Source organism: Camelus dromedarius, unplaced genomic scaffold, assembly GCF_036321535.1.
Source record: "Camelus dromedarius isolate mCamDro1 unplaced genomic scaffold, mCamDro1.pat HAP1_SCAFFOLD_117, whole genome shotgun sequence".
NCBI classification, from domain to species: domain Eukaryota; kingdom Metazoa; phylum Chordata; class Mammalia; order Artiodactyla; family Camelidae; genus Camelus; species Camelus dromedarius.
Genome location: NW_026989731.1, coordinates 1,532,074 through 1,676,252, shown reverse-complemented (window position 1 = coordinate 1,676,252; position 144,179 = coordinate 1,532,074). Strand labels below are relative to the sequence as shown.

General features: G+C 45.1%; 4 long non-coding RNA genes across 5 annotated transcripts; 1 reads left to right on the top strand and 3 right to left on the bottom strand.

Annotated features, from left to right (window-relative positions):
• Nucleotides 1-1,178: 1,178 nt before the first annotated feature.
• On the bottom strand, nucleotides 1,179-24,918 carry LOC135320490 (uncharacterized). Its single transcript, XR_010379639.1, has 3 exons — nucleotides 24,111-24,918; nucleotides 2,140-2,325; nucleotides 1,179-1,380 (listed from the first exon to the last, which is right to left on the bottom strand). It is a non-coding gene; the product is annotated as an uncharacterized LOC135320490 (long non-coding RNA).
• A 9,501-nt stretch (nucleotides 24,919-34,419) lies between these two features.
• On the bottom strand, nucleotides 34,420-97,732 carry LOC135320491 (uncharacterized). The gene is made up of 11 exons (XR_010379640.1): nucleotides 97,521-97,732; nucleotides 97,247-97,267; nucleotides 96,196-96,305; nucleotides 94,246-94,802; nucleotides 86,778-86,937; nucleotides 83,500-83,619; nucleotides 83,013-83,091; nucleotides 69,926-70,047; nucleotides 46,781-46,902; nucleotides 36,042-36,129; nucleotides 34,420-34,824 (listed from the first exon to the last, which is right to left on the bottom strand). It is a non-coding gene; the product is annotated as an uncharacterized LOC135320491 (long non-coding RNA).
• Nucleotides 97,733-98,498: 766 nt separating this feature from the next.
• On the bottom strand, nucleotides 98,499-102,678 carry LOC135320485 (uncharacterized). The gene is made up of 5 exons (XR_010379627.1): nucleotides 102,497-102,678; nucleotides 101,316-101,439; nucleotides 99,475-99,592; nucleotides 98,990-99,116; nucleotides 98,499-98,588 (listed from the first exon to the last, which is right to left on the bottom strand). It is a non-coding gene; the product is annotated as an uncharacterized LOC135320485 (long non-coding RNA).
• A 9,112-nt stretch (nucleotides 102,679-111,790) lies between these two features.
• On the top strand, nucleotides 111,791-116,848 carry LOC135320494 (uncharacterized). Of its 2 annotated transcripts, none has more exons than XR_010379645.1 (4): nucleotides 111,791-111,993; nucleotides 113,384-113,634; nucleotides 113,782-113,989; nucleotides 115,892-116,848. It is a non-coding gene; the product is annotated as an uncharacterized LOC135320494 (long non-coding RNA). The 2 variants fall into 2 exon arrangements; XR_010379644.1 differs by having other exon boundaries at nucleotides 111,791-111,999.
• Nucleotides 116,849-144,179: the final 27,331 nt, after the last annotated feature.

Here is a 144,179-nt window from a genome sequence, read left to right as displayed (position 1 = left end):
GAGCTCCTGATGCTGGTAAGAGAGCACGCTGCCGCCTCAGATGGAGAGAAACGGTGAAAGCGTTTTCTGAAATCTACAGCACTGACAAAACATAACTGACAAATCCCAGGCTCCTTTGAGGCTGTCATTTTCTGTTTCTGGCCAACCCCCGTCAATGAGCAGAACCACCCCATTCCCGAGCCATGGGACTCACGTGGGAAGCAGTTTTGGAGAAATTTCCAGGTATAGAATGTAACAAACTATACATAGATCTCTGAAAAAAGAAAAGATGCAATACTCTGATTTTGGAAGAAACTCAAAATATTCTCCTAAGCCTTAGTAGCTGGAAAGGCTGGGCATCTCCTAAGCCACTTATTTATTTCACAGCCAGTGAGCATCTCCCACAAACCCTGTTTCCCTGTGTCTGCTGGGAACCTCAGGCACACTGTTGCTGTCGATCTTATAAGTCACAGGGCTGAGGCGTGTGTCTCACGCCTGCAACTCTCACACAGGCTCGCCTCCTAGCCTCACTGTCTGAACTTGGCCCCATTTCCTCACCTGTTTATTTGGTATCTGTTCTTCTGTAAGCTGCCTGAAATGCTTTTTGGAATAAGTCAGAAGAATCAGTGGGTAGATAAATGGACAGATGGACAGGTGAGAGTTGGGGAGACAGAGTGACTCCAAGAAAAGGGGAACAAAGAAAATTTCCTATGCAGAACCCTCTTCTAGTCAGGGAAGAAAACCACCACGGAGAAGTGTGAAGAGGCAAGTGGCTTAGGACTGTTTCCTGGATTCCATGAAAAGTCACACCAAGAGATGAGAGGGTAGAACTATAAATAATAAAAGAAAAAAGCATGCATGCTTGAAAAATATATCTACAATATGTACTTTCTAAAGAATAGATTCAAATCAGCACGGCCCAATAACAAAATCCTTGGGTATTTACAGAAGTGAGAATCCCATCTCCAAACCACAAGGCATCCCTTCGGAGCACTAAGAGTCTACACGGGACAGTCACAAAGTTGTCACCGCAAAAGCGATGCTATCCTGCCCTTACGAGGAATGAGCAGCTGTGCTCGGGCTGCCTACGCGTGCCATTTACACCCCACAGCACCTCTAAGGGGGAGGGACGCCTAGCGAGCCCCATCTCTGCAGGACAGAAAACAAGTCCGGGAGAGGCTAAGCCGACCTACCAGTTCTCCATCTCACAGGACTGGTCACTCCAGAGCAGGACTCGAACTCGGACCCACGTTTGTAACCGCAGTACTACCGTGATTTGTGTGCTTTTTGTGTGTATAATACATTTGTTTCCGGCATGAAAGGATATTTAACAAATGTTCGGTTGTCTTGTCTATCTCATTAGCTCACAATCTTTATATTTTTGAATTGTACTCTTTTCCCCTGGAGAAAGGAACGGAAAGAGCGAGGGTCAGAATGAGATGGGGCTCCATTCTTTATCTGTTAACACATCTCATCCAGTCCCCAACCAGGGAGAAGGAGCAAATGTTCTCTTCATCTTTAAAGAGAGAGCTCCACTGATGGTGACTTACTCAACTCCAAAACCAAGTCTGGGGGAAGGGCACAGACAGCAACCAGAGAAGTATCACCCGTAGGAAGGAGAAAAGAGGTCAGGGGAGGGCTCAGGGGGTCAGCCTGATTTAATTTCAATGGATAATATAATACCACAGACTAAAAATACTAGCATGCAGTGAATTTGCTATTTCTTGACATCTAGCAAGTTTTCATAGCCCGCATGAAACATTATCGTGAACTAGTGAAAGGAAGAGTCCACACTCAGGGAAAATCAATGCCACAGGCAGGCTGAAACCCAGGTTGGAGGAAAGGAAGAGAAAAGGCATAGTTAAGAAGAGGGGAAAGTCTGGGAAAAAGACATCATCACAAGGACTCTTCAGCATCATCCAGCAATCATATAATCATTCATTCAAGAGAGAGTTACTTAGGTCCTATTTTGTGCAAGATTTTACACAGGGCAAAGCAAGAGTGCAGAGTCCATGGTGGCAGCAAGTGGCGGGGCTATAATACAATTCTGATCCTAGTACCTTGCACAATTGTACTCAGTATAAAGGCAAAAAAATAAGGTAAAATAATACTATGTAAACTCTACGCATTGTTGAAAAAAATTAAAGAAGACCTAAATACCTGGACAGACACACCACGCACATTCCTGGATCAGATGACAGCGCTCTTGGGATGGCAGTGCTCCCCAGAGCGATCTGTATACTCAACGTGGTCTCGATCACAATCCCAGCGGGCTCCTCTGCAGTAACTGACTAGCTGCTGCTACTATTCATATGGGAATTCGAGGGACTCAGTAACCAAAACGTACTTGAAAAAGAAGAAAAACATGAGAGGACTTGTAATTCTCAATTTCAAACCTTACAACTGTATCTCCAGGTGAGATTAGAGGCCATTTTTAAGTTATTACTGGGTTTATCCTTATTTTCAAAATTCTGTACAATGAATATACCTGTTAGAATAAGAAAAATAAAAAGTAAGGTATCTTGTAAAACATGCACAGTGATTCATTCATTAGGAAAAAAATTATTTTAACTATAAAGAAGTAAACAAATATCTAGTGAAAAAGGACTACTTAAAAACAAGTGTGCATTTACAATTTTCATAAATTGAAAACTGAAAAGCACAAAAACATCAAGTTTCTAGGGAGACTACTGAAACATATTAATAGTTATTTTCAAAAATTCTAATTGAACAATGAAAACTCAAGAAAGGGAAAATTGTGATTGACACCCAAGTGCAAACACATGGAGAGCAAAGGCCTAGAAATCACAGTTCCTTTAAATCTGCTTCTAACACAATAGGAGAGGAAATTCCTCACTTAGGGGACAGTGGAATCCCATACATAAGACAGGATACACAGTACAAACTGCAGTAGTATCGGGAGTGAATTTCTTAGAATTCTAATGTTACAACATTGCTGAAAAACTATAAAAACACTGACAGACAGATTAAAACACACAGTCATATATATTATATTGAAACATATGAAGTCTGCTCCCATGTTGCATAGAAATACAAACATATTTGTTCATTTATAGGCACTGATTACTTTATCCCAGATAGAATATTTCAACTAAAACAAAAAATCAATAATACACTCCTCTTGACAAATCTACTTGATAAGTTACTCTGCTATGTAACCATAATGTGTTTAAGATAGATCTAAAATTAGTGAAAAATCTTTGTATGGTTTCTTGAATTGTTCTCAAAATTCCAAGCTTAATTTTCAAATAGATCTGAGCAGTATTTCTATATTATCTTTTCCCTTGTGAAATGAACAACACAGTCTGTTGTCAAAATTCTGTCCTTACAATGATTCACGAGCACCGTTTCCTAACAAAACTGCTGAACAGCAAGGCACTATCCAGACACTGTGACCAAATAAATGAAACACAAGGAAGACAGTGACCCTAACCTGGAGGGCTTATAATCTGTGTCAACAGCGGGTTTTTATTTGATTGGTTTGATTGGGTAGCAAAATAAAATCAATCAAGTACTTTCTGCTTTTTGCATTCTGTAAGTCATGACTGTTTTTAGTGTCATGAGAAGGAAAGACTTAAGCATGACTTGATTAGGTCAACTAGCAACAATCATCACTGGAGAGTGAGTAATAAAGAAGTTAACTGATAGAAATGCTTCTGCCTACATGAGACCTAAAATAAATCTACACTGATATCCGAAAGGAAAATGAGGAGATGAGGTCCCCAATGAGAAAACAAACAAGGAATCAAAAAAGGAAAGACGTTTTCATTAACGATTCCAGGCAGTAGTGGAGCATGGTGGTGAGGATCACAGATGTTTGGGACGATCATGAGTGCCTGAACTCCCACAGCACTGGGTAGCTGTGAAACTGATATTTCAGAGAAATTTTCTGCATCTCAGTCTTCTATCCATACACTGGGGACAACAACCGCACCCATCTCCTAGAACGGTCCTACGAATTAAGTTATTTTATATATAAAATTTTAAATAAAATACCTCAGATTTTAAATAATACCCCAAAAGCACAAGGAACAAAGAAAACAGAGATAAATTGGAGTTCATCAAAATTTAAAACTTTGTTTCAAAGGGCACCATCCAGAAAGTGAAAAAACAACACACAGAAGAAATTTTTTTCAAATCATTTATCTGATAAGGAATTTGTATCTATAAAAAAAACAAGTACCTACTACAAATCAACAATAAAAAGGCAACTCAATTAAAAGGTGAATAAAGGATCTGAAATGGTATTTTTCAAGGAAAATATACAAATGGCCAATAAGCACAATGAAACGATGTTCAATATCATTAGCTGTAAGGGAAATCAAGTCAAACCCACTAGGAGAAACCGCTTCACACTCACAACAATAGTTTATAATAAAAAAAAGGGTAACAAGCACTAATAAGGACACAGAGGAAGCGGAGCGCGCAGCCCTTGCTGGTGAGGACGTAACACAGCGTGGCCACTTTGGAAAACAGCCTGGCAGGTCCTCAGAGAGTTGAACATTTGGTTTCTGAATGACCCAGCAACTCTGCTGTCTGGGCACAAACGTAAGAGAACGGAAAACAAATGTCCACATAAAAACTCCTACAGGAATATTCATGGCGACACTACTCATCACAGCCAAAAAGCAGAAACAACCCAATTGCCTATCACCTGATGAATGGGTAAACAGTGGGGCCCAGCCATACAGTGGAATATTAGTCAACAATAGCAAAGCATAGAGTACTGACCCAGGCCATAACGTGGACAAACTTTGATAACGTTACTCAGTGTGAAATAAGTCAGTCAAAATAGACGGTTCCACTTACATGAAGTGACTCGATTTAAATGAAATGTCCAGCACAGGCAAATCCACAGAGAGAGAAGAGTGGCTCCTTGGGGCTGGGGGAGGATGGGGAAGATGGGAATGACTGCTTATGCATACGGGGCTTCCTGTTGGGGAAATGAAAATATTCTAAGATTAAATGGGATGCACAATTCTGGGCATAGAGTAAAAACGACTGTATATTTAAATGGGTGAATTGTATTAAAACTGGTAAGAAAAAAAGCACCTCGGGCCAGTACCTTCCCTAGTAAATGCAAATTGCTAACTTTTATTAGAGGAAGAAGAAACTGCCCTCAGCATGAAAGTAGGAGATCAGCAAATGTGAGTTAACCAAAATTGGACAAGAGCATTTCACTTGAAACAGTTGCTGAGTGTACACGAAATATTCAGAATTAGGAAAATCAGTTTCACATCAGGAAGAAGCATTCTGCTTCAAATGCAGATCAAGGATTCGGCAAGCCCAGCTGCTACAAATGACCAGAGAAGAAACCTGGTTCTTAAAACAAGCACCAGAGCCAACAAGGAAATGGTGGTGAGGAAAGCAGGTGGCCGAAAATCTGGAACAGTTTGCTAAAAATAATTTCTCCACTGAAAATTTAAAAATAAAATGAAAGTGATAAAATGCTCTGTTGACCTCACGTGAATGGGCTTCCTTCGGTGCTCGACTGTTCTGTAACCCCGATTGAGAGACTCAGGAGAATCAGCATGTCTCCTGGGAGTCCCCAAAGGACTGCCCACCAGCACGCTGACCACCATCACATCTGCCAGGGTTGAATTGCAGAGAAGAGAACAACTTCTGAAAGGCACAGGAAATGTTGACAAGGGAAGAAAAGGCTGCAGTCAGTCCTGGGACAGAGGCCCTCTGAGCAGAGGCCAGAAGGCTGCAGGTGAACTGCAGTGGCCGTGGGACAGGAAGCGACCATGGGGGAGCATATCTCAATTCTCTCCTCTGTCTCCATCGGGTAGGAGAGGTAAACCTGCATCCTTCTCACCTGGAACTGTGGGTTGGCTGGCAGAAGTCTTACCGACATGGAATGATTATTCAAGTCTCTGTGGAAAAAGTCAATAAATCGAGAGGGAGTAGGGAGCCAACTCCACGAGCCTCTCAATTGCACCCTTATTTATTGTGTATAATCAAAGGAAAAATTCATTAACAGTTGTGTGATAGTAATAGGAACTTCGGGAAAGACAGTATGAAGCAGAGATTGTAGAATACACAATGAGTACAAAGGATTAGTGTATCTTTAGGGAAGTAATGGGGTGAGGGGAACAAGATACATTTTTAGACATGTGAATTACAAAGCAGACCACCAGACCAGCCAGGTCCTTGTTCTGTGGATCATAGACTATCTAACAGCACACAAGCTCAGCGTTTATACCTGAGGGCCTCGGTCCTTGCTTTGCAACCAGCAGAGTGCTATCTAAAACCTCAACTATGCAAGCAAAGCATTGTCTCTGCTTTTTAATGCAAGGAGACTGGAGTGAGGATGTACAGGCACTTGCTTGTAAAGCAGTTTTTAAGCATATATTTTTCTTCTTAAAGTTCACAGGCGGCTGGAGTGTGTTACAATTTGTTAAACCAATCATGGGCTCCCACATGGAACCATTATGGAGGACACCCTAGGATGACAAATCCTGCCTCTGGGTCTTTTCCTGCCATCTTCAGCCACTCTAGCAGGGCCTAGGTACATCCGTGAATAACGATCCTACAGAACTACCCACACTCTTAACTCCTGGTGCTTGAAACTTAATTTTAGCTCTACACAACTTACCGTAGAAAAGTTTCAGAAATAAAAGGTATAATATTCCTTTTATATCTCATCATATTACTGATTTTTCTGATTGCTCTAAGTTGCTTCTACTTGGTAAAGCACATAATTCTGCAGGTGAATTCAGTAATTTCCATTGGGCATATCTAGCCATTTTGGGCTCTCTAACTTCTATTGGTCAAATACCGATACACTTAATTGATTTCTTTGTTTATCAATTTCAGCCGGGAGGAGAGGGAGTGTCACTGTTTTCCTCAGCCCACCCTCAACCCTTTTCTCATCAACTCAGGCCTCCTGAAAACAAAACAAAGGATTTGTTTCCCTTCTACTCTTTCCACAAAACCAACAGGAAACATCAGCCTGGAGAAAGAATTCAACACAAATGTTAAAACAAAAATCTATAAACCTGGAGCAACTCCATCTCCGAATCATGATACACAATGACATGAGAGTAAGTGTGTCAGGCACAAAGCATGCGTGAGCCTGACCACCTGATTTCTATTCTTCAAAGGAAGGAAGGTTTTCATATTTTTTATTATCATTCTTTGTCATTGTTTCTGAATATGCCAAAAAATAGTTTATGAAAGAATTATGCACTTCAATAACAGGTTACTATTGTATCAATTATAGAAGGCATTCAGAGGGGATAGGAAAAGCCACCTCTGTAAAAAATGCAAAATTTCTTCCCCTGTTAAGAACACGTATACAAAATGCAACAGAGAATTCAAATTCTTGTGGAGAGGAGCAAAAGCCACAGAACCAAAGCAAAGTCAACAGAATGAGTTAATTCAGAATTCACTGGACAAACATGCTCAATGTATTCAAATAATTTTAAAGGCACACTGCAAACCATTCACTTTATGATCTGCAGGCTAGAGGAAGCATTTCCTGCTTTAACAGACAACAGAAATCAATAGGGTGCCCCAACAAACAAGGACCAAAGAACAATCAGGTTTTTAACAGCTCTGATAAATCAGCATGTTCTAAAGATCAAAATCCAGAAATTTTAAACATTCATTCACACCACAATGAAACAAGCACTTAAAAAAAAAAAAAAACAAAGAAACTAAGCACATAGATCATGTACATAGATCGATGAGGACTTCATGTACCGCTGGAAGAACAGATTATAGCCTTTTACTTGAAAAATAAAACTACATTTAATGATAACTGCTAAAACACATTTCATCATTCATGTTGCCTTGAAAAATCTGAGGCACTTGTATCTGATCAGAAAAGCAATTCTGGGTAATAGTAGGTTACAATTCAGTGCCAGTTTGCTTTAGAAGAAAAGAGAAAAAAAAGCTACTGTTTCTCATATCCTGCACAAATTGTGAAGTGCCTCCCGGCCTCTTTCTCCTCCCGTTTTCTGAGCTCATGCTCCCCAACCCTTCTGAAACAAGTATGACAACCTCTTATTCCCACCAATATGCAAAATGACAAAAGAATATCAATTTATTTGTGTAAATATATGCCTATACCTTGAACTGTAGGAGAAAGGTATCAGAAGTCCATATGGAACTTATTTCTAGATTCCTGAAATCACACACACAAACATTCACACAGACACAGACACATACCCCCTGGATTACTGGGCACTTCACAAGTTTAGGAATTCCAACTTCTAGAAGATAACTTTGTAGTTAGTTTAAAATACAAATCTGTCAGCTTATGAAAGCCTTGATCATCTGCTAAACCATCCAAATATCAAAGAGATCCAATTAGCTTTCTCTGTAGAATGTAATTTCATTTGATGGCAAAACAGACTGTACTGGATCAAAGATTCGTGTTTATCACTACCTATGATCGTTTTTAAGCACATTAACAGATTCAGAAATGTATGTCTCAACAACATTTATTCTTATTGAAAAAGCATACGTGTTCAACTCTCTATACAGAGACTAGGTCCCATGATGGTGTTTAAGAGCTATTTTGTGTATTGAAATATTTATTTTCAAGTGCAGACAAGGAGGGTGTGTATTACTCAGTTGTAGAGCACCTGCTTAGCATGAACAATGTCCTGGATTCAGTCCCCAGTACCTCCAAAAAAATAAATAAAAATAAGTGCATATTTAAAAATAAGAATAAAGTTATAAAAAAAAAGCAGACTAAAAAGCACTGCAATTTATGTGCTACAATTATACTAAAAACACAAGTGTTTCTTTCAAATATTGACTATATGCCAATCACAGAGACAATCACAAATCACACCTGAACCATTACGTGTGATTCTCAACAACCCTAAGTAGACACGGATGAGAAACCCGGCACTGAGGATGAGGAGACGGAGCTCGGAAGATCCGGGGACTCTGACCGTCCTGCTCCCCTTGCCACCACGTCAACCCAGGGCAAGCACTGACAGACCTGCTCTGAGGGGACACCCAGCTGCATGGAACCTTGGGGCATTGGGGAGTCCCAGAAAACACTAAAAATTGTTCAGTGAAAAACCAGCTCAAATATATTACACTTTGCCACATCCTTTAAAAAGGGAAAATGACTGAGACCTATTTGATGCCTCCGTGTCCTTTCTGCCATCATCAATTATTTGCCCTCTCAGGGTGACCAGTGATGAACTGGACCCCATATGAAATGCACTCAGATGGAAGAGCTTTTAAAGTTATTTTACGAAGTTTGTAAGACCCTGTCTATGCCTCACACAGGTGGTCATCCATCACTTCTCACCGGTTTGGACGTACCACCTGAAATCACTCCTTTCTGCTTTTTAAAATCCCTTCATCTAATCCAGGCTTTTCAACAGCAAAGAAGCACCTCAACCACAGACACTGGACAGCTTTTCACCAAACGGACTCGAACAGCCCATCGGACTACCTGGAAACCCTTTTCTTCTATTAAAACCACTTCCAGGTACTTCATCATTTTCTGATTGGTGGACTTGGCCTCTGACTGGCCTACTCAGAGAGCTCCCAGCCTCACATGCGGAGGTGGGAGAGGACCCTGCTGTTGGGGGAAATCAGTGAGGAAGGCGGACATATTCCCGCCAGGTCTGCACGGGTAGAAGTGCCACAACGTGCTCAGAAATTATACCGTCATCACCCCTGGGCTCCCATGGACTTGTTTCACATTAACCAAACTCATGACACACTGATGAAAGAAAACCAGAAACTTAACTTATTAATGTAACAGAAGACGTGAAACTATGAACCAGACTGAAATATCAGAATTCAACCATGAGTACATTTTCTCAATGGCCTAATCATGGGGAGGCAGTCACATGGCAAGCATGGACAGAAACAGAGCAGGAAGGGTTTCTAGATTAAATCAATGGACTAAATTTCTGTTATAAGAACTGATCTACTGCCTGGAAAACAAATAACGCCAATCATGATGCACTCTCTGTGGACAGTGGCCAAGACATGACTATGAGCATCTGTGTAACTGTCCTTTCCCTGTCCTTTCTGGGCTAACATATGCACAGAGGTACAAAGATTCAGGGATGCAGATAACGCTAAACACCCAAAGCCCATCTCTGGGAGCCTCAAACCAGTCAGCCAGGGTTTAAATACCAGCTCTGCCACTTACTAGTTCTGTGATTTTGGCCAACTTACCCTCTGTGTGCCTCAATTTCCACACTGTAAAAGTGGGATAACAATCAAAACTTCCTTACTCGCTTGTTGAGAAGATTGAAGGATTCATTTCTGTAAAACTCTCAGAAAAGAATGTAGCACATTTTGGGTGTTCAACAAATGTCAACTTAATATCAAAGTGATTTACAAGTCTCCCTTCTAATCATCTTATGTGTTTCCTGGCTAGTCTAAGTCCCAAAGAAAATCCTTATTTCTCCTTTTATAAACTCTTGGGGAGGACCCTTCTCTTCCATCCCACCACCTGTTTAAACCGAGGGAGGGAATGCCTCCTAACCACTCCTCTGGGCCATGGAGAGTGCTTCTCCATTCACACCCCTGGCCCCTGGCCCACAGCTAGCCCTCCTCACACTAACAGAGTGAGGTGTGAGTCCGGGGAGACAAGCAGGGCATTTGAAACCCTTCCTTTCCCTCCAGTGTTGATCACCATCGGGAAGCACTTGGGATGCTCGGCTCCATGGAAGGACAGCCTTGTGCATGAACGGGCAGGTCCTCTCAAGGGAAGGCTCGCTGTGTCACAGAGCTACATGGGACACAGTATCATGACACGCATTTTCTCACAGCCCTGAAGTTCATGGAGAACGTGGCTTCATCAGTAACAAAGAAGACATTTATTGCCTGCCTAATCTTTTGTATCATCTCTCAGTTGGCTGCTGGAGACAACATGTGTATAAGTATCGGATCCCTTTAAGCCCCAAAATATATGAAGTAACAAAGAATTCTGTGGCTTAACATTGGTTCAGGGCGACTGTGTAACAGTTCTGACTCTGCTGATGCTTAATTATGGGTATAGGAACTAAGGAACCTCCTCAAATATCTTTCATCATAAAACCAGCTTTTCTTATTTTCCTGTTTCTTAGTAATTGCCAAAGACTCTCAAATGATGGCTTCACACAAAAAAGCAGCTAAAGTTTATGAGCCCTCTTGACATACCGACTGTGGTAAACACTTTACATAATTTCTAATTCTCACAATTCTACAAAGCAGATATGAATGTCCCCATCTCACAGACGAGGGAAAAACTCAGAGCAAACTGACTCAGGCTCACGTGGCTCAGTGGCAGCACGTGCACGCAAACCCAAGTCAAAAATCTACACCCCTTCGTATATGTACCAAATCTCCTACCACCAATTAACACACAGCAGCGGGGTCAATACTCAGGGAACCCAGTACACTTTTCAGCTTTAAAGTGCTCCAGAGGCCGCTTCTAGCTGTTTTATAAAATCCCGGCTCACTGACTTCTAACACTGGAAGAAAAGACCGATTTTGCCATTGTTTGCACAGCAAGTCTGAAATGTTCACAGCGAGATGACAGAATAAGTCTAAGACATAAGCAGAATAATTTTTCCAGGTAGACAGACATAATGGACATTGTGCTATTCTGAAGCACTAAGCAACGGAATCAAAACAAAATAACATTTGTTAAGCCTTCTTTTGCTAAAGGAATATTAAGACTGTTAGAAGGTGCAACAGCGCCACCTATGGCTAAAATGACCTTCCAGGATGCCGGGAAAGATGCAACACAAAAATTGCCTGTAGGATCAGAAAAGAGAATCAGATAACTAAAAGCTTATGTAGCACATACTGCACTTTGCTTCGGGGGAAAGGAAGGGTATTCAGTATTTAATCTGATATTGCTAATACTCCTGAATATAAACAAAAGACATAGGTTCATGGAAACTCATCTTAGAAGAGGAAAGATTCCAGTCCAGCCACTTCATTTTACAGGAGGGGAAACTGAGACATGGGTTCTGTCCTGCAATCGGCAGCAAAGCTCTCCCAGGCCTCATGTCTTGCACTGTAGCATAAACCAACAGATCTGTACTAGGCCTATATTCATAAAAGTCACGTTTGTATTTTTCCAACAGTAGGTTATCTAAGTATCTTGCAAAATAATTCTCAAAGAGCCAGGATATCATACAAGTTTGATGAAATACAAAAACATTTATTTACATAATAAAACAGCATGAGATTTATTCTATTAAAAAAGTGACTTGTTAAATCAATGTTTTGATATTTTAAACCTGTTAAGAGTGCAGAAAAAAAAATCAAAATTTTGCTTAATCACAAAAGAGAGAAGCTTATTCCCTGAAAATGATCAATGTGGATTTTACTAAACTTAATGAATCTGGTCAGAATCCCACGAATTTAAATGTCTGTGTGGATGGTTACACGGCAACATGAATTCTGAGTTGTAACAATACATATTCTGTGTAAATAATATTCAAGGTCGTCTGATTAAGGCAATTTAACTAGTCCCTGTCTCACTAGTATGATACAGATTTCATTAAAACTTCATACTACACTAAAAAAAAAAAGAATCCTTGTTACTTTAAACCATATTCAAATATATCATATATATAAGTATTATAAATATTGAATATGCATCAGAAATAAGCGACACTCTTTAGTATTCAGAGTTGATCCTTCTAAAATATCTGTCATTCTGACAGCACATTTTTATTAAGCACCTCTTGGGTTCTTTGTATACAAGGCGTCTAACTCTCACAGTCAGACAAGTTAAACGATATTACTCAAATTTCACAAATGAGGAAATGTACTTAAGCCATGAAAACAACTTACATATTCACCATCAGGAAAGAAAAGAGTAAAGATTTTACTTACAATATTCACTGACAATTTTTTCTTCCATATTAAGACTACATAAAACCAATTCAGTCTTTGTAAGTATTTCTGTCAATAAGGGCCACTAGAGAAAAACAAATAACATCATTAACAGTGGTTGGACTTTCAAAGCCCACTTCTCTTTGGCACTGTAATTGTTTTTAATGTTTTGTTTTTTGTGCTAACAGACCACTAAAATAAAAAAATTAAGTTTTTAAGTAATTACCTGAGAATTAAACATTTGTGAAAATGTACAAATTTAATTTATGCCACTCTGTCTCACATTCTCACTGGTGTCTCTCCTTTGAAGGCCTCATAAGGCTGAGATCACTTAAATCGGCCATTTATCGAGTCACAGCAGTTCGGGTAACCACTCAATGGGAGGCTGATTAGAGGAGCAATTAAGAATGCATCCTGTGCAGCCTGGGTTCCAGCACCGAGCTAGCCACCGCCAGCTGCGTGTGATTTGGGACAAGCTGCTCCATCTATCAATCCCTCAGCTGCAAAAAAGGAGACACTGATACCTACCGTCAAACACCTGCTATGAAGTAAAACATGAGGAAAGCATTTTAGCCTTAGGTATGTGTCCACTCAGAGCGAGTTTGGTCATTATGATGATAAGGATGTCTGTTAATAAATTGAGCTAGACCAAAAAGGAGAAATCACCTTAAAGGAGAAACATTTTAAGCCAATGAGCATTTCCTTTTGGATGGATTGCAGAATATTCTATTAATTTTTTAAAAAACAAAGTTTTGTCCATTAATAATAGATTTACAGGTTCATGGACAAGTCTCCAGAAAAAGAATTAGAGGCCTCTAACCTCTGAATACTAAGAAAGTAAATTAAAAAAAAAAATCATTTGGGAGATTATACCTCATTTGGGAGAGTATGTGCTTAGCATGCAACAGTCGAGCGCTGCGTTCCCCATAAACTCCATTTAAAAACTTTCTTTTTTAAGAAATGGAGAATTAAAGCAAAAAGATGGAGGAATACAGAATTTTTTAGAGACTCATCTCAGATTTAAGATGGGGAGAAAACATCCATTTCTCAGAGGAAATCTTGAGAACTATGTAAACAGGATCTGAGATGTCTAGTCTTCTAACATTATTCATGAATTCATATTACCAAGTCTTAAAACTACCTGATAACCCACAGAGGTGTTACTGATTGTAACACCTGCCAACACGGATCGAGCTCCCGCTAGGACTGCTCTGTTCTGACATCTCTGCTCCTGAGTCCTGACCAGGCTGAGAGCACTAAATTCGGTCATTCATGAGCATCTCGTATAAGTCCTCCATGTGTGCTTCTAACTCTCCCCTCACCAGCCCCTCTGAGGGAAGCACTGTTATCATCATCCCCACCCGCAGATAAGGCCACTGAGGCACAGAGACTAAACCCGTTCCAGGTCACATTGGCATTAAAGGACGTCTGTATTTCTGCTGTTTTGCTTTTGACAAAGGAATCTGACATATCAATTCAAGGGAGACTGTTAAATAGTCAAGTCTGTCAGGTCTTCACCTCAAAGAGCAGATACTATAAATTCCTGATGTAGGATGAGGCTGCCGCCACAAACTGACTCAGCTTGAAATTAATATCCAAGATGAAGTAGTGGATTCACGTAAATATTCACGACTGTCAACTCCGCTCTCGGGTCTGGGCACTTCACTGCCTGAACGGGGGTGAAATCCCCACCCGTGTCAGGGAGGGAAGCGCAGCTCTTCCGGGACTTACCCAGGATTCACGGGCTGTTTCCCCCCACAGGCTGTCCTCAATGATTTAAAAGCTCTCAAGATTTTTACACCATGCCAAACTAAAAGACATTTCTGCAGATGGAGCACTTTCTCAGGCTTAAACCTTTTTTGCCTACACTCAGCAAGGGTCAAAAAAAAAAAAAGAAACATGACTCTACAAAGTCTCTGACACTCACCACTCACGGGAGTAGAACGGCCACAGCAGCAGATGAGTCTTCTCATTGCACGATGAGAACAAAATAAAGCCGCCCCAACAACAGGCACTCCCAGAGACAGAGCTCAGCAGTCTTCTGCACACTCACAGTTGTGCAGCCCTCACCACCATCTATTTCCTGAACACTTCATCACCCCAGAAGAAACCTCCTGTCACTAACAGTCACTCCCTAATCCCCCTCCACCCAGCCCCTTTCAACCATCCCCTGCTCTCTGCCTCTGCATGTGCCTTTTCTGGGCATTTCAGATCACTGAAATCAACAATATGTGGCCGTTTGTGTCTGCTTCCTTTCACTTAAAATGCTGTTTTCAAGGCTTGTCCATTTTGAAGTGGTATCAGCATCTCTCTCTCTCTTTTTTTTGAAAACGTTAAAGTTTATTAGAAGGTAGTAAGTACTATCAAAAAAAGTACGGTGGAGCATAAGTGATTTGGTTTCAAAGGAAAAAGTGCGGGTTGAACAGCCAGGGATGAGTTCCCAGAACTGGTAGCCTTTTTCATTTTCCTCTTTATTTGTTTTTTCTTTTTTATTCACCCTTACATGTGAATAATGTTCCACTACATGGAGATACTACATTCTGTTCTTCCATTCAGCAGCTATTTATGGACGAATTCCAGTAGAATGAGTGTAAGAAGTGACTACCATGAATGGCATTTAAGCAAAGGGCAAGACGTGCTTTCAAAAAACAAGCCAACAAACAGAGGCACAAGGAAATTCAGTGCGTTTCTGAGCAAAGAGCATGCTTGCTTCGGCAGGACTACCGTGCAGGGCTGGGGCGGATACTGGCAAGAATCACGGTGAGGGAGTCACCTTAGAAGACTCCCCCACTGCAAGCAGCTCAGCCAATTCTCCCTCATCCTGTATTGTTAGAGCCATGTTTCTAGGTTACTCTTATTTCAAGTAATAGTACTTTAACTGCACATCTGATCATCTGCCTCAGACCACATTACCTCCAAGCCACAGAAAATCATTCACTGACCGGAGCAGCTCCAGGACATAACGGTGATGGATCAGGGAGTCCAGCAGCATTCCAGCCTGCAGGCACAAACCCCACATGTGCCCTGGTGATGTCCGGAAAATAAAATGCATGGAAATATCTCACTGCTGGTACACGACATCTGCCCTCAAATTGCCCCAAAATCATGCTGGCAAAGCACTACTCAACCTTTTCACTCCAAAAAAAAAAAAAAAAATGCTAAGAAGGCAAATTTAGTCCCTTCCATTAAAAACCAGCAACCATCACTGCCAGTATCTGAGTTGGAATGCTCCTGACTTCAAAAACCACCGCGCAGTTACTTTTCAAAAGTGAAAGTCATATATGTATTCCACGTAGATGATATTACAGTAGGATTTTTCTTTTCAAAATTTCCAGTTGCAACATTAGCACAAGAAAGTTTATGTTTCAGCTTTAAAAAAAAATCAATTATCCTCCACTTTCTTAATTTTGAACCTATTATTATTTTATAAAGGGAGCTATGCTGCCTATTATAAACCAACTGTTTCGTTTCTGCAAATAAGACCTTTATGACCTCACTATTTCAGAGCAAACTTTAATGATGTTTTGAGAGGTGGGGCCTGGGGAGCTCACTAACAGCTCTTTAAATACTGACAAGTATGTGCTCTTAAGTAATGCAAAGGCTCTAACTCCACACTAGCTCAGAAAGCAAAGACACTGCACCAAAGACTTACTTTAACAATTTAATATATTCCTATTGTTTTGAATATTAAAGTTCTTAAAAGATATGATTTTTTTTGAGAAAGCCAACAGCTGTATTAAATTTCCTCTCACCAAGAAAGCAATCTTTATCAAGAATAAAAACCCCTATAGAAATCGAAATGACGGGACGTTTCTAGCTAAGTGAACATGCAGATCTGAACACAAACCAAAATCCTATCAGATCTCACTCGAACGAGCTCAACAAATTCCTGGGCTACCCTGGAACTTAGCTCTTCTTTTCCAAAAGTTGGCTGAGCTAAGATCATCACACAAGGCAGGGAAGGAGAGAAGAGGAAAGTCCACCTGGCAGCCTCCATCTGTTTTCTTCCAGCCAAAAGTCGCCTCTAGGGTCGCCCTGCTAACAAGCCCTTCCCATAAGGAAATCCGGCATCCACACTGCCCCTGCCATCCCCAAGCAGTCCCGACGCCTCTCTCCCAGACTGTGAATGTTCTTCTAATGACCCCCCTGTTGGTGGCACCCTTCCCCTCTTCCCTGCTACACACACACACACACAGAGCCACAGCAGTCTTCCCAAATCACAAATTTGATTACATCACACCCACTTCATACCCTTCAGAGGCTCCCTGGTGGAATTCTAGTCCCACCCCAGACACTGCTTGCCCAGCCTCACCTCAGTACACAGGTTCCCAGTGACCTCAGGGGTCCCCTGAATTGCTCCTACTTCCCACTTGTCTCCAGGCTCATTTTGACTGTTTCCCAAGGAAGCCTTCCCTCCTTCCAAATTCCACAATTTGTTCCTCTATTCCTAGAACATTGTAGGCTAAATCAACTTCTGACAATGCTAAGCTCACAAGAAGCAAATACATTTTGCTTACTAATGTGGCTCCACCCTCTCTCCCCTAGACACACAGAAGTGCACTTGTTATGAATAAATGAATGACGGGGTGGGTCTCAAAGGGACAGACATACCTACTCTCGCCCGTCCCGACCCTTGTGTCTGTAGAATATCAGAAGAAAAACCAGAATTACCTTTCCTGAGGGTCACTTTCTGATGACACCCTTCACTGACTACTGTGTCAGTTCTAGTAAAACCCAAGCTCTTCCAAAGACCTCCATCCCGGACTCTCTCCAGTGTCCTCACCAGCAGGGGCACCTTCCACCCTGGACCACACAGGGCACTCTCCCCGTTTCCCCACGCCAAAAGCCTCCAGGCATCTGCCCGGGCTGCACCTGCCACCTGAGCCACATTCTTGACTACTTCTCCTGGCTGACACTCTGTCCTCACAAATGAATGTAGAGTCCATTTCTTCCAGGAAGTCCTCTCTGATAATGTCCTTTAGGTCTTGGTTGGGCTTCATCTATAGCAGCAGTACATGGTGACCAACTGGGTGTTTGCCCGCTCCTTTGAGACCACGAACTCTTGGGGGCCACATGGGAAGGAGTGAGAGATTACAAGAGGGGTGGGGGAAGCAAAAAGCAAAAATCACAGCCCAAGTCCCAAATTCAAGGATACTTTCTCAGGAAAAAGTATAAACAATTTCACACGTGTGCAATTTGGCTACTGTTTTTGTGGCTTGTGGACAGCAAGAACTTGGTTTTCTAGTCCAAAACCCAGATTACATGCAAAGAAATGTATATATTCATATCCAAAGGAAACCAGAGCTGCTTAACAACAGTTTGCAGTTAGAATTGAAAGGAACTTTGATAAAGGCAATCTCTCTCTCTCTCTTCCTTCTTTTCTGGCATCATATAATTTTAGAAGAATTTGCGTGACCAAGAGATGGCTACAGCCCGTGATTCTTCACTGGAGTGTTTGGGGCTGAGGAAGACCAGATTACATTCACTGCGTAAATGCAATCACACCAACACACTGATAGGTGCCGTGGTGGTGGAGAGGATGTTCCAAAGCAGGCAACCATATTCTGTAAGAGAACTCTAAATAGAAAGTAAGAAATGCAATGTTCTGTAGTCAATTTCATTTGCTATATGGGTCATTAATTGATAATATATCTTGTCTAATGAAACCCAAAAATAAATTGTCAAAGTCGATTTTCTTCATCTGACCATTTTATGCTAACTTTGGATATTAAACCCTCACTCCATAAGTAAAACTCAGGCCTACGCTGCAGCACAGTTACATCCCGTGGAAGAAAGCCGATCAAGGGAGAACTGGAGAGTTTCCCTTCAGAAGCTGCTAAGTCTGGTTTTGCACCTGTACGTGATTTGCAACCACGTCATCGAGAATGGAGTAAAACCTAACAACTGTGGGGCGAAAAGCACTGCGGTGCTTCAGAAAAATCAAAGAACGCTGAGCTTTGTGAAACAGTCCTGAGGCACTTAAATCGTACTTTTTCTGAAAGGCTCCAAAACTGACCCAATTCACCATTCCAGGTTCAACAGGGAGGTACCGGAATTAGTAGAGAAAACATGCCCTTGAAGTCTGACAATGCCTTGCTTGAATTCTGCTACAGCATTTACTAGCCACTAAACGGACCAATTCCTTAACCCTCTGAGAAGGCTTCCCGATCTGCAAAAGGGGGCTGCCACCGCCCACCTGGGAGGCATGGATGTGAATTCAACACGCAAGTAGGGCGGCCGACTGGTACCTGACACGGGGCCTGGCTAGTTTCCCTCCACTGCCCTTCTCCCCCTTTAAACTTGCACTGTTCCCCCGGTAAGGATCAAGACCACGGAACAGAATGCCCGATTCTTCTGTGTATCCCTGGATACATGACTTACCCTTAGGAGGCCAGAAAAACTGCCTCCTCCCCAGTCACTATCAACGTTCTTAAGATTCTGGGTATTTTTAACTCTATTTTCCAGAGAGACTATTCCAGATCTTTCCAAGCACCATTCTCCAGGTTGGCTCCCCTCCCAGCACCCATCCCTTCTCACCTCAGATACTCTGTATGATTGCCTTCTGTTCATGGGAAAGCGAGTCTGGTAGGGTGGGGCTCCCAAGGACTCCCCCCTCCCTCACAGGTGAGTGTGACTACCTTCTGCCCACTCCTCACTCCAGCTCCAGCTTCTAAGAAGTCTACCCTCCCGGACCCTGCAGACTCTGCATCTTCCCAAGACACACACGTGGCCACGACCCTCCCTTCAGATTTCTTCCTGGCTGGCCCTGCACAGCCCCCGGCCCCTTAAAGATAAATGGCATTAGGCTGAAAATCGCAAATGCCGCTGACTGACACACCAAAGCTGCATGGTCTGGGCTTTCCTCCAACCCAGGCAGGGCCCTGCCCCCCCTCAGCCTCAGTCTGCAGCTCTCGAGATGATCTAATTCACATGGAAGGCTATGAACACCAGCTAAGAATGACGACTCCCAACGTGTATCTATAGTCCGGCTCCTTCACCTGAGCCACAATCTCATAGACACGAGTGCCTCTTTGAAGTCTTAACTTGGATGACAAATGGCATCTTAAAAATGCCTCATGTTCACCATTTACTCTGGAATTCGATTCCTGGCAGGTACCTCCCAGACTCCCCATTTTAGTAAAAACCCCAGCACCCAACTATGTGTTTGAAGTCACATTCAATTTCCAATGTACCCTCCCCTAATCCCTGCCCTGGAATCAGTCCTATTATTTCCATCACTAAGCCCATCTCAAATGTGGTTCTACAGGGACCATGGCCGTAACCCCCCAAGTTCACAGCATGGTACACTGACTAACAGTCCTCCGTAGGGTGCTCCCTGGAGAGGGAGGCATCTCCTGCCGCTGGTCACCTCAGAAGGCACTGGATTCTCACAAAGGAGGCCCAGGAGAAGGGACTCAAGGTTCTCCCGTGGTCTGAGCTTTGAAGGGCCCGAGGACTGGGGGAGCTCCTAATTAGCAGACACACTTGCCAGTGAGCAGATGAGGATGGAGGAACCCAGGCAAGGCTGTTCTCACTCCAAACCCTGGGCTCTCGGGAGCCACGGGAAAGGCCTGTGTCCAGGGCACAGCCCGGCCATCACAGATCCCAGCCAGCATTAGCCAACCCGGACAGCCTAGACTCCATCTAATTGTGACACTTACTTCTGTTCTGTTCCCCACCCAGAATGTGATGGACTCATTCAGATATTATGGCCTGTCTCAAGCGAGACAAATTCAGTGATAAATGAAGTGTCCACATTTGGACCAGAGCATGAAAGGAGAAACAAGGCCTCATGTTCAGCATGATGGTGGTGGCCAAACCCTTCCACCGAGTGAGATGAACCATGATGGGGGTGAGAATCCAAGGTCCTAGGTCGGCCAAAACATCTTCCTTCAAGGTTGGCTGGGGTGTTGCAGACTCCCTACCGCAAAGTAACGACACGGCCGTCAGTGGTGGACGTCAGCTGCAACAGACACGGAGTCAGCTATTTATGCCAACATGGGTTAAAAGTAAAGGCCGGGGCAGGGAGGCCTGCACAGCTGCTGAGGCAAAGCTCAGACCCGGCTCTGAATGCCCACTGGCTGGAGAAGAGAGGAAGCTACGGTCCCCTTTAGCGGTCCCTGTGTCAACCAGATCCAGGTGAGCCAGCTACTTAGGAGAAGGCCATGTTTTCCTGATACTCAGAAATACCAGCCTCGTAAAGGGAACACAAGAGTGGCATGGATTTTAGACCCCCCTAAGCCACTTTATGAAGGCAAAGTAAAGTAAATGGCACAGGGATGTTGAATGCAAAAAAAAAAAAAAATTAAATAACTAAACGGTGACTGCTTCCTCCAACAGCGTCCCCTGCAGCTGCACACCCACGAGCCTGTCACTTTCTCACCAGTGACCGCTGGCCAGGAAGTGCCATCACGCACGTCACACTGTGACAGCCAGGAACCGCGTGAAGAGCACGTTTGTGTAAAAGCAGGAATCGAGCAAGATGCTGCAGACTTTGACTTGACAAGTTTAAATACTCCATGAAAAGAATCCCTCAGCAGCCGCCTAAATCAATTCGCATCTCACTTCTTCAAAACAATCAAACAAATTTAATAAGGGCGCATTTGTCACCAAATATAAGGAGGACCAAACAGGTTCCTCAAAGCAAGGATTTTAACAGGTATCAAACACCAGTGGGTGATGTGCTAACAAAGCAAATTTTCCAAAAAATTAGAAAATAAAAAATGACTAGGATAATACATGGATCAAGGCAGCTGTTAAGTTTTTGCTCTTTAAAGCGATGGAGACAGTACGGAGGGCAATCTGGCTATTTCCAATGCAGGGTGTGCACAGCCCACATTTTCAGACGCAACAACATGCTCACTGGGCAGTACAAGAGAAAAAGAATAAAGAAAAAGGAAAAGAGGAACAAGAGAAAATTAGAAACACACAAGAACAAAAATGATTTTGACAGCATGTACAAGAATTTATGTGAGTGTGTGAGGCCAGGGATGCTGTGACGGTGAGACCCACACTCACCTCGTGCTCCAGGGAAGGCAGGGGCCTGAGGGGAGCGGCGCTGCCGGGGGACCCCAACGTGGTCAGCGCCCCTAACCAAAACTCCACCTATATGCATCTAGGCAGCTTTTGAGCTACAAATTGTGGTCGCATTTCAGGCTGGACAGTTTTACTCACTTCCACCAAGAGTAGCAGGAGAGAATTAGGCTGTTCCTGTACCAAAGCATTGTTGAAAAAATTAATGACTGTGGAATAGTAAAAGCAACAATGGAGTAAAAGTGACTGGAGGAGAATGTGCTTGACCCGAGCTCACTGGCCACGTTATCTGACTGACGTAAAGATGCTGGCTGAGCCCTTATGGTAACAAAACAGACAGACCCACCAGGAGGGAGGTTTAATGCGCTGCTGTATTTTGATGCCGAGAGCCATGCCTGGTACACAAGGTTCTGGGTAATCAATGGTGACAGTGTCAACCACTATGGGCTAAGCACACATCCAGCTACTCCGCCAAATCCCAAGGGCAGACTTCAAAAGGCAAAAACAAGTTGGCATTCTCTGGTGGGTCTGCAGAGTCAGAGCCAAGCAGTTGCTGAGCAAAAATGTCACCAGTGCCTCCTATGACAAAAGAGGCGGCACTGGCCTGGGGCTGGGGCAGGGCTCTAGGCTTCCACTGCTCACCAACCAATCTGTCCAGGGGGAGAAGGTGGTCTCTGCGTATGTTGCACCTATGCACCTACCTTGACTGAAGCCTCTGGGCTCAGCAGGAGGTGACATGTGAGGTGAACGGAGCCAGCCTCGGTGTAGCACAGTGCTGGCAGCTATGCCCTCAGCAGTGCCCAGGCTCCTAAACCTGACACCTCATCTCCAAGGAGCAGAAGGGGACTGCGGGCATGAAGATCACAGGGCCCTGTGAGGACAAGTACAGTCCATGACATGCCTTGCCCCTTCATTAAGCCATAGAGTTATGACCGGGAGGAACAGAAAATTCATCCAGAGCCCGCTAGGCACCTCACACACTTGGGGGACTTGGGTCCCCTGTCCCTATCACTCACAGGGCTGGTCTGGACATTCTTTTTATCAATCCTCTGGCATCTGCTCCTCCAACTTCCCAACAACCAGAAAGTAGAATCTGATCTTAGTTAATTTCAAGAATCACAGAGCACTGCCTCCACAGTGGGCCCGGCAGCCGTGCCAGGTCCTCCGACAGTCACCTGTCAGACCGCCATGAGTACTCTCCAGACTCAAGGCCCGAGGCCATAGGCCATGGGCACACAGCTTCACTCACTCTCCCCAGCAAAGGGGGACCACCTCTCGGCAAAGGCATGTCACCCTCTTCTGCACGAAGGACAGCACTATAGATACACGGGGAAACAGAGCAAATGGTGGGGGGGTAGGCAGCACAGAAGAGCTCGTCTGTAATTCCAAGACAAAGTGGGGCCATTGACTTAATCACAGGGACAAAGTGAGGATGAACATCTCCCTGCTCTTTCCCATACTCCGTGATAAGCCTTTCCCTGCATAAGGAGTTCATTCGGAGGTCCCTGGCGGTGATTCTGATGTCCTAACATGGCATGCTGCCTGTCGGGCAGGAAGAGAGGGCCTGAGCCGAACAGGTGCTGGGCCTGGGAGGCAGGAGACACCGGCTCCAGCCCCAGCTCAACCAGTGCCTCGTTCTGCCTCTCGGGATTCAGCATCTCATCTACAAGCAAAGGGATGAGACTGTCTTAAGACAGGCTGCCCAACAAATGAAATGAGAGCCATGTAAAGAAAGTTTCCCAGTTGCCACATTTAAAACGGTAAACAAAGAAACAAACCAACAAACAAAAAGACAAGTACTAGAAACTGATTTTAAGAACAAATCTTAACCTACTGTATGTAAAATACTATCATTTTGACATGTAATCAATATAGGAAGTGACAAGATAGTTTACATTCTTTTTACTAGACAAGTCTCAGCGTCTGATGTGCATTTGACCTACAGCAAATCTCAGCTCAGAGCAGCCTCCTCCCCAGCTCTCCTAGCATCAGTGGCTGTGGCTACTCTATTGGACAGCAACTCCAGGGGTCCCACCAGGGTCCTGGCTGAAAAGCTGGAGTAAGTGTCCACAATAACCCTAAAAGGATCTCTCTGAAACAAAGGCGGATTCACTTTTAAATGTCTGTAAACCGGCGGGCTGCACCTCCCTCCACCCTTGGCTACAAGAGTGTCCTCTTCCTTCCTGATCCCTTTCTGGATGTAGGGAAGAAACCCGGCACACAGCCAGTGTGGACTGGCCTCCAGGTAAACTTACCTGCTTTCTGTGTCCAGTCCCATGATGTCCTCCTTCTCAAATGGGATGCAGAGAAGGAGGATCTTGTCCCCAAAATTGTCGGATGCACCGTCCAGCCACTTGGACTTAGGCAAGATGAAGAGTGACTCAGTGAAGTCCTCGATCCTCTTCTCCACCACCCTGCAGTCCTCGTAAATTGAAGGCCACTTCGGTGCGCGGCTGCTCGGCCACCTCCCCATGCAGCAGAAAGTCAAAGAGCTGAGAGTCATAGAGCGTGGTGCCATACAGCTCCTCTGCACGTGGAGCTTCTCGAAACCTTGGCCGAGAGGCAGTCAGTAATGATGACAAGGCCCAAGACCTTGCGGTGGGTCTGGAAGACGCTCCACCCATTCTTGGGCGCATAGTGGTGCCTGTAGTGGATACAGATTGCCCACTGGGAGCCGCACGGACTGATCTGACTCACCAAGGTGATTCACTTATAGATGCAAAAGAAATTCTCCTCTGAAATGATCCCCACGTGTTCGACCACCATGGGGAAAGTCTGGTGGTCCTCAGCACACTGCACGTAGTCAGGGATGCTCATGTTGCAGGCCCCGACGAGAGGGGAGAGGAGATCGAGGTACATACTGTACTGTGGGCTGCAGGCCCATCTGGGTTGTGGTGACCTGGTGTGTACCAACCAGAAGGCAAGGGAAGCTCAAGCAAATCCGGGGGTACAGTTTGTCCTCAGAGTCTTCAAATGGCTACCGTAGCTCGGATCACATTACCCAGCTTTTGGTCTAGGCTTCCTGCCCTGCAGAGAAGGGTCATTACTTGTTTTCTGTTTCCAAGCACCTACCAAGTCCCTGATGCAAAGTCACTGCTGAAAAATGCTGAATAAGGAAATGAACAAAGGAAGTGCTTTCCCCAACCTCCTTCAGCAGAATATAAAGAAAAGGACTACAGTGGGATCAAAAGATCTGGATTTCTATCCAATTTATTTGAACTCCTAAGCTTCAGAATAATGGATAAGAAAACTTGCCTTGGGGAGGAGGGTACAGTTCAGTGGTAGAGCATGTGCTTAGCATGTACGAGGTCCTGGGTTCAAACACCAGTACCTCATTTTAAAAAATGAAACAAATAAATAAACCTAATTACCCTCCTGAAAAAAATATTTTTTAATTCAAAATTCAAAAAAAAACCTTGCAATTGACACAACATTGTAAACTTGACTATACTTCAATTAAAAAAAAAAAATCTTTGCCTTACATGAATATATCTGGATTACAGAATTTTGCAAATGTAAAATGCCTAGGGTACCACCTGCATAAAAAGGGGTGACTGTACAAATTTAGTATCGCTCCTTTATGAGCTATATTTCCTTTGGGGGGGTTATAACTTCTTAGAGCTAATTTTCTCAGATTAAAAAATATAAACATTACCTGATTCTCAGGACTGCTGAAGAATCAGGTAACCCTATGAAAGCATCTGACCCACAGAGGTTACTCAATAATGTTTGTTGAATGAATGAATAAACCAGCAAAGTGAATGCTGCTCCCTGCCACAGACCATCATAATGGTACTGCCTGGAAATCCCAAGCCCACGTTCCACCCGTCTCTACACTAACCATGTGGGTGACCTGGTCAGGTCTGTGTGATTCTCTAAGCCCCAGTTTAATCGTGAATAAAATTAGGGCAATAACACAAACCTCAAATTGTTAGTGAGTCAGTAATGAATTGTACCCCAAACTTGCAAGTTGGAACCATTAAGGAAAACTATACAAAGGGTCCATAGGCCCTCTCCATATTATCTCTTACAACTACATGGGAATCTACATTATATCTCAAAATAAAAAGTCTAATTTTTTAAAGAGGCTATTGAGGTTAAATGAGCTCACTGTCTCAAATAAGGAACACAAAGCACAAATAGGACAATGCCCAGCACATGAGATACACTCAGTTAACATTCCCACTCAACCCATTGGTCCCTCCAACTTCAGAGCAAGAGGATGGGTCCTCGTGGCAAGAGGCCACTGCACCTGAAGCTAACAAAACTAATGGTGCCCACTTCCAAGAGCTCCTGTCATCACCCTTGTTCTAATTTTCTATTTGTAATATTTTTCTTTTTATTAAATAGAAACTCCCAATTGCATAGCCTTCACCTGACCAGACATCATGATGGCAGCCCTTCAAAACCGGACCACAGAGATCATGATGGCAGCCCTTCTTGGTGAAACAATAAAATGAAAAGCCATTTCCACAAGACCTCTGTGTAAATCTACAAGGGAACTTAATCCTGGACTGAGGAAGAGGACTGGAGAGGAGGGGGCAATCAGGCGCACAGAGAACTATGGGCCACCTGTCCCACGATGGACTTTAGACTCAACCCTCACCCTCCAGGAAATTCAAAATACACACCGACAGAGTGCTATGGACAAGATTTTTTTTTTTTTTTAAACAAATCCCTGAATCCCTAGCAGGTCTTATTTCTACCGAAACACAAATGGATTATGTGTATAATGTTTCACAAAAGCCCTAAAATATTATCACGCCAACTTGACACATCAAGAAAAACTGAGGTAGAGAAGTTTATCACATTGTACATGATTAGAGAGAGGCCACGTCAGACACCGTATTTAAATCCAAGCCATTGCTCCAGTGCTCACACTAGAAAGTGTGACATACTGCTCCTTTCCTGCCCTCTCCCTGCAATAAATCTCTGGAGTCTTTTCTGTGCCACCTGGAATCACAATCACATCAATTTTCCACAAAGTGCTATGTCACTCCTTGGAGGCTGTATCAAAATCTAAAGGGTTGGGATGGGAGGAGTGATTTGCATTTTCTGTTTCTCAAAGGAAACATGGCTTTAAAAGAAACTGAAAAGCACATATCTAGTCTAAGCCCTCATTGTGCAGAGAAAAAAATGGAGGCTCAGAAGAGATGAGGAAAGGGCCTTATTAATAAATATATCCTCAGCGTAGCACCAAGCCAGCCCTGGGCACTGCTGGGGGAGGATCTGGGAGGCCCAGGAGAATGAGTGTTAGAAAAAGGAAAGAGAATTAGCATAAAAGGCCCTGTCTCTACACCACCATACCATGAAATTCCACCAAATTACCAAGTATGGGTGCAGCCAATATTAAGGTGGGCTAAGCAGGTTATAGAAACCTGGAAGTCTCAACCATATTGGAAATTCCAACATTTACTTTGTTTTTTTCCCAGTTCAAGCATCAACTCAGTGGGAACTCTGTACCAGGGACTACACGAGGCCTGGAGTTCTCCCAAATACAGACCTCTATTACCACGTGTACAAACCACATAAAGGCCACCAGAAGAAAAGCTCCCACAAATGGAATTACTGAAACTGAAAGCAGCCAACCAGCATATATTACTAAGAAAAATGGTGCTCCTAGAAATGGACTCATGGACATAGAAAGCCAACTGTGGTTAGCAGGCAGGAAAGGGAGGATTAACAGATACACGTTAATAAATATAAAATAAATGACAAGGACCTACTATATAGCACAGGGAACTATATTCAAGTTCTTGTAATGAGTTGTACTAAAAACAATCTAAAACATATGTATACACATATGCATATGTTTATAACTGAATCTCTGCTGTACACCTGAAACTAACATTGTAAATTGACTACACTTCAATAAAAATTAATTTAAAAAAATAAGTAAAAATAAAAGCAACGCCTTTAAGAAAAAATAAAAGAACACTCTAATCCCCTTAGCTGTAGCTGCTGAAGAATTTTGGTTGCAAGCACCAAGTCCACTGGATCACTCCAGCACTGGCTGTCACTCTTTCTGACCATCAGAGAGTCACTTGGCTTCACTGAGGTTAATTTTCTCTTCTGTGAAAGGCTACAGTTGCAACTAATGATGTATAGAATCTCATCATTCACAAGCCCAACAATTAGTGAGGACTTCCCATGGGCCAGGCTCTGGAGAGATGAAAATATAGGGTCCCAGATATATTCATGGGTAGAAGAAGTTTATGCCATAAAGACATTAATTCTTCCTGTTTTGATAGACAGATTCATTGCAATTCTGATTAGAATTCCTACCAGATTTTTCATGGAATGTAACAAGTTAATTTATGGTCAAGAATAGCCAAGAAACTTCTTTAGAACCACCACTGGGGAGGGGTGGATAGGTCATTCATTTCCACTGGTCTTTCTGATGTGATGAAAATGTTCTGGAATAATAATTGTTGCACAACTGTAAATATGCTAAAAGCTGCTGAATTGTACCATTTAAATGGATGGACTTCATGGTGTGTGAACAATATCACAATAAAGCTGTTATATGAAAAAATATTTCTTGACAATTATTTTTCCCTCTATACTACTTAGTCTGCCCCACAATTTAAGAAAAACAAAAAACCAAAACAAACCAAACTGTGCCAGGAGCTCTTTAGGACTGCAATGTCCCTGGGTCTCCAACGCCTCTGGTGGTGCTGTTCCTGTTAACACACCAAGCTGGGCTGGGCTAGTTAGGGAATGTAACTGTCTTTTTAAAATCGATGGTCACACGTTTCACCCTGGGAGAGGGAATGAAGGAGGATGTCACAGCCTTATGCCTTCAGCTCATTTTTAACTGAACAAAGCCCTGCTTTCAACACTGTAATCCCTCACACTATAAAAACACATGACACCAACAAGCACCGCCATCATAACACCTGAAAGTGTTCAAGGAACTTACCTGGGGCAGAAACACTGAGGGAGGAGACTGAAGCTCGCTTGGCACTGAGGATCCCTTTTCCCGACTCCACCAGTAGCTGGGTTTTACAGCCGGAGGCTCTCAGCCCGGGGAGCAGCGCAGACGCCACTGAGCTGTCCCTCAGGGAGCGGGAAAGGAAGACCAGGGCAGCCCCGGAGTCGCAGGGCAGGGAAATGGGTGGAAACGCGGGCTGCAGCCCCGCTCGGAGGCCATCCCCAGCCCCAGCCCCAGCTGCCCCGTCTGGGTCCGTAGACCCCGCCCGCCTGGGACGCATCCCGCCCAGTTGTGGGGACGGGCCGGTGGCCGAGGAGAGGCAGCCCGGGAGGAGAGGACTCGCGGGCGATAGAGGGGAAGGGGACGCCAGCAGCGGACTGAGGGGAGCCCGGCTGGGTGAGAGGCGGCAGGTGCACACCTGGCCCCGTGAAGCTGTGGCCGGGGTGCTGGGGCACTGGGGCACTGGGGCAGGTGGCGCGGGCAGAGGGGTCTGGCCTGAGCAATTCAGCTGAACACAGGCTGACTCACGCCCTCGTGGTCTGTGACACGCGGACCGCCCTCCCGCAGCCGCCTGACCCCTTTCCCGGGAGACCCCACATTGCACTTCCACAGCCAGAGGCACCGGCCCCGGGCAGGACCTAAAGGCCTGCCGGGCGACAGAGCTGAGAAGCCTTTGGGGCTAATCCCGGCTCGGAGCTTGAGCTTCGAACCCGCGGTCCAGATTACACCGACCGCCCATGCGCAGGAGGGCCAGCAATCCGCTCTGGGTTCTGCGAGAGAAAGTGGGGCAGTGAGGGAGGGAAAAGATGAGAGGGGGAGGAGAGGAGGGAAAAAGTGGAGGGAGACAGATGGACAGGAAGAGCAGAGAGAAGGGAGGGATCTGGAAAGGGTAAGGTCCTAGCGGGGATGGAGAGAAAAAGCTTTACCTCTGGTGGCACCCTGAAGAAGGCGGCAGTCCTGCCTCTGTACCCTTCTGTAACCCTTCAAGGCCCGCAGCTCAAGTTTTACCTCCCTGATCCAGCCCTCCATCCGATGCTGCTGCAGAACCCCTACGGGTATCACACCTGTTGCCCCCACGCGGAGCAGGGTTTTCTGTTGGTCTCGGAACCAAGCACCCGCAGGTGTTGTCGCTCAGAACTACCTTGGGAAGAGTACATATTCCCCTTTTACACGCTGGGAAACAGGCAGGCACGATCTTTGCCTTAGCTCCACTGTCCCAGGTGTTGGGCTGGCAGGGAGCGGGGTGGTTCAAGATCAGAGCCCCAGACAGAGCAGACTGCCTGAGTGTTGGTGCATAGTCACCATCCGTCCTGGGTAAACCACATTCCACCCTAGTGGAACCATCAAGGGCTCACAGTAGTTCCCTGGGTGTGGGAGAGCTGTCCTCATGTGAAGGAAAAGCCCAGCTGGGCTAACAAGCTAAGCCACAAATCTAAGTGTGATAAGTGTCGGTTTACTGATCTAAATTCTGCTGGGCTAACTCGTAAATCTGAAGTTTAGTGTCAGTTTACTGGGCTAACAAGCTAACTCGTAAATCGAAGCTCAACAAGTGTCTATTACAAGTTGATAAGCACCAGTGTGCTGATTCCTTGCTTTTTGTTGCTTGAGCCTTATAGGCTAATACACCCTTACTTGTAATTAACCCTTTAAAACTTCATGTGTATGTCTTGGAGGTGGGTGCTCAGAACTTCGGAGCAGAAGCCCCTCTGAGCCCGCCGGCATAATAAATCTGAGTACGCCAATACTCCGAGTGGTGATTGTTCCTTGGCTGGCCTGTTGTTTCCATAACACTCAGTTCCAGTGCCCAGCTTGCTAGGTATATAGGAGTGCTACCAAGTCCAAATTCATTCTCTTCAGTGCAGGACAGGCCAATAAGTTGGGAGACCAGGTGTTGGGGCATGGAATAGCAAGTTTCTGTAGACCTAGATGGCAAACTAATGTCCTGGAAAACCATCTCCCCAAGTCAGAATTCAGGCTCTTTTCCTACGTGCTTGGTTGTTGCAATCTTCTTGGTGTAGGAATTCCTTCTTGTTAGAATCCTTTGTTCTTGCAGCTATCTGCCTGGGTCAAATCTCTGTAAACCTCTAACAAAACAAACGTTATTTTCTATTCTGCAATTTCTTATCTTTTTATGAATGAAAATGTGTTAAATATACTTAAAGATCAGAGCCTTCAGAATAGGTTCTCCTGTATATTTCAGGCTCTAAGCAACATTGTTTTACAAGCAAGATGAAGCCTAGGAGACAGAGCATAGGGTTAAAGTCAAAGGAAAAGATCTAATATGGAGTCAGATTTGTTCTGTTCTATTACCCAGGCAGAAGCCACTTGAGGATTTAAATCCCTTTAAGTTAAAAATAACTAAAACTTTAAAGGAATTTACATACATAGGTGGGAATGTGCATAGCATATCTGGAAAAGCACCCAAAGGATAGTAAACAGTGGCATCTCCAGGGAGGGCTGAAAGAAGAGAGGATGAGGGAAAACTTCTTTCACTTGTGTATTTTTGTGCTCTGTTTGAATTTTTTTTTAACCATTTGCATGTATTTCTTATTCAGTTAAAAAAATGTGTAATGGAGCAAAGGAGTAACTAGCTCAGCAAATACAGCAGCCATGGAATCACTGAGTCATCACTTTTGATTTAAGCCAGGAAGCATTTATTGACTCTCACTTATGTGCCCAGTGCTGTTTTAAGACTTCTTTTATTATTATTATTATTATTATTATTATTATTATTATTATTATTATTATTATTATTTTATGAAATAATAACAAGGTATCCCTCACCCCTGCCCATGGCTGGTGGAAAACCAACTGAGTTTTTATTGAGTTGTTTTCCAAGGAGTAGAGATAAGTTATAAACTGAACACATCTTCAGGGCAAAACAGGCGGAGTGGTTTTCCAGCAGGCCAGACAGCTATGAAGGGTTTTCAATAGAGGCCCCCAGAGGCTGAGAGGGAAAGCCTCGAGGACCCTACAAAAAGCTGCCCAAACTGTCTTCTCCATGGCACTACTGAAATAGGAAAGAACAAATCTGACTCCATATTAGATCTGTTCCTTTGACTTTAACAAAGCCAAGTTAATACTCTCCGGTCTTTTCATGGGTTATGATGTCACAGAGGAGATGGACAGGTCAACAAGGAACCACTCTGCCATGATCATGGAGCCGGGGAGCGGGATGGGCGGCAAGATGTGTGACGCAGCTGTAGCCATGCCCGTGTTTCTAGGCAGGTACCCAAAGTCGCCTCGACAAGGTGTCAAACACTTGTGCCCACGTCCTCATCACCTGACATGTATTAAAGAGAAATGGAAATGTATAAAAGGCCAATATACTTGGTGAGTACACCATCCAAAGAGCAAAGTCACAGTTTGACAACTGGCCATCTCGGTTCCCTGGGCTTCATTCTTGGAGAAACTTAAAAACCACTCCTCTGTCCTTAAGAAGTGCTGCATATTTTTCCTATCTTTGGCTCAGGGATGGAGCATGTTCAAGTGAACTTTAATGTCTGCACAGATTTGACTGTCTTTCTCCAGGTTCACTTGTCCATTCTAAAGAGGCCTGAGCTAAGTCCATCCGCCGTAAGATATATTCCCTCCAGTGACTGCTCATTGAGCCTGCAATTAAGGGCCAGCAGAACAAGAATGTCCTCAGCTAAGAAGTTCACCCACCCTTCACTGCTTTCTTAATCTCCTCTCCTGGCTAATTGCAACAGACTATCACCTCCCTCCACCAAGCTCCCCAACTGTGTCAGTTTGTCTCCCCAAAGAGAAGGTAAGGTCCATAAAAGAGGAGACAACTCCATAGTCACCTCTGAATTCCTAGCATAAAGTAATGTTAAGAAATAGAACTATGATTATGGCTTCTTTCCTTTAAAACCTTTCTGGTTATTTGAATGAGACCTTGGAAGACAGGTGTTTGCAGTCAAGTATTTTGATCCACAGGACTCTGGAGGCCTTTTTCGGAATGGCTGCTCACTGATTCATTCAAACCACAGCTTCTCATTCCAGGAGTAGCTGTGATTCTCTGCCAGGAGTTTGTGGTTACTCTCATGCCAGAAGAGCTTTAAACTATATCCTTACTTTGGATTTGTTATTTTTCCCCTCTTCCAACAAAATTGACTTTCCTTACTGTCTTACCTTGATGAATTTTTTTTCATAGTTAACCCTTTAGTAAACCATGCTTCTCGGGATGGGCTTGGCCTTACATATGATCAGTCATCCAACTCCCAGTGTGAGAGGACTCGGGCTCACCTCCTACCCTCCTGTCAAGGCAACTGAAACTCAGTACAGGAGCCAACAGGCACCCCAGGGCTTCTAAGGCTTGCGTATCACCCAGAATCCCTGCTTTCTGGTTTGTCTTGGCTTCTGAGGATTTCCCCTCACTTTCTTCACAATTAGATGTGCAGCTTGAAAGATGAAGAAGGAAGGTTTTATTTCTTAATCAGCATTTTAAGAAACTTGTGTAATGAAGGTTTTCACGAGTTTCTACAACCATCCATTGCCGAGACAGAAAACACACTAGATATTTTCTAAGTTTAGCTATCATGTGTATTTTTTCTTTTATTTTGTTTTTTAACTGCAAATAGACATTTTTTAATTAAAAAAAATAAGGCCCCAAATAGGATAGAGACTTGAAGGGGCATACAAAATTAAAGGGCAAAGACAGAAAAATGATAAATACTCTACAAGTTTAATATAATACTTACACTATGGATCAGATCAGCAATTCTCAGTAACAGCTAATTGAAATATGTCCATGAGGTAAAACGTCTCTCCTGTCAGGAGATGTCTAACAGAAAATAGAATTAAAACAACAAACTAAAATTCTAAGTCTGGCGAGGTACAGAAGTCTACCAGCTAAATGTGTTTTCTTCTGGAAAAGAGGGAGGCTCACCAGCTCTTTACTGTGGAGCCTGAGCCCAGGGGATGGCGGTGAAGTGAGCTCTGTAAGTACCCAATAGCAAACTTGTGATGAATAAAGAGATGTGAGCTTTGATGACAGAGATGATACTACTATTCACTTGTCCTGTAAAGTATGTCTTCACGTTCAGTGATCAATACCTCGGAGTCCTCAGGGATTAAGATTATAGGAAAATTCACAGCCCGCACCCAGACATCCTCTTTGAGCTCATGACAATGCACTTAGATGTCTCAAGGGCAACTCGAGCTCCACCTGCAAAGAGCTGACTTCAGGGTGCTCCTCCCATAGCCGTCCTACCCAGGGCCCCTGGTCGGGGGGCAAGGTCTCCCTGCCTCTCCCAGCTCAGGCCCATCACTCACAGATGTGACTGGACCCCACCTTCAGGGCCCAGATTTCCTCAGTCACCGAGTCCCACCACCCACACCTGACCTACCAGGTACTCACTGGCACTCACTCAGCACTGACTGTGTGCTGGGGACCACGCTGCACACTGTTCACACGTTATCTCACTGGATCTCCACAGCAGTCCTGGGAGGTCGGTACATCACTTCTTCAATTGATTAGATAAATTGTTTCACTTCCTTGAGTGCATCATCCAAAGTGACACAGCTACTCAGCCACAAAACTGGGACTGAAAACCACTTGAAAATTCTACACTCCTACACCTCGCTGCCACCCTAATCTGACTCATCACATCATCTCCTGCAGAGCCTTCTAAATGTTTCTAAGCATTCTACAAGACAAAAGTGATCTACGAGAGCACCCCACTCCCCTACTTAAGATCTGTCAATGACGGTCCACTGCCCTTAGGAGAAAGCCCCACCGGGCCTGAGCACAGCCCAACGGCCCGGCATCCGCGTTCCCTGCGCAGCCTCGCCGCCTCACCCACCACGCAGATCTACACGTGCCGTGTCCAGGACAGGGATGCTGACTCCGTACAACCCGGGGCTCGTCTCAATCAAACAATGATCACCTTCTTCAGTGTTCACCCTCTTCAATGCTGACGGTCAGAAAAATATTTTCTCAGGATGAATCAATATCTTTTTCCTTACAACTTCCTGTCATTGATAATGAGCTCCATCCAAAATACAGAAGACCTAATTCTCAGTCTCCTTATCTGTAAAATGAGAATAACAAGGAAATATATGAAGTTTTAAGTGAAATAATATATATGTGAGGCTGAGGGACAATTCCCAACATACAGTAAGCACTCAATATGTGCTTACTTAATATTAATAGGAATATATTGCATTCCAGCAACATTAACTCAATGTTTTATGGCTTTGTCCAACAGACTACAGACAAACATTTGGACGAACACCTTTGAGCAGATCAGCCCAAGCGTGCTGGGAGAGGTAAGCACTGACTCCAGTTACAGCTGCAGCCAACCAGCCCTACGGGGCTGGGGCAGTTTGCTCAAACTCTTACATGTTGCTTGAGAATTTAGCTGTCATTAATGAATAAAGACAGGTGTTCTTTAGTCAAAATTCCTGAAACATATATCTTCAAAGATTGATGCAAATTTGATTTCAAGTACAACACTCTCACTAGAAAATATTTGAAAATGATAGTCTTAGCTCCCCTGCACATCAAAAAGGGCATGATCTTAATGTATCTGACTACACGAAAAGTGTTGTTTAAAGGAATTTAAGATGAAGCCATCCTAAATAAGCTCTAAGTATCATCTTCACAAAGCCCCACCCAAGGGTCTCATTTCTCACTTCCACATAGGTGTTCAGGTAGCTTAACCTGGGTCTTGGTTTCTTATAACACGGGGGTGGGAAGAGTTGTGGATAGATTTATGTAGCAAATATAAACCTAGGGTATTTGCTGTGTAGAAATCCTAGAAATAAACAAATTAATATATAGTCCTACCCTCAAGAAGCTCAGCCTTTCCATTTACAACAGCATTAAAAATAAAATGAGAGATACATTTAACAAAAATTTACAAGATTTGTACATTGAATATTTTGATGTATCACCGAAATAATACTTAAAAGATCTACATATATGGAACACATCCCATGTTCATGGAATGGTAGACAATATTGTTAAAAATGTTAAGACTCCTCAAAGTGAGTTACAAATTCAGTGGAATCCTTATCAATATTCCAGCTGACTTCTTTGCAAAAATTGAAAAAGTGATCCCAAAATTCATATGGAAGTGCAAGGGGCCCAGGTCAGCCAAAACAATCTTGAAAAAGCAGAGCAAAGTTGGAGGACTCACTTTAAAGGGTACTAAAAAGCTATAGTACTAAGTCAGTATGGTACTGGCATAAGTTTGGATAAATAAATCTATGAGACATAATAAAAACCCAGGGGGAAAAAACTTACATTTACAGTCAGTTTTCCACAAGGGTGCCAACAACACTCCATTGAAAGAATAGTCTATTCAACAAATGGTGCAGGGAGTGCTGAGTATCTGCAGGCAAAAGAATGAATCTGGAATCTGGACCCCCATATTTTAAATAAATAAAAATTAATTCAAAATTGATCACAGACATAAACGTAAAAACTAAACCTATAAACTTTCCAAAAGAAGACGCAGTATAAATCTTTGTGGTCCTAGGATAGGCTTTGGTTTCCTAGATACAATACGAAGAGCACAAGTGATAGAAGAAAAAAGCAGATAAACTGGACTTCATCAAATTAAAACCTTTTTGTTACAAATTACATCATCAAGAAAGTGAAATGACAGGGGAAGGGGGTATATCAAGTGACAGAGTGCATCCTTAGCAAGAAAAATAAAATAAATCAATACATCTAATTACCTCCCCTGTAAAGAAATTGTTTTAATGCTTAAAAAAACTAAAGTGAAAGGACAATCTGCAGAATAGGAGAAAAATTTTGCAAAGCATGTATCTAAGAAGAGACTAGTATTCAGGATATATAAAAAATGCTTACAACTGAACAATACAAAGAAAATCGACCCAATGTTTAAATTTGCCAAGGATTTAAATAAATACACAAATGGCCGATAAGCACATGAAAAGAAGCTCAGCATCACTAGCCAAATCAAAATCAAAATGAGTTCTCATTTTACACCCACTAGGACGGTTATAATCAAAACATGGACAATAACAAGTGTCGTTGAGGAGGCAGAGATACCTCATTTGCGGCCAGTGGAAAGGGACAATGGTGCAGCTTCTTTGGAGAAGTCTGGTGTTTCCTCAAAATGTTAGAGATATATGGCTCAGCAATTCCACTCCTACATGTAGAGTCATCCCTCAGTATCCTCGGGGGGTTGGTTTCAGGAACCCCCCACCCTGGATACCATAATCCAAGGAAGTTCGATTCCCTTTACCACCAGCCATCTGGATCCATGAAGTGGAAACTACAGATATGGAGGGCCAACTGTACAGCCAACAGAATGAAAACATATTCCACAAAAACTTGCACATCAATATTCATGGCAGTATCATTCAGAGTAGCCAAAGGTTACAAACAATATCCATCCATCAATGAACGGATAAACAAAATTACCAAGAATAGGCCCACAAACTTTTGGTCATTGAATCTTTGACAAAGGAGGTGAGAACATACAATGGAGTAAAGACAGCCTCTTCAGAAATGGTGTAGGGAAAACTGGACAGCTGCATGTAAATCAATGAAGCTAGACTACTCCCTCACAGCATACACAAAAATAAATTCAAAATGGCTTAAAGACTTAAACATGTAGACAAGACACTATAAACCTCTTAGAAGAAAACATAGGCAAAATATCTGACATACATCTCAGCAATGTTCTCCTAGAGCAGTCTACTCAAGCAATAGAAATACAAGCAAAAATATACAAGTGGGATGTAATTAAACTTACAAGGTTTTGCACAGCAAAGGAAACAGTAAGCAAAACTAAAAGACAACCTATGGAATGGGAGAAAATAGTTGCAATAAATGAGACTGACAAGGGCTTAATTCCCAGAATATATAACACCTTTTACACTTGATAAGAAAGAAAAACAAACAATTCAATTCAAAAATGGGCAGAAGGCCTAAGGAAGCTTTTCTCCAATGAAGACATCCAAATGGCCAATATGCACATGAAAAAATGCTCAATATCATTATCAGAGAAATGCAAATCAAAACTGCAATCAAATATCACATCTCACCAGTCAGAATAGACATCATTCAGAAGTTCACAAACAATAAATGCTGGAGAGGCTGTGGAGAATAGGGAACCCTCCTACACTGTGGTTGCAGTTTGGTGGAGCCATTGTGGAAAACAGTACAGAGGTTCCTCAAAAGACAAAACATTGACCTCCCATATGACCCAGCAATCCCACTCCTGGGCATATATCCAGAAGGAACCGTAATTCAAAAAGACACCTACACCCCAATATTCAGAGCAGCACTATTTACAATAGCAAGACATGGAAACAACCTAAATGTCCACTGACAGATGACTGGATAAAGAGGTTGTAGTATATTTGTACAATAGACTACTATTCAGCCATAAAAAAATAATAAAATAATGCCATTTGTAGAAACATGAATGGACATGGAGAATGTCATTCTAAGTGAAGTAAGCCAGAAAGAGAAAGAAAAATACCATATAAGATCGCTCACATGTGGAATCTAAAAAAACAAAGAAACAAAAAGATAAACTTATCTACAGAACAGAAACAGACACACAGACATAGAAACCAAACTATGGTTACCAGAGGGGATAGGTTGTGGGAAGAAATAAATTGGGAGTTCAAGATTTGCAGATACTGAGTATGTATAGAGTAAACAGCAAGTTTATACTGTATAGCACAGGAGAATATATTTAATAACTTATAGTAACTTATGTTGAAAAAGAATATGAAAATGAATACATGTATGTTCCTATATAAATGAAGTGTTGTGCTGTACACAAGAAACTGATGCAAAATTATAAACTGACGCAACATTATAAACTGACTAGAATTCAATGAAAATATTTTTAAATAGAGAAAAAACGAAAAAAAAAAAAGAAAAAGGATATTATAAAACCAAAAGAATAAAGTACTGACTGAGGCTACAACATGGATGAACCTTGAAAGTTTATACTGAAATAAGCCAGACACAAAAGGGCAAACAGTGCCCTTTTAGGTGAACTGTATCTAAGCATTTATTGTACTATTCCAGTAAATTTTCTGGAAGTTTGAACTCTCAAAATCAAAATAAAATGTATTATTAATTAAAAACCTAAAATGATTCCTCACAGGAGGGCTTTAATTATTAAATGCAGAAATGCATGTAAAGCTCCTGGAACAACACTTTGCACGTCCACACACAGTCACTGCTGTCACTGCCACTCAGAGGGTGGTGCCAGCGCTGATGAGGGCTGCCTCCAGTCGCTCCCCTGCAGACAGGAGTGAGGGCCTGGGCTCTGACAGGAAGGGTGACCGGGAACATGGGTTAGACAGAGCCACGCCCCAGACTTTGTATTACCCAACTTTCTTATACAAACTGCTCCATGTAACATAAACACGCTACAGGGATGTATATTACGACACAGGGAATATAGCCAATGTTTTACAATAACTATAAATGGAGCATAACAATAAAAATTGTGCAACTATTGTACACCTGAAACATATCATATTGTAAATCAGCTATACTTTTATAAAATGTTAAAAAATAATTTTAAAATGTTATCACTTCAGTATTCAATTCGGTTTTTAAGTAACTAATAAACAGCTTAGAATGTATAAAACATTTAAGTGTGATGTTTGTTTACATATTTATTTACTTTCAGCCTCCTGCTAAAAGAGAAATTAAACAATTTTTAACACAGCTTAACAACCATAACAACAAAAAGACAAAAGTTAGAGTGAAGAGAAAATGGAGATTCAATACTTAAATGAAACCAGGGGGAGGTAAACTCATAAAAACGAATGCCATGAAGTCAGGGTAAGTGTTAAAGGCCGACTAGAAATTCAGCCATAAGATTCTTGGCAGCTAAAGCAAAAAGTAAAAGATGATGGGGCGGGTGGTAGAGCTCAGTGGTAGAGCGTGTGCTTAGCGTGCACGGGGTCCCGGGTTCAACCGCCAGGGCCTCCTCTAACAGATAAATACACCTAATTACCTACCCCCCCAAAAGAGGCCCAAAGAAAAGAAAAAGAGAAATTTCTTTCCTAAGAAAACCTGATGTTAAATTTAGATTAAATACTAGAAAAAAAAAGAAAGAAAAATAGAAAAAGATGAGTGACACAAGCGATAATGCCCGTGAGATAAATCTGCGGTGGCTGCTGGCAGGTCCCCATCTCCCACGTGGGAAAATCTGAAACATACTTCTCACCACTCAGAGTCATCATCAGCCCACCCCACCCCTCTCCCTGTTAAATGCAGGAGCATGGGTAGGGCCCGGCCTTTGCTCTCTCTGTGTCAACACAGTGAGACAGGATGGAAGGGGCCAGAGCACAGCCATTCAAAGAAGTCCACAGCAATTAACATCAAAATGGTGAAGGATTCAACCCCCAGTAGGCCTTGAGGCTCAGGATGAAGAGATTTTACTTCTAGCAGATCTTGAGCTTCATTATACACCCATTGTAATAGTAACATGGTGAATAACACGCCCCAAGGCACCATGGCCATCCCAAGGCTAGCCACAAAATGTCAAAGGGTGGGAAATGGCCAAATCCCTGGGAATCCCAGCCCCTTGCCCTTAGGCTGCTCCTTCTAATTATTAGCATATAAAACAACCAAGCCCATGAAAACCAGCAACACAGCGCCACCTCGTGGTCATCACTCTCTCCCCCTCTTCGGAGAAGGCCCACAATTTGTCTGTGGAGTGTGTACCTACTTTTAATCTGAGCACCCAACCCCCACACCTCGTGGCATTTCTCCTGCCTTTCAACGTGTCTCTGTGAATAAATCTACCTTTACTCAACAGTGGCTTGCTCTTGAAATCTTTCCTGCATGAAGCCAAGGACCAACGTCTGGTGGGGCACATTCCAGGGGCTCAACCAAAGCCTGGGACACAGCCCTTCCCATGCCCCACATGTGTTTTCTTGTATCAACAGGACTGGGATGTGAAGGGAGTTCTGAGGCCCCAGCTAAGGGACAGAAGTAGCCCCCAGGACCAAAATGGCGGGCAGCCCCTCCCCCAGCAGGGGCCCTGAGGTCAGCCCGGTTCTCTGTGGTTCTCTGTTGTGCTGACTCCCCAGCCAGAGAGCGTTCTCCTAGGCCTGTTCCCACAAAACCCTTCTCTCCAAAATGCAAGCACATCATGTCACAGTCCTCTTATTCAACCAGGAAATTTTCAGACCACTATTTCCTTCCCTAGTAAAGAATCTATCTGTCCTCCCTCCCATCCCACCACTTCTTTCTTTGTGAGAACTCTGTACTCCCCATACACCATCCTGAACGCAGGTGCCTTGCTGGCTGGGACAGAGATGTTTCAGTCTCACACAGCCTGCATCCTTTCACTTTCCCCTTTCTACCTTAAAAAGCCTTTCCTGAGTCTCCCACCCATCTGATTCTGAACTTCACAAAGTGCTGAGGTTGCAGTCACTGTGTGCATACATCCCAGGTTTTGACTAGGTTTCCTTCACAAGATCTTCATTAAGGAGCTTCATCAAGAAGTTTAAAGAGTCTTTTCTTACATCGGAGTGGAGGAGCCTGCATAAAATTTAAATGGCCTTGAAGAGAGAGTTAACCAGGGACAGAGAGGTCATAGGTCTTAGTCAACAGTGTCATGAGGCAAAATGTTCTTCGAAGGCTCAGAGTGGCTTCTGAACACGGAGTCGGGAGGGAGGAGGTGCCAGGCTGTGAGTGGGATGAGTGACACTGGGTACGCTACCCCAGCTGGGGAAGTATTGGATTTTGTTCTAGTTTTCCAAGAATTTCTTAACACCTTTTCACTTATTGTCATATACCATTTCCTACGGATTAAGAAAATCAATGTCAGTCATTTGGGCAACTTGGTAGAAGCTACACGATGCCATTCACAGGGCTGGGATGTAACAGCCAAACCAGTCTAAGTTGAAAGACCAGTAGGGGTATTTCCAAGGTAATCACGGGCATGCAGCAATCTCCCCAGCTTCAATTACCTCATCTCAAAAGTGGGGCCAATAAAACTACCAAGCAAAGTGCGTGATGATTATGGCCGACATCTGTTTACTAGGTAAGTGCCCGTGACAGCTGACACTGGATTAGGAATGAGTATGATCAACGAGGCCCAGTCAGCCTGGTTACATGCACCCTGCCTTCATGCCTTGGTGCAGGAGCGGAGTTTGTTTAGCTGAAATGAACGCCCCCAGAGCAGCCCCGAAGGGAAAGCTCCTAGCTCTGCACGGCGAGACGAGTTCCTTTCCTTCTCTGAGCTGATAACAGTTTGCAGTCGTCTGTTTTTACATTTATTCCTTTAGTACCTGCCTCCCCTCCGGAGTGTTTGCTTAAGCAGCACAGGTCCAGGTTTGTGTTGCTGCCTGCCGGATATTCTGGGCTGGGAGACAGGCGACTCCACGTCTGGCTCTGGTGCTGAACGGAGAGGGCAGAAAGCCCAGGGTCCCATGCTGAACAGAGGCCCCTGCACCCAAAATTATGGTCTGACTTTGGGCAAATTACACCGTCTTCTTTACCCTAAGATTCCTCATCTGTTCATGAAAATAACTGCCCATGGCACGTAGAGTTTCAAGGATTAAAGGAAATCACCAAATTCACAACCTATTCAAGGGGCTACCAGTACGTCCTCAACAGGCACATGCTACCTTTATGGCTGTGACACACGCTAAGCGGGGCGGAAGGACACAGTGAACACTGCTAAGTGCCTGTTAAGTGTTTCATGTGTGTTATAATACTGTTTAAAACTTACAACAAACCCAGGAAGAAACGAATATTATAATGCATATTTCACAGATTCACCAACAGTTTAATGGAGGTTACACTCTAGTCCAAGGTCCTTTGGTGAGGAAATGGCGATTTAAACCTGAATCTGAGCCCAGGCCTGGGCTACACCTCTCTCCAATCCACCTCAACACTTGCCTATGAAATCCACCTGTCCAATACATGTTTGCACAGGCCAGCTCTTAAATGCAAATTGTGCCACCGTTTGTCAATGTTTGTTAATTACCATAAAGTGCTCTCAGAAACCGCTACAGAAAAGACAGGTTGACCCACATCCCTGCCAACAAAGAAGAGATAATTTGCCTTGCGTTCTCCTGTAATGTGCAGAAACCCTTCCCTACACCACCAAATTCAAATGTATGCTTCCTCCATGTTTATGTTTGCACACGGCTTATTAAAGTAGAAGGTACCTGCAGTAATTCCATCTCGGTTCCTTTCCAAGTTTCCAGATTATCCACAGTCTGTGAATGAAAATACTACAATGTGAATTAAAATACTACAACCATGTCAGTAAACAAAGAATGCTGAAACCAAGTCATCAAGGCTGCCGCCACCCCCCAGTGCGGACAGACCTGAAGCCCAGCCTCTACAGCCACTCACAATGCTGCCCTCTGAACAGACTGAGAATAAGAAGACAGGATAATTGCCCTAGATAGCTAGGTGCTTGTCTAAAGAATGAATCCAGTGAGGTCAAATGATACATACAAAGGCACTAAATTCTTTAACTTGAGATGCCTGGATTTCTTTAGATAACAAGCAATCTTTTATTCTTCCAACTCCCTGGTCTTTGTTGTAAAGCTCCTATATAATCCTAGTTCCTCCCCTACTTCTTGGGGGCAGACCCTCAGACAGATTTGAAGGCTGTCATCCCGCCTCGAGTCCTCCCGCCTAATAAAGTGTAACTCTAAACTTTCAGGCTACACATTTCTTTCAGTCGACAAGTCCCAGAATAGACACAACTCATCAATTCTGTAATGGAACACACTGGATCAGGAACCAAAAGCGTGTTCTAGTCCAGAAAAACTACGGGTCCCTCTTTCTTTCTGTCATTATACAATCCCACCAGAACTCATTAATTTTCTGTCTGCTCATCTGGCAACCAAACTCAGAGAAGAGTCAACTCAGCAGAGTGCTCTACTCGGGAGAACACCCCGCAGCAGCACTGCAGGCTACCTGCCCTCCCGCACGCTCTGCCGACCCATAGTGTCCTCTGTGGAGACCAGGCCAACAGAGGTGTTCCCAACAGCTGCAAAGTCCCACAGATTAAATAAAAGCATTATATTTTCTACGATATGTTATGTATATTACCATCTCTGAAAACAGCTTTGCCAGAAGCCCAAATTTTCCACATTAATCTGCATAGGCAATTCCGGCCGCCAAGGGAAAACAAGTCTTATGACGATGCTAAGGGCTCCAAAGTCCTCTCCAGGAGCATCAACCAAACTGCCTGCAGGCCTGCAGCTGCAGGCGGCTACATGTCTGTTTTTAAAGAAACCCCTTCCTGCCCTCGGGCGCTACAAAGTCCCTCTATGCCCTCCCATTTCAGGGTAAGAGCAGCCACTGCAGAAACTTGCAGGGCAGCACTGACAGGACTGGACACAGAGGATCAGAGCTAAACTAAGCCTTCTGATGACACGAGCTTGTCACTGTGTCATTTTACAGATGAAGGTATATACAGAGAGGTGGGGTGATCTTGCTCAAAGTCACACAGCTAATAAGTGGCAAAGTCTATAACTCAGCTCCACCCTCTGGCGTGACGCTCCAGCTGGGACACCCACAGGGTTCTCTCGTGCCTGCCTGAACAGTCCTTTACTGTCACTCATAACCCACCACGGTTTCTGACCCTAGCCTGACTTTTCAGCCTCTTCTCCCTCTAGTTTCTCAGGAACAAGGCTGCTCGGGCCACTGTGTGACTTCGGGCTCCCCAAACCCTCAGTGCTCAGGGTGGTCTTGCCTGTGCATCCAGCACCCTGCTCAGAGGCTCTTCCTCCCCTGCAGGAGGACGTTTCCACTCTCCACAGGGACACCCCCTCAGGGAAGCGCTCTTCTCGCCCTCAGCACGGCAGGTGTCCCAGGCCACATCCCGAGCTGCCCCATTAGGACTGCCTGTGCCCAGGTCTTCTAGTCAGACCAGCAGCCTCAGAACCAGGGATTATGCCCGGGTCTCCCTGCAAACCTACTGCCCGCCTCACAGCCCCCAGCCAGTAGGTCACCTGGAAGTCACAGCAAGTGCCCCACCCAATCCCGAAATCTCTTCATTTGCCAGCACCGCTGATGACTGGTCTCCAAAGTTTGGTCAGTTTCACACAAAACAGCAGCTTCCACTGAAGCTGAGGGTTTTCACTTCTGCTCCCCATCCTTACTGGAAACGTCAAGGGAAACCAAAAGACCTTTTCTCAACCCTTTTCTGATGACACCTTCCCACCCACAATACTCACATGCTCAAGAGCTTTGGGTCAACGTGATTTTGTTTCCCTTATGCTAAGTGGCTCAAAACACTGCAGGATTCTTTCTCTTTTGAGAGTATTTGTTTGTACTGAGTTTATTGACTTTAATCTCTTTTTGTCTCTCTCTTAAGTGTCCCTAGCAGTTGCCACTTCTTACTCCCTTCAGCAGCCTCCCTCCCATCATCTAGTCTAGGAAATCATCTGTGATGAGGGGCCCGGGGGCAGTCACAGAAGATGGAACAAAGGTACAGAGAGGCTACATAATTTGCCCGAGAAGATCAGCTTCAAGCCCCAAAACTGTGTGTCACGTCCCTCTGTTTAACACTTATGCTAAACTAGTTAACTTTTTATAGATTATGGTTATAAACAGATGAGGTATCAAAATACATAGAAGGACACACATCAACTCTAAGATGTTTATTAACCCCACTATTTTGTTTCTATTTATTTTATTTCTATTAAAAAATATTAGGAACCTCTGCAGTCAATATAACAAAATGTTAATGGGTGTTAAATCCAGAATATAGAGGCGTAAGTGTATCATTACTCATAATTATTTGTATGCTCACAAGACAAAATGACTTGAACGTCTCTCTCCCCTCCCCCTACTCGCTACTGGCTCTCACCTGAGCTCCCATACCACACATTTAACAGCCTTTCACTTTATCCACAGCTGAACTCATCAGGGTTCCCCCAAAGCTCCCTCTGCAGCTTTCCCTCCTCAGAGCACAGCAGGACCATTATTTACCTCATTAATCCACCCAGAAACCTGGGCCTAACTCCATCCTACCTTCACAGACATCATTCATCCTTTCCTTTTTACCATCTAAACATGCCTAAAATCTGTTCATTTTTTCCCGGTGACTGTTCCACTGACTGTCCCACCGCTCAGGTAGAAGCCACCAACACTGCCCACCTGGACTCACGAGTCTCCCAAGTGGCCTTCCAGCTGCTCTCCCCTACTTGAGACAAATTGGATTTTGTCACTCCCGTTCTTTTATGACTCTTTTCAAACCTAGTGTTCTTAGAAGAATCTCCAAGTTCTTCACATGGTGAAGGTGTTTGCCATGAAACTGTCAGCTCAGGGAGGGCAGGACCCCCCTCCTCCTTGGCCCTCCTCTTTCCCCAAGGCCCCGCCCTCTCCCTCGGCCCCACCCTCTCCCCCTCAGCCCCGCCCTCTGGCACAGCGCTGGCTCAGGAGGACCTGCTGAGATACACCAGCCTGTATTCTAACCCTGGTGTTCAATACTTAGCAAATTGCTTCACTTATCCATACAAATCCAAGGTAGATTAGAAAGATTTTAGATGTTCAGCTAGACTATTGATTTGGGGATTTTGCACTAGCAACCTGCAATTACATGTTCTAATGATTCTGTCTTCTTAAAACCACACCCAGATTTAAGGAGTTATTTGTGGAATGTCTTCGGAGTAAAAGGGACTGTACTTTTACAGACTTTATGTTGTATAACATGAACAACCCGGACAGGGTCACAAATGGAACTGCCTCACAAGTGACCGAAGACAGGTGAGAGGCACAAAGCAACAGGTCGCAAAGACGGTAAGAGCAAATTTGTTTTGCCAACCCCCTCAAAAATGCCTGAAAGAACCAAAAATTCTGAATTTTGAAAGTAAAAGATTATCATATAGTGAAATAAAATAAATAATCCTCTTCATCAGGGTTTCAAGATCTGACTCCAGATTTTTTAGCAGGCCATACTGAATCCTAGCACAGAAAAATCAGATGGACTAGTGGTGAGTAAGTTCCAGGAAAATGGCAGTAATTCCTCCACTTGTGTAAGGACATACACTCACCTGCCGAAGGTGAATGTAGAACGCATTCTGGAGAAATTCAGTAGCTTCCAGGCTCCGCTTCTGGATGCCGAGGACACGGACAGCTTGGAAGCATGCTTCTAACAGTCACCAGAATTCTTACACTGCAGGGGGAAAAGGAGGCCCTCAGTCGATAGCAGAGATGTTTCTGTCATTTATCACAGGCGGTGCCTCAGGGACTCAGTGCCCTGCAGCAGCCCGGCCCCAGGCGAGGACACGCAGCGTGGCCCACCGAAGCAGGAGGTGCGCTGTGCTTGAGAAAGCCCATCCCCGATGGGGGCAAGAGTGGCTGGTGGGGTTGAGTGAACATATAAATGCCCACAGAAATATGCCTGCATTCATTCAAGTGATACAAGCAACAGTAGCAGGCTATTTAACATAATTTCAATTGTCAGTGGAAATTTTGCCGTTCCTTTCCGCTTGTCACCTGCACTCTGAAACAGGCTTAGGCTCTCTCACACCTGCAGCTCTGAAGCAAGAGTTGTGAAGTCATTTTACTTTGCTGCAAGTGTCCTCGGTCCCCTTCTAACTGTGTCTGTCCTCACTTAACACAGTCGGATATCTTCCTGGATCTCTGCCTGAGTTCCTTTCTCCTCCTCCTCAGATCCTGAGATAAAGGACAAGTGAAGGCACATGACCAGAAAAGGCACTGTGGACTTGACTGAAATCCACAGTGACCCCCTAAGTGAGTGCTGCCCACCCCTTACATTCGATACTCAAGGTTCTGCCCAGGGTGAGATCCAGCCCAGAGAGGTGGCCCAGGCCAATTGAAACCTACGTGGCTTGGGCACGGCGACAGGTGCAGGAGCTGGTTCCGGGGTCAGGCCCCTCCCCAACTCTGCTCCCCTCTCTCCCGAGGCCCCGCTGCCAAGCACTCAGGCTCCGTGATCTTATGTCCTTCTCTTCTACTCTACTCCAAACCCTTTTCCTTTTCCTTTTTTCCCTAATTATCCCCAGCTGGAGTGATTTTTCAATCGCAGTATCTGAAAAAATTTCCTGCAGCCGAAAATGAGGTCTCAAGAAGTCAAAGCACATATGCTACTTCCTGAAGAGTGCCGCTGGCTAGGGGGACCCTCACCAACACTCACGTGGCATCAGACATGTTTCAGGGTTGGCCACCCCCAACAAGAGTGTGCTGTGACCCCTATGCCCGCACAGCATCTCTGCTCACAAAAATATAGTTGGCCCACTTATCGGTTATTAAGAAGCAAAAATACAAAATTGCTCATGTTTCTTACTAAAATTATCTATGAAGCAGAAAAGGGAATTGTAATAGAAAAGAACAATTTTGACCCCATGTTAGGTCTGTTCCTTTGGCTTTAACCCTGTGCCCTGTTTTCTAGGCTCAGACTGGCTAGCTCTGCACCATTTGTAAAAGAAAGTTGCCTTTAGACTGAAATATCCAGGACAGCCTATTCTCCTGGCCGTGATCTTGAAGGATGCTAATTCATCTGCACTTATGTAGAGATGGCAAGTTGCAAAATAGAGAATAACCTTTGTTTTTTTTTTTGGAGGTTTCACAGGGGCAACATGATTTGATCCGCATGGACAGCTGCAAGAACAGCGGATTCAAAGGACAAGCAATTCATACAGCAAGAAGTTTCCAACAACTAACCAAAACCCCGCCCCTTTTTAGTATAAAAGGAGACACAATTCTGACTTGTGGAAGATGATTCTCCTGGACATCAGTCTGCCATCTTCTGGATCTGCCAGCTTTGCAAATAAAGTCACTATTCCTTGCTCCAACACCTCATCTCCCGGTTTATTGGCCTGTCATGCAGCGAGCAGAAGGAGTTTGGACTCGGTAACAAAATGACTGCATTGGAGGTAGTATGTCTCCACAGTTTCCTCGTTTCCAATATGTAACATGCACATTACTTATGATCTAGTGCAAATAATTCATCAAAGACAACCACAAAAAGAAACTATACTCACCCAGCTATCAACACTGAAGACAAAACCTGTCAATTTTATAAGCTGTTTAAGAACACAACCAAAAAACCTAACATAGGGAGTTGATTCCACGGAAATAAAATTATTTCTACTCCTTCAAAACTTTTTCTTTTCTTTTCTATTTTATTTTGTTAAGCTTATTGAAAAGAAAATAAAAGTCAGATCATTTTATTTCACGTATTTTTGTTATAGCTACATACTTTAAATACTACAGAGACTTAAATTTCAATAAAAAATTGTTCATATATTAGTATAAAGATATATACACAATCAATGGGGATTAGGAAAGGAGTGGACATTTACTAAAAATCCACTGCAATCCAGTCTTTTACAAGCATATCCTGGAATATAAGCTCTATTATCCAGGGGACCTCACCCACATTCTCACTGCTGAGTCCCTTAGTAATCAACTACTAAGGCACCAGCATAGAACCATGTGATCTGTATTTTAGGAATAAATGAGGGAATTCATTCAATTCTAAAACAAAAACCCTAAAATAAATACTGAACTTATTTACAGATAAAGAAAATTGGTCCCTCAAAAAGTAAAGTTTCTTCCTCAAGGTCACAAAGCTAATAACTGGTAAAGGCAAGATTTGAACTAATCTGCCTGATTCTAAAAACTAAGGTGGAAATCCCATTAGACTGGGGAGGGTCCAGCTGCGCAGCCTATCACCATATCTTTGTTCAGATCTAGCCTTAGGCAGCCTGAGACAGCACCCCATTTCTATGGAACTCGAGGGCAAATGATAACAATAAGGATTTTATATCCAGCAATTTCTTAGGTCTCATGTATATAAAGTGTCAGCAGGTCAGCAGAAAATCTCTGGAAACCATGAGTGGGTCCAGACCTTTTTGCTGATTAGAAACTCAATCTATCAGGACATAGTGACCTTCCCATGAGAGGCCACATGGACATAAACTAAAGGCAGCTGAACAATGAAAACTAGCAAGACCCTGGAAATCAAGCAAGAAGGATCCCTGCCATCCCCCAACCAGTTGCCTCTTCATCCACGTGGACACGAAGACAGAAGACCCGGGTTCTTGTCCAAGTTACACTATCATGGATTCTCACCCATAAAAAGGTACAACTCTATGCTGTCATAAGTCCTTTCCAACTCAAATATGATGACACCAATATCTCAGCAGAATATCTATGTCTCCACTTCCCCTCTTCTAATAGGAGAATATTTCTATGGACACAAAGCAGAAATCCAATTTAAAAAACCATGCACGAAGCCAGGTGAATTTCTGCTTAAGAGACTTTCCTCTCACGCTCAGTGAATGAAAACTCAGAAAAAGTGGTCCTTCTCCTTCAGCAAACGGGAGGCATCCTGATTGTGTGTGTGTGTGTGTGTGTGTGTGTGTGTGTATAAATCAAATATAATCGTCTGGGATGTGTACAGATTTTTTTTAATGTCACTGTAATTTCATGGGGATGAGCCAACATTTAAAGTAATTTGAATCTAGTGTTCTGAGACAGTCTCAGTTTCTTTTGGTGGAGGAGGTGAAAGGGGAGAGTAAAGGAGGAAAGAGGTAAATGAAACAAAGAAGTAAGAATACTGCTAGGGAAAGGCAAGACGTTAATTTTGTTCCTCATTGCATCACAACAAATTAGGGACTGGCTTTCCCCCGATGTCTTACCGAGCACTGAGTTGAAGAAGAAGAGGCGACAACCCATTTCTCACTGAGATTGTGGCTGTACATGGCATCTTATAGACACAAATCATTTACACTGATCAAACACTCTAGCAGCAGGCTGTAATTCTCCTGTTTTGAGAGACAAGAAAACAGGAGTTCAAAGAGGATGTATAACTTGACAAAAGTCAGAGGACCAGTAAACAAGAGAGGATGAATTCAAACTCAGATCTGAATGTAGAGTCTTATCTTCCCACTCCCAGGACTGGAAAATCCTTAACACACAGGCTCCCCAGCTCCCCTGCAGTGTTCCTGGCGCCAAGCATTTCCCATGGTAATGGTCTCCAGTTCTCACAGACACAGCGCTCTGTGCAGCCAATGACCTTGATCAGACCTTGATCATCTACCTGCCACGCCCACCAGGCTTCACCATACAGGCAGGAAAGCTGGCTTTCAAGTGCATACAAAGCCACCCCCGGTCTAACCTGGGCTCTTCTGCAGCTTCTCCAGCCTAAAGGCAGCCATGAAACTGCTCATAGTCTGTACATGAGCCACACTACCTCTCTCCATCTGTCTCCCCACCTATACTACTTAGCTATGACCATTTTGACAATCTTGGAAACAAATTTTTAAAAACAGAAAAGAAAGGATTCTGGAACAAGTGCTTAATACTTACAATTTTAAATGACAAGTTACAAATTGAGTATTGACAAACCGAATCTTCCTTTCTAAATGTCAGTTTTAAGCATTTAAATATATAATAGCAAAAAATTCTCACAAAATTAACAAAAACATAAACAATAAACTGGAATAAATTCAAAAATAATGCCCATGTTCTAAATGGAGAAACTTCAGGACTATACTGAGGGTTAAAGTAAGAGGTATGAATGTAGAGACATAAACATATTGCATGGAGGAAAGCAGTTTTGTAAAGCTGTAAGTTCTCCTAAGAATAATTCAAAACTTACTAAAAACTCCCATGAAATTTCCAATCTGATTTTTTTTAACTTGAACAAAATATTTTGGAACTCTTCAGGAATAATAAAGTCATAATACTAGACAAGAAAATTTGGGATGGAAGAAAAGAATCAAAAAAAATCAGACTGCCAGTTATTAAATAAATTTTTACAATATGTAAGATATGGTGCTGGAGTAAGGAAGGGAGATTGACAGAAGGGAACCATGAGCTCAAAAAGAGACTCTAGTGTATGTAATTATTTTGTACAGGTGGGATTTCAAATCAAAGAGAAAAGTATGAATTCAATAATTGTCCTGGGACAATCAGAATCACCTAGAAAGAATAAATTTTATTCCTGTCATAATGACCACAGGATAAATTGCACATAGTGATGTAAATAATAAAAAGTACTAATAACAGCAAATACAACCCTTTGCTCTTATTAACTCAACTTCTCCTCACTATAACAAGTACTATTATAATCACCACCTTAGAGATTAAAAAAACCTACATAAGAGATTTATTCCATTATAAGGAAGTATTTCTAAGAATGTCAAAGTTAAAACCCATAAGGAAGACATTTATTATCTTAAGAGTAGTTTGAGCCACAACAAGATTAAAAGGAAATCTTGTTTCTGAACAAAATGAAAGGAAAGAAATGACAAGAAAAAGCTCTGTGATACATGTTGATGAAGTCACGAAGTAAATTTTCATAGCATACAAAGAGCTGTCACAAAGCAACAAGAAGCTCCCTCACTTAAATGTTTCCAAAGGACAAAATGAATCATTCATTTTAAAAAATTCAAAAGGCTAATGAGTGAAAAAAGCTCAAAACTTCACTGGTCATCAAATGCAAACTAAAACAATGAAAAAGCACTTTTGCTTATCATATTGGTGAATATTTTTAAGATATTCTAGTTAGTGTCCATCTGTGGGAGAACAAATCATGAGCGACTTTTTCAGAGGATGACATATCAATGGATATGTAAACTCTGAAAAACGTACGTACGCACTGACTCAACTCCAATTCTAGGAATCGTTTCCTTTAGGAAAAAAAAAAATCAGTCCAAACAGATGTATTCATCAGGGCATTTACACAGCACTGTTTACAAAGGTGGGAAGAAAAACTGAAGTGAAATCATATCCAGCGATAGAGAATTGGTTACATAAGTAATTGTGCATTTTTTCATTCCCCAATGGAGAAGGAATTTCTAGAGTCACTTGAAAGGAGTCTGTGATGAATGTAAATGTCACATCCAGGGACTAAATTTCCAGAAGCCTTAACTAAAGGAATATACATACAAGATCACAGGAATGTCTGTACAAGAAGGATGCAAGTCAAACATTCTTTCTGACAGTGGAAAGTGGAGAAAACTTAACTGTCCACCATTAAGACAATATTACGGTAAATCACGGCGAGCTGCGGCTGCTGAGGGATCCGGCGTTTCGCCGTGGTCCAGGGTCTTGTCCACAGCAGTCTCCCACCAAATGTGTCCGTGGACAAGAGACGACACCCGCACATCAGGAGACCCCTCCAATCTATCTGAAAGGACAGGGTGAGTCTGGAGTGGGAGGACGTCTATGATATACCCCTGAGTGTATAAAGCGAGCTGCAGAAAAACATATAGTATGGTCTCATTTTTAAATAAATCATATATACACACACCTATACATTGATTTCTCATATGTGTATATATATGTATCTCATAGGCATAAAGGTCATGAAATATATATACGAAATTTTCCACAGCTTTTACTCTCAGGAAATAATGGGAAGGGAGTTAGGGGCCTTCCTGTACCACCACAGTTCTCTTTTCAGTATTTCAGTTAAGTATACTTGGAATTTAAAAGTTTATTTAAGTCCGAAGTAAAATGGACGATGCATTCCTTAAGACAGAATGCTACACTGGTCATTAAAAATCATGCCAGGGGAGATAGAATATTGTAGAAAAACATGTAATAAGCCGAATGGAAAATGGAGATCTCCGCACAGTAAACAGAGACAGAGTGCTCACTGGTTTTTATGACAGAGCTGATACACACTGACGAAAAGAACAGAAAATAAATGTTAAATTGTTAATTATTATCTCTGAGTAGCGGGACCAGGATAGACTATTTGCCCCTTTTTTCAGACTTATTATATTAAATGCAAATTATTTTTCATCTGAAAAAAGCATTTTTAGGCGTGTAGTACCACGCATTGGGGAATAATACATGAATACTTACAGAAACAAGTAACTAGGAGACACCGCAGCAGCGCTACACAATGTAGAACGGGCGATCCTGATTAACATTGTGCAGTTACATAAGGACCCACAAAGTGAGAGCACCTGCTGTAACAGGGCATAGCCCCCTTCTGTTTGTCAGTTTTGTCTTCAGGTCTGAGGCAGTTCTGAGCACGGCCAGTGTCAGTGCTGGTGTCTGGATGAATGCTACTGGAGGTGAGGACACCTGCAAGCGGAGAGGAAGAACAGAAACCATCCTCTGCCTTTTCTGTCTTGTTTCTTTGTTACTTTAAAAGAGAGGAATAAATAAGATAAACTGTGTATCTTCCCTACTGAAATTTCAGTAATGAAACCGTTTTTAAAGTCTTCACAGCTTATATTCTGCCTATAACTGTCTTTTCAACAAAGCATCATATTTATTAAATGTGAATTGACTCAGTTAATTAACTCTCTGTTGAAACATTCTAGTAAAGAACATGAAATGCCTTATGTAAAAGAACCACACCTGCAGTGACTAGCACAGCTGTCTTGACGGCAGTGCATTCAGCCCGCACCATCCTGTGGTCCTGAGCTCCTGATGCTGGTAAGAGAGCACGCTGCCGCCTCAGATGGAGAGATACTGTGAAAGAGTTTGAAATCTACAGTACTGACAAAACATAACTGACAAATCCCAGGCTCCTTTGAGGCTGTCATTTTCTGTTTCTGGCCAACCCCCGTCAATGAGCAGAACCACCCCATTCCCGAGTCATGGGACTCACGTGGGAAACAGTTTTGGAGAAATTACCAGGTATAGAATGTAACAAACTATACATAGATCTCTGAAAAAAGAAAAGATGCAATACTCTGATTTTGGAAGAAACTCAAAATATTCTCCTAAGCCTTAGTAGCTGGAAAGGCTGGGCATCTCCTAAGCCACTTATTTATTTCGCAGCCAGTGAGCATCTCCCACAAACCCTGTTTCCCTGTGTCTGCTGGGAGCCTCAGGCACACTGTTGCTGTCGATCTTATAAGTCACAGGGCAGACGTGTGTCTCTCATGCCTGCAACCCTCACACAGGCTTGCCTCCTAGCCTCACTGTCTGAACTTGGCCCCATTTCCTCACCTGTTTATTTGGTATCTGTTCTGTAAGCTGCCTGAAATGCTTTTTGGAACATGTCAGAAGATTCAGTGTGTAGATAAATGGACAGATGGACAGGTGAGAGATGGGCAGACAGACAGAGAGACTCCAAGAAAAGGGGAACAAAGAAAATTTCCTATGCAGAACCCTCTTCTAGTCAGGGAAGAAAACCACCACGGAGACGTGTGAAGAGGCAGGTGGCTTAGGACTATTTCCTGGATTCCATGAAAAGTCCCACCAAGAGAGAGGGTAGAACTATAAATAATAAAAGAAAAAAGCATGCATGCTTGAAAAATATATCTACAATATGTACTTTCTAAAGAATAGATTCAAATCAGCACGGCCCAATAACACAATCCTTGGGTATTTACAGAAGTGAGAATCCCATCTCCAAACCACAAGGCATCCCTTCGGAGCACTAAGAGTCTACACGGGACGGTCATAAAGCTGTAATCACAAAAGCTATGCTATCCTGCCCTTACGAGGAATGAGCAGCTGTGCTCGGGCTGCCCACGCGCCATTTACACCCCACAGCACCTCTAAGGGGGAGGGACGCCTAGCAAGCCCGTCTTTGCAGGACAGGAAACAAGTCCAGGAGAAGCTAAGCTGACCTAACATTTCTCCATCTCCCATGACTGGTCACTCCAGAGCAGGACTCGAACTCGGACCCACGTTTGTAATCACGGTACTACCGGGCTTTGCGTGCTTTTTGTGTGTATAATACATTTGTTTCTGGCATGAAAGGATATTTAATAAATGATCGGTTGTCCTGTGTATCTCATTAGCTCACAATCATTGTTTATAGTGTTGAATTGTACTCTTTTTCCCTGGAGAAAGGAATGGAACCAGCGGGTGTTAGAATGAGGTGGGGCTCCATTCTTTATCTGGTACCTCATCTCATCCAAGTCCCCAACCAGGGAGAAGGAGCAAATGTTCTCTTCATCTTTTAAAGAGAGGGCTCCACTGATGGTGACTTAACTCCAAAACCAAGTCTGGGGAAGGGCACATTCAGCAACCAGAGCATTATCACCTGTAGGAAGGCGAAAACAGCTCACGGGAGGGCTCAGGGGGTCAGCTTGATTTAATTTCAATCGATAAAACAGTAACACACTCTAAAAATACTAGCATGCAATCGATTGGCTCTTTCTTGACATTTAGCAATTTTCCACAGCCCACATGTAAAATGATCGTGAACAAGTGAAAGGAAGTGTCTATAGACAAGAAAAATCAATGCCACATGTAGACTGAAACCCAGGCTGGAGGAAAGGAAGAGAAAGGGCATAGTAAAGAAGTGGGGAAAGGTTGGGGAAATAAAATCATCACAAGGACTCTCAAGCATCATCCAACAATCATACAATCATTCAAGAGAGAGAGAGAGTTATTGAGGTCCTATTCTGTGCAAGGTTGTAAAGCGGGCAAAGCAAGAGCGCAGCGACCATGGTGGCAGCAAGTGGCGGGGCTCAAATACACTTCTGATCCTGGTACCTTGCACACTTGTCCTCAGTATAAAGGCAAAAAACAAGAAGTAAAATAAAACTCTGTAAACTCAAAGCATTGTTGAAAAAAAATTAAACAAGACCTAAATACCTGGACAGACACACCACGCATATTCCTGGATCAGAAGACAGAGCTCTTGGAATGGCAGTGCTCCCCAAAGCGATCCGTATATTCAACGTGGTCTCGATCACAATCCCAGCGGGCTCCTCTGCAGAAACTGACTAGCTGCTGCTACAATTCATATGGGAATTCAAGGGTCTCAGTAACCAAAACGTACTTGAAAAAGAAGAACAATTTAAGAGGACTTGTTATTCTCAATTTCAATCCTTACAACTGTATCTCCAGGTGAGATTAGAGGCCATTGTGAAGTTATTACTTTGTTTATTCTTATTTTCTAAATTCTCTACAATGAATATAACTGTTACAATAAAAAGAATAAAAAGTAAGGTTTGTTTTAAAATATACACACTGATTCACTCATTGGGAAAAAAATATTTTAACTATAAAGAGGTAAACAAATATCTAGTGAAAAAGGACTACTTAAAAACAAGAGTGTATTTACATTTTTCATTAATTGAAAACTGAAAAGCACAAACACATCAAGTTTCTAGGGAGACCGATGCAACAAATTAAGTTATTTTCAAAAATTCTAATTGAACAATGAAAACTCAAGAAAGGGAAAATTGTGATTGACACCCAAGTGCAAACACATGGAAAGCAAAGGCCTAGAAATCACAGTTCCTTGAACTCTGATACTAACTCAATAGAAGAGGAAATTCCTCACTAAGGGGACAGTGGAATCCCATGCATAAGACAGCATACACAGTACAAACTGCACTAGAATCTGAGGTGATTTTCTTAGAAGAATTCCAAAGTTACAACATTGCTGAAAAACTATAAAAACACTGAAAGACAGATTAAAACACACAGTCATATATATTATATAGAAACATATGAAGTCTACTCCCATGTTGCATAGAAATACAAACATATTTGTTCATTTATGGGCACTGAATATTTTATCGCATGTAGAATATTTCAACTAAAACAAATAATCAATAATACACAACTCTTGTCAAATCTTCTTGATAAGTTACTCTGCTATGTAACCATAATGTGTCTAAGATAGATCTAAAATTAGTGAAAAAGTTCTTTGTATGGTTTCTTGAACTCTTCTCAAAATTCCAAAATTAATTTTAAAATAGATCTGAGCAGTATTTCTATATTAACTTTTCCCTCGTGGAATGAACAACACAGTCTGTTGTCAAAATTCTGTCCTTAGAATGATTCACGAGCACCGTATCCTAACAAAACTGCTGGACAACAAGGCACTATCCAGACACTGTGACCAAACAAACGAAACACAAGGAAGACAGTGACCCTATTATGGAGGGCTTACCGTATGTTTCAACACCGGGTATTTATTTGATTGGTTTGATTGGTTAGCAAAATAAAACCAATCAAGTACTTTCTGCTTTGAGCATTCAGTAAGTCATGACTCTGTTGTTAGTGTCATGAGAAGGAAAGACTTGAGCATGACTTGATTAGGTCAATTGGCAAAAGCCATCACTGGGGAGTGAGTAATAAAGAAGTTAACTGATAGCAATGCTTCTGCCTACAAGAGACCTAAAATAAACCTACACTGATCTCTTTAAGGAAATGAGGAGATGAGGCCCCAATGAGAAAAACAAAAACAAGAAATCAAAAAAGTAAAGACTTTTTCATTAACGGTTCCAGGAAGTAGTGGAGCATGGTGGTGAGGATCACAGATGCTTGGGACAAACATGAGGGTCTGAATTAAAACAGCACTGTGTAGCTTTGACACTGATAAGTCAGTGAAATTTTCTGAATCTCAGTCTCCTATCCATAGACTCGGGACAACAACAGCACCTGTCTCCTAGAACGGTCCTAATAATTAAGTTATTTTATATATAAAAGGTTAAATAAAATACCTCAGATATTAAATATTACCCCAAAAGCACAAGGAAAAAAGAAAACAGAGATAAATTGGAGTTCATCAAAATTTAAAACTTTGCTTCAAATGTCACCATCCAGAAAGTGAAAAAACAACACACAGGAGAAAATTTTTTCAAATCATTTATCTTATAAGGAATTTGTATCTATAAAAAAAAAAAACAAAAAGGAACTCCTACAACTCAACAATAAAAAGGCAACTCAATTAAAAAATGAATAGAGGATCTGAAAAATATTTTTCAAGGAAAATATACAAATGGCCAAAAAGCACAAAGAAACGATGTTCAATATCATTAGCTGTAAGGGAAATCAAGTCAAAACCACTAGGAGAAACCGCTTCACACTCACTACAATAGGTTATAATCAAAAAAAGTGTAACAAGCACTAATGAGGACACAGAAGAAACGGAGGTCGCAGCCGTTGCTGGTGAGGATATAACACAGCGTAGCCAACTTGGAAAAATGCCTGTCAGGTCCTTAGAGAGTTGAACATTTGGTTTCTGAATGACCAGGCAATTTTGCTTCCTGAGCACACACTTAAGAGAACTGAAAACAAATGTTCAGATAAAAACTCCTACAGGAATATTCACGGCGCCATTAATCATCACAGCCAAAAAGCAGAAACAACACAAATGTCTATCACGTGATGAATGGGTAAACAGAGGGGCCCAGCCATACAGTGGAATACTAGTCAGGAATAGCAAAGCATAGAGTACTGACCCAGGCCACAACTTGGACAAATATTGAAAACGTTACTCAGTGTGAAAGAAGTCAGTCACAATAGATGGTTCCACTTACATGAAGTAACTAGATTTACATGAAATTTCCAGCACAGGCAAATCCACAGAGAGAGAAAAGTGGCTTTCTGGGGCTGTGGGAGGATGGGGAAGATGGGAATGTCTGTATATGCGTAAGGGGCTTCCTGTTGGGGGGATGAAAATATTCTAAGATTGACTGGGATGAACAATTCTGGGCATAGAGTAAAAACCGCCGTACATTTTAATGGGTGAATTGTTATTAAAACTGGTAAGAAAAAAAGCACCTCCAGCCAGTTACCTTCCTATAGTAAATGCAAATTGCTAAATTTTATTACAGGAAGAAGAAACTGCCCTCAGCATGAAAGCAGGAGTTCAGCAAATGTGAGTTAACCGAAATTGGAAAAGAGCATTTCACTTGAAAGAGTTGCTGAGTGTACACAAATTATTAAGACATGACAAGGAAAATCAGTTTGACATCACGAAGAAGCATTCTGCTTCAAATGCAGATCAAGGATTCGGCAAGCCCAGCTGCTAGAAATGACCAGAGAAGAAACCTGGTTCTTTAAACAAGCGCCAGAGCCAACAAGGAAATAGTGGTGAGGAAAGCAGGCGGCCGAAAATCTGAAACAGTTTGCTACAAATACTTTCTCCAATGAAAATTCAAAAACAAAATGAAAGTGATGTGATATTGTGTTGACCTCACGTGAATGGGCTTCCTCCGGTGCTCGACAGTTTTGTAACCCCGAATGAGAGACTCAGGAGAATCAGAATGGCTCCTGGGAGTCCCCAAATAACTGCCCACCAGCACGCTGACCACCATCACATCTGCCAGGGTGTAATTGCAGAGAAGAGACCAACTTCTGAAAGGCACAGGAAATATTGACAAGGGAAAAAAAGGCTGATGTCAGTCTTGGGACAGAGGCCCTGAGAGCAGAGGCCAGAAGGCTGCAGGTGAACTGGAGTGGCCCTGGGGCAGGAAGGGACCACGGGGGAGCAGATCTCAATTCTCTTCTCTCTCTCCCTAGGGTAGGAGAGATAAAGTCTGCATCCTTCTCACCTGGAACTGTGGGTTCTGGCTGGCAGAAGTCTTACCGACATGTAATGAATGACTCAAGACTGTGGAAAAAGGAAAGAAAGCGAGAAGGAGTAGGGAGCCAACTCCAAGAGCCTCTCAAATGCTCCCATATTTATTGTGTATAATCAAAGAAAATAGTCTTTAACAGTTGTGTGATAGTAAACAGGAACTTGGGGAAAGACAGGATGAGACAGAGCTTGTAGAATCCACAATGAGTAAAAAGGCTTAGTTTACCTTTAGGGTAGTCATGGGGAGAGGGGAACAAGATAAATTCTTTAGATATTCATTAAAAGCAGACCAACAGTCCAGCCAGGTCCGTGTTTTGGGGATAATAGACTAACAGCACGCACGCCCAGCATTTATAGATGATGGCCTGGCTCATTGCTGTGCAATGAACAGAGTGCTATCTAAAACATCAAATATGCAAGCAAGGCATTGTCTCTGCTTTTTATGGCAAGGAGACAGGAGTGAGGATGCACAGGTGCTTGCTTGAAAGCAGTTACTAAGCACACTTTTTCTTCTTAAAGTTGACATGCATCTGGTGTCTGTTAAATTTGTTAACCCAATCATGGGTTATCACATGGAACCATTATGGAGGACACCCTAGGATGACAAATCCTGGCTCTGGGTCTTTTCCTGCCAGCTTCGGCCATTCCAGCAGGGTCTAGACACATCCCTGAATAACGATCCCACAGAACCACCCAGACTCTTAACTCCTGGTGCTTGGAACTTAATTTTAGCTCTACACAACTTAACATAGAAAAGTTTCAGAAATAATAGATATTATATTCTTTTTATATCTCATCATAGAACTGATTTTTCTGATTGCTCTAAGCTGCTTCTACTTGGTAAATCACCTAATTCTGCAGGTGAATTCAGTACTATCCATTGCGCATAACTAGACAGTCTGGGCCCTCTGACTTCTATTGGTCAAATAAATACCGATACACCTAATTGATTTCATTGTTCATCAATTTCAGCCTGGAGGTGAGGGAGTGTCACTCTGTTCCTCAGCCCACCCTCTATTCTCTTCAGCAACTCAGGCCTCCTGAATACAAAACGTAGCATCTGTTTCCCTTCATCTACACTTTCCACAAACGCAACAGGAAACATCAGCCTAGAGAATGAATTCAACACAAATGTTAAAACAAAAATCTACAAACCTGAAGCAACTCCATCTCCGAATCATGATACACAATGACATGAAAGTAAGGGTGTCAGGTACAAAGCACTCGTGAGCCTGACCACCTCATTTCTATTCTTCAAAGGAAGGAAGGTTTTCATGTTTTTTATTATCATTCTTTGTCATTGTTTCTGATTAAGCCAAAAAATAGTTTATGAAATAATTAAGCACTGCAATAACAGATTTTCGCTGTATCAATTACAGAAGGCATTCAGAGGGGATAGGAAAACCCACCTATGTAAAAAATGCAAAATTTCTTCCCCTGTTAAGAACACGTATACAAAATGCAACAGAGAATTCAAATTCATGTGGAGAGGAGCAAAAGCCACAGAATCAAAGTCACTACTATGAGTCAATTCAAAATTCACTGGACAAACATGCTCAATGCATTCAAAGAATTTTAAAGGCACACTGCAAACCATTCACTTAATGATCTACAGGCTAGAGGAAGAATTTCCCTCTTTAACAGACAACAGAAATCAATAGGATGCCCCACCAAACGAGGACCAAACAACAATCAGGTTTTTAACAGTTCTGATAAATCAGCATGTTCTAAACATCAAAATCCAGAAATTTTAAACATTCATTCACACCACAATGAAATAAGCACTTAAAAATAAAACAATAACCCGAAGAATCTAAGCACAATTTTCAAGTACCTGGATCAATGGGAAATTCTTGTAACGCTGGAAGAAAGAACAGGCTATAGCCTTTTACTTAAAAAACAAAACTACATTTAAAGATAACTGCTAAAACACATTTCATCATTCATGTTGCCTTGAAAAATCTGAGGCACTCGTATCTGATCAGAAAGGCAATTCTGAGTAATAGTATGTTACAATTAAGTGCCAGTTTGCTTTAGTAGAAAAAAGAAAAGCTACTGTTTCTCATCCTGCACAAAGAGTAAAGAACCTTCCTGCCTCTATCTCCTCCTATTTTCTAAGCTCATTCTCCCCAACCCTTCTGAAACAAGTATGAGAACCTTTTATTCCCACCAATATGCCAAATGACAAAAGAGTATCAATTTATTTGTATAAATATATGCCTACGCCTTGAACTGGAAGAGAAAGGTATCAGAAGGCTATATGGAACTTATTTCTACCTTCCTGAAATCACACACACACACACACACACACGTTCACAGAGACACATACATGTACACACTGAATTACTGGGCAATTCACAAGCTGAAGACTTCCAATTTATAGAAGATAACTTTGTAGTTAGTTTAAAATACAAAACTGTCAGCTTTTGAAAGCCTTCATCATCTGCTAAATCATCCAAATATCAACGAGACCCAATTAGCCTTCTCTGTAGAATATAATTTCCCATGATGGCAAAACAGACCCTAAGTAGTGGATCCAAGACTCGTGTTTATCACTACCTATGATCGTTTTTAAACACGTAAACAGATTCAGAAAGTATGTCCCAACAACATTTATTCTTATTGAAATAGCATATCTATTCAATTGTCTATACAGAAAATAGGTCCCATGATGGTGTTTAAGAGCTATTTTGTGTATTGAAATATTTATTTTTAAGTTCAGACAAGGAGGGTCTGTATTACTCAGTTGTAGAACACCTGCTTAGCATGCACAATGTGCTGGCTTCAGTCCCCAGTACCTTCATAAAAATAAATAAAAATAAGTGCTTATTTAAAAATAAGAATAAATTTATAAAAAGAGTAAATGCAGACTAAAAACCACTGCAATCTAGGAGCCATAATTTTAATAAAAAACAAGAGTTTCTATCAAATATTCACTATATGACAATCACAGAGACAACCACAAATCGCCCCTGACCACCATCAGGTGTGATTCTCAGCAACCCTACTAAGTAGACACCGAAGAGAAACCCAGCATTGCGGATGAAGAAACGGAGCTCGGAGGAGCCGGGGATGCTGACCGTCCTGCTCCCCGTGACACCACGTCAGCCCAGGATGAGCGCTGACAGAGCTGCACTGAGGGGACACCCAGCTGCAAGGAACCTTGGTGCACTGGTGAGTCCCAGAAAACACTCAAAACTGTTCAGTGAAGAACCAGCTCAAATATATTACATTGTGCCACATCCTTTAAACAGGGAACATGACTGAGACCTTTTTGATGCCTCCGTGTCCTTTCTGCCATTATCAATTATTTGCCCTCTCAGGGTGACCAGTGATGAACTGGACCCCATATGAAATGCACTCAGATGGAAGAGCTTTTAAAGCTGTTTTATGAAGTTTGTAAGACTCTGTCTATGCTTCACACAGGCGGTCATCCATCACTTCTCACCGGTGTGGATGTACCACATGAAATCACACCTTTCTGCTTTTTAAAATCCCTCCATGTAATCCAGACTTTTCAACAGCAAAGAAGCAGCTCAACCAGAAACAGCGGATAGCTTTTCACCAAATGGAATCGAACAGCCCATCGGACTACCTGGAAGCCCTTTTTTTCTATTAAACCCACTTCCAAGGACTTCATTATTTTCTGATTGGTGGACTTGGCCTCTGACTGGCCTACTCTGAGAGCTCCCAGCCTCACATCCGGGGGTGGGAGAGGACCCTGCTATTCGGGGAAATCAGTGCGGAAGGCGGAAATCTTCCACCCAGGTCCACACGGGTAGAAGTGCCACAACATGCTCAGAAAATATACCGTCAGCAACCCTGGGCTCCCATGGACTGATGTCACATTAACCAAACTCATGAGAGACTGATGCAAAGAAACCAGAAATTGAATTTATTAATGTAACAGGAGATGTGAAACTACGAACCAGACTGAAATATCAGAGTTCAACTATGAGTACAGATTCTCCTCAGCGGCCCAATCACGGGCAGGCAGTCACATGGCAATCATGGACAGAAGCAGAGCAGGAAGGGTTTCTAGATTAACTCAGTGGACTAAATTTCTGTTATACGAACAGATCTGCTGCCCAGAAGACATTTAACGCCAATCACGGTGCACTGTCCGTGGACAGTGGCTGAGACACGACTGTGAGCACCTGTGTAACTCTCCTTTCCCTGTCCTTTCTGGGCTAAGTGATGCACAGAGGTACAGAGATCCAGGGATGCAGATACCTCTAAACACCCAAAGCCCATCCCTGGGAGCCTGGAAACCAGACAGCCAGGGTTTAAATACCAGCTCTGCCACTTACTAGCTCTGTGACCTTGGACAACTTACTTACTCTCTCCGTGCCTCAATTTCCACATTGTAAACCTGGGATAACAATCAAATATCCCTTACTCACTTGTTGTGAAGATTGAAGGATTCATTTCTGTAAAACGCTCAGAAAAGAATGTAGCACATTTTTGGTGCTCAACAAATGTGAATTTAATAAGAAAGTGATTTACAAGTCTCCCTACTAATCATCTTCTGTGTTTCATGGCTAGTCTGAGTCCCAAAGGAAATCCTTATTTCCCCTCTTATAAACTCTTGGGGAGCACCCTTCTGTTGCATCTCACCACCTGTTTAAACTGAGAGAAGGGATGCCTCCTCCACACTCCTCTGGTCCATGGAGAGTGCTTCCCCCTTCACACCCCTGACCCCTGGCCAACGGCTAGCACTCTTCACAATAACAGATTGAGGTGTGAGTCTGGAGAGACAAGCAGGGCATATGAAACCTTTCCTTTCCCTCCAGTGTTGGCCACCCTTGGGAAGCACCCGGGATGCTCAGCTCCATGGCAGGGCAGCCCTGTGCAGGATGGGGCAGATCATCTTAAGGGAAGGCTCGCTGTGGCCCAGAGCTAACTGGGACTGCATGAGTCTCTAATTCTGGGACACAGTATCATGACACGCATTTTCCCACAGCCCTGAATATCATGGAGAACGTGGCTTCATCAGTAATAAAGGAGACATTTATCGCCTGTCTGTTCTTCTGTGTCATCTCTCAGTTGGCTGCTGGAGAAAACATTTGTATAAGTATTGGGTCCACTTAAGCCCCAATATATATGAAGTACCAAAAAATTCTGTGGCTTAACATTGTTTCAGGGTGACTGCGTAACGGTCCTGACTTTGCTGATGCTAAATTATGGGTATAGGAACTATGGAACCTCCTCAAATACTTTCATCATAAAACCAGCTTTTCTTATTTTCCTGTTTCTTAGTAATTGCCAAAGACTCTAAAATGATGGCTTCATACAAAACAGGAGCTAAACTTTATGAGCCCTTTGACATTCCCACTGTGCTAAACAATTTACATAATTTCTGATTCTCACAATTCTGCAAAGCATATACGAGCATCCCCATCTCACAGACGAGGGAGAAACTCAGAACAAACTGACTCAGGCTCACGTGGCTCAGTGGCAGCGCGTGCACGCAAACCCAAGTCAAATCACTACACCCCTTCTTCTATGTACAAAATCACCTCCCACCAAATGACACACAGCGGCTGGGTCAATACTCAGGGAACTCAGTACACTTTTCAGCTTTAAGGTGCTCAAGAGGCCGCTTCTAGCTGCTTTATAAAATCCCGGCTCACTGGTTGCTAACACTGGAATAAAAGACTGATTTTGCCATTGTTTGCACAGCAAGTCTGAAATGTTCACAGCGAGATGACAGAATAAAACAAAGATATAAGCAGAATAATTTTTCCAGGTAGACAGACATAATGGACATTGTGCTATTCTGAAGCACTAAGCAAAGGAATCAAAGCAAAAAAATATTTGTTAAGCCTTCTTTTACAAACAGGAAAATTAAGACTGTATGAAGGTGCAACAGCGCCTCCTATGGCTAAAAAGACCTTCCAGGTTGCCGGGAAAGATGCAACACAAAAATTGCCTGTTGAATCAGAAACAAGAATCAGATAACTAAAAGCTTATGTAGCACATACTGCAGTTTGCTTCGGGGAATGGAGGGGTATTCAGTATTTAATCTGACATTGCTAATACTCTTGAATATAAACAAAAGCACAGGCTCATGGAAACTCATCTTAGAAGAGGAAAGAATCCAGTCCAGCCACTTCATTTTACAGGAGGGGAGACTGAGGTCTGGGATCTGTCCTTCCGGCAATCAGCAGCAAAGCTCTCTCTCCTAGGCCTCATGTCATGCACTGTAGCAAAAACCAACTGATCTGTACTAGACCTCTATTCATAAAAGTCACGTCTGTATTTTTCCAAAAATAGGTAATCTAAGTATCTTGCAAAATACTTCTCAAAGAGCCAGGAAATCATACAAGTGTATTGAAATACAAAAACATTTATTTGCACATTAAAACAGCATGAGATTTATTCTATTAAAAAAAGTGACATGTCAAATCAATGTTTTGATATTTTAAAACCTATTAAGCATTCAGAAAAATAAATCAAAATTTCTTTAATCACAAAAGAAAGAAGCTTATTCCCTTAAAATGATCAATGTGGATTTTTCTATACTTAATAGTTCTGGTCAGATTTCTACGAATTTAAATGTCTGAGTGGATGGTTACACGGCAACATGAATTCTGAGTTGTAACAACACACATTCTGTGTAAATAATCTTCAAGGCCGTCTGCTTAAGGTGATTTAACAAGTCCCTGTCTCACTAGAATGATACAGATTTCATTAAACCTTCATACTGCACACACACCCAAAACCCTGTATCCTTGTTACTTTAAGCCATATTCATATATTCATATATATGCATATTGAATATGCATCAGAAACAAGCCACCCTCTTTAGTATTCAAAGTTGATCCTTCTAAACTATCTGTCCTTGTGACAGCATATTTTTACTAAGAAGCTCTTGGGTGCTTCGTATACAAGGCGTCTACATCTCACAGTCAAACAAGGTAAACGGCATCACTCAAATTTCACAAATGAGGAAATGTACTTAAGCCATGAAAACAACTTACATATTCATCATCAGGAAAGAAATGAGTAAAGATTTTACTTACAATATTCACTGACAAAACTTTCCTCCATACTAAGACTACATAGAACCAATTCAGTCTTTGTAAATTTTTCTGTCAATAAGCACCACTAGAGAAAAACAAGCAACATCATTAGCAATGGTTGGACTTTCAAAGCCCACTCCTATTTTGCACTATAATCATTTTTAATATTTTGTTTTTAGTGTTTACAGAGCAGTAAAATAAAAAAATATAAACTTTTTAAGTCATTGCCTGAGAATGCAACATTTGTGAAAATGTACAATTTCAATTTATGCCACTCTGTCTCACATTCTCACTGGTGTCTCTCCTTTGAAGGCTTCATCAAACTGAGACCGCTAAAATCGTTCACATATGGACTCACAGGAGTTCGGGAAACCACTCAACACGGGGCTGATCAGAGGAGACATTGAGAAAGCATCCTGTGCAGCCTGGGTTCCAGCCCTGAGTCTGCCAGCGCCAGCTGTGTGAGATTTTGGACAAGCTGCCCCATCTCTCAATCCCTCAGCTGCAAAAAAGGAGACACTGATACCTACCCTTAAACACCTGCTATGAGGTAAAATATGAGGAAAGCATTTTAGCCTTAGGGAGGTGTCCACTCAGAGCAAGCTTGGTCATTATGATGATGAGGATTACTTTTAATAAGTTAAGGCAGACAAAAAATTAGAAATCACCATAAAGGAGAAACATTTTATGTCAATGAGCATTTCCTTTTGAATGGATTGCAGAATGTTTTATAGAATTTTTCATAAACCAATTTTTGTCCACTAATTATAGATTTACAAGTTCATGGACATGTCTCCAGAAAAAGAATTAGAGGCCTCTAACCTCTGAATACTAAGAAAGAAAAGTTTAAAAAAAAATCACGGGGGAGATTATACCTCACTTGAGAGAGTATGTGCTCAGCATGCATGAGACCCTCAGTTCAGACACCAGTAACGCCATTTAAAGACTTTTTTTTTCAAGAAATGGAGAATTAATTCAAAAAGATGGAGGAATACAGAATATTTTTAGAGACTCAACTCAGATTTAAGATGGGGAAAAAATATCCATTTCTCATAGGAAATCTTGAGAACTATGTAAACCGGATCTGAGTTGTCTAATCTTTTAACATTATTCATGAATTCCTATTACAAAGTCTTAAAACTGCCTGATAACCCACAGTGGTGATACTGATCATAACAGCTGCCAACAACGGATTGAGCTCCGGCTAGGACTGCTCTGTTCGGCCATCTCTGCCCCTGAGGCCTCACCAGGCTGAGAGCACTAAATTTTGTCATTCATGAGCATCTCGTGTAAGTCCTCCCTTTGTGCTCCTCACTCTCCCCTCACCAGCCCCTCTGAGGGAAACACTGTTATCATCTTCCACACCCACAGATAAGGCCACTGAGGCACAGAGACTAAACCTGCTCCAGGTCACATCGGCATTAAAGGACCTCTATATTTCTGCTGTTTTACTATTGACAAAGGAATCTGAGATATCAATTCAAGGGAGACTGTTAAATAATCAAGTCTGTCAGGTCTTAACCTCAAAGAGCAGATACTATAGATTCCTGATTTAGGATGAGGCTGCCGCCACAAACTGACTCAGCTTGAAATTAATATCCAAGATGAAGCAGCGGATACACGTAAATATTCACGATTGTCAACTCCGCTCACGGGTCTGGGCACTTCACTGCCTGAACGGGGGTGAAATCCCCACCCCTGTCAGGGATGGAAGCGAGGCTCTTCCCAGTGTCACCCAGGCTTCACGGGCTGTTTCCCCCCACAGGCTGTCCTCAACGATTAAAAATCTCTCAAGATTTTTACACCATGCAAAACTGAAAGACATTTCTGCAGATGGAGCATTTTCTCAAGCTTAAAAATTTTTTGCTTACACTCAGCAAGGGGGAAAATAACACATGACTCTGCAAAGTCTCTGAGCCTCACCACTCACAGGAGTAGAATGGCCTCAGCACAAGATGACTCTTCACGGATGAGAACAAAATAAATCCGCCCCCAACCACAGGCACTCCCAGAGACAGCGCTCAGCAGTATTCTGCACACTCACGGTTGTGCAGCACTCACCACCATCTATTTCCAGAACACTTCATCACCCCAGAAGAACATCCCTGTCACTAGCAGTCACTCCCCAACACCCCTCCACCCAGCCCCTTGCAACCATCACCTGCTCTCTGCCTCTGCCTATTCTGAGCATTTCAGATCACTGAAGTCAACAATATGTGGCCGTTTGTGTCTGCTTCCTTTCACTTAACGTGCTGTTATCAAGGTTCGTCCATGTTGAAGTGGTATCAGCATCTCTCTTTTTTTTTTTTTGAAAGTGTTAAAGTTTATTAGAAGGTGGTAAGTACTATCAAATAGAGTAGAGAGGAGCATAAGTGATTGGGTTTCAAAGGGAAAAGAGCGGGTTGAGCAGTCAGGGTGGACTTCCCAGAAGTGGTGGCCATTTTCATATTCCCCTTTATTATTTTTTTCTTTTTTATTCACTCTTACGTCTGAATAATGTTCCACTACATGGAGATACTACATTCTGTTCATCCATTCAGCAGCTATGTAAGGACAAGGTCCAGAAGAATGAGTGTAAGAGGTGACTAGGCAGGGATGGCATTTAAGCAAAGGGCAAGATGTGCTTTCAAAAAATAAAAGCCAACAAACAGAGGCACAAGGAAATTCAGCGCATTTCTGAGGAAGTGCATGCTTGCTTCAGCATGACTGCCGTGCAGGGCTGGGGGGGTGTGGAGTGACAGGAGACACAATGAGGGAGTCACCTGAGAATATTCCCCATGCAAGCAGCTCAGCCAATTCTCCTCCCTCATCCTGTATTTTAGAGCCATTTTTGATAGGTGTTCTATTTCAAGTAACAGTACTTAGTTACACATCTGATCATCTGCATCAGATCACCTTACCTCCAAGCCACAGAAAGTCATTCACTGACTGGAGCAGCTCCAAGACATAACGGTGATGGACCAGGGAGTCCTGCAGCATCCCGGCCTGCAGGCACAAACCCCCACATGTTCCATGGTGATGTCTGGAAAGTAAAATGCATGGAAATATGTCACTGCTTGTGCACGATATCTGCCCCCAAATTGCCCCAAAATCATGCTGGCAAAGCACTACTGAGCCCTCTCACTACAAAAAAAAAAAAAAAAAAAAGAGACAGAGAGAACAGAAAAGAAAAGAATAAAGCTCAGAAGGCAAATTTAGGGTCTTCCATTGAAAACCAGCAAGCATCACTGCCAGTATCTCAGCTGGAATGGTCCTGACTTCAAAAACCACTGCGCAGTTACATTGCAAACGTGATAGACATATATGTATTCCACGTAGATGATATTACAGTAGGATTTTTCTTTTCGAAATTTCCAGTTGCAACATTAACACAAGAGAGTTTATGTTTCAGCTTTAAAAAAATTAATTATCTTCCACTGTCTTAATTTTGAACCTATTATTATTTTATAAAGGGTGCTATGCTGCACATTATAAACCAACTCTTTGGCTTCTGCCAACAAGAACTTTATGACTTCACTATTTCAGAGCAAGATTTAATGATGCTTTGAGAAGTGGGGCCTGGGGCGCTCACTAACAGCTTTTTAAATACTGACAAGGATGTGCCTATTTAAGTAATGCAAAGGCTCTACCTCTACATTAACTCAGAAACCAAATAAAGTACACCAAAGCCTTACTTTATCATTTTTAAATGTTGCTATTCTTTTGAATATTAAATTTCTTAAAAGATAAGATTTTTTTTTGAGAAAGACAGCAGCTGTATTAAATTTCCTCTCACCAAGAAAGCAATCTTTATCAAGAATATATACCCCTATGGAAATCCAAAAGACGGGACGTTTATAGCTAAGTGAACATGCAGATCTCAACACAAGCCTAAATCCTATCAGATCTCACTCGAACGAGCTCAACAAACTCCTGGACTACCCTGAAACTTAGCTCTTCTGTTCCAAATGTTGGCTGAGCTAAGATCATCACACAAGGCAGGGAAGAAGAGAAAAGTCCACCTGGCTGCATCCGTTTTCTTCCAGCCACAAGGTGCCGCTAGGGGGTCCCCGTTAATAAGCCCTCCCCATGAGGAAATCCGGCATCCACAATGACTCTAACGTCCCCAAGCAACCCCGACGCCCCTCTCCCACTGGTGGTCCCCCAGCCTGTCAATGGTCTTCTAATGACCCTCCCAGTTGGTGGCACTCTCCCCCTCTTCCCCGCTTCACACACACACACACACACACACACACAGAGCCAGGACAGCCTTCCCAAAGCACAAATTTGATTACATCACCCCCACTTCAAACCCTTCAGAGGCTCCCTGGTAGAGTTCTAGCCCCACCCCTGACCCTCCTCGCCCAGCCTCACCTCAGTACCCAGGTCCCCAATGACCTCAGGTGCCCCCTGACCTGCTGCTACTTCCCACTTGCCTCCAGGCTCATTTTGACTGTTTGTCAAGGAAGCCTTCCTTCCCTCGAAACTCTGCACTTTGGGTTAGGTGCCCCTGCTGTGTTCCTAGAACATTCTACGCTAAGACAACTTCTGACACTGCTAAGCTCTCAAGAAGCAATACATTTTGCTTAATACTGTGAGTCCACTCTCTCTCCCCTGGACACTCAGAATTGCGTGTGTTATGAATAAATGAATGAAGGGGTGGGTCTCAAAGGGACGGGCAGAGCTGCTCTCGCCCACCCCGACCCCTTCTTTCTGTAGAACATCAGAAGCAAAACCAGGAGTACCTCTCCTGAGGGTCACTTTCTGCTGACACCCTTCACTGCCTCTTCTGTGTCAGTTCTAGTAAAAAACCAAGCTCCTCCAAAGCCCTCCATCCCTAGGCCCACTCCAGTGTCCTCCCAAGCAGGGGCACCCTCCACCCTGGACCACACAGTGCACTCTCCCCGATTCCCCACCCCACAAGCCTCCAGGCCTCTACCCGGGCTGCTCCTGCCACCTGAGTCACCCTCTTGATTCCTTCTCCTGGCTGACTCTTACTCTGCCCTCATAACTGAATGTAGAGCCCATTTCTTCAAGGAAGCCCTCTCTGATGATGTCCTTTAGCTCTTGGCTGGGCTCCCTCTACAGCAGGACTGCTTGGCGACCAACTGGTGTTTGTCCACATGCTCCTCGGAGACCATGACCTCTTGGAGGCCACGTGGGAAAGGACTGAGACGACAAGATGGGTGGGAAGAGCAAAAATCAAAATCACAGCCCAAGTCCCAGATTCAAGGATTCTGTCTCAGAAGAAAAGAATAAAATGTTTCATACGTATGTCATTTGGCTATGAGTTTTGTGGCTCATGGAAAGCAAGAGGTTGGTGTTCTAGTCTAAAATCCAAGTTACATGCAAAGAAATGTACATATTCATATCCAAAGGAAACCAGAGCTGCTCAACAACAGTTTGCAGTTAAAATCAAAGGAACTTTGATAAAGGCAATCTCTCTCTCTCTCTCTCTTTTTTTTTTTTTTTTGTATCATATAGTTGTAGTAGTATTTGTATAACTAAGTGATGCCTACAGCCTATGATTCTGCACTGGAGTGTTTGGGGCTGAGGAAGCCCAGATTACATGCACTGTGTAAATACAATCACACCAACACACTGACAGGCGCCCTAGTGGCTGAGCTGAAGTTCCAAAGCAGACAACCTTACGTTGCAAGACAGCTCTCATTAGAAAGTAAGGAATGCAATGTTCTGTACTCAATTACAAACGTTATATGGGCCATTAAGCGATAGTGCATCTTGTCTAATGAAACCCCAAAATAAATTGTTAACGTCGATTTTCTCCATCTGACCCTTCTTTGCTAACTTTGGATATCAAACCCTCACTCCATACGGAAAGCTCAGATCTACGTTGCTGCAGGTTACATCCCGTGGAAGAAAGCCTATCAAGGGAGAACTGGAGAGTTTCCCTTCAGAAGCTGCTAAGTCTGGTTTTGCACCTGTACGTCATTTGCAGCCACGTCAGCGTCAAAGGAGTAAGACCTTACCTCTATGGGGCGAAAATCACTGTGGTGCTTCTGAACCATTAAACACTGAGCTTTGTGAAACAGTCCTGAGGCACTTAAATCGTACTTTTTGTGAAAGGCTCCAAAACTGACCCAATACACCAATCCAGGTACAACAGGGAGGTACCGGAATTAGTAGATAGAACATGCCCTTGAAGTCTGACAAGGCCCTGCTTGAATCCTGCTACAACATTGACTAGCCGCTAAACGGACCAATTCCTTAACCCCTCTGAGAAGGATCCCAATCTGCAAAAGGGGGCTGCCACCGCCCACCTGGGAGGCATGGATGAGAATGCAACACGCAAGTAGTGCTGCCGACTGGTACCTGACACGGGGCCTGACTAGCTTCCCTCCACTGCCCTTCTCTCCCTTTAAACTTGCACTGTTCCCCCTGGTAAGGGTCAAGCCCCCGGACCAGACTGCCCGATTCTTCTGTGTATCAACGGATACATGCCTTACCTTTAGGAGGCCAGAAAAAGAACTATCTCCTCCAACTTCACTATCAATGTTCTTAAGAGTCTGGGTTTTTTTAACTCTATTTTGGAGGAAGACTATTCCAAAACTGTCCAACCACCATTCTCCACTTTGGCTCCTCTCCCAGCGCCCGCCCCTTCTCACCTCAAATCTTCTGTCTGTTGGCCTTTTGTTCGTGGGAAAGAGAGTTCTCTAGGGTGGAGTCTCCCTAGGCCTCTGTCCCTCCCTCACAGGTGAGTGTGACTACCTTCTCCCCACTCCCCACTCCGACTCCAGCTTCCGAGGAGGTTCCCCTCCTGGACCATGCAGCCTCTGCATCATCCCCAGACGCGCACGCGTGGCCACAACCCTCCGTTCAGATTTCTTCCTGGGTGGCCCTGCCCACCCCCAAGACCCTTAAGGATAAATGCCATTGCTCTGAAAATCCCAAACGCCACTGAGTGACACACCAAAGCTGCATGGTCTGGGGTTTCCTCCAACCCAGGCACAGCCCTGCCCCGCCTCAGCCTCAGTCTGCACCTCTCGAGATGAGCTCATCCACCTGCACGGCTGTGAACACCAGCTAAGAATGACAACCCCCAACGTGTATCTCTATTCCGGCTCCTTCTCATGAGCCCCGGGGCCATAGACCCGAGTGCATCTTTGAAGTCCTAACTTGGATGACAAATGGAATCTTAAAAATGCCTCATGTCCACCATTTACTCTAGAGTTCGATTCCTGGCAGGTACCTCCCAGGCTCCCGATTTTAGTAACAGACCCAGAACCCACCTAGGTTTTTGAGGTTACATTCAATTTCCCCTGTACCTCCCCCCGGCCCTGCCCTGGATTCAGTCTTGTCATTTCTATTGCTAAGCCAGTCTCAAGTCTGGTTCTGCAAGGACCACGGATGGAACCCCACAAGCTCACAGCAAGGTGCAGTGCGTCACAGTCCTCCGAAGAGAGCTCCCTGGAGGGGGAGGCATCTCCTGCCTCTGGTCACCTCAGAAGGCACTGGATTCTCACAAAGGAGGCCCAGGAGAAGGGACTCAATGTTCTCCTGTGGTCTGAACTTTGAAGGGTCCAACGTTTGGGGGAGTTCCTTGTTAGCAGTCACACCTGCCAGTGAGCAGATGAGGATGGGGGAACCCAGGCAAGGCTGTTCTCACTCCGACCCCTGGGCTCTCGGAAGCCACGGGAAAGGCCTGTGTTCAGGGCACAGCCCAGCCTTCACAGATCCCAGCCTGCATTTGCCAACCCAGATAGCCTAGACTCCTACTTGCGATTCTTCTGTTCTGTTCCCCCCCAGAATGTGATGGGCTCTTTCAGAACGTCTGGCCTTTCTCAAGCGAGACCATGTCAGTGAAGGATGAAGTGTCCACAATTGGACCAGGGCATGAATGGAGAAACAATGTCTCATGGCCGGCATGACGGTGGTGGCGAAACCCTTCTCCCGGGTGAGATGAACCAGGGTGTGGGTGAGAATGCAAGGTCACTTCACAGCTGACTAGGGTGTTGGAGACTCACTACCGCAAACTAACGACACGGCCGTCAGTGGTGGACGTCAGCTGCAACAGACACCGAGTCAGCTATTTACTGCCAACATGGGTTAATAGTAAAGGCTGGTGCAGGGAGACCTGCACGGCTGCGGAGGCAAACCACAGACCCGGCTCTGAATGCCCACTGGCTGGAGCAGAGAGGAAGCTACGGTCCCCTTTAGTGGTCCCTGTGTCCACAAGATCCAGGTGAGCCAGCTACTTAGGAGAAGGCCATGTTGTTCTGATACTAAGAAAAACCAGCCTCGTAAAGGGAAAATAAGAGTGGCATGGAGTTTAGACCCGCTCCTGCCTCTCTATGAAGGCAAAGTAAAGTAAATGGCACGGGGAAGGTGAATGCAAAAACAAAAAACAAAAAACCGGTTACTGCTTCCTCCAACAGCATCCCCTGCAGCTGCTCATCTCCGAGCCTGCCACTTTCTCACCAGTGACCACTGGCCAGGAAGCTCCGTCACGCACGTCACACAGCGACAGCCCGGAACCGCGTGCCAAGCACGTTTGTGTAAAAGCCAGAATCAAGGAAGATGCTGCAGATTTTGACTTTCCAAGTTTAAATACTCCTTGAAAAAAATCCCTCAGCAGCCGCCTAAATCAATTCACATCTCACTTCTTCAAAACAATCAAACAAATTTAATAAGGGCGCATTTGTCACCAAACATAAGGAGGACCAAACTGGTTCCTCAAAGCAAGGATTTTAACAGGTATCAAACACCAGTGGGGATGTGCTAACAAAGCAAAAATTCCAAAAAACTAGAAAAGAAAAAGATGACTATGATAATATATGGATCAAGGCAACTATTAAGTTTTTGCTTTTTAAAGCGATGGGGACAGCACGGAGGACAATCTGGCTATTTCCAATGCAGGGTGTGCACAGCCCACTTTTCAGACGCAACAACATGCTCACAGGGCAGTACAAGATAGAAAGGGAAATAGAAAAAGGAAAAGAGGAACAGCGAAAATTAGAAACACATGAGAACAAAAATAACTGAGAGCAAATACAAGAATTTACGTGAGTTTGGTGAGGAAAGGGATGAGGGGACGGTGAGACCCACCCTCACCTATTGTTCCAGGGAAGGCAGGGGCCTGAGGCGAGCGGCGTTGCCGGGGGACCCCAACGTGGTCAGCTCCCCAAACCTAAACTTCACCTAGATGCTTGTAGACTGCTTTGGAGCTACAAAATGTGGTCGCATTTCAAGCTGGACAATTTTACTCATTCCCACCAAGAGTAACAGGACAGAATTAGGCTCTGTTCCTGCACCAAAGCATTGTTTAAAAAATTAATGACTGTGGAATAGTAAAAGCAACAATGGAGTAAAAGTGACTGGAGGAGAACTTACTTGACCCGAGCTCACTGGCCGCGTTATCTCACTGACGTTCAGATGCTGGTTGAGCCCTTACGGTACCAAAACAGACAGACCCACCAGGAGGGAGGTTTAATGCGCTGCTGTATTTTGATGCTGGGAGCCATGCCTGGTACACAAGGTTCTGGGTAAACAATGGTGACAGTGTCAACCACTATGGGCTAAGCACACAACCAGCTACTCCGCCAAATCCCAAGGACAGACTTCAAAAGGCAAAAACAAGCTGGCATTCTCTGGTGGGTCTGCAGACTCAGAGCCAAGCAGTTGTTGAGTAAACATGTCACCAGTGCCTCCTGTGACAAAATAGGAGGCACTGGTAAGGGGGCTGGGGCAGGGCTCCAGGCTTCCACTGCTCACCCACCATTTGTCCTGGGGGAGAAGGTGGTCCCTGCTTACGTTGCACCAATGCAACGACATTGACTGATGCCTGGGGACTCAGCAGGAGGTGACACGTGTCGGGAATGGAGCCAGCCTGCGAGTGGCACGGTGCTGGCATCTGTGCCCTCATCTTTGTCCAGGCCACTACATCTGCCAGCTCATCTACAAGAAGCAGAAGGGGAGAAAGCCGTGTAGATCACGGGGCCCTGCGAGGACAAGTACAGGTCATGGCCACGACATGCCTCACCCCTTCCTTAAGACATAGAAGTATGTCCGGGGAGGAAGTGAAAATTCATCCAGAACCCGCCGGGCACCACAAGCAGGTGGGACTCGGGTCCCCTGTGCCTGTCACTCACAGGACTGGTCTGGACTATCTTTTTATCAATTCTCTGGCATCTTCTCCTCCAACTTACCAACAACCAGAAAGTAGAATCTGATTTTAGACTCACAGAGAATCGCATAAAACCTCCTCCACATCAGGCCCGGCAGCACGTGCCAGGCCCTCCTACCGTCACCTGTGGGACCGCCATGAGCACTCTCCAGACTCAAGGCCCGAGGCCGTAGGTCGGGGGGACACAGATTCCCACACTCTCCCCAGCAAAGGGGGACCACCTCTCGTCAAAGGCATCTCACCTTCTTCTGCCCGAGGGACATCTCGATAGATACACAGGGAAACAGAGCAGAAGGTGGGGGGGTAGGCAGCCCAGAAGAGCTCGTCTGCACTTCCAAAGCAAAGTGGGTCCGTTGACCTAATCACAGGGACAAAGTGAGGACGAATCTTTCCCTGCTGTGCCCCATTCTCTGTGACACGCCTTTCCCTGCCTAAGGAGCTCATTTGGAAGCCTCTGGCAGTGTTTCTGTTGTCCTAAATTGGCATGGTGGTGTCAGGCCGGGAGAGAGTGCCTGAGCCGTGCAGGTGCTGGACCTGGGAGGCAGGAGACACTGGCTCCACCCCCAGCTCAACCAGCACCTCATTCTGCGTCTCAGGATTCAGCATGACATCTATAAGCAAAGGGATGAAACTGTCCCAGGACAGGCTGTCCAACAGGAATGAAATGACTGCCATGTAAAGAAAGTTTCCCAGTTGCCACATTTAAAAATATAACCCCCCCAAAAAAACCCTAGAAACTGATTTTAAGAACATACCTTACTTATTCTACAGTATGTAAAATACTATCATTTTGACATGTAATCAATAAAGAAAGAAACAAGATAGTTTACATTCTTTTTACTAGACAAGTCTCAGCGTCTGATGTGCATTTGACCTACAGCACATCTCAGCTCAGACCAGCCTCCTCCCCAGCTCTCCTAGCATCAGTGGCTTTGGCTACTCTATTGGACAGCAACTCCAGGGGTCACACCAGGGGAATTGGCTGAAAAGCGGGAGTAAGTGTCCATAATAACTCTAAAAGAATCTCTCTGAAACAAAGGCGGATTCACTTTTAAACGTCTGAAAACCGGCGGGTTTCACCTCCCTCACGCCTTGGCTACAAGACAGCCCTCCTTGCTGATCCCTTTCTGGATGTAGGGAAGAAACCCTTCACATAGCCAGGGTGGCCGGGCATCCAGGTAGAATTTCCTGCTCTCTGTGTCCAGTCCCACGAAGTCCTCCTTCTCAAACAGGATGTAGAGCAGGAGGATCTTGTCCCCAGTCTTGTCGGATGCACAGTCCAGCCACTTGGACTTGAGCATGATGAAGAGAGACTCAGTGAAGTCCTCGATCCTCTTCTCCACCACCCTGCAGTCCTCGTAAATTGAAGGCCACGTCGGTGCGCGGCTGCTCGGCCACCTCCCCATGCAGCACAAAGACAAAGAGCCGAGAGTTATAGAGCATGGTGCTATACAGCTCCTCTGTACATGGAGCTTCTCGAAGGTCTTGGCCAAGAGGCAGTCGGTAATGGTGACAAGGCCCACGACCTTGCGGTGGGTCTGGAAGCCGCTCCACCCATTCTCGGGCGCATAGTGGTGACTGTAGTGGATACAGAGTGCCCACTGCGAGCCGCAAGGGATGATCTGCCTCACCAAGGAGATTCGCTTATAGATGCAAAAGAAATTCTCCTCTGAGATGATCCCCACGGGTTGGACCACCACGGGGAGAGTCTGGTGGTCCTCAGCACACTGCACGTAGTCAGGGATGCTCATGATGCAGGCCCTGACTACAGGGAAGAGGAGACAGTGGTACATACTGTGCTGCGGGCTGTGGGCCTCACTGGGTTGCGGTGACCTGGTGTGTACCAGTCAGAAGGCAGGGGAAGCCCAAGCAAAGCCGGGGGTACAGTTTGTCCTCAGCATCTGCACATGGCTACCGCAGGTCGGATCACATTACGCAGCTTTTGGTCTAGGCTTCCGACCTCTGTAGAAAGGGTCATTTCTTGTTTTCTGTTTCCAAGCACCTAGCCAGGCCCTGATGCAAAGTCAGTGCTCAAAACTGCTGAATAAAGGAATGAATAAAGGAACTGCTTCCACACCCCTCAGCAGGATATAATGCAAAGAAACACAGTAGGATCAAAAGACCTGGATTTCAACTCCAATTTATTTGAACTCCTAAGCTGCAGAATACTTGATAAGAAAACTTGCTTTGGGGAGGAGGGTTCAGTTCAGTGGTAGAACACATGCTTAGCATGTATGAGGTCCTGGGTTGAATCCTCAGTACCTCATTTAAAAAAAATGAAAAAAATAAATAAACCTATTTACCCCCCTCAAAAAATATTTTTTGAATTCCAAATTCAAGAAAAAATAAACACCTTGCAATTGACACAACATTGTAAACATGAGTATACTGCAATTGAAAACAAATCCTTGCCTTACAAGAATATATCTGGATTATGGAATTTTACAAATGTAAAATGCCTAGGGTACCACCTGCATAAGAAGAAGGAACTGTACAAATTTACTATCCCTCATTTATGAGCTATATTTCCTTTGGGCGGTTTATAACATCTCAGAGCTAATTTTCTCAGATTTAAAAAAAAAGAAGGAAACATTACCGGATTCTCCATACTGCTGAAGAATCAGATAAACCTATGATAGCATCTGACCCACAGAGTTTACTCAATAAATGCTTGTTGAATGAATGAATAAACAAGAAAAGTGAATGCTGCTCCCTGCCACAGAGCATCATGATGGTACTGCCTGGAAATCCCAAGCCCACGTTTCACCCGACTCTACACTAACCATGGGTGACCTGGGCAGGCCTGTGTGCTCCTCTTAACCCCAGTTTAATCATGAATAGAAATGAGGGCAATAACACAAACCTCAAAGGGTTAGTGAGTCATTACTGAATTGTATCCAAACTTTGCAAGATGGAACCTTTAAAGAAACTTGGGCAAAAAGTCCGTAGGCCCTCTCCATATTATCTCTTACAACTACATGGGAATATGCAATATATCTCAAAATAAAATGTCTAATTTATTAAAGAGGCTATTGAGGATAAATGAGCTCACTGTGTCAAATAAGGAACACACAGTACAAATAGGTCAATGCCCAGCCCATGAGATACACTCAGTAAACATTCCCACTGAGCCCACTGGTCCCTCCAACTTCAGAGCACGATGATGTGTCCTCATGGCCAGAGGCCCCTGCATCTGAAACTAACAAAGCTAATGGTCCCCACTTTTAAGAGCCCCTGCCAACACCGTAGGTCTAATTTTGTACTTGTATTTTTTTCTTTTTATTAAATAGAAAAACGTAATTGCATAGCCTTCAGGTCACCAAAACCTGACTACAGAGATCATGATGTCAGCCGTTCTTCATGAAACAATAAAATGAAAAGCCATTTCCACAAGATCTCTGTGTATATCTACTAGGGAACTTCATCCTGGACTGAGAGGAAGAGGACTGGGTAGGAGGGGGCAATCTGCGGCACACAGACCCATGGGCCACCTGTCCCACGATGGACTTTAGACCCAACACTCACCCTCAAGGAACTTCAAAATAGACACAGACAGAGTGCTGTGGACAAGATTTTTTTTTTTTTTAAAGAAATCCCTGATTCTCTCGCAGGTTTTGTTTCTACCGAGAAACAAATGTCTTATGTATATAATGTTTCACAAAAGACTTAAATTATTATCACCCCAACTTGACGCATTAAGAAACTGAGGGAGAGAGGTTTATCAAATTGTGCAAGATTAAAGACAGGCAAAAAAAAAAAAAGATTAGAGAGAGGCCACGTCGGACACTGTATTTAAACCCAAGCCCCTGTTCCAGTGTTCACACTAGAAAGTGGGATGAACTGCCCCTTTCCTGCCCTCTCCCTGCAGTAAATGTCTGAAGAGTCTTTTCTGTGCCACCTGGAATCACAATCACTTCAATTTTCCACAAAGAGCTATGTCACTCCTTGGAGGATGTGTCAAAATGTATATGTTGAATGGGAGGAGAGATTTGTATTTTCTGTTTCTCAAAGGAAACATGGCTTAAAAGAAAGTGAAAAGCACTTTTCTAGTCTAAGTCTTCATTGTGCAGAGAAGGAAACGGAGGCTCAGAAGAGATGAGGAAAGGGCCTTATTAACAAATATTGCCTCAGCGCAGCACCAAGCCAGCCTTGGGCACTTCTGGGGGAGGATCTGGAAGGCCCAGGAGAATGAGTCTTAGAAAAAGGAAAGAGAAGAAGCATACAAGGCCCCGTCTCTACACCACCATACCATGAAGTTCCACCAAAATACCCAGTATGTGTGCAGCCAAAATTAAGGTGGGCTAAACCGGTTATAGAATCCTGGAAGTCTCAACCTTAGTGGAAATTCCAACATTTACTATGTTTTTTTTCCCAGTTCAAGCATCAGCTCAGTGGGTGCTCTGTACCAGGCACTAAACGAGGCCTGGATTTCTCCCAAATACACAACTCTTATATCACGTGTGCAAACCACACACAGGCCCACCAGAAGGAAAATGCCCACAGATAAGGTGGAATTACTGAAACTGAAAGCAGCCAACCAGCATATATTACTAGGAAAAACGGTGCTGCTAGAAATAGACTCATGGACATAGAAAGCAAACTGTGGTTAGCAGGCAGGAAAAGGGGGATTAACAGATACACATTAATAAATATAAAATAAATGACAAGGACCTACTATATAGCACAGGGAACTATATTCAATTTCTTGTAATGAGTTGTACTAAAAACAATCTAAAACATATGTAGATACATATGCATATGTTTATAACTGAATCTCTGCTGTACATCTGAAACTGACATTCTAAATTGAGTACACTTCAATAAAAAATAATTTTAAAAAATAAGTAAAAATAAAAGCAACGCCATTTAGAAAAAATAAAAGAATACTCTGATCCCCTTAGCTGTAGGTGCTGGAGAATTCTGGTTACAAACACCAAGTCCACTGGATCACTCCAGCACTTGCTGTCACTCTTTCTGACCATCAGAGAGTCACTTGGCTTCAGTGAGTTTATTTTCTCTTCTGTGAAAGGCTTCAGTTGCAAATAACGATGTATAGAATCTCATCATTCACAAACCCAACAATTAATAAGGACTTCCCATGGGCCAGGCTCTGTAAATATGAAAATAAGGTTCGAGATATATTCATGGGTAGAAGAAATTTATGCCATAAAGACATTAATTCTTCTTGCTTTGATAGACAGTTTCAATACAATTCTGTTTAGATTTCCTACCAGATTTTTTATGGGTAACAAGATAATTTATGGTCAGGAACAGCCAAGAAACTTCTTTAGAACCAGCACTGGGAAGGGGTGGATAGGTCATTCATTTCCACTGGTCTTTCTGAAGTGATGAAAACGTTCTGGAATATTAATGGTTGCACCACTGTGAATATGCTAAAGCTGCTGAATTGTAGCATTTATGTGGGTGGACTTCATGGTGTGTGAACAATATCACAATAAAGATGTTAAATGAAAAAATATTTCTTGACAATTATTTTTCCCTCTATACAACTAGTCTGCCCCACAATTTAAGAAGAACAAATAAACCAAAACAAACCAAATTTTGCCAGGAGCTCTTTAGGACTGCAATGTCCCTGAGTCTCCAAAGCCTCTGGTGGTGCTGTTCCTGTTAACACACCCTAGCTGGATTGGGCTATTTAGGGACTGTAACTATTTTTTTAACATCGACGGTCACACGTTTCACCCTGGGAGAGGGAAGGATGGAGGATGTCACAGCCTCATGCCTTCAGCTCATTTTTAACTGAACCAAGCCTTGCTTTCAACACTGTAATCCCTCTCACTATAAAAACAGTGACAACATCAAGCACCGCCATCATAACACGTGAAAGTGTTCAAGGTACTTACCTGGGGCAGAAACACTGAGGGAGGAGACGGAAGCTCGCTCAGCACTGACGCTCCCCTTTCCCGACTCCACCAGGAGAATCTGGGGTTTACAGCCGGAGGCACTCAGCCGGGGGAGCAGCGCAGACGCCACTGATCTGGTCCCCAGGGAGAGGGAAAGGGAGAGGAGGGCAGCCCCGGGGTCGTGGGGCAGGGAAATCCGTGGGGGGAGGCGGGCTGTAGCCCCTCTCGGAGGCCAGCCCCAGCCCCAGCCGCCCACCCCCTTCCGGGTCCGCAGACCTCGCCTGCCCGGGACACAGCCCGCCCAGAGGCGGGGACGGGCCGGCGGCCGAGGAGAGGCAGCCCGGGAGGAGAGTGCTCGCGGGTGGGAGAGGGGAAAGGGACGCCAGCCGCGGACTGAGGGGAGCCCGGCTGGGGCGAGAGGCAGCAGGTGCACACCTGGCCCTGGACAGCTGTGGCCGGGGCGCCGGGGCAGGAGCATAAGTCCTACCAGGCGAAAGAGCTGAGCAGCTTTGGGGCCGATCCCCGGCTCGGAGCTGGAGCTTCCAACCCTAGATCCAGCTGGCAATGACTGCGCATGCGCAGGAGGGCCAGCGATCCTCTCCGAGTTCTGCGAGAGAAGGTGGGGAAGCGAGGGACGGAGAAGATGGGAAGAGGACGGGAGAAGGGGAAAAGTGGAGGGAGAGACATGACCAGGAGAAGCAGAGAGAAGGCAGGGAAATGGATGGTGGAGGAGAGTAGCAGAGATGGAAATAGTTTTAACTCTGGGGGCATCCTGAAGGAGGCAGCAGTCCTGCCTCTGCACACTTCTCTAACCCTTTAAGGCCCGCAGCTCATATTTTACCTCCCTGGTCCAGCCCTCCACCCAAGGCCTCTGCAGAATCCCCTATGGGGATCACACCCGTTGCCCCCAAGTGGAGCTGGGTTTCCTTTTCCTCTGGGAACCAAGCACCCGCAGGTGTTGTTGCTCAGAACTACCTTGGAAAGAGTACATTTTCCCCTTTTACACTCTGGGACACAGGCAGGCAAGATCTCTGCCTTACCTCCACTGTCCCAGGTGTTGTGCTGGCAGGGAGCGGGAGGTACGAGGTCAGATCCCAGAAGGAGCATACTGCCTGAGTGTTGGTGCATAGTCCCCATCCTTCCTGGGTAAACCACACCCCACCCTCGGGGAACCATCAAGGGCACACAGTATGTCCCTGGGTGTGGGATAGCTGCCCTCATTTCCAGTGCCCAGCTTGCTAGGAAGATAGGAGTGTTACTGAGTCCAAATTCATTCTCCTTATTGCAGGACAGGCCAGTAAGTTGGGAGACCAGGTGTTGGGGCATGGAGTAGCAACATTCTGTAGACCTAGATGGCAAACTAATATCCTGGAAAACCATCTCCACAAGTCAGAATTCAGGCTTCTTTCCTACGAGCTTGGTTTTTGCAATCTTCTTGATGTAGGAATTCTTTGTTGTTAGAATCCTTTGTTCATGCAGCTATCTGCTTGGGTCAGATACCTGTAAACCTCCAACAAAACAAACGTTATTTTCTATTATGTAACTTGTTATCTTTATATGAATGGAAAAGTGTTAAATATCCTTAAAGGTCAGAGCCTTCAAAATAGGATCTCCTGTATATTTTAGGCTCTAGGCAACATTGTTTTACAAGCAAGATGAAGCCTAGGAGACAGAGCACAGGGTTACAGTCAAAGGAACAGATCTAATATGGAGTCAGATTTGTTCTTTTCTATTACCAGGTCAGAAGACACTTGAGGATTTAAATCCCTTTAAGTTAAAAATAAGTAATACTTTAAAGGAATTTACATACATAGGTCGGAATGTGCATAGCATATCTGGAAAACACACAAAGGATTGTAAACAGTGGCATCTCCAGGGAGGGCTGAAAGAAGAGAGGATGAGGGAAAACTCCTTTCACTTGTGTATTTTTGTGCTCTGTTTGAATTTTTTTAACCACATGCATGTATTTTTTTTTCAGTTAAAAAAATATGTAATGGAGCAAATAGTAGCAAGCTCAGCAAATACAGCAACCATGGAATCACTGAGTCATCACTTTTGATTTCAGCCAGGAAGCATTTATTGACTCTCTCCTATGTGCCCAGTGCTGTTTTAAGACTTCTTTTTTTTTTTTTTAATAAAATAATAAAGTGCTATTCCTCACCCCTTCCCATGGCTGGTGGAAAACCAACTGAGTTTTTATTGAGTTGTTTTCCAAGAAGTAGAGATCAGTTATAAACATAACACATCTTCAGGGCAAAACAGGCGGAGTGGTTTTCCAGCAGGCCAGATAGCTATGAAGGGTTTTCAACAGAGGCACACAGAGGCTGAGAGAGAAAGCCTCCAGGACCCTACGAAAAGCTGCCCAAACTGCCTTCTCCATGGCACTACTGAAATAGGAAAGAAAAAATCTGACTCCATTTTAGATCTGTTCCTTTGACTTTAACCCTGTGCCCTGTTTCCTAGGCTTAGTCTTGATGGTTCTGCACCTTTTGTAAAACAATGTTGCCTAGAGCCTGAAATATACAGGAGAACCTATTCTCAAGGCTCTGACTTTGAAGGATATTAACAATTTTCTATTCACATAAAGATAACAAGTTACAGAATAAAAAATGACATTTGTTTGTTGGAGGTTTACACGGATGTGACCCAGGTGAAGAGCTGCAAGAACAAAGGATTCTAACAACAAAGAATTCATACACCAAGTTTGCAACAACCAAGCATTCCCACTTCCCATTTTTAATATAAGAAGAGACTGAAATCTGACTTGGGGTGATGGTTCCCCAGGACAATATTCTACCATTTCTCAGCTGGCTTTCCAAATTAAAGTCGCTATTTCTTGCCCCAAAACCTGGTCTCCTGATTTATTGGCCTGTAATGCAGGAGCAGAACAAGCCTGGACTCGGAAACACAGACATTGAAAGTATCCATTTGGTATATTAAATGACCTGCTTCTACTCATCTTCCTGACGTTTTATTCTCTTGACCACTCCTACTATGTTTATGAAAAACTTGTCATGTGGACACATTTCCACTTCTAGCCACTACACTTCCAGTTAAGAACTGATGCCAAGAAGGCAATGGAAGTTGCTAGAAGGTATTACCTGGACAAAATAGGGCAGAAGTGGGTTCTGGCTGATGTTCAGGAGCAGGCTGGAACACCTGACAAGTTGTTATAAGTACGGCTAGACAGCTGGGCACCAAAGAAGAAGCTTCTAAACTTCCATGAGGGACTTGTTGGATAAGAAGAAAAGTCCCAGAATATAGCTCGGATCCCACCACGAGCTTCCTGGGCGAGTCTGGGCAAGTAATTTAAAATATCTAGGCCCGTGCTGTCCAACATGGGAGCCACAAGCAACATGCAGGATTATGAAGTTATTCTGTAGCCAGACAGAATTATAAAAAGACATTTTATTGCAAAGGCCCAGCAGGTATAATATTTAAAAACGTTATTGGTTATCTTGAACTAATGATTTATTTTTGTATGTGTAGGTTTCTGTGGTTTGTAAGGCCTGTGACTAATGATTCCGTTACAGTGAACTATTTTGTAATTATAAGTTACTGGACACAGTATCCTCATATCACAGTTGAAAAAAACTGATCCACATAAGCAAGGTAATCTGACTTATTAGTTATGAGCAGGGGCTCTTGGGCCAGCCTGCCTGAGTATAAATTCTCACTCTGTCTCCAGGGGGTTCTATGTGAATCTTGGACAAATTATTGTTGTTTTTGTTGTCGTTGTTATTATTTGTGCCTCTTTTTCCTTACCTTTTAAGTAGCGAGGATTATGTAGACTCTATCTCCTACTGTGTTGGCAGGATTAAATGAGTAAACGTCTGTGCTGCCCACTTCCCTGGGTTTCAGCATTCTCCAGTCAATCAGTGCCAAACTCAGAGGCATTCTCCACTGTCTTCGTCAGTCTGGGATGCTGTAACAAATTACCGTGTGTCGGGTGGGTTAAACAACCAGCATATTCCTTATGGTTTGGAGGCTGAGACTTTCATGGTCAATGTATCCTTGAGAAGATTGCCAGCTCGAAGATGGCTGTCTTCCCAATATCTTCATACCCCAGAGAGCAGAGAGAAGCAAGCACTCTGGGGGCTTGTATAAGAACACTAATCCCATTCATGAGGGTTCTACTCTCATGACCTCATTTTGTCCTACAAATCACCTCCCAAAGGCCCCACCTCCCAATACCATCACCCTGGGAGATGGGGTTTCGACATATGGATTTTGAGGGGATGCAAACATTCAGTCCACACATCGGCTAAGTCTCCCCAGCATGCAGTCATCAAACCTGTAGCTAATTTCAAAGTAATATTTATATCTCTCTGCCCATTTCCATTCCTACATCCACTATCACTGAAGCCCTGTTACATTTTATTCCTTATTTTTCTGGTAGAGATTTAATTGATTCCTCTAACTCCAATGCTCCCCTCGCTCCAGTCTGCTTAACAGCCCTGCCAGGTAGGTCTTCCTTAAAACACCTTCCCATTTCACCTGGTTGTTTTTTAGGTGTAAATGTCAGAATTCTCTCCACACCCCATCCTATACCTTTAATCCGTTACACTACGGCTCACTGTTATTTTCCTTTTACCAATGTAAGAAATTTCCATAAGCTTAAGAGCTTAAACCAGCACAGATTTATCAGCTTATGGCTGTGGAGGTCAGAGATCCAACACAGTTCTCACTAGGCTAAATTCAAGGTAGTAGCAGGGTTCCTTCCTTCTAGAGGGTCTAGAAGAGAATGTTTCCTTGTTGTTGTTTTTTTTTTTCCAGTTTCCAGAGGTCACCCACCTTCCTTAGCTTGTGCCCCACGACTTCCTCCAGTTTCATGGTCAGCAGCCTTTCTGAACATTGCTCTATGGCTACACCTCCCTCTGAATTTAAACTCAGCTGGGAAATGTCCTCCATTTTAAGGACCCCCGTGAATACATTCGGCCCACCTGGACAATCCAGGCTACTCACCCTATTGTCTCATCTCAGGATCCCCTTGTCCCATCCCATTCAGTCATTACGGATGTGGCTGTGACACTCACCTTTGTAACATTTCCTCTCATGAGCATTTTATGGTTCAAGGCACTTATGAATGACTTTTTCTTTTTCTTCCTTAGCCTTTCTGCATTCAGTATGTCTGGTGGATTATATGAATCCTTTTTATTTGTCCCCCTGCACTAATCTTTAATAATGTATCATGGGTTTAAAATGCTAACTGATAGACAATTTAGAAGACAGAAATCCTCTAAGATTTTTGTCCTAAAATATCTGTCATGCATTTTGCCATGTACAGTAACACGTCACAGGTGGCTACCCTGTGGCCGGGGAGGGACATGATTCTGCCATCACACTCCCCTCATTCTCACCAATGTGCTGATCACCTAACCAAGGACCTATGCTCCCCGCTTCGCTCACTTCCTCCTCCTTTCCTTTGACTACCCTGTTCCCATCGCTTCCTTCATTCAGCACATCAGGATTTCATGACCACATTCTTCTCTAAATGGAATGGGTATCTTGAATCTAATGTCTGACAACTGTTCTTACTGTATATGCACACACTGACCTGCACATAACCCCGTCCAGCTCTTTATTTTCCTAGAATCTCCCAGAGGAATCAGTTCCATGATGATGGTGATGATGATGATGATACTGACAATGATGACAGGGACCTCTCAAGGATTCTGATAAAGAGAGAATCAATAAAGGGAGGGAATCATTGCAAAATTGCCCCAGAGACAGGCTTAAATGTAAATAACTGCTATAGTGTTTAATGAAATTGACTAATATTTAACTATTTTTAAAACTTTATATCACTGAATTTAAAATTTTAACGGGAATTCTCATTCACCAGTAACCAAGATTCAACTCTAGGACCAAAGTCGAAGGATTTCAATCTTCTAACAAATTGTCCACTAGCCTTTTAAACACGTGATCCTTTTAAAAAGCTTAGTGCTGGGCTGAAAATAAGCAGGATTCATATAATCTCACCAGACACAGTGAATGTGGAAAGACTAAGGAAGAAAAACAAAAAGCCATTCATAACGTCTTGAACTTCACGTTGCTCACAGGAGAAAATGTTAGCCAAGGTGAGCGTCACATCAACATGACGCCTGAGTGGGATGGGGAAGCTGATCTTCCTCATCAGACATTTATCCTGATTTGTTAGATGCCAACACAGTTTCCTCATTGGATTTGCTTCTAACAAGTATGGAAGAATTTACGTTCTACCAAAAGCAGTCTAAACATTTTCCCCTGCTGTCAGGTCTCTGGACTGAATGTCCCCACAAGAAGGACATGAATATGTTTCATAGGGAATTCTTCCTGAGAAGCAACAGGGTTTTCGAGGGAAGAACTGCAGGCCCCCCATGGAGGGCTGGAGGAGGGCTAGAGGGGGCACTGGAAAAACAGCAGGAGTGAGTTCAGATACTACCGCTCAGGTCGGCAAAGACAGCATTGCTATCTCTGAGGATATGATATTCTCCCAAAAGTTCCATGAGTGAAGGTACCTGTGAACACTAAGCAGTTTGTTAAGAAACAGCAGCACATAATTTGCGTCACAGCTCAATTACAGTATGTTTTGATATTTGGAAAATAATTAGCCCATTTTCCTTTGAAACTGCAGCGGTAGCAATAGAAATAAAAAAGGCTGAGCCGTCTTGGAGACAACAATCAATAAACAATTCTAAATCTGCAGGATTCCTTGACGATATGCAAGCAGTGAGCTAGATGTGTGCTGCAGATACCTCTTACTGCAGGGCTCACTCCTGCAAAGCATAGAACTAGTTTTCTCAGCAGACAGATGGAACCAAGTCAAGATTCCAAATCTTGAGAGATTTACTATCTGGCAGGAAAGATCACACAAGTACATCCAGCCAAATATGAATAAATGTAATCAAATATTATCAAATGTGATTGGAGCACAGATGAAACAGAAATTCCTTTCACCTGGGATCTAGAGAGACTTCTTCAGAAAATATGGCTTTGGAGATGGCCAAAGACATGGGTGGAATTTTGGCAGAACAGGATGTAAGGAATTTTAAAACTGATTCTAAAATTCGTATAAAAATTCAAAGGATCCCAATTATCCAAAACAATTTTGAACAAGAAAAACAAAGTTGGAAGACTTGCACTATCTGATATTCAGCCTTTTTTTTTTTTTTTAAACTACAGTAATCAGAAAGTATGGTGTTGGTGTAAAACAGGAAAATAGAATAATGGAGCAGAATAGAATGTTCAGAACTAAACCAACACTTATATAGACAATTGATTCTCAAAAAGGATGCAGTGGAGAAAGGATCTTTTCAACAAGTAGTGCTGGAAGAATTAGATAGTGATATGCAAAAAAAAAAAAAAAAAGAACTTTGATCCACAACTCACAAAATATACAAAAATTAACTCACAATGGATCATAGATCTTAATAGGAAATCTAAAACTATAAAACAGCTAGGAGAAAAAGCATAGGCTTAAGCTTTATGACCTTGGGTTTGGCAAATATTTCTTTGCTATGACACCAAAAGTATAATCTACTTTAAAAAGAAAGTGATAGAGTGAACTTTATCAAAATGAAGACTCTTCAAAGCTGTTCTAAACACTGCTAAGCAAATGAAAAGACAAGCCATAGACAGAAGTTATTTGCAGATCATATATCTGATAAAGGTCTCTCTTTGTATCTGATCCAGAATAAAGAGGTCTCAAAACTCAATAATAATGCAAACACCTGAATGAATGAATGAGGCCAGAAAACACACTTCAGTAAAGATATCCAGATGGATAATAAGCATATGAAAAGATGCTGATTAAAGATGCCATTAGTCATTAGAGAAATGCTTTTAAAAACCACAGTGAGATACTAGTACACATACATACAAGAATGAATACGATTAGAAAGACCGACCTTACAAAGTGCTGGTAAGGAAGTAGAGCAACCAGAGCTGATACACACCACAAGGAATTTACAATAGTACAACCATTTTGGAAAAGTCTTTAACAGTTTCTTTAAAAAAGGTAAATACCTATCTACCATATAACCCAGATATTCCTCATCTGGTGCTTTAGAAAAGAAAAGCATATGTCCATATAAAGACTTGTAACCAAATATTCACTGCAATTTTATTTATAATAGCTCAAGTTATAAATAACCCATGCATCCATCAAGAATTAAATGGAGAAACAAATGATGGTCTATCCAAACACTTCTCACAACAAACTCTTCAGTAAAAACTCAGCACAAAATAATACTCTGCTATAAGACAAATAAGCTATTAATACAGCAACACAGATGACTCTCAAAATAATTACACTGAATGAAAGAAGTCAGACAACATAGAGTAGATACTGCATTAATCCATTCATACAAGGATCTTGAAAATGCAGACCAATATGTTGTGATGGAAAGCAGATCAATGGTTTCCAGGGGAAGAGATTGGGAGGGAGGGAGGGACAACAAATGGCAGGAGAGAAGCTTTGTGGGTGATGGGTATGTTCACTCTCTTGAATGTGGTCATGGTTTCTTCGGGATATACTTATGTCAAAACGTATTAGCTGTACACTTTATACGTGTGAAAATTACTTTGCTAAGTATACCTCAAAGCTGTTTTAAGAAAAAAGGCACTTCAGTCTTGATCCACCTCAGCGCCTGATTGGAGTGACATGATCAGTCCCTCACCCTGTTTGCCTAACAGGAAGGTAGAAAACCTCTCACGGAAAATAACATATGGATTTTTCATTTGCAATGTCTGCCATGTAATAAAGAATTTCAAGACATGCAACATGTCAAGACTGTATAACGGATAATATGAGAATAAGAAACATTAGACAAAGGATGCAAACCCCCAGGTGATGTAGGCATCAGAGTTACCAATAAAGGCTATGAAATATTTTTAATATATTCAAGAAAATAAGGAAATTATGTGAGAATAGATAACAGGGTAAAGACTTTCACCAGAGAAATATACTGGAATGTATTTTTAAGAGAAATCAAACAGATACTCTAGAACTGAAGCTTTCAGCTCTGGAGACAGGTAAACAGAGCTAATTAGGATCCCTTTTAAGTAAAACTTTCAGTAATGCCGGGTAAAATACAACAACAAATGTAACACAGTGCTAACAATGGAAAGAGAATTTCCCAGCTGACAATAAAAAGAGGACACTTAAAGCCCAGAGTGGTAACCTTGTGAGCTGATGCCACCACACTCTGGAGGGAAGGGGTTTTAATCTGCACATAATTAGAGATACAATGTCCATTTAGGAAAAAGGGTCCATACCAGATATAGAAGACTCTTCCTTTATATCTATATAGTCAGAGACAGAGATGTAAAGTGGCAGCAGAGGTCACAGAGACACAGGTCCCTGGGCCAAGGAGTGTGAACACCTCTGCAAGCTGGGAAAGGTAGGAAGACGAATCCCTCCCTAGAGCCTTGGCGTGGAACATAGCCTTGGCCACACGTTGGTTTTAGCCCACTGACAATGACTTTGCACTTCTGCACAATAGAACAGTGAGATGATGAATGTGTATTGCTTTAAGCCACTGAGTCTGTGGTCCTTTGTTACAACAGCAAAAGGAAAGAAACTCAGGAACCAACATGTTCATGAACCCCAAGCTGCCTGCTGTGCTGGAAGGAAGTTCTTTGTCTCTGATACTGAGGGAGTCTCCTGTCTTCTAGCAGCATCCACAAACTACCTCATGCTAACTTGACAGCTTGCAGAGGGTTAAATCTTAACCCTGCACAGTTCTTGATATTTAGTTAATAAAAATGATGGTGTCATCATGGGTATTTTTCCATCTTTTAAATACCCTTCAGTCTTCTAATAAAGCTACCTCTAACTGAGAGACGGTGTAAATAGTTTTCAATCTTCATAATAAATAACTGTGGTTTTATTTGGTTACTTAAATTATGAATAATAATATTCACATTAGTAAAAGTTATTAAAATCAACATTGTTTAATGAAAATATCATTTCTTTTTGCATGAACATGTATTAACTACAATAAATGTTCCATGCTTTGTTCTACGATTTACTGTTAGAGCCTTAAAGAATAATATTTTCCTCAAAAGATATTATGGCAAAGGGATTTCTTTTGGTGGAACAGTTCCTACATCAAATCTGGTGCATGGCTCAGGCCACTGGGAACCTAGAGATGATAGAAATTAGGAGGCATTATAAACACAAAATGATTTTTAAAGGAATTAAACAACTGGATGTGTGAAAACAAAGAATCTGAGAATATTCTAGTGAAATAAATGTATTTTTCAGCTTAAGCAAGACACTGGGTGAATAAATCTAAAATGAAAAAAACACCCAGAGGTCAGCAGTGAGTCATGCATGCAGTGTGACTGATCAAAACCAAGTTGTTTCCAAACCAGTGTGCAGGCTTGATGCCTTCATGAATCAAGTCTGTGTGGCACCAGGTCACCTCGAATACATGTTGATGAGGTATTTATAAGCCCTTCACCATCCCAGCACAAAGCCCACACATGAGCCACAAGACCATCACCTACACATCTGCAAAACACACAGCATGGTCAATAGCACTTTTCTTGTTCAGTAGCCGGTGGCAGGGCACTGTGAGCAGACAGAGATACAGGGACACAGAGACACAGAGGCACTTCCCCTCACTCAGCTGATAACCTTCCCTGCATCCTGGGGACAGGATTGTCAAAAAATGCACCATGGATTGATCCTCCTCCTAGGAAAGGAACGGTAGGGCTGTCCTCAGGTTGGAGCAAGGGTGGCCGGAGGATCTCAGAAGAGCTGTTTCAGCACAACCAATAGAATTTTCAGCCACGGTGACCACGAGAGACAGGTCTCCTGCCATCCCGGTAGGCACTTGGGCTCCTGAAAAAAGCTGGGCTCAGTAAAGGCTTGAGTAGAAGGCACAGACCTGAGGGATGCCCCAGCAAGAGACAGGAGGTAGGGCCTGGTTTATACTGCTCTGGGTGTATCCCAGCCTCATCCGAATACGAAATCAGAAATTTGCAAAACAGCAGAGCTGGGATGGATCATCTACTCCAGATTCCTCACATTACAGTTTAAAGGGTGGCAGCCCTGGGAGGCAAAGCAACGTGCTAAAGGCAGAACATGGAAGAGGCAGCGCGAGATAAAATGCACCGTGCCAACCCCTGTTCAAGGATGCTGACACTGAGTGTGGTGCCAAGGTTTCCAACGTGGAGAATGAGACAGTGTAAATACTTTGTTCCCCCCAAAACCCCAAATATTTTTTAATGGCACAAAACTCACCTTAACTAGCTCTCTTCTGAGGGGGCTCTCTTCTGCTTCTTCATCTTTCTGTCTGTCTCCATTTCTCTCTCTCAGACACAAACACATACAATTTTGTGAAAGGGGAATTCCTGCCATACAAAGACAGAATTCATATCTTCAAAAAGACACCTGACAAAGCACGTTTCTCAATTCAAGTCTTTGTGTGGGGTCTGGGCAACTGGCTTATTTTCTAGAACAATCGGTGGTTCGAAAGTCAGGAGATCATCTTCCCCAAAGGAAGAGTTCTGGTCCGTGTTGATGAAGTTGTGGATGTCACATTTCATGAGCACGTTCGGCTCCTCCTCTGGCCACCTGCTGCATCTGATGGCTTCCTGGAGCCGAACATCACTGTCAAGGGCTATGGTTGGGATACCAGGTTTGGCCTTGTTGAAGTGGCCCACTTCATTGACGTAGCAGTGAAAGAGGGACCTAGATTCGTCATTGACCTGCCAGAGAACATCTTGGGCACCAGGGGTCTCCCAAATTCTGACACAAATCTGTTCAGTCTGAATCTGTTCTCGGGAGACTCTGCATTGCTATAAAGAAAACCAAAATAAAATATCGCTCACACTCTAGCTCGGTGACCTGAAGAATCATAGTTTTTGCCATCTACTGAGAGCAAACCCCTGCAGAGAGCATGCTGACAAGCACTGGAAGTGAAAGACATCACTTCTGAACACATACAATTACACCCAAGGCAAAAGTCTCAAGTGAGGGCCCTTGGAAAATCCTGAAAAGACATCGCTCCCTGAGAATCCTCAATATTGGTGTCTCGCACACCAGTGTTTCTCAGTGGGACACTCAGATCATCTTCATCAGATTTAGTTAAAGTGCTTCTTAAAATGCAGAATTCTGCTGTGCACACCCTCAGAGTCTCAGAGGTAAGGACGGGTAGTCTGTATTTTCATAGCCACCAAGATCACTAAACATGCTCAGGTTTAGCACAGCGGTCTACATCGGGTCACCTGAGCATCGACAATGCTGTCTCATGTGGTGGGGTGGCCATGTGTGTCAGGGTGCTGTCCTTCCCACGTGACTCCCCTGATTCTCAAAACTCACAGTGCAGCCCCATTGGGCAAGAAATACCACCATTTCACAATGCATACTCAAGGCGCCCGACTGACAGATACAATCAGTGATAGGAGAGGGGACAAAACTCAGCTTCCTGATACCTTCTTTCACATACTGTGGGACAAATGATCAATTCAATGGTAATAAATTAGTGAATGATTGAATAAGATGACTCGTTAGTCCCACGAGTGCCTGGAAGAGCGAGCTTGGGCACACTGAGTACCGTAACAGCCCATCTACGTAATTGCCATCCTCCCCAGATCTATGTAAAGGTTACTACCACGAAGGCAGTGACACCTGAAGGGCAAGAATCATGTCTGAACACACTCTCAAATCCAGAACAGAACCTGACAACTATTAGGCTCTGGAGTCTGTGTTTAGCGAGTGTGGAATCTCAGTGATTTCAGCTCTTAGACCTTGCCTTCCCATCGCACCCGTCATGATATGGCCCCTATGACCAGTTCTTTCAGGGCTGGTGCCACGGAACACATTTACAGGACTGGAAGAATCTGATCATATAAACCATCCCCCAGATTATCATCAAGTGTCACCTGCATTTCAGGGATCAGTAATTCCAGAAGCTTTGCAGTTCAGGAAGCTGAGGGATTTTTATATCAGCTCTGTCTTCTACTGTGACTGCCTGGGTGACATCCGACAAGGAATTCTCAAAAGCCTGAGCTTTTCTTTCAGGAATAATCTAATTAACAAATCTCGCTGACCACTCAACAAATGTGATGTGAAGATCAATGATTTACACAGGAGTACAACATTCACTAGGTCGTGGATTTAGAATCAGAGAAAAATCATTTGAGAAAGATTGACAGAATTTAACTTTAATGCAAGTTTAAGTATTCTTACCTTTCAGTAAATCATCTTCCCCTACTTATCACTTCACCCAAGTTTAAAAGATATTTGAGAACAGGGATGAGTGTGCCAGCAATCTGTGACCCAATAACCTAAAATGTCACCTAGGAAAAAGAGAGGAGTAACACATTTTTAAAAAGCATGGTGAGGATGGCGGGGCCATCCCCCAACTCCAGACTAAGAAGCTCTGAGTAATAGCTTTCCTGCCTGCCTGGGGCATCAGCTGATGTGAAAACCCACCCAGAAACCTCACTGTCCAGCAGCTCTTCCGTAACACAGGCTACACTTCCTCAGAATTAAGAATTGGGTCAAGTAACCCCTACGCTGAAGAATAAAGACAAAGGGGAACAAGAGGGTTCTGCCCCTCCCCAGGGGAGAGCCCAGACCTTGGGCTGCATGCTCTGCGCCCACCTCCCAGGAGAAGAATTAACTGGAGAAGTGCGTTCTGCGAAACTGGGGCAGCAAAGTTTGAGATGGGAACAAATTGACCAGCTGGTCAGTGACAGCCCCCTTCGTCGCTGCCTTGGCAGCTGCCTCCCCCCCCTCAGCACATCCTGCCCACCTCCAGTGGCTAAGCTGTCAGGGAAACTGTGCTTTGGGACCTGGGGCAAAAGAGGCTGCCCCCAGGCCAAGATGCGGAAGAGATGGGAGTTAAACCACCAGCTCCCAAGCGGCAGGCTCCATACCCCCGCAAACACCCCGCCGCCCCCTCACCCTACTGCAACCCCGGGGCAATATGACCCGGAGAAGCGTGACCTGGGAACGAGGGTCGGCCACGTCAGGCCTCCAGAAAGATGGGAGCTTATCCTCCACCTCGCCAGGGGCAGCCCCTCTCTCCTCTCCACCACCTGATCTCACCGCGCCCACCTCCCAGGAGCAACCAGACCGGGTGTGGGGTGTCAGGCGAATCTTGCGCGGGAGAGGCCATCCCCAGGCCAGGTCAGGGGAGAGAAGAAGAAGTGGCCCCATTAGGCGGGGCAGCCGGACATCGCAGCTGCCTCTGCCCTTCGACCGCATCGCGCCCTTCTCCCAGGAGGAAGCTGACCTGGAGACGGGCATCCGGCTTCTTGGGCAGCAGAGGACGCCCCCAGGATTGGCCGTGGGGAAGAGGAGAGCAAATTGACAGGCTCCGCGCTGCAGGTCTTCTACCCCCGGCGTCGATACCCCCGAACCTTAAAGGCACCGCCCAGGGCACCCCTCCCCCAGCAGGTTGAATGGGACAGGTGTGTCTGGTGATCTGGGGGAGGAGAGGCCACTCCCACACCAGGCAATCGGGGAGACGGGAGCCAATCCACCAGCTCCCCAAGGCAGCCACCTACCCCCGCAGCAGCCACCTCTCTTGCCCCCTGACCTCACGGTGGCCTCCTCTAGGGAGCAGGCTGACCTGGAGATGGACGTTCGGCGAACTTGGGACAACAGGGACCGCCCTCAGGGCAAACCATGGGGGGAAATGGGAGCAAATGGACCGGCTCCATGGGAAAACCTGCCGCTGCTGCCACCACCCCCAACGTACCACGCCCGCCTCCCGGGGTCAGGCCGACTAGGATACACGTGTCCCGTAACCCAGGGTAACAGAGACCGCCCCCAGGACAAGCCGCGGGGAAGATGGGAGCAAATGGGCCCGCTCCCCCGCTGCAGGCCCCCGACCCCCGCCACCCGTGCACCCTGACTACCCTGCCTCCCGCCCCCAGCAGGCAAAGTGGGACAGGGGTGTCCGGGGACCTGGCGCAGCAGATGCCGCCTGCAGGCCACGCGGCACAGACATGGGAGCTAATACACAAGCTCCCCCGGGGCAGCCTCCCTATCCCCGCAGCCACCACCTTCCCAGCCCCCTGACTGCACCGCACCCATCTCCCAGGTGCAACCTCACCTGGAGTCGGACCGCAGGCAAATCTCCGGCGGCAGAGGTCGCCCTCAGGCCAGGCAGCGCGGGAGAGAAGAAATGGAGCAACTCCCTGGAACGGACCCCCTCCCCCTGCAGCCGCCGCCGCCGCCTCCCAGGAGCAAGCTCACCTGGAGACCGGCGTCCCGCCACTAGGGCAGCAGAAGCCGCCCCTGGCTCCTCCGCGGGGGAGAGCTGAGCGAACTGACCGGCTTCCGCGCGGCAGCCTCCCTAACCCCGTGGGCCCCGCACATTAATGGCACCGTCCCCACTCAGCAAGCTGAGTGGGACAGGCGTGTACGGTGACCAGGGGCAGCAGAGGCTGTTCCCAGGCCCGGCAGCCGGGAGAAGGCAGCTATTCCACCAGTTCGCCAGTGGCAGCCGCGCTCCGCCCCCCTGTCGCTGCCGCTGCCGCCTGACCTAACCGCCCCACCACCCAGGAGCAAGCTTACCTGGAGTCCAACATCTGGCGAATCTCCAGCGGCCAAGGCCCCCCTAGGCCAGGCTGCAGGGAAGAGAAGAAATCGACCTGCTTCCCAGCGCAGCCTCCCACACGCCGCCGCCTCCGCCGCCCCAAACAATTGCACTAGCCTCCCGGGGTCAGGCTGACTGCGAGGATGTGCACTTGCCTTCTAATCCTGGCCACGTGCCTGAGCACCTCCCTGCATCCCTACACTCCCTGCACCTCTGCACCCCTGCCACTATCTGCACTTCTTCACTGCCTGCACTTCTGCACCACTGCACCCCCGCATCCCCTGAACTGCCTGCGCCCTCCACAGCCCCTGCACCCCTGTCACCAGTTACACTTTTGCACTGCCTACACTCCTGCACCCCTGCATGTCCCACACACCACCTCTTGGGCCTGTGGCAGAGTCTCTGCTGTTAGACCAATGCACAGGAACTCACATCTTTGCCAGTATATGATGCATCAGTGGACGTCTGGGGTTGGCTGCAGGAAGGTACATGTTCCCGGTCACTAGTCTGGGCCACTAGGGTGATCTCTCTGAGGTCACCAAGGGCGGGCTCAGAGATGCTGTTTTCCGGGAAGAGAGGAGTTGGAACAGGTCTTGAGGGCAGAGCTGTGCTCACCAGGCAGTCCACGCTTCATGTTTTACACAGGGCTTCGGAGAAGTGAAATGGATCCAGCCAAGTAAGACGGGCCTGCTGTACGCCCACCTCAGTCCTGGGCTCTGAGTCAGACCGACTGGCTCCCACCCTCACGGCCCAGTTTTGGTACCTGAATGGTCCCTTTGAGGCATCCCATCAGTTCTCAGGAAGAAGTCTGACTGCTTCCACCCCATGGCCCTCCCTCCTGTGCTGGCCTCAGGAAGTTTCCTTATTTGGGGAAGAAGGCAGCCCACCCCCTACCCCACCCCTCACCATGCTCTCACCCAGGCTGCTGCTCTCTCTGCCCATCAGAGTCTGGGAAGCCATCCCCCTTCAGTTATGTCCCTTCTGAGATGGACTTGCTTCCACTCAATTCTAGGCGAGGATGCACCATGGAATGCACTGGGTAAGAGAACCAAAATAAATAATTTCTTCTGTGAGGTTTTCTGTTTATCTACTGGGATGGGCTGTGTGTAGTTTGCTACCACTATTGGTGTGAGAGGCTAAAACAGCCTGTGTGTCCTTGTTTTCATCTCCCCGTTGTCTTTGGGTTTTCCCTTGACACTCCTGAGACATTTACTTCTTTTAGTTTTATTCCTGTTATTACACAGGGGCCCTACTGACATGGAGGTAAGGTGTTGGGGGAGCGGGACAGAGCAGGGCATCTGTAGTCCTGTGATTAGTTCTCATTGAGCCTGTGCCCTGAGCTGTGACCTCCACAAGTGTGTCTCTTTCCCCCCACCCCAATTTGGGTGAGACAGAAGGGATTTCCCTTCTCCCAGGTTGGTTAGGCTCTGGTAAAATAATTTCTCATTAAAAAAACAAACAAACAAAAAACAACTTCCCCAAATGAAACAGAATGTTTTGGGTATATTTCAATAGAGTTATTTTCTCCTTTCCAGGCAGGAAGCATGAGGAGTTATCCTCTGAGGCCTTCATTCTGAGAACAGGACACGGTCCTGGAGGTAAAATGCATGAAAAAGAGCAGGGGGCGCCTCTGACTGGCCCCCTGGAGTTGTCCCACTCGGACTTCCCCACGCTGAGACTTCCACTGGCCTCAGGGACCTTTTAAATCTGCCTGCCCTGGGGGTTGTTACAAAAGCGGGTTCTGCCCTGGGAGCTGTGACTCGCCAAGCCTGCCTGGCTGCCTCTCTGTGTTGGGAGCAGATTTTCCCCTCATTTTTCTGGGATCTAAGAAGTACAGTGGGATTGCAGCTCCCTCAGCTCTGGTGTTGTTTTCAGGACAGAAGGAGAAATTTCTGAGCTCCACACGAGCTGGAACAAAGGCTGGAATCCTCCCCTCCTCTGCCTCCGTGCAATAAGTGGCTGTGGTTCTAGCCGAGTTTCTGAAGATGTGGATTTAAACACACACATCCCAGCCCCTACAGGAGCACACAGTCCCATAAATCCCCCCAGTTTCCACTGGTAACTACTGAGCCAATGGGGACACGGGTTTCGGGACCACAGAGGCCTGACTGCACTACTTGCTCCGTGGCCTATTAACGTAGTTGCTCTGGGTCTTGTCTGAAGTGGCTTGCTTACCGCACCTGGTACATGGGAAACACAAAATAAGTACTAGATCCTTCACTTTTTCTCCCTCCAGGGCCTTCAAACATAGAAAGTATTAAGTGAACTCAGACGGCCTAGTCACCGCAATGAGGTCCGTCCAGCCTGGCTCTCCTGAGTGATGGGCACTGACTTGCACCTTAACTCGGAACAGTAGGGGAACTGCCTTCCTCTAACTGGGCCTCTCCCCACACCGGGCACGCCCTCAGCTGAGAAGGGGCCAACTCCCCCATTGAGGTGTGTGCTGGTGGCTTCAGTGTGACCTGGCCCTGCCGGGATGTGAACCTGCAGTGAGTGAGGTTGAGGGTCGGGTGGAGAGGGGTCCGTTCTTGGGTGGCAGGAGGCCCGGTAGCACCCAGCCCGGCCTGGTGCCTGGGGCTCCCTAACACCTCCTACAGCTCCTGGGTTGGCTCCGGTCCTGGCCAATCCGTACACCCTCCCAGCATCTTCTCATTAAGTCCCTTTTTGCTTTTATCAGCGAGAGGTGGCTTCTGTTGCTTGTTCAGTGAAACAGTACGTAGGGAAACCAGACTATTTCTAACATCAGTAAAATACCAACCTCAGTTATCTCGCCGGGCAGACCGTGCAGCACAAAGGCCTGCACAGGGCTGTGCGAACGGTTTACGTGAAGGGTCCTCATCATCTGTCTTCAGAGATGCAGAAGCTGGTGGTTCAGGTAAAACCTCAGGGAGGGATTGAGGAATCCAAAGCTGGTTGGTTTCAAAGGCTAACTGGTCAGACCAGACCCCTGAGCTGTGGTCAGAAGCCTAGCTCAACATCAAGCAGACTCAGCACCCTAAGTGCCAGGTGGGGGCGGTGGTGTTCCCTTTGCAGGCTCTCATTGGGGATTCACTTTAGCCCCTTAAATGCAGCAGAGATTCCAGCCCCCTTAGCCCCCACCCTGCGTGTTCCATGACACAAATCCCGGGAGTGTTTAATTTTCATCTTTGTTTAGGAGGATGAAGGAGGGGCAAGAGGAGACATAAATTCATACTGACTGACACAAGGTCACAGCCAGTACCTCCTCCTTGGAGAGATATGTGCTCCCAAATTGGTGGCTGGGGGGCTGGGCGGAGACCCTCCACTGGTCCCAGAGGGACCCCCTCATCTGGCCACAACTGATAGGTTGGACAACAGATCCAGAGGGAGACAGAGCATCTTTCCTGGGAATTTGGAACTGACACACAGAAATCAAGTTCACTCATCTGGGGATTGGCGAGGGTGAGGGGCGGTGGTTGGAAGTCAAATGAAACCAGAGCATGAGAGAAAGTTAGAAGTGAAAGAGAGAGAGACAGAGAGACTGAGCTTGTGAGAGCAAATAGTCAGAAAGAAGGAAAACAATCAGGGGACAGAGGAATTCCAGCTCCTGACTGTCTAGTCTGTCCTAGCCCATCCACGACCCCGCGGGATGGTTAATAAAATTCCAGTTTTGCAGATAAGGATAAAGGCTGAAAGAGGTGGGGGCTGGGTTTGGGTGCACAGTTAATTCAAGTGCCGCTGGACCCCTCATTTCCCATTGCCTGAAGGCACTGTAATCCTCACTGGGACCCCTGCAGTCCCCTGACAGCCCAGCATCCTGATCAAATGGCCCCTGCGGGAGTGGGAACCCCTCTGAGCGTGAAGAGTTCCCTGAACAGAGATGCCATGTATCAGCAGGCTCCTGCACACCCCAGGTTAACATCTCCCCAGCTGTGCAGTCTCCCGACTCACTTCCCTCCCTGCCAGGCACCCCTTCCTTACCACCGAGTGTACTGCAGGAATTCAGACACAGGGATGCCCAAAGCAACACGAGCCCACCGGCTATACAAACAGCAGACTCCCAGCCCCACCTGGGTTCCGAGGGGACAGTAGGCGTCCTCAGCTTCCATGTGTCTAAGACAATCTTCTTCAGCTGGAGGTTATAGAGAAAAATAAAAGGTCCAAAACATAGTTCAGTGAGGAATTCCTCCAAGGACCTGACTCCAGAGACTACAACCAGGGGTACCAAACCCCCGGACTTGGGGTGAAGGTGGATTATTGATCAGCACAACCTCCGGTGGCCCAGCTCCTCAACTTGGCTGCCCAGAGTGGGCTGGGGGAATGGGTAAAGCCAGGGCACTCAGGAAGAGCACAGAGGACCTGATCTCCCCTCTCCGCACTTGTAAACCCTTCCTCAAATCTCAAGGCATCTGACAGAGAGCAGCCACCACAATAAGGAGATGCTCCCATCTCTTCACTCACTCCAGTCTGTTCACTTACATGCTGAGCATCCACTGGGTCCCAGGACATGACACATAGGATGGCCGATGGGACAGGCTTGGTCCTTCCCCCTGGACCCTGTTCAATCTGATGGAAGAATGATCACTCATAAAGAGTTTCTCAAAATTATAAAGAGACCAAAGACAAACTGCAGAGTGAACCAAATTTAAAAATATATATGAAGATCCCCCAGTCTCCCCACCTAAGGTTAACAGCATAAAGCAAAAAGATCTTGCCTTTGATCACCAAGGAAGTGGTGACCCTCTCTCAGGAGGAAAGGAGAGTTAATCTTTGAGCAGGACACAGAAGTGCTCCATCGAATTGGACCAGGACCTCTGCATTCATTCAGCAAATCTGTATAAGCTCCTACTACTTATGAGAATCTAGTAACTATACCCATTCCCAAGGCTCTTGGGCTTTATTAGTCAACAAAATAGACACGACTCCCCATCACTGGGGGCTCAGAGTTTTAGCAGAGAAAACAGGCAACATGATGGGGGTAGCAAGAGCTTGGGGAAAAATAAGAGTGATATGAGCAAACTCAGGTGATGGTGGTGGGGTGGGAGGCAGGCAGGAGGGAATAAGGCAATCCTGGCAGATCTCAAGGAGTAATGAACTTGAAGCAGAATAGATCCGGAGGAAGAAGGAAGAGCCGGAGCCAGAGGCCCCCAGAGTGATGGGGAGAGTGTGGGCGGAGAGGCAGAGCAGGCCGGGTCCTGGAAGACTTTGGGACGACTTTGGCTCCTAATGAAATGATGACCCGTTTAGTGAGTTTTGAGGGGAGGGGTGATATAGTCCAACTTAAGCTTTTGTGTTTGTGTTTTCTTGTGGGAGGTAATTTATTTATTTTAATGAAGGTGCTGAGGATTGAACCCAGGATCTCTTTTTTTTTTAACATTTTTTATTGATTTATAATCATTTTTGAACCCAGGATCTCTTGCATGCTAAGCATGCGCCCTACCACTGAACTAAACCCACCCCATCAATGTATGCTTTTGCAGGCTCCCTCTGACTCTGTGTGGATGAGAGATTGTAGGAAAGCAAAGATTGAAACAGGAGGCTATTGGTGTCCAGGAAGGGCTGAAGGTGGCTCTTAGGAGGGCGGGGAGCAGGGAGCAGGTGGTTAATGAAGACAGAATACCCAGAATTTTCTAACAAGCTGGATTTGCTGTCTGTGTGTGTAAGAGAAAGACAGAAAGAACATTGTTCCAACATCTGGACCTGGACAATCGGAGGGATGACCTCTCCATCCACAAGGGATGGGACAAGGTGGGGCTGAGCAGGTGGAAATGGGCTGGTATCAGCTCAGTTCTTCAATGTCATGGTTAAGGGGTGTATTACATATTGCCACAGAAATGCCTAATAGGTAGAGGAGTCTGTTTTCTTTTTCTTTTTAACATTTAAAAAATATAATTTAAATGTATTAATTGTATTATGTGAATGATTTGGGAAGTTTGTTTCATGCCAAGGTATATGTTATATATAGCCAAATGGAAAATATATCAGAAAGGGGAGAAATGAGGGCTTTCACATAAACTGACTGTCCATAACGTAGGTAAAATTTCAATAAAACCAGTCTTCAGTGCAAAAACCTCATCTTGGTGTTATATAAAAATAAACGAAAAAGGACTATGTTAATGTATCATTATTTCATGTTACATAATAGCCCCAAACAAACACACTGTTTAACTATGAGGCTTGTAGAAATGCTGTTCGCTTTTTTCACATAAATACAGAAATGCAGAAAGGTTCTAAGGTAGAATAAGCATCTTAGTGGAAATAATACAGATTTGAGCATTTTACATGATATATATATTTACTGATACAAAATTTGGAAAAGTAATTACATAGTAGAACATATGTATGAATGTGAAAGCAAGATTAATGAAAGAAAAAGAATGTGAGTCTCAGGGATAAAGGTCCAGATGGAAAGGGCAAATCAGGGAGTTTTGGAGAAATCGAGAAATTGATGGCATGCCAATTTCCAAGGCTGGGTTGCTTCCACCAAAGGAATAGCAGAGAGAGAGATGAGAGGCCCAGGAACCAACCCTGGGGCACACCCACAGTGTATGTTTGGGAAAAGAGGAGACATTGGCAAAGGACCAGCCAGTAGACCAAAAGCAGAAAGCAGACAGAGCGATGGGCTGGAGTTTAAGTGAAGCAGGAACACGGGGGAGGAGGGATGGAAGAGCTGGGTCAAATGCTGCCGAGGGTCTACGCATGATGAGGACTGAAAATTGACCGCTATATTTAGCAACGTGTGGTCACTGATGCCCTTGACAGGGCAGTTTCCATAGAGCGAGGGATCAGGGGAAGAGCCAGAGTGGGTGTAAAAAAGGGATGGCTCAAGAGAAGATGCAGACAGTGAGTTTAAACAACTCCTTAAAGATTTGCTGCAAAGACACAGGGTGGCAATTGGTGGGGGTGAATTAGGGTCAAGGAGTGCTGTTTGTTTCTTTTAAGAAGATGGACGTTTATATACTGATGGGAGCCAACTAGCAGGAGAACAAAATAGATGAGGTAGTGAAAGAGAGGATGGTTTTGGGAGTGACAACCCAGAGAAGATGGGAGGGATGGGTCCCTGGGGACTTTTCGAGGAATTGGCTTTCGAAGTCACCTGTAATAAGAGGTGGGGCACCGAGAGTGAGGTCACAGACAACACTAGGTGAGCGGATGTGCTGGGAGTTGCTTGTGAAACTTCTCTTCTGTTGGCTTGTTTGCTTGTTCAAAGTAGAAAAGTAACCTTACCAGCTGAGGGATGAGGAGGAAGAAAGAGTTACTGGAACCATGAGAAGAAGATAAGAAAGAGCCTTCCAGGGAGAATGGGACAGTGAAAAGAGCAGGGGGAGATGGGGGAGTGCGCTCCCAGAAAGTTACATTTTCTCTTTGACGTCCCCAAATGTGTGATGTGTGATTACCCTTCCTGCTGTCTACGAAATAAAAATTAAGTATGGTTCAGAGGAAATGCTATTTCATTCTAAGAGGCTACCTGTTTCTCAGGAATGGCCATCTTAAACTGCAAATATTACAAAAAATGTTGAAAAGATGAACCTGTGTACCTAAAATCCCCTATTTTCTATTAATCTGGTTACTATCTAATTCCCCTATCAATAACTCATAACCAATACTGCCATGATGGAGGTACACTGATGCTTAAAAGGAAATGAGATCTGTATCCTTTTCCTAAATTCCATGGCTTCCTTAATATACAGTTACCCTTGGAATTTAGGAATGTCTGGTATAAGAAGTGAGAAACAGTTTGAGAAAATCCCGGCTCAGAATTACACAGCACAACCGCATCTCAGAAGTATATACAGCCGTAAAGAATTTTAGAAGCAAAACTCCGTAACTACTCTTAAAGACTTTTGCAAACCTGGGCCTGCCCAGATGTTTCCAAACTGGAAAGGGACTCCAATCACTTGCCTGGTACCGGACCAGAGGCTGGCCAGCCTTTTCTGTAAAAGCGAGAGAATAAATATTTTCAGTTTTGCAGATCATTTTGTTGTAACCATGCAGGTCTGCAATAAGAAAGCTAAGAGCACTGGGAGACAGGAAACAAATGGGCATGCCCACACCCTCCCTTCCACTCAGGGTAGATTCTCTGTGGTGGGCAGTTTTGCCACAATAACTTGCTTCTTTGTTTCCATTGGTTTCTTTGTTTCCACCTTACTGCTCAAGCTCAGAAATTCATTTGGTCCTGGTCCTTCAGCATCCATGCAGAGAGAAGGCTGAGCGGGGTTGGGAACCCCACCTGATGGAGAAGAGAGATTGCTGGGAGGGACACTACGGTGGCCACCATGACACGAGACAATCACACCTTCTGGGGTGAAAGGGAATGAAGACAAGGGAGGGACAGAGCAGTGGGACCCCTAGGTCGCCTGCCAGGCTTTCTCTCCCTCCACAGCCACCCTGGGTGCCTGGGGGGTGTTGGGATTCAGCTACGGTGATTAGGCTGAAGGGACTCAATATAAAGGACCATCCAGCTCCTCACTAGGTTCCAAACGCAGCCCCTCAAAGTCCACCCTCTGAGTTTCTGGAACTCAGCTGGAAGAATAAATGAGCAGGCCAGATCCAGAGCCCAAGCCAAACACGACGGTGGTCACGTGGGGTTGTAACCCCATGTTCAGTGGTAGGGGACGCCTTGCAAATCTGCAGAAATCCCTGTTCCACCTCATTCCTGGGGGAAACCCCAGATCTCCTTCTGCTCTGTCTGTTCTTCTCTTGATGCTATTGTCCTGGATGGATGCAGAGTCTTTGAACCTGGCCCTCCAAACGTACACAAGCAGCCTGTTCGATAAAACAAATTATGCACTTTTTCACATTTGCCAGTTTTTTGATTCCAGAAATTTTGCGGGACTCATTCTCACAGTCTCCTGTGACCCCACCACTTGGTGGCCCTCTGCTCATGGAAACACCATTTCCCACAACTGCACCCTGCCTCCCAGCTGGTCAGAGGGGAATGTCCCACAAAGACACAGGTGTTTGTGAGGATCCTGCCCCCAGCAGAAAGCCTACTCCTGGAGCCACGAACAGGGATCTGGCCTCCTGAGCCGCTCAGCTCTAATTCAAAGCCTAAACTGGGGGCCCCAAACATTGCTGAATGACTTTCTGAGTCACCTGGACTGGAGGGGCCTGATTTTTCTTTCCAGGAATGGATGTAGTGCAGCCTCCATTTTCAGGGCTGACATTGACGATGGATCTAGTTCCCCCCACTGCACCGCAGGAAGGAGAGGCCCTTCCATCCCACAGCTTGGAAACCCAGCCCAGGTAAGTTCTGAAGCAGTGTATCGCTGCCAGGTCCAGTATCCCTGCAGAGTGGCCTCTGTCCCTGAATGAGCCCCTTCCCTGGGCCTTTCCTGCCCCGACACAACCACACCCCAGTCTGTGCCAGAGATCTGGGGCTCTGTGTGTCCAGGGCACACAGTTGGGACCTGAGCCAGGTGTCCCCTGGGCCTCAAGGGGGAGAGGTCTGCCTCTGCATCAGGGGAAGGTGATCCCTCATGGCTGGCAGGACGCTCTCAATATGGACCTCCAGGAGCCCAGGGAGCAGTTTCCCTGCAGGTGTTAGAAGCCATCATCAGGAGGGCAGGCCCCTCTTTGTGCAGACCATCCCGCAGTGCTGGGCCCACGTGCTGACCACAGAAACCTACATGTCCCCAGGTTACCCCAGGCAACCTCACAAATTCGTCACTTGGTGACCTGGGTAACACGGGCTCATTGGCCATCCCATGAGGGTGGTCCTTGCAGGCATGGTCTCCAGGTGCTCCCGTTAAGAAATCCCCCTGGGTTTCTGTGGTCACAGAGCCCACACCAGAAGATTCTAGTCCTGCAGTGACCACCACAGCAGTCACCTCCCCTGTGCATGTCCAGGAACAAATGACAGCAATTTATTGCCAGGAATCGTGATGAACAAGGGGGTGGGATTCCATACTAATTTTAGGATCCTGGTAACTCACTCTGCACCCCAAAAAGCATCCATGAGAAATGTGTTTATTGGGATATCTGTGCCCCTAGAAGAGCTGTTCCTCAGGGCTCCTGGGACCCTCCAGCCCCTCTCAAGGTTCTCAGAGCTTGGGTCTAAATTTCTATCTCCCTCCTTTGGTGTACAGCCACCTGTGTCTCGTGATCACAGGTCACTTTATTGCATGACTTGGCATGTTCTTAGTTCTCGTCCTCCACCCTTGCACTAGACTCCCACGATGTTCCCACTGACCCTTGGCTCCCTGGGTGGGTCAGGGGGCCCTAAGTCTGCACCCTTCACTCTCCTCCTCTACCCCCAACTCTGAGGCCACCCCTAGGTGGACTGGAAGGTGTTTGTAAATGAGTCTTACACAAGGACATGACTGGACAAAGCAGGGCTCCACCCCCGGAAAGCACACCTGCTCCCTTCTCTGATGAGGAACCCACAGCCCCACATTGCCTCCAGGGGTCTACTCAGCACACAGTCCCCCAGTTCTGGGCAAGGCGTCTCCCTGGAATCCTTGCTTCCAGGCAGAGTCTCTCTGTCCTTCTGAGTTTAGAGTTGTTCCCATGTTCCTGAGCACCAAGGTGCCCAGCGCAGACCCTTCACTGACCTGGAGAGACAAGGAAGATTTGTGGCCACAGGTATCACAGGACACACCTGCTGGGACCCCAGGCCAAAGGGCCATCCTTCTGCCTTCTCAGGTGTGGATCCCATGGTACCTTTTTGCAGGGGGCCCAAATGGGGAGTGGGGCCCAAAGCAGTTCATGGGGCTCTCTGGGCAGGGAAGACTTGGGCCAGGCAGCCTTGCCTGGTTTCCCTCCTGGGGCACTCTGAAAACCCCTGCTCCTCTGGCTGTGGCTGGAGGCCCCCCAAACTTCAGGGCAGGGCCCTTACTCTCAGCCTCCACTGCCTCCAAAGCCACGCTGGAGCTGGCATGGGGAAAGAGCTTTCTTGCCCTCTTGTGGCCAAGCTGCCAGAGGTGGATGCTGCGGGGAACTGGAAAGAGAGTTAGCAGTTGCTCAGATGTGAGTGGTTAGGCAATTTGACACCCTGTCAACTAGCCTTAAACATTGGAAAGAGGGCTTTCCCGGGAAAGCTGGAAGTTACTTTCAGTAATTTGTTTAAAGATTTCTTTTTTTTTTCCCTTAAAGACTCATAAAACCTCTCCCAGGTCATTCCTGGTATGGACCATTATCCAGGGAACAATCGGGAAATGCAGGAGGAGAGGGGTGGGGGTAGGGGAGAGGGGAGGGGAGATCAGAGCCCACAGAGAGGAGATGCCCCTCCCAGGAGCCACAAACTGGGCAGTGGCTGCTGGCATCCAGCTCTCCTGTTTTCAGGCCCATTTGATCTGTGGGGTGTTTCCAAAAGAAACAATGGTGGAAGGGCCATGGAGGACCCCTAGACCTCCCAGAATAGACAGGGGGAGCAGAGTCACCATGCTGGCCCAGGGCTTGGAGACAGACCTGCAGTGGAGACCACAGGTCTTCTGAGAAGCCAGTTTCGAAATAAAGGCAGTATGCGCTGGAATACCCATTTCGAGCAATTGCTTCATCATAGACATGTAATTTACATAGTTCTTCTCACCACGAAACTGTGTTCCCAACACGCTACATGAATGACGGCTTCAACACACATTCATTTCTGAGATGTGAACAAGTGTAGAGCCGCTCTTTCGTCCAGCATATTGGGCATGGTTACACCTAGGAACGCTTACCAAGATTTCTCAGCAACAGCCAATTTCGAAATAAAGGCAGTGTGCGCAGGAAAAGCCGGTTGGAGTGAGGGCTTCCCCATACCCATGTAAGTTATATAGTTCCCCTCACCATGAAACGCTGTTCCCAACATGCTACATGCATGAAGGTTTTGACACACATTCAGTTCTAAGGAGTTAGCATGTGGAGAGCCGCTCTTTCATTCAGCATAAAAGGCCTGGTTACACCCAGGAAGATTTACTCAGATGTCTCAGCTGGTTCCTTCACCCAGATTCAAAATAAAGGCCGTTTTTGCTGGGAAAGCCTGTTGGAGCGTGTTCAGAGCTGTTTCGGGCTCTGTCCCAGCTGGAGGGTGCAAACCCCAACCTCCAGAATGAGGGACCAGGACCCCACCGGCCAGGTGGTGTTGCCTTTGCTGGGGAACAGTGATCTTTGGGTTAGATATTTTGCAGCTCTCTCTAAAACCTGTTTTGACTTAAGTTTGCATCCTAGTCATCAGTTTCAGGGCAACAGAAAAAGCATATCCTACATCCCTTTGCACTGAAATCTTCCCAAAAGAGCAAATATTTGCCCATGAAAATACCAGCTGCTCTTCTAAGGCCCCCTAAATACCCAGCAGTGTGGCTGGTGCACTCTTGATCAGGAACAGGATGAGACGGACCAGCGGTCTTCCAGCAGGCTTGGCCTGGTGTGGCAGCTGCGCTGTGGGTCCGTGGTGGGAGGGCCATGCAGGGAATCCTGTTTGAGGGGCCTCTGTGCACGTCTGCATTATGCTCTGAGGTTTCATACAAGGCTCCAGGCATCCTAACTGGTCAGATACAGCCCCCACCCTCGGGCTGGAACCACCAGGACCTCAGTACCTGTAACAGGGACGGTGCCCGGTGTGGAGAGAGGTCATGGGACACTCCGGGGGCAGCGGCAGTGGTGCTGGGGAAGGCAGGGGATGCAGTGAATGGTGGAGGGAGCAGGGTCCCTTGCTTGGGGGTGAGAGTTCTTGGGGAGACCACAGAGCATGGCACACACCATCCCCACCCATACCCCAAATTCCTAGCCCCGCCAACACAGGGGTTTCTCTGAACCCTCTCACCGTGGCTCGCCTGTAAGACCGCACCTAACCCGGCATCTGGCACCCCTGCCCTATCTCCCCTCTTAGGACAGATCCCGTCTCCTTGGAAACTGCCCAGCACCGCGAATTCAAGGCCGGCAGCGGGCCTGGCGGATCTGCACTTCAGGTGCCCTACCTGGCCAGCCGTTTGTGCCTTGGCTCAGTCCTCTATCTTGCCCAACAGCAGGCTGGGTCCACGTCCGGTGCAAGGGGAGGCCGCGGAGCCCAGGCTGAGCCACACACACGGACAGGTGAGGGTGCCCCCGCCCCGCTGCCCCGCCGCTCCGAAGCCCCGCCCACTGGTGGCAGCACCGCCCCAGCATCCGGCCGGCGCCATCTGCAGGTGAGGACGTCTGCTCGGCACCGCCCGCCCCGGCCCCGCCCAGCTGCCCCATAAGCCTCCCCCCAGCCCCCATCCTGGCCTAGCCCTGGCTCCCATTGGCTCCGCAATTTCTGCCCTCTCACGTCTAGCCTAGGGAGGACACAGACGCAAGCGCTAGAGGAGGGCCCCGCGGTGTTGCCATGGCTACATGCGCCGCGCTCTGCGCGGGCCGGTGTGAGCTTCTGGGGCGGGCAGCGGGCTCCGGAAGTGTGCAGCTACCCGGGACCATGGCAGTGCTTGCTGCTGGGGCTGGCGGCTTGCTCGCCTGGGCGACTAGTTCTGGCCTGGTCAGTCGGCGGCCGACATCCTGTCTGGGGCGGCGTCCCACAGACGGTAAACGTACGGCCGCGCCGTTGGCGGTGCCAGTGGACATGGACCGGGGTGGGATCCGGGTTGGTGTGGCTGCCGGGGAGGCGCTGTGGTGCCGGGGAGCGGGTTGGGGCGGGGAGTACAGGGCTGGGGCACAGCCTCGGGCTTTCCTCCCCCTCGGGCACTGGGGCTGGGACCGCGAGTCCGGGTAGCCCTGCTTGGCCGCGGCCTCCCAGAACCCCCGGGAAGGGCAGGCGGAGGACCTGTCTTTTGTGAAGCGGGGCCTTATCCGGGTTTTGAAGAGCCCCAGAATCAGATGTTGGAATGGGGTGGTTTATCAGCCTTGTTTATCTGCAGGGAAATTTCAGTTCCATCCAGATGTTGGCTCCTTCGGTAAACCTCAGGAATAAGACAAGGGTCATTGCCGATTAGCAGTTACATAGGGCTTGACTCAAAATAGACTGTGCGGGGTGTAGGGATGGTAGATGGGCCTTCCCTCTGAAAGTTGGCAGTCTTCTGGGATTAGAGGCCCCAGTTGAGGATTACATCCTCATCTGCGGTAATGGAGGTTGTGGGAACATTAACACAGAGAAGGGAGGAGTGTGGCTGCGGTAACTCATTAAAGAAGCCAGGACCCTTGCCTGGCTCTTGTGTAGGAGAGTCTCGCCTAGGGTAGGGCAGCAGTTATCAAAGTGTGTCTGAGGCCCCTGAGATGCAAGACTATTTTCGTAGAAACGCCGGTATGTCAGCTGCCTTTTGCACACTCTTGCACTCCCGAGTTTCCTGTGGGGATTTCCAGGGAAAACCTGGTCTGTGATATCACAAAACAGGGAATTTAGAGGCAGATAGAATTCAGAACTCACCAGTCCAAAAGAGTTTTGCAGAAATTAAAATCACTGCTCTTCTTCTCATTAATGATTTTTGTTTAGAAAAATATACTTATTTTTTGCTTAAGAGTATTAATGGTAACATGTAGTAGGTTGTTATTATTTTTAAGTGAAATCATAAGCATTTTTTAAAGTTCTTATTTAAGTTCTAACACAGGAACTATTGATAGATTTAACCCACATAAACAGCAGCCTTTTGGAGTCCTCAGTAATTAAGAGTGTACAGGGGTCTGTAGGCCAAGAAGCTTGAGAGACCCTGGAGAACGTGTGCTCAGGTACTAGTCAGGTACTTAGCGTTGTTAGACAGATTCCAAGATGTCTTCTGCATGTGCTCCCGGACTCGAAGTAATTGGCCACATGGAGACGGGTGGGCAGTGCCTCCAATATACAAACCAGAAGCTGGTGAACGTGTCTTGAGTCTAGGCCATGTGCTGTGCAGGGATTCCCATTGTATCTGTTCTATCTAAGCCGGGATTCCTGTGCAGAGGCTTGGCCCTGAAAACCCGCTCTCCTTTGCTCCCTGCCAGGTACCTTCTGTGTGATGTCAACCCTCCAGAGGGCTTCAGCCTCCGTAGAAGCGTCTGTATCCACATCGCCTTCCTCCTGAAGACCCTGCTGAAAATGAAGGAATCGGTGCTGGTGATACCCCCTTGGGGCCTCCTCTACCATTGGCAGAGCCTGGACATCCACCAGGTCCGGATTCCCTGGTCTGACTTTTTTGATCTCTCAAGTCTCAACAGAAACATCCCTGAACCTGAGTACGAACCGTTCATTGCAGGTGAGATGGTGATCGTTTAACTGGGGCCAGACGGTTGTTGTTCTGGTTCCGATGTGAACATCAGGCCATCTTGCTTCGGGCTTGTCGGTCTGCTAAGGGGTCCTGCTCATGTTTCCCGCACTGCAGGTGAATTTGGTCTTTCCATAGTTTTTCTCAGGAAATAGATCTGAAGTGTATGAGATCTGTGTTCCCTCCGCTCTGAAAATCCTGGCCTCCTGGTGAGATGGAGCGGTGACAAGAAGGCCACTGCCACACAGGCCTTGTCTAAGGAGGACTCGCTCCCTGGACAGTAAGGGCCATTCTTACCTGAAGGAAAACACGATGTGTGTGTAGCATGGGCCACGTGCTGGAGAAGGTATGTAACCTCTCATTCAGTATAATTTGGTCCTGCTCAAGCTTCCCATTTTACTTTCCGTAAGAGGTAAGAGTTGAAGATTTTCTTTGAATAAAGGTATTTAGAACTTATCTTTTTCTTTAATTGAAATGTGGTTGATTTACAATGTTTTGTTAGTTTCAGATATACAGCTGTTTTGTTAGTTTCAGGTATAAAGCATAGTGATTCAGTTGTACATATACATAGTCTATTCTTTTTCAGGTTCTTTTCCATTAAAGGTTGCAAGATACTGAATATTTTCCCCTGTGTTCTGCAGTGAATCTTTGTTGTTTGTCTATTTTACATATAGTAGTTTGTAATTGTTAATCCCAAACTCCTAATTTAGTTTTCTAAGTCTGTGAGTGTGTTTTTGTTTTGTAAATAAGTTCATTTGTATCATTTTTAAAAATTCCACATACAAGTGATATCATATGATACTTGTCTTTCTCTGTCTGAGTTATTTCACTTTAGTGTGATAATCTCCAGGTCCATCCATGTTGATGTAAATGGCATTATTTCCTTCTTTGTTATGACTGAGTAATATTCTTCTATATCTAAATTCTACATCTTTATCCAGTCATCTGTCTGTGGGTGTTTAGTTTGCTTCTATGTCTTGGCCATTGTAAGCAATGCTGCTGTGAACATTGGGGTGCAGGTATCTTTTGGAATTAAGGCTCCCTCTGGATATATGCCCAGGAATGGGATTGCTGGATCAAATGATAAGTCTTTTTTCAGTCTTTTGAGGACTCACCATACTGTTTTCCTCAGTGGCTGCACCAAACTACATTCCCACCAACAATGTAGGAGGGTGCCCTTTTCTCCACAGCCTCTCCAGCATTTGTGGTTTGTGGATGTTTGAATGGTGGCCATTCTGACTAGTGTGAGATGATAACTTATTGTAGTTTTGATTTGCATTTCTCTGATAATTAGCAATATTGAACCTTTTTTTCATATTCCTATTGGCCATTTGTATATCTTCATTGGAGAATTGCTTGTTTAGTTGTTCTGCCCATTTTTGGATTGGGTTGTTTATTTTTTTTTTTTCTTATTAAGTTGTATGAACTATTTATATAGTCTAGAATTTAAGCCATGTTCAGTCTCATCTTTTGCAAAAATTTTCTCCCATTCCATAAGTTGTCTTTTTGTTTTGCTTATGGTTTCTGTTGCTGTGAAAAAGCTGATAAGTGTAATTAGGTCCCATTTGTTTATTTTGTATTTTATTTCTGTTGCTTGGGTGTATTGCCCTAGGAAAATATTGCTGAGATATATATCAAATAATATTTTGCCTATGTTTTCTTCTGAGAGATTTATAGCGTCTTGTCTAATGTTTAAGTCTTTAAGCAATTTTGAGCTTGTTTCTTTTTTTTTTTTTTTTTGCGACTCTATTTTATGCTTTCGATTTGTGGTTATCTTTTTTTCAAGTATATCAACCCATTACTATATCTATTTCCTTTAGACTGATAATCACGTAGGCTCCAACACATCCTAAGAATAATGAGAAAAAAAAAAAGAAAGAAAGAGAAAAAAATCTTTCTTTTCATGCTACCGTCTCCCATTACCACCTTTTTGTATTTTGATGTACTTTTTCTTTTTTCCATCTTCATGTTTATTGTCTTGTAACTCGTTATTGCATTTCCAACTATGGTTTCCCGTTTGTATAGCATCCTGCTTCCTTTCTGTTTAGAATAGAAACTTTTAATGTCTCTGTTTGGTTCAATAATGCTGAATTATCTCCCCACCCCCCTCCCCCCTGCTTCTATGAATCCTCAGTGCAGGGAAGCCAAACCATCCTTGCCTTCATCGGTTCTGGGAAAGCAATCTTCAGAGTGGGAAAGAAAACATTGAAAAATAATATTCTGTGTGTTGCTTTCTACCCTTGCCCAGAGAGTGAGAATCACCTCTGAAGGCGGAGGAAGAAAGTTGGAGGTGCGGGGCACAAAGTCTTTTGTCCTTTTGCTACTGAAAAAATGATTGCTTTTGTAATTAGTGATGATGCCCTTTAAATTGGTGAGATCGAGATTCTACAGCTTCAGCGCCTGTGAATAACCAGCCGGGAGAAAGCTCTCCAGGGCCCCTGCAGTGGGAAAGGCAGCCCCTCTGAGCACCTGTTGTTCTGTATTCTTCCTGACTCCACATGGGTTTGCTACGCACCGCACCGTGCAGGACGATGCAGTTACCCTAGGTGGAGGACAGGGAGACCCCTGCTGTGTGGCGAGCCACAGGAGCCCACATTTGAAGGACAAAATGAAGAGTAGTGGGGCGGGCATAGGAGGAGAGGATGGTTGAGACCCAGGATGGTGTCCTGGAGTCCAGCAGGCGAGGCTGGCGGGGCAGATGGGGCCCTGGGGCATGGGCAGTCCTTGAGGGATCTGAAGCAAAGATATGAACCAAGAGACTGGATTCGTGTGGGCGTACAGCGCCCCCTGGAGGCCGCGGGGCAGTGCAGCAAGCCCAGGAGGAGCGGGCAGTTCCCCAGATTTGGGTTGACAGGTCACAACCAATTCACTGGGGACCGAGAGGTACCGAGATATTGTTAACTTTTTGTCCCTCTTCCTGGAAAAAAGCTGCTTCCTGTTGAATAGCCTGTGTCGTTAGTGAGAATTAAAGACATGAAGCAACATTTCCTCAAATGTCATCCATTGTGTAGTTGTTAATAAGGGTCAAATGCAGACTTGAATAGACTAAATCAAATATTCATCATCGGATTTTAAAATCCTTTAAAATAAAAATTCTTGCTGTCTTTGTTCTTCATTTCAGGGTTCACTTGGTGATAATAATAGTAAACAAAGCAACAGCAAACCCTTACAGAACTCTGTCCTGCTGTTCCAGGAACTCTGTGTTCACGACAACCCAATGAGGTAGCACTTTACAGGAAGGACAGTCATTAATCACATAGCTAGTAAATGGCAGACCTGGGACTTGAACCCAAGCTGTCTGGCCCCAGAGCACCCTCTCAGGCCTTTCATTGCAGCTCATCACTTGGCATGCCCGACACAGGCCAGCATTAAGGAGCAGCGTGACCTTGGCCATGGCTGCTTCACCGCTTGGTCTCTGTTTCCTCATCTGTAGAATGGGGGTGTGGGCAGTGAATTCTGTGAGCTCAGTGGTCACTTCCTCCAGCTCTGCTATTCTACTGCTTTAAGTTAATTTATTAAGTATCTGAGCCTCTGAATGGGCCACCTTGGCGCTTTGCTAGGACCTGGGTTACGGAGAAAAGTAAGATCAACTTGCTTCTCCAAGGAGCCTGTCTCCCTCCACGAGAAACAGCTGCAAGGCCCAGGTTCCCTCGCTGGCAGTCGGGGGCTGGGCAGGAAAGTCTGATAGAAGATGGAGGCAGAGCCCCTACGAGAACAGTGTTAGCCACACAGCTCTCAGGAACAGGAGCGTCTGTCCAGGCTGCTGAGAGGGGTGTCCTCGTGAGGCCAGCAGCCCCCCCCAAATTAAGCCCTCAGGACAAAGATCCAGCCAGCCCTGCAGTGTCACCATAGAGCCAGTCCATCCTCATCACTGTGCCCCTGTGCTCCTTTGTCCTGGGGCCTCTCTTTCCCCTACACCCAGAAGACTCTTCTCCCTCTCTTCTCTGAGTGTCCCCTCACTTCACCCGTGGTCCCTGCTTCCTGGGCCACCATCACTGGAGTTGACACTTTGCCCCCTCACACCCCCCGTTTGATAAGGAGCCTGGGTTTGCCTCCTTGTGCTCACTTTCCCCCTTCAGATGATTGCTCCTACTCTCCTGGGAGCTCCTGGAAAACACAGGTCCATTCCTAGCAGTGCCTGCCACCCTGGCCTCCCTGCTCATCTGCCTCAGTCAGGAGCACCTGGACCACCAGCTCTGTATTGCCTCGCCTCCTACCATCAAGACGTCAAAGTTCATTCTCCCTCCACCACCCAGTATGTTCATTTTAGGGTCTTCTTCACCGTCAGCCTGAGCCAGCCACCCCCCATTCACCCTACCCACGGGCTCATACCCGGGTGTGTCTCCACCCCAGGTCCAGCCTCTCTCTTTAAGTGCCCACCTCTAGCCATCCAGCTGCTTCTCCACCAGCCTCCTTGGCCCTCATTCACCCTCACTAAGGCCTCATGCACTGACTCCTCTGCTTTCCTGCCTGTCCACGTTCCTCTTACTTCCACTACCCCACCTTCCAGCTCTGCATCCACAGTCAGCACTCTCTTTATGACAAACAAAACCCCCTTGAGCCTTGACCTTTTCAGTTCCTCACCAGGCCGACTTCCATCTCGGTTCACCCAGCTCTATTTGTTCTGAGCCTGCAGGCAGCAGGCTCTCCCAGCACAGGTTTCTAAGACTACAAATCAATGCCCACCGTGTTGCCACTGCCAGGCAATCCTCCAGGGTTTCTCTAGTGAGCACATTTCCCCACTTATCACTCAGTGGTGTCAACATTCTCTGCTCTCTGCACACCTCTAAGCTTCCCTCTGTCTCTTCCCTGACTCCCAGCAGATGGCCTTGCCTCCTGCTTCAGAGAGAATGACATGTCACTGGAAAGGAACTCACTCACCTGTAGCAAACCTGCTCACCTCACCTTTTATCTGTCCCTCTCCCACCTGGACTCTAGCTGTAGTTCTTAATTCAGTGAGTTTAGTTGACATATATATACACAGTTAAAAGCATAGCACACTATCGCCTACCTTCTAGGGCTTATTGTTTCAATTTAACATAGAGTGTGTGATTCATCCACTTCGCTGCATGTACCTGCAGTTCATTTGTTTTAACTGATCTTAAGTGTTGTGTGTGTGAAAGTAACACAAGGCAAGGGTAAGCCAGGATTCAGGATGCTGGTTACTTCCTGTGAGAAGAGGTCAAGTGCAGGTTATTACACAGTATGTCACTGTCAATATTCCTGTTCTGATGCTGGGTGATAGGTTCACAACTGTTTCTTATAATATTAATTTTAATACATTAATACTTCTCAAAGGCACCTAAGGTGAGATTGTGTCATGAACCAAGGCATACAATGGGTAATATTACATCATTATTGTTATGTAATCTTGTTATAAAATATATTAATCATAATCCTACATTGTTATGTATTATGTATTATATAGATGCATGAATTATATATTATGTATATAAATACCTACATACGTATTATATACTATCTGATAATAAATAAACAGAACATATTATGGTAGTATAGCTACTATTATGTATTATTTAATTAATAATAACATACTGTATCCTGTTATATGACATGACACCTAATCTTTAATCAAATAAAAATATGCCACTATATGTAATGGTAATTAATAAAATTAAATGAAAAAGCCCGCAGCTTTTAACGCCAACACCGCTTCAGCTGTCACTATCTTTTTCTTCCCTTTCATGGCCGAGGTCCTCACAGTGCTATCTGTTCCCCCTTTCATCTCCTTGTCCTGAGCCTTCCTCTTCCTCCCATCCCATGCTGCCTTCTGCCCCGTGGCCCCTCTAGTCACCAGCGGCCTCTGAGGCACTGAATTTCGGAGATGGTCTCGGGCCCCTGCTCACCTGCCTGTCCTCCGCCTCTGCCACCGCTGGTGGGTGCGGGGTTGGGGTCAGAGTGCACCTCTTGTCCTGGAAGAGAACACAGCACAGACTGTGACCAGCAGCAGGTGTGGCCGGGAACTGCAGGACTGGGGGGAGAGCCAGACTCTCTGCATCCAGACCGGGGGCCCTTGGAGTGTGAAGAAGCCCAGTCCTCACTGCCCCTGAAGTGAGGAAAACACCCTCAGGTGAGTTAAAGTGCTTAAGACCTAGGTCTGTTGGCTGGAAAGGACAAACGGGTCCCTACGGGGAGGTTAGTTGATGTTCCAGGCCCCACCAAGGCCCTAAGGGCTGGCGGGGAACCAGGCTGGATGCTCCACTGGACCCGGTGCCCCCACGGGGCTGGGGCCTTCGGGAACAAGCAGAAAGCCCTCAGTCTCTGGGGGGAACGGGGCAGTGTGGGAGCATCCCTGCAGCGAGTCAAGTGGCGTCAGGGCTTGTGGGATCCGTTTTTATGGCCACACCGAGCCTCAGCAGAAGCCACCGCAGGAGAGGATTCCTGTCTCTCCAGGTGCCATCTTGTCTGAGTTCCAGGATTCAGACCCGATCCCCTGGGGTGCTAGGACAGTTATACACAGAGGCGGCTCGAGGAGGCCTCAAGAGGGTGGTAATGGCCTTCCTGCCAACACGATTACACAAAGATGAATCAATCGATGGGAAGTAAATAAGAACCATGGTCACATCTGGAACCCAAGCTTAGACGTGGTATATGGGTGACATTTATCGACAATCCAACGAGGTTCTGGTCAGAGCTAGAGGCCAGGGCAGCAAGATGGGAGTGGCACTAAGGAGCATTGTGGTGCAGAGGCTAGACTGGGGGTCTACAGGCTCCTCCCAGGAGGAGCCTCAGAGTTTTGGAGGTGGCTAACTTTCCTGATTCGTGTCACCAGCAAGTGATGCCACGTGCTGAAAATTAGCTATAATCCTGAGCCGGGTCAGCCCTGGGTGATGTGATAAAAGCTCCTACAAGAGGGAGCACCAGGCGGATAGTGAACCAACCAACAGGCTGATGCGTTTCTGGCCTGTGTTTATCGTGCTTTCATAGCCAAGAATGAGGAGAGAGTTGAATGGCTCACCATGAAGATTTTAACAACTTAAGAGGTTTCCGTGTCTCACTGCATTTCAGTGTCACCCGGAGGAATTCAGGAGGTGTTTAGACCCAGTGGAGACTAACGGCATCTTGGTTCCTCAACCTGGCAAACCTACCAGCCCTCTATGGCCAGACCTTGTCAAGTGCCTTCCCTTGTAACAAAACCCTTTCCACCCACGCCTGTGGTATGCTTTTATTTTTTTAATTAATGGGAATGAATATACCTTACAGCCTCCTCAGACCTTTCCTTGGGGCTTCTGCCCTTAGACCCCGGCAAGGGGGCCCTCTGCTCTGGGTCCTGCACTACAGAGAGTCCCTCTGGCCCTGACACTTCCTCTGGCCATGCCCTCCATGGGGTGGAGTCAGCAGGGCCAAGGGGACACGGTCATTGGCTCCGCCCTGTGCTCTAGAAACCCAGGACCCCAAATGCCCTGTCTCAGCAGCCCCTGACCCATTTCTAGTGCCTGCATCAGCTCTCCCCGGAGTTCAGATTCCTAGGACTCACAGAGAGGCCAAAGCATAGCTGTTTGCATGGAGGGTATGAGCAGAGCCCGGACATGAGGTCTGTGTGTCCCCCTGTGCACATCCAAGGCCCCTTGTGGCAAGGGATGGACCCAGCATTGGGAAGAAAACGGTCAGGCTAGTGATCAGAGACTGGGAATCAGCTCTCCCCACACGCTCACTTTCTTTGCCGGACTCCCCTGTGTCTGGGAATTCTAAATTTGAACCTGGCCCTCCCCCTTATAATGAATGTATATTTGTAAAGGCAGGAGTTTAGACCCTACTGCACTTAACATGTTTACATGTATAGGATGTGAGCTCCCAGGTATGCTCTGGCCCTGCACTTCCAAAGGTCCAGAGCAGTTATGTTGGCTCTACTGAGACTGTAAGTGGTAAAGACCATCTCCAGAGAGGAGGGGCTCCTGCTTCACGCTCCAAAGTCAGGATCTTCTGAGTGGATAAAACAATGGACACTGTGACCCTCAATTGTAAATTGATTTAGAATATCGCCAAAGTGTGTAAGACGTGTGTGTACGCATGCACGCACCTGGGGACGTGTGTGGTACATGACTGTGTGTGTGTGTGTGTGCATGCGCATGCCTGGGGATGTATGTGGTTCTGTATGTTATGTATGTGTGTGCGCCTGAGAACGTGTGTGGTTGTGTGTATGTTATGAGTGTGTGTGTGTTACATGACTCCATGTGTGTGTGCCCGTGGGGATGTATGTGGAGCAGAGCCAGTGTGTCTGCACGTGTGTTTGTGTGTACGTGCATGTATTAGTTTTAATAGTAGAAGCTGTCCTTTAGAATTATGAAGTAGTAAAAATTGTATGATGTCCTTTGCTGTATAATTCAAAATTAAAATATTCTTCAATCACCAGAAATTTAGTTCTCCTCAGATTCTGATTTTTTTTCCATATTGATTATGTCTTCATTTCACTGATGAGGAAACTGTAGCTTAGAGATGTTAACTGACTCAACCAAGGACATGGAGCTAGCGGGCCCAGGACCAGGACGCAGTCCAAGCCTCGCTGTTCCAGAGGCCTGGAGCCCTGCTCACGATCACGAGTGGCCTCTTGGCGGGGGAACAGATTCTGATGGGCTGTGGCCAGCGTGCAGTCTGCCCAAGCCGGGGATTTGGGAAGCTGGGCGGAGAGTACCAGACAGCAGACAAGAGTGAAGGGCTGCTCAGAAGTCAGATAGGTTCCTAGGTCTTGGATGAGGAAGGAGGCTCACTGATAATCCTTGATCCATTTGCTGGTGGCTAAAAGGGACCAAGGCCTATGAGAGCACTTCTGGGAGCTGCCTGCCAAAACCTGGAAAAGGACTGCTCAGGACTGGCTCTGCAGTAGGAGCAGAGGAAGGAAATGTAGCTTCCTCATGGACATCCTTGGTGATGGCAGTAGGAGGCCTAGCATCCTTGGCATAGAGGTAGCAGGACAAGGTCCTAGTGGATGATCGTTTTCACGTGTCTTAAAAATCATTGCTTCATATATTTTATCCATTTTGTGGTTTATTGTAGGGTGGTAATTATGGTCAGTGTTACTCCATATTACCTGGATTAATTAATTTTTTTATTGTTAATTTTCTCTTCAGTGATTTGGAAGCTATATTACCTCTTAATGAAAATTCTCTCTAAATTTTTAAAAATCATCTCTAAGTTCGTAACTTTATATGCAATTGGACCAGTATTCCTATAAGAGTCTCAAAAATGAAATAATCTATTAGATCCTGTTCCTCAATAATGAAAAATTTAGCATATTTTACCTCTCTGCTGTTCCAAACTGTGTGTGTGTGTGTGTGTGTGTGTGTGTGTGTGTGTGCGTGTGTGTGTTTGTGTGCTCCAGTTACTTTTTAGACAGTTGCTTTAAGTTTGTTACATTAACAAAGAAAATATAGGTATAAACATCTTGGATTTCATTGCTCACTACCACTATTTAATTCCATGTGTTTCCCACTTTTGAGTTATTTACTTATCGGGATTTCCCAATCAACTGGACACATGATTGACTAATTTTTTTCAAGCGGTTGACTTGGAAAACTTACATATCTATATGCAGATTTATGTTCTCCTCATCAAAAACTCTCAGTGTGTTGTTCATAGCCCAAACCTTATTTTAAATTAAGGCATTGTCTTTCATCACCAAAAAAAAAAAAAAAAAAAAAAATTCTTAATTTAAGGTGCTGTCTTTTTATGGCTGGCTAGTCTTGTATGCTGAATGGATATTAATAGAGATTTCCTTAACCTTCCTCCTTCTTTTTGCCATAACTCGAATTCATTGAGAAGCATGTTTTTACCATTTATCAGATGGGCTTCCACTTTTACTTCCGCTTTAAACCATCACCCCACTCTTTTTCTCCATGCTTATTCCTGAAAAAGTGAGCTCTCTATCGGTTTAAAGGTGGTTCCTGTTAAAGATGTGTGACTCCCTGTCCAAAGGTCCAAAAGAAGAGAAAAGGAAAGATTCCTGTTTCTGGTGGTTACATTTTGTCAGCTTAGAGATCTAGTTATCCGTGTGGCTGCGGTGGAATCTGCAATATCTTGGCACAGAGTTTCCTTTTTCTGGCTTACTAGGGGAGCCGCATTAGCTGGGGTCACGGCGCTGTGGCCGTTGTCAGGATCCCGGGGCTGAGGCAGCCCCTCTCCCTCCTTGTTATTTTGATCGTGCAAACTGGGTCCCAGCTATGTGAACCCTGCACCTGGCGGCCAGGATCGGCCCCCATGCACCGTGTCCCCAGTTCCTCGGCGTCCCTCACTGCTATCAGCTAGTTCCAGTAAGAGTACGAGATGGCTTCCGCTGCTGTCCTTCCTCCTTCCTCTCCAGGCAGGCCCTCCTTTCCCACTAGTTGGCCCTAAGCCTTCTCTCCTGCGCTACATATGCTGACGGAATTCCTCAGGGTTTCCAGCAGGTAGATGGCGCTCTTCTATGTTTGGACCCCTTCAGTGCTTGCAGTGGAAATTTAGGAGGTGGGAAGGAGGAGCTTGGGCGTTCTCCGTATCTAGGGGCTCCCTATCCAGCAGATTCAACTAACTTTGGATTGAAAATACTCGGGAAAAAACACAAAGTTTCAAAAAGCAACACTTGAATTTGCCATACACTGGCAACTACTTACATAGCATGCATGTTGTATTAGATACCAGAAGTAACCTAGAGATAATTTAAAGTACACAGGAGGACACAGCAAAAGAGAAAGTGACAACAAATAAACGTGTATATTCATGTATAACTGAAAACTTCTGCTGTATGCTGGAATTTGATACAATGTTGTAAAATGACTATATCTCAATAAAAAAGTTTGTATATATATTGAAAAAGTAGATGGGAGGATGTACATGAGTCCCATGCAAGTCCTTTGTCATTTTATACAAGAGGTGTCAGCATCCATGGATGTTGACGTCTGAGGGGAGTCCTGGAACCAGTGCCCCATGGTTACCAAGGAATGACTGGAGGCCCAGGCTCCTTATCCCAGCCTGTCAGGTCTCCATGTGGTCTGAATCCTACCTGTACCACACTTCCCTTGTCACTCTCCTCCAGCCCTGGCAGACTGCCCTCTGATTCTTGAACAGGCCACACTCACTGCACTTCATGTCCGGCCCCTAGAAATACCCGTTACTTTCTGAGAATGGCTCTGCTTTCACAAAATGGGCTGCATTGTCACTAGAGAAGACAGTGTGGATGTTCCTTTAAAAACTGAAAATGGACTTAACTCATGATCCAGCCTTCCCACTCCTGGACATATGTCAGAAGAAAACTCTAATTCAAAAAGTCACATGCACCTCAATGCTCACAGCAGCACTATTTATAATAGCCAGGACATGGCAACAACACAAATGTCCATCAGCAGCTGACTGGATAAAGCAGTAGTAGTATACTTATACAATGGAATACTACTCAGCCATGAAAAAACAAAACAATGTCATTTGCAGTAACATAGATGGACGTAGAGATAGTCATTCTAAGTGAAGTAAGCCAGAAAAAGAGAAAAATGCCATATGATTTCACTTATATGTGGAATCTAAAAAAAGACACAAATGAATTTAACTACAAAAGAGAAACAGACCCACAGACATAGAGAAACAAACTTATGGTACCCAGGGAGAGAAGGGGATGGGAAGGGATAAATATGGGGATTCAAAAAGTGCCCCTCTTGGGGAGTGATGGAAATGTTAGCTATCTTGATCGTGGTGATGGTTTTCTGGGTGTAGACATTTATCAAATTCATCAAATAGAACATGTGAAATATGTGTATTTTACTGTACAGGAATTATACGACAATAAACGTGCCTGTAAAAAAACAAGAAAAGATTGGCGGCATTTTGTCCTACTTTTTTATGTGTCTTTAGTGAGTGGGTCTTCAAGTTTCTGGTCTGCCATATTTTCTGAACCAGAAGTGCCCTGCTTCCCTTTCCTTTGTTAAACTGTCAGTGGGTGGCATTTATTCCCGTGGCTTCAACTGCTCTCTGTCCACTGATTAACTGTCAAATCTTTTCCAGCATGGGCATCTCAGTTCAGTCCCAGAAATATACGTATAATTGACAACTAGACATTCCCATTTTATTAGCCCATAAAAATCTCAAGCTCTGTATGTTTGGATGTACACTCGCTCAGACCTAGGTTTACTTTTTCAAACAACGGCATCACTATCCCTTCTGTTTTCCGTGCCATACATCTGGGAGTTTTCCTTTACTTTTCCACTCCCTCACCCCTGTCAGTACTACAATTCTATTCCTTAATGTCCCCCAACTAAGTCCCTGTTCCTCGCTCCCCACTGCATTAATTCCCACCCCTTGCTAGTCTGCCCAGTGCTGTTCTTTAGAGTGAACAATCCACTTTGCTCACTTTTAATGACAAATTTCTGTCACTCTCCTCCTTAAAACCCCAAAGAATTCCCCGCTGCGTATGTGAGGAAGTCCAAGCTCCCTGATTTAACGTCACACCTTCTCATAACCTAGTTGCTGCTTTTTTTCAGCCTCAGCTTCCGTTAGTTCCTCACAGCCTCTAGCCTCACTGACCTTCCTTCCCTAATTGCAAAGTGCTGTTAGACACGACCAGACCTCTGCACGAGACACGCAAGCTGCTGAGAATCCCGTCCCCACCACGCACTCTCCTGGTCTACAGATTTGCTGGAATCCTTCAAATGTCAGTGCAGAAAGCATTTCCTCTCTGACACCTTCCCTACCTTTTAGAACCCTGCCCCAGGCAGTGCAAGAGCCCCTCTGAACATATAGTATATATGATGCCAAGTGACTGTTACCACATTGTTTTGAAAACCTATTTAAATTTGACTCTTCCACGACACACTGTGATCTCCTTGAGGGATGGGGGGCTGTGTGGTATTTGTCTAGACAGCTAATGTCTGGCACAGACCCCGGGCCATCGGAAATAGTCTGCTGACTCATCAAGAATTGTCATCTTTGCGATGTAAGAAAGACTACATGATGTCTGATCTTACACCATCCGGCAAGGGTCAAAATAATTTCACATAGAAATACACAGGAAAAATATGTGTATACTTTTCCTCTTTGTGAGCCCAAGATTATAGGCAGCCTGGAACGGAGGTGTTACTCTAACCTGTCTGTCCCCTAGGCTGTCACGTCCAGCTTCAACATATTTTTTAGAAATTGTTGGGATACGTGTACATCACCCCGTCTTAGAACAAACGGTGCTTCAGCCTGACCAACTTTAATGTCCATATAAAAATCAGAAATCTTCCAAACTGAAGCCTGAAGAAACATTTCACTTCTCTCCTTCCAGTCTGTCTGCCATCTGCATCCCACATCCCCACTGCTCACCTGCGTCAGACCACCTTCTATCTAGAAACATTTTAGGTGGGACACTTGGATGAGAACTAATTACAGCAGTCATGAAAATGGTCCCATGAACGTACACTCTGCATAACAAGGATGTTTTGACCGGAGGCCTCAGCCGTGGCCTTCAGGGTCTGTTCACATGTTCTGCCTGGCTTCCCTACAGATGTTCTGCAGAAAATCAAGCCTGCAGTTAAAGTCATAGAAGTCCCAAGAAATCCAGAAAAATAGAGTGAGATTCATTTCCTTGGGAATATTTTTGAAAACCATCCACTAATAGGAAGAAGAGCTTTAAGAGGGCCATTTCAGATCAGATGATGTCCAACTGCAGGTGGGTCAGTTTTGTCATTGTTGCTCGCTAGTTGGCTTTCTGATGCTTCTAACATGCCGCTGTTTAGAGAAGTGGCCTGAGTAGGCCCTCAGAGCAGAAAGGTGAGCTGGGTCTGGAAACAGCCAAGCTCCTCTGCTGTGTAGTGACCCGCTGAGAAGGAAAGGATGGCCCAGGGCTTCCTCTGACTCTCTCCCTCAGTTATAAACTCTATGAAGGGAAAATGGAACAAAAAATCTTAATTCAATATGGTATTGTCAAAGTATAAAAATAATTGCCTTTGGAGGGGATGGTATAGTTGAAGGGGTAGAGTACATGCTGGGTTCAATTCGCAGTACCTCAATGTAAAAATATAATAAGAAAAAGTCTTTACAATAAAATAAATATAACAAATAAGAAAAGAGATCTCAAAGAACCCAAGTTTAAAAAGAAAAAAATGTCTTTTAAAAATAGTAGTCAGCTCCGTCCTTTGCTAGATTTGGAGTTTGGGATTAACAGATACACACTACTATGTATAAAATAAATAACCAACTCCCAGGTCCTTAATAACCTAGTTCAACCTGAATCCTTTCTCTTTTTTCCCCTAAGCAACCCGTGGAAGCATCTGAAATTCTCATCTTATAAAAGAATTCATTTAAAGGCGTTTTGAAAGTTACTGGTTAAAAGTTATTTGTGGTTCCATGAATATAGGCCTAGTAAGAATGACAGACAATAAACCAGTAAGCAAATAAATATATGACGTTCTGCCAGGTTCTAATAATTGCCAGAAAGAAACATAAAGCATATTAGGAGAGAAAATGATTGAATAGGAAATATGTGCGTGCTATTTTAAATAATGTGGTCAGGTAAGTCCTCTCTGAGGGTAAAATAATTTGAACAAAGTCCTGAATGAAGCAAAAGAATAAGCCACATAGGTAACAGGCAAGAAAAGCCTCCCAGGCTGGGAGAAGTGTAAGTACGAGACGGAGTTACAAACACAGCTGTCCTGGTGGGGACCATCTGGGCGGTGAAGATGGGCTGGAGCAGAACGGTGAGAACTGAGGCTGCAGAGATGGGTGAGGGACCGGATCACACATGGCCTTGGTAGGGACTCTGGATATCCTTCTGAATACAATGGAAAATTACGAGATTATTTTGCAAAGCGGAACAGCTTGATCCGATTCATAATTTAATAAGACCATTGTGGGTAATATATGGGGAATAAGCAATGGAAGCAGGGCAAGGTAAGCTGATGGGAAGCCAATGGGAAGAGTGCTGCTGACCTGGAGAGAGACACCGAGGTTGGGCTGGGATGATGGCGGGAGACGGGCTGAAAGGGGGACACGATTTGACAGTAATGGTAACAGGCCTTAATGCTCGAGTTGGACACAGACACAGAGTGGTTCAGGGTGATGATTATGTGATATTTGGGGCTGAGCCACAGTTTTTGTGCAGAGACCTGAAAGGAGAATAAAGTGGGGACGTTGACATCGGTAAGAAGGGTTGGTGGGTGTTTAATTCCCCCTAGGGCCACGTCTCTGTTTCTCTGTAGATGAAGTCAGCAGAGCAGGGATGGGTGTTCCTAAATCTGCAGTGAATTGCGTGTCCTTCTCATCGACAAATTCGAGAGGCTGACCTGCCCATCCAATTGCAACATCTTGAATCTGCTTCTTTCTATCCAGGAGGAGATTTCCAACTAAGATGCCACTCAAAAATTCCCATGCCCAGAGTTAGAGCTGTGTGCCTTTGGAATGATCTCAGAGATGCCTCCACAGAGGCTTGGTGTGCTCTCCCTCAGAGCACACAGTTCCCCTCAGTCTGGTGGGTCTCAGCAGAGAAGATTTCACAAGTAGCCCCTCTCAGGCCCTGGGGACCAACCTCATGCTTGGCAGAGCTCTGAAAATGAGCACGAGTTCCGGGCAAAGGGCATTCTCCAGGGCGCCATCTGGCAGATTACATGAAGACAGTGTACAAAAGAGTGGGAGGGTTGATGGTATAAATGGATTTTACTTTTTGCTCTGAATCTGATTCTGTCCTTCCATTTTATTAAGGAAGAGTTCTTAGGCCAGACATGATTCTCTTTTTTCTTTCTATTTGATCATCCAAGAGGTTTAGATAGGGTATTTGTTTTAGGGTAAGAATCTTTAAAAAAAAAAAAAACAACTATGAAAATAGTATCTTGTTAGGTATTTGGACAAGTAAATTCTCCCAGCAGTATTGAACCCCCTTGTACCTCCAGGGGTTCTCCAAAGGTATACATGTTCCAAATCTGACCCAAAACCAATGAGCCTTTTTGTTTTAAGCACTTCACCATGGACAAAAGATGTCACTAAAGAAGGTGAGAAAAGAGCAGGTCCCCATCATCCAGAGTCCCTCCCAAAGGGCCCACAGAAGTAAGGAGGAGATGAACGAGAGAAACGGTTTATTTATACACAAGCAGGAGCCAACCAGAAAAGTAAGTACCATGTTAAATGGTGAAAGTTAAAGGATTTTTTATTAACCTAACTTAATAGGGCAAAGGGAGAGGAGAGAATTGGCTTCCATGACAGGTTTTCTTCTACATCTATTGAATCTCAGGTGTCTTCAGCTTAAAGTGCTTTTGTATTAACCATGGGTTCCATCTGACTTTCCATTCCTCGAACTTTGTTTTCTTTTTCAAGATTCACTCATGTATTCTGAGCCCCTGGATTTTCCACGTGAATTTTAGATTGATTGTCAATTCCTGCAAAACACCACCTGGGATTTGGGTAGGCATTCTTTGAATCCTTAGATCTATTCGTGGACTATTGTCATCTTAGTAGAATGAAGCCTTCTGCTCCATGAATATGGGATTATTCTCTGTGAATGTAGGTCTTAGTTTCTCTCAACAGAATCTCTAATCTATTGTAGTCTTAAGTGTCCAAGTCTGGTACTTCTTCCTCACCTCTTTGGATGCTGATTCAGAAGAGACACGACCTCCTGGAGAACCTCTGCTGCCACGGAGCTGACATGGAACTGCGTCCTGAGAAGACTTTAAATTCTTTTAAAAATAGGATTAATGTACTTTAATTACTCCATAGATGAGTAATGAATGGGTCACATTAAGATAGGATTTTAATCCTTTTAGAATTAGTAGAGTAATATAGACACAGTACAAAAAATTGAAATATTGCCTAAAAGAGAAGAGATTTGTAATTCCCACCCACAGAGGTGACTGTCATGAGTGATTTGGTTCTTATGTCTCAGTCTCTGTGTCTCTCAGTATGTCTTTCTCCATCTCTGTCTCTCGCACACTCACAATCAGATCAGTTTACATCTATACTGATTTCACACATATGTGGTCATGCAGATGGGACCCTGGGTGCAGACAGTGGGTCTGCATACTTCCACCCTGAGGCCTCCCTTGACATTGGGTTGAGACCAGACACCCACTTTTCCAACTGCACAGCATTCATCCATCCACATGAACCAGAAAAAATGGACCCCATACACTCTTCATCAACATTAGTATTGCTTTAATTCAGACTGTTTCAACCAGTGCTGTGATGATCACCCTTGAAAAGGCATCTTTGAATAGGTGTGTAAGGATTTTAGTGGGATGAACTGTAAGGATCAGAACTTCTGGGGAAGAGCTGCATCTGTGGCCCTTTGATGCGTCCTGCACCCTGTTCTCCTGAAGAGGAGCGTCCCTTCTCTCTTCCCTCCAGGGGATCTGCTGGAGCCTCTGCCTGCTTACATTGTCACCAGGGCTGGTTGTCACCTGACTAAAGACCCGCCAGTGTGATGGTGACCGGTGCTCTCTCTGCAGTGTTTCCTTCTGCCTGTGTTCTCACCTGAGAGGTCAAGCATCTCTAACACACACTGGCCACCTGCATTGCCTCTCATTGGAACTGCCCATGTCTGTTCTGTTTCTTTTTATAACACTGCGTTTCGAAAGGATTTTGGACTACAGGGATGGGAATCCTTTCTCCAACCTTGGGTTATGAGGAATGCTTTTTCCAGGTTGTGGTCTCACTTTCAAGCAGTTTTTCTGGGCTTTTGCTAATTTTTTTGATTTGTTTGGTTTTGTTTTTGCCACAGGAAGAGCTAAGCATCTCCCTTATGTCTTCTGGCTGTGGTGTCACAGGGGGAACAGCAGTGTCTACCCTGAGATTATGCACAGAGTTACTAAAAGGGCTTCATTTTGTACATCACATCTTTAATCCCCCTGGATATCTCCTTAAAATGATAAAAATGCTGTTTCAAGTGAAAACAAAAAAAAATCCCCAGCCCCAGCTAAAAACAAGTGGGCAGGGACAAAAGAAACGTTTTTTTAAAGTTTCATTGACATGGAACACCAAGGAGAGGTAAAGACACTCAGAGAGAAAGAGGACTTGGTGTTGTCAGGAGCTGGGTGAGGAGGGAGGGGAGTGCCCGCTCTGGATCCAAGGTTTCACTTTGAGGAAAGAAATAGTATGAAACTAGATGGTAGTGATGGTCGCACAACATTGTGAATGCCTGTAATGCTCCTCAGTTGCACAATTTAAAAGGGGAAAAGTCTATATTTTATTAATGAAGCTCTAAAAAGAAAAATAAAGCTTGCCATAAATGACGTGAAACAAACAAAGGAAACTAAAGAAAACCAAACAAAAACATCTCCAGAGGAAGGGAAGTCAAGTTTGGGAGGGGGAGCGGGAGGGGACTGATAGTGGGAATTTGGAGAACATTTTGGAGAAGAAGGTGTGGGTGGGTGCAGAGGGGGCTCTGCCCCAGTTGGTGGTGATGCCTGAAATGGTTCTCCGTTGCCCAGCAGTCCAGCTGCAGATGCAGGTTCAGGAGGAGTTGCAGGAGCGGCAGGAGGGAACTCGCGGTCTCCTGCTGGATCCAGATCATCCTTTTTTTGGTCTCTGACATCTTCCCCTGTCCCTGCCTCCTCTGTAACTATTGGATGTGGAGAGAGATTTAAGTCTTGTGGAAGAGCTCATGCTGTGTGAGAGGAAAAATTTACCCACCTGCCTCCCTTTCCATGTGCCTCTTCAAGGACAGAAAACTTCCCAGAGCTTTCCAGACAGCTCCCACCCAGAAAGTGCCCACAGGATGTGTTCTGTGACTGAATTTTTCCAGACAGGTGGTCTGAGGCCATTCTTTGCTCTGATCCCAACAGTAGCTTCTGGGTACACATCCTTGTGTGGCCCAGCCCTCGCCCCTCCCTCACCTACACACACGCATCAGCCCTGCCTTCCTGAACTTCGGGCTCTGTTTTGGGGGCTCCTGGTCCTCCACCTGACTTGCAGCGAGGTGGGCACTGTGCTCCATGTCAGAGCAGGGTGTGCTGAGCAACCCGTCATCCCCGGGCAGGTACCTGGTGAGAGCCCTGGGTGATCTCTGGGTCGGAGGCGTGCCCCACTGATTTGTGGGCCACGGTGGAGGGGACCCTGCCATATCCAGACCCACCTGGATCCTGCGCTGGCCCTCAGAAGAGTGGCATATCAGCCCTTCAATTGGGGGAGTGGGCGTTGGTTTTCTTATTCATCAGCTGCTGTTCAATATGTGGTATCTGGCTCTGCAATGACAGTGACAAGCAGCTGACCCGGCCTGGAAGTCTCAGAGCCCTGCCCGGCCAGGAACACTCCTGCTTCTGTCCACTCAACCCTCTGCTGCCAGATCAGACCGAGACCTTGTTCAGCTCAGACACCTGGGAGGGAAAAGACATACCCAGAATGCATGGGTTCCACCTTGGGCAACAGGACACTTCCCTGGCTCTCAACATCCCAGCCAGCCAGCTTTGACCTGGGCTGTGGATGTGACCGGCCCCCCAGGCCTCTGACCTGCTCTTGCTTGAGGCAGAAACCCATCCCCAACGTGACTGCTCCACCTCCACCAGCCAGGACGGGGCCGTGGGGATACCTGGGTGGGATCTGAGTGGTGGCCTGGCCTGGGCGGGCCTGCCCTGGGCCTCCCTGTGTTACCTTTGGGTCTCTCTGGCCAAAAGTCCAGAGGCGCCTTGGGTGAGACATGACCCAGCGCTGGCAGCGTTGGTAAAGCCCCTCGCTGCGGGCTTTCCGGGGTCTGTGGCCTCGGGATATTGGGATGCAGCAGAACGTGACTCTGTCTCCAATCAAGTGAGCTGAATAGGGACTTCTCTACAGAGTGGGTGCCTGGTGACTTTAGTTCCAAGTTCTGTTGGGCTCTATTGCAGGGGAAGTGAGATCACTTCCTGGGGTCTACTTACCCAAGCTTCCTCCTGACACATAGCTCCCCAGGGAACTTTCTGGGCTGCCGATCTCTCATTTCTCACTCCATGCCATGTCCACACACAGTGACACCAACTCAGCCCCCCTCATAGCCCTGGGGAGGCCTGGATGCAGCCAGTGCTGCAGCTCTGAAGATACAGCTGGGTTCAGACTTGGCTCCCCCCACTCAACAGTGCTATCACCATGGAAAAGCCACGTGCCTCTCAGGGTCTCCCCAATCTCCCGTCAGCACAGTGGGGATCATTCTGGCCCCTGCTTCCTAGAGAAACCATCCTGTCTCTAGACCTAGAAACACCTACTGCATCTGTCACCCCCATGGGCTGGCATCACAGGGAGCTCGTGCACAGACTTAGCAAAGGAATGACCCCACAGAGGGCTGGTGGAGCGCAGAGCAGATGCCACACAGGCCTGGGTCTGCCCTGAGGTCTGGAGAAAGTCACTTTCCTTATTGCTTGCTTCCCAGCTCCCAGTCGTGCGACTAAATTTAAATACAACTCTGACGTCGTCAGCTCTGGCAAACAACCTCCTAGGTCTTTCTGTCATGTTGACATACAGGCCCAGTGTCTGATCTCAGCCTCTGTGGTGGACTGCCCCACAATGGTTTCATACTTTTTGCCTTCAGTTCCCACGCCCTTGTGTGATCCCCACACCCTCCCCTGGAGGCTGGATGGACTTTGAGACCAGGTTCTGACATGCAGACTGACTTGTGAAAATGTGTGTGAGTTCCACTCCTTCCCAGCTCCAGTTTTCCTTCTCTCTGTCTCTGTCTCTCAGTGCCTCTCTCTCTGTCTTGTCTCTCTGTTTCTCTGTCTCCCCTGCTTCTCTGTGTTTCAGTCTGTCTGTCTCTTTTCCTGTATGTATGTGTGTATATATTTATGTGTATATGTGTGTATTTATGTGTGTGTATTGTTCGGGCCCAGGGCAGGTCACTTCTGAAAATCCCTTGATGACATATTGATTATTTTGAATTCATGTTACTAAAGAAAAATTATCTTTGAAAATTGTGCAAGCACTTTGGTGGAATCTTCTCTAAGGACCAGCACTGCTAGGGAAGTGATGTTCCTGTGGCACTTTGATGTATCCTGTACCTTGTTCTGCCGGAGAGGAGCGTCCATTTGCTCTTCCCTCCAGGGGACCTCCTGGGGCCTCTGCCTGCTCACGTTGTCACCAGGGCTGGTTGTCACCGGGCTAAAGACCTGCCAGTGTGATGGTGGCCAATGCTATCTCTGCAGTCTGTCCATCTGCCTATGTGCTCACCTTACAGGTCGAGCATCTCTAGCACACACTGGCCACCTGCACTGCCTCTCGTTGGAACTGCCTGTGTGTGTTTTGTTTCTTTTCAGAACACTGGGCTTCAAGAGGTTTTTGCACCACAGCGATGTGAAGCTTTTCTCCGACCTTGGGTCATGAGGAAAGCTTTTTCCAGGCTGTAGTTTTTCTTTCCAGCTGTCTTTCTTGGCCTTTGTTTTCTGCTTTAGTTTGGTTTTATTTTGCCACAAGAAGAGCTAAGCATCTCCCTTCTGACTCTGGTTTCACACTTAGAACAGCAGTGCCTACCACGAGATTATGCACAGAGTTACCAAAAGGGCTTCATTTGGTACGTCTCATTTTTAATCCATCTGGATTTCCCTCTCAAAATACAAAAATGCTAATTCACGTGAAAACAAACAAACAAAAAATTCACCCGTCCCTACTTAAGATATGAGGGCAGCGAGAAAAAAAAGCCACCTTTTATATGATTTCATTGATAGGGAACATCCAGGATAGGTTAAGACAGAGAGAGAAAGGGGATTAGTGCTTCTCATTGGCTGGGGGAGGTAGGATGTGGGGTGCGCTTTGTATACAAGCTTTTAGTTTGAGGAAGGCAATTGTCTAAACCAGTGGTGTTGGTCTCACAAAATTTTTAATGCACTTAATGCTCCTTAAAATTGCACAATTTAAAATGGGAAAAGGCTAAACTTTATTCTTGTAAACTTAAAACAAAAATAGAATATACTATAATAGAAAAGAAAAATATCTGACTCCATAGAAGATCTGTCCTTTTGGCTTTAACCCTGTGCCCTATTTTCTAGGCTTAATCTTACTAGCTCTGCACCTTTTGTAAAACAGTGTTGCCTTTAGCCTGAAATATACAGGAAAGCCTATTTTCAAGTCTTTGGTCTTTAAGGATATTAACACTTTTGCACTAAAATAAAGACAGCAAGTTGCAGAATAGAAAATAACTTTTGCTTTGTTAGAGGTTTTACAGAGGCCCTATGACCTGGTCTACATTGACAGCTGCAGACCAAGATAATGGCAGACTAATATCTTGGAGAACCATCTTCCCCAAGTCAGACTTCAGGCTCCTTTTCTAGTAAATAGGGGAGGGGCTGTGGTTGGTTGTTGCAAACTTCTTGGTGTCGGATTTCTTTGTCCTTTGAATCCTTTGCAGCTGTCCACGTGAATCAGATCACCGTGTTCCTGTAACACCTGCAACAAAACAAACTTTTTCTATTCTGCAACTTGTTATCTTTATAGGAGTGCAAAAGTTTTAATATCTTTAAAGCTCAGAGTTTTGAGAATAGGCTCTTCTGTTTATTTCAGCATAAAGGCAACATTGTTTTACAAAAGTTGCAGAGCAAGCAAGACTAAGCCTAGAAAACACGGCAGAGGGTTAAAGGAAAAGGAAAAGATCCAATATGAAGTCAGATTTGTTCTTCTCTATTACAGTGCCTTTGGGTAAGAGCTAAGAGGATGATTCCTGGGTGGGTCCTCTACTGTCCCAGGCTGCAGTTCAGGCAGGGTCCCTGCCAGATTCACCATGACTTTGGACCTGATCTCCCGCAGAGAAAGTGACAATTATTGGATTAAAATTACCTGTCAAAATCCCTTCAATTGCCTGTAAACTATACCACAGCAGGGGATGTCTCATTGGCCAGTTAACTGCCAATCTCCCCTGATGCAAGGGACCAGCGTCACGGCGGGATCCATGGTGGCCTGGACAGTGCACATTCCTACTTTTCTCTCCAGCCTTGGCTTCCTAAAATTGATGCTTTGAAAGCTCCCGTCCCTCTTCCCTCTGGCCTGGTGTGAATGAACAAGATACCTGCACCCACCTGGGCTGAGGCCAGGCCACGCACACAGCCCCATGCACACAGCCCACCATCTGCTGTCTACCCCTGGGCTCAAGTGCACCCTCTGAACTCCCCCACACCAAAGGTCCACGTGCCCAATGCCTCCGCCCTAGGGGTCCAGATCACCATCAGGACCATCAACCACCCGAGGCCCACAGGCAATTGGCTGGCAGCCTGGGATCACCCTGACCCATCGGGTCAGATGAGACACAGGGTGCGGGGATCAGGGTGCCAGGGCGGGAATTGGAACCGCTTTCAGCCCAGCCTGCCTCGCCCTGTAGCCTCAGACATTAACTATGAAGGTGCACACTAGGCTGGATCCCCCGCTGGTGGCAGTAGTCATCATTACTGGAGCTCAGATTTCCCCACCCCAACCACAGGGTGAGGGGTGAGGGAGTGAGCTTAGGGTAGGGGTGCACTCAGAGTGAAGGGGATCCCATGGTGAGGGGGTATATGTTGAGGAGTGTGGGGCCTCTCAGATTGGAACTGACATGGCTGAGAGGTGAGGGGGATAGTTTCAGGATGTTGGGGGTCCTGTGGTGAGGCATGAGGGTGTAGGGGCCATAGGTTAGGACCAAGCAGGACGGAGTGTCAGGGCACAGACCTCGGTGTGAGGAGAAGAAGCCCTGTCTTTAAGGTCTGGTGGGAGACTGGGCCTGGCCAGGGGTGGGAGGGTAGTAACAGGGAGGGGAAGGTGAGCAGGGGAAGTGGGGCTGGTGGGGTGTGGCCTGGCCCAGGGCAGTCGTGGTTCTATTTCAGTGCCAGGACCCAGTCGGTGGCGGGGTGAAGGCTCTGGGGATGGAGACCCGGCGGGACGAGCAGGAGGGGCACCACCTGGCTCCTCCCGGCCCCAGTGGCCAGGTCTGGTAAAGCAGGAGACCCACCCGAGCAGTTTGCGCTGCAGAAGGGAGGAGGAGGAGGGGCGCGCACGTGCTGACGGACAGATGCGTGGACGCCGGAACCCGCCCAGAACGCGTGGAAGCTGGCTGCAGCCGGTTGCTCCTGGACCAGCTCCTGGAAGAGGAACACGGACTGGGGTCTGGGCCGCCGCTTGCCCTTGGTTTGGCTGCCGCTGCCGGGCAGTTAAGGGGGCGCTGGTGGGGGCGTGCTGCTCGAAGCCGGCGGGTGACGCCAGGGCTGTGCGACTGAGGAGGCCCACAGGGACGGTTGCGGAAGTGAGGTCACGGCCGCGCGTCCCGTTAGGACACTGAGGCGGGTCCCAGCCGCCGCTGTGGTTAGTGGTAACCCCGCTATTAGTAGTTCCTGAACCCCGCGTTTTTGCCGACGCTTATACCCTGGTTTAGGAGAGCAGGTACTGCCCCGGGAGGTGGGAGGGCACCGGACGGCTCCGGAGCATCTCTGACTGGCCCTCAGACCATGACCTGCTCCCGGGAGGCGGGTGCGGTGCGGTCGCGGGGCCTCGGATGCAATGGGGGCTGCCGCATGAGAGCCCCTGGATTTGCTCCCATCTTCCCCGCGGCCTGACCTTGGGGGCGGCCTCTAAATCCCCAGGTTCTTGTGACTCAGGTTACAGGTCAGGCTGCCCCTGGGAGGTGGGCGCAGTGTGATCAGTGTGCTGGGATGGCTGCAGCAACAGCGGGAAATGGTCGCAAACCCCGCGCTTTCACAGGGCAGCCCCAGTCCCGCCATCGCAGCCGCCGCCATTCCCTGACAGCACAGCACCTGCCTTCCAGGAGCAGGCTGGACTGTAACCTGAGTTCCACGAATCCGGGGCAGCAGAGGCCAAACTCAGGCCATGCGCTGGGGAATTTGAAGCCAATCCACGGGCTCCCATGGGCAGACACCATAACCCGCCACTACCTTCGACCACACCGTGCCCTCCTTCCAGAAGCAGGCTGACCTGCAGACCGTGCCTGGAGCAGCAGAAGCCGAGCACTGGACAGGCAGTGGGAGAGAAGGGGGCAAGTCGACCAGCCTGCCAGGTCGCTGCCCATCTCCCTGCCGCTGCCCCAGGTTCGTGGATCACTTGTTTTCAAGTCAGTGGGTTCCTGAGAGGCAGGAGCGGTGCAGTCAGGAGGCGGGGTCTGCGGGGAGGGGTGCTTCCCCAAGGGGATCAGGTGGACTTGCTCCCATCTTCCCCAGGGCCAGATCTGTGGACGGCCTCTGCTGCCCCAGGTTCACAGGACGCATGTCATGTCAGTCTGTCCCTGGGAGGAGTGCTCAGTGCCCTCGGGGCAGCCTCAGTGGCTGACAATGATTTTGGAAGTGGGCTCTAGCCCAGCATAACTAACTCTCCTTTCTTCTCTTGCTTCCTCAGTTGGTGGCTGTATAGGCTTTTTCATTATAGGTTATTGCTGGATAATGAACATAGGTTTCTCTGCTATACAGAAGAAACTTTATTTAAAATCTATTTTTATATATAGTGGCTAACATTTGTAAATCTCAAACGCCCAAATATATCCCTTGCCATCCCCTTTCCCTGGTAACCTTAAGATTGTTTACTAAGTCTGCAAGTCTGTTTCTGTTTTGTAGATGAGTTCACAGTGTCTTTTTCTCTCTTTTTTTAGATTGCACATATGAGTGATATCATTTGGTATTTTTCTCTTTCTGGCTGCTTTCACTTAGAATGACGATCTCTAGCTCCACCCATGTTGCTGCAAATGGTTTTATTTTGTCCTATTCATGGTAGAGTAATATTCCACTCTATAAATATGCCACAACTTCTTTATCCAGTCATCTGTTGCTACATTTAGCTTGCCTCCATGTCTCGGCTATTGTATACAGTGATGCTATGAATACTGGGGTGAAGGTATCTTTTCACATTGGAGTTCTTTCCAGTTATATACCCAGATGTGGGATTTCTGGGTCATAGGGTAAGTATACTTTTAGTTTTTTGAGGGATTTCCATGCTTTCCATAATGACTACACCAAACTGGATTCCCACCAGCAGTGTAAGAGGGTACCCTTCCCTCTACAGCCTCTCTAGCATTTATCATTCATGAACTTCTGAGCGATGGCCATTCTGACTGGTGTGAGCTGATACCTCATTGTAGTTTTGATATGAATCTCTCTGTTTGTTAGTGATATCGAGCATTTTTTCATGTGCCTATTGGCCATTTGTGTCTTCATTGGAGAAATGCTTGTTTAGGTCTTCTGCCTATGTTTGGATTGAGTTGTTTGTTTTTTTGTTTTTAAGTTGTATGAGCTGTTTATATATTCTGAAAATTAAGGCTTTTTTGTTAGTCGTATCATTTGCAAATATTTTCTCCCATTCGTAGGTTGTTGTTTCCTTTTGTTTTACTTATGGTTGCCTATGCTGTGAAGAAATTTATGAGTTTAATTACGTCCCTTTTGTTTTTTTTCTCTTATTTCCATTGCCTGGGTAGATTGCCCTAGGAGAACGTTGCTAAGATTTATGTCAGATAATGTTTTGCGTATGTTATCTTTTAGGAGATTTATCATGTCTTGTCCATCTGCACCTTAAGCCTGTACTCTAGATCTGTGCTTCAGTTTTGAATTTTGAGCTTCTTAGAGAACACCTACTCTTAGCTCATATGTCAGATTCAACATGTCTAAAGCTGATTTCATAATCATTTTTCTTGCAGCGTATCCATTTATTCAGTGGCATAATCATTCTTCTAGTCTTGAATACCCAAAGGCTTGGAATGGTCTTTGATTTATATTTCTCTCACCACCCTCCACATATTCTTGGCTTCTGGAACTGTATGTTTTTGGTTTCAAATGTCTATTCTGATTGCTGATACTCTGATGAAGAGCGTTCATCCCTGATACAAGAATTTTTCCTTCTGCTGAATTCTTGGATATTCTCTCCCCCCCTTTCAGTCAACCTTCAGTTTTGACCCTCCAACATCTAGAGTCAAGTCAAAGACTTACCACAACCATATCTCAGACAGGTAGGCTCGAACCTTCATCACTTTGGCCTTACCTTATGTGTTCCAATCATTATGTGACTTAGCCTCCTAGGGTAACCTGTGCCTTATTAAAAACCAGGAGTCACCAGGTTTTTCCTATCCAGTCCTCAGTTAAAACAGCTTAGAATTGCCCTGAGAACTAGTTGGAGCCCCATCCCCTTCATTGAGTCTTCCCTATTTACTCCAAATACTTCTAGCTCCTCTTTGTATTTCTGCACTGTTCATGATCGGTAGCCTGTAATCTAGGCTTTGAGTACTGACTTGGTACCATTGCCGGTTGGTTTCCAATGTGTCTCCTCACTTAGCTGGTAACTGGAGAAGACTCCCTTGTTCAGCCTCCTTTATACCCTCACCCTGCTTAGCATCGGGCAATAGCAGGCATCCAGGCAGTGCTAACCTACTTTATTTATTCGCAGGGGTGGTGGTGTGGAGTATAGCTAATAACTATTAATTCAGTGTTGCAATTAAAAAAGAAAGCCAAGAAAATCCATAAAACTTTATCTCCATGTTCAGTTTAGCGCTTTACCTCAACAGTTTTCTTAACTCTGTGTTTACATTCACATAGTGTTCAGTGCTTGTACAGTTCCCTGAGGCAAGCAGGTGAGTTGTCATTATGTTTGACTTTCACGTTACATTTCATATTGGATATATTTCTGCAATGACAAAACCTTCTTTTATAAGTAAACAGCCGGAAGCCCAGAGAGACTAACAGCCTAACCCAGGGTCACCTGGTTAGTGTTTGGCACAGGCCAGGACCGCGGTTCACATCTTCCAGCTGCTCCTCTTCCAGTGCCTTTTCATTCCAGTGCTGGGAAATGTAGCCCCATCAGCCAAACGGCCAAGTCTCATTGCTGCCCCTTTACCTGCCAGTGATGGCAGTGCTACAAAACGTGGCAAAGGAAAGGTCAGAAATAGGAGTGATGAAAGACATGGAAGTGCTGGAAATGGATCCTCAGCCTCTTCCTCCCTATTTGAGCGCCTCACAAGTGTCCCACTCTGACACTGCTGTTCATTGATTATAACACAGTCTTTAAAATCAGACTGATCTTTTGTAGGACATGCTTTTATCCTGGTCCCTTTCCTGCTAGTAGTCACCGTCATGGGCAGAAAGTGCCTGACTGTGCTCTGTTTGTCACGTAGGTGGGAGGGGAAGTGGGAGAGGAAGCGGGTTGAACTGAAGCCGAGCTTTTTACAGCTCTGTTGTTCTAGAACCAGAGCAGTTCCACTCCTGCTTTCATCACCTCTCCACCTCTGAGTCCCAGCCACCCACTCCTGCCTGCTTCCCCACATGCCACGTCCTGGGGGAGGACAGTGTGGTTGTCAATGCCCCCTCCAACCTCCGCCTTCTGCCCTGGGAGGTGCAGGAGTCTGCTTCAACTTTTGAGCTGTTTTGGTAGTTGGGCTTTTCCAGCCTTTCTAGGCATCTGCTTTCCAGCTCTGGGAACTTGGAGATGTAACTTAACCATACAAGTTCTATACTAATGTATTCAGTGGCATTAATGTGATGTTGTCTTTAAGGTGTTCTGTGACTGGATAGGAGGTTTTTAACACAGGATGCTTCACATCCAATTCTAAAGGCCTACAGGATGCAGGTGTAATTCAAGTCCTTACATGGCTGTAAGGCAGACATGGACATTATTTTATAATATGACCATATGTTCATAGATTATGGTTAGTCCGCCGGCTCTGTATGTAATAAAAGTTTAAATTCCAAACGCTTGAAGAAAATTTGCGGACCATGTCTTTTTGCCTGTAACTAGTTGCAAAAACTGAAATCAAGACTCTACCACAAGCCAGTGTTTCCCAGTAGAGAAACCCTCTACTTTTACAACCTCTAAGTAATGCGGTGGTTCTTTGGGTGAGATGAGGGATGCCAGAGTATTTTATTGGGACACTAGAGTGGCATGACAATTATTCTGGGACTGGTTACAGTTGAATCTCTCTTCCTATATCCTGGACTGATTACAGAGTCAATGTTAGTGCGATAACCAGCTTCTGAATGCAAGTGTAGCTAGGAAGACAACAGAGAAAATAGAAGGATATAAAGTAATGGAGAGACTTCAGAGCAGTACAAATGTTGACTTTGACACCACCAGCTGCTGACGTGAACTTGGCAGGAATTTGTGAGAAATGGTGGGTGTCACTGCAAGCAGGAGAGTCTGGCAGCTTTTGGGGTGAACAGGCAAAGGGGAGAGCAGATATGGTGACCACTCGGGGGCTGATTTTTTGTGTCCTGAATGTGAAAATGTCTGGTCTCCTGTTCAATTTTGCAGCCACAACTTCACGTGACTCAGGGCATTATTTCCACCAGAAAACCATAAAAACATAAACAACCTCTGTTTCCCAAAGTGTTTGTTCTCGATCTGAGATGATTGTCCTGTGGTGGGAGGTAAGTGGGCGGTGGGTCCTATTACATCACTCACTTTCACTAAAAGTCTACCTCGCTGCTTTTCACTCTACTGCTAGAGGTGCTGCCATTCTGTTCCACCTAGACCTATAAGACAGGCTTACCTGAATCCTCACGTGAAGAGGGATAGTTATGTGCAGTTTTAAATAATTGCTTGGGTCATGTGGTCCTTTGTTCCCTCCATTGGAAATCACTATTTCAGAGCAAATAGTATGAATCTATATAAACTCTATTGTTTGTAAGATGTCTTCAGAAGTTTTGCAGTAGGTTTAAATATTTGCTTGGTGATGGCCTCTTGATTGTTTGAAGGAGGCAACCCCCACTAGGGGCTTTTTTGGCTCCCTTAGAGTTCCCTTACTGGCAGTAGAGTGTTCGTAGGCAGAGTTAGAAAGTTAACTGGGCTGAGAAGCCGAATTTGCCCGCAGCTGGGAATTGGCAGAAGAGCCAGTTATGGAAGGAAGGCTTTAGGATAATCTGGTAGCAGAGTTGTGGGATCCAAGCCCTGGGAAACCTCAGCTTTTGTAGAATATGTTCTGTAACAATAGGCTATTGGAAAATTTTAACACTTGTTATGGGATGTAGAGTTGGGGAAAGACTTAAGAGTGAAAGAACCTTAAAAAAGAATCTCCAAATATTTTAAAGAAGACAATACTCAGAATGAGAGCTTTTCTGGAAAAGACTAGTTCTTCACTTCACAGGGGAAGCAGGGAGAAGGTGTAACTGCACTTACGGTAACTTAAAAGGTAAACCTTACCCTCCCACTTAGCTGTTTCCTGGTGTAAGTTCATATTCCACATCTGTAGTTTTAGACATGATGTGCCGTTTTCTGGTACTCCATTCTGCTTCTGAGTGAGAGACTGACGCAAAGTCTCATAGCAATTGAAAAATTGCACAAAAGTCTTTATTGTCAAAAATGTAGATATGTGGCAGGGTGCTGCATTTGCAAATGACTTTCAGTACAGAGAACACTTAAAAGAATGCGTGTTATTTCTTTTTTTATTCCTTTAAGCCTTTGAATAGAAGGTTTTCTTTGCAGAGTTTCTGGAGTACATCAGAACAAGCAGGAACTAAAAATAGCTTTAAGAAAACACCAGTATAGATGTTGCTTATAGTATGGTATCTGTCTTAAAGTTAACTCTTTAAAGCAGGAAGTTGTAACTCTCAATTTCTTAAACAAATATAAACATTCTTGACTCTTAATGACATTCTTTGTGGGGTGAAGCCGCTTTTGCTTCCATTCTGAGCATTGAAAGGCCTTCTAGGATACTTCTACCAGTCCTCAATATTTTATTTTCCCTCTGT